Source organism: Mustela lutreola, chromosome 2 (genome assembly GCF_030435805.1).
Source record: "Mustela lutreola isolate mMusLut2 chromosome 2, mMusLut2.pri, whole genome shotgun sequence".
NCBI classification, from domain to species: Eukaryota; Metazoa; Chordata; class Mammalia; order Carnivora; family Mustelidae; genus Mustela; species Mustela lutreola.
In genome coordinates, this window is record NC_081291.1 from 222141044 (window position 1) to 222279765 (window position 138722).

At 58.3% G+C, this 138722-nt stretch overlaps 5 protein-coding genes across 10 annotated transcripts in view; 4 read left to right on the forward strand and 1 right to left on the reverse strand.

Annotated features, from left to right (window-relative positions):
- The first annotated feature begins 11690 nt into the window (after window positions 1–11690).
- PDE9A (phosphodiesterase 9A) lies at window positions 11691–90761 on the forward strand. 3 transcript variants are annotated; one of them, XM_059164813.1, is made up of 19 exons: window positions 11691–11897; window positions 33627–33697; window positions 34934–35011; window positions 38177–38220; window positions 61663–61717; window positions 62031–62101; window positions 68478–68562; window positions 73776–73851; window positions 75644–75718; window positions 78970–79056; window positions 79876–79980; window positions 80149–80231; window positions 81191–81347; window positions 83745–83858; window positions 85976–86080; window positions 86775–86903; window positions 88062–88157; window positions 89534–89642; window positions 90317–90761. In XM_059164813.1, the coding sequence occupies exons 1-18, from the start codon at window positions 11829–11831 to the stop codon at window positions 89624–89626; spliced, it is 1593 nt and encodes a 530-aa protein (XP_059020796.1). In that variant the 5' UTR covers window positions 11691–11828; the 3' UTR covers window positions 89627–89642; window positions 90317–90761. The 3 variants fall into 3 exon arrangements, with proteins under 3 accessions (XP_059020796.1, XP_059020797.1, XP_059020798.1); XM_059164814.1 differs by having other exon boundaries at window positions 90320–90761; XM_059164815.1 differs by lacking the exon at window positions 90317–90761 and adding an exon at window positions 89768–90310.
- Window positions 11979–19777, forward strand: LOC131825416 (uncharacterized). The gene is made up of 2 exons (XM_059164818.1): window positions 11979–18155; window positions 18236–19777. The coding sequence occupies exon 1, from the start codon at window positions 12704–12706 to the stop codon at window positions 13628–13630; it is 927 nt and encodes a 308-aa protein (XP_059020801.1). The 5' UTR covers window positions 11979–12703; the 3' UTR covers window positions 13631–18155; window positions 18236–19777.
- LOC131825415 (uncharacterized) lies at window positions 38221–51339 on the forward strand. Its single transcript, XM_059164816.1, has 2 exons — window positions 38221–38299; window positions 38794–51339. Exon 2 carries the CDS (start codon window positions 45993–45995, stop codon window positions 47004–47006), a length of 1014 nt encoding a protein of 337 aa, XP_059020799.1. The 5' UTR covers window positions 38221–38299; window positions 38794–45992; the 3' UTR covers window positions 47007–51339.
- A 13249-nt stretch (window positions 90762–104010) lies between the features above and the next one.
- On the forward strand, window positions 104011–110499 carry LOC131825417 (collagen alpha-1(III) chain-like). The gene is made up of 3 exons (XM_059164819.1): window positions 104011–104119; window positions 107062–109998; window positions 110230–110499. The coding sequence occupies exon 2, from the start codon at window positions 107078–107080 to the stop codon at window positions 108080–108082; it is 1005 nt and encodes a 334-aa protein (XP_059020802.1). The 5' UTR covers window positions 104011–104119; window positions 107062–107077; the 3' UTR covers window positions 108083–109998; window positions 110230–110499.
- A 24710-nt stretch (window positions 110500–135209) lies between these two features.
- Window positions 135210–138722, reverse strand: part of WDR4 (WD repeat domain 4) — a 19998-nt gene continuing 16485 nt past the window's right edge. For all 4 annotated transcript variants that reach the window (XM_059164821.1, XM_059164820.1, XM_059164823.1 and 1 more), the window contains 2 exons: window positions 138552–138621; window positions 135210–136210 (listed from right to left, as the gene is read on the reverse strand). In XM_059164821.1, the coding sequence (XP_059020804.1) occupies window positions 136029–136210; window positions 138552–138621 (252 nt within the window). In that variant the 3' untranslated portion in view covers window positions 135210–136028. The remainder of the gene's footprint in view (window positions 136211–138551; window positions 138622–138722) is intronic.

Consider the following 138722-nt stretch of genomic DNA (forward strand, 5'->3'; position numbering starts at 1 on the left):
TCAGAGTGACTTATGTCGATGCACGGGGAGCGCGGCCCCCCTCCTTCCTTGGGGACAGGGCACGGGACCTCCTCCCAAGGAGGATGCTGAGGGAGGGAAAGTGGGGTGTCTGACAGACACACCGCAGCCAGGGGACCGACCCCGCCGACGGTGACAGGGCGTGCGGACCTCACGCGATCCAAATCGCCGGTCGCCTCCGGCTGCCCTTCCCCAACCCCCACCCAGTCCACCCACGAAGAAAACATCAGACGGATCTCAGTTATGGGGCAAAACAGCTGGCCAGCCCTCCTCTGACCAGTCAAGGTCACTGGAATCCAGGAAAATCTGAGACACCGTCCTGGCCCAGAGGTGCCTCCGGAGAAAGGGGATGAGCTCTCTGGTGCTTTCCGGGGATCCTGGAGCAGATCAAGGATGTCAGGAAAACACAATAAAACAAAGTGAAACCCAAACAAGGCCGTCCAGCCAGGCTCGGAGCTGCGTCAAGAACGCGGATCAATACTGGTTCTCTGACCGTGGCCAGGGCATCGCGCTGCGGGGGGGACACGGGTCACGGGGAGGCTGGCGCGGGCTGTGCGAGAACTCTGCGGACGGCCTTTGCTGATTCTCTGGAAGCCTCAAAGAGTTCTGCCGGAAAGACTAATTTCTAAACTGTAAGGAACATATTGAGCTTGTGAGTCATGGACTGTCCTACGCGGCCTCGGCCCATGACCCAGATCCCTCAGTCGGGGCACCCAGGTCCTGCTGCGGTGACTCATGCTGGGTCGCAAGTGGCCCCTAGAGCCTGTGTCTCGCCCAGTTCTGGGGGCTACCCTCCACGCAGGTCACAGGGCCGGCAGGACGTGAGCGGTGGGCCACCAGCCAGCCGTGGCTCTGGCCGCGGGGCGGGTGGGGGCGTGGGGAGAGTGGAACAGGGACCACAGACAGACAGACGCACACAGACTGCGACCCTGGATCTATCTGCATCCCCCTCCCCCCACCCGGATGCTTCGTTATGAGTCAGCACAGTCCTTGTCTGGCACACGTTCCTCTGACTGAGATCCTGTCCCTCGAAAATGCCAGGGTCCCGGTCTGCCGCGGACGTAAACCCGGCGCTGGGCCCCCGACGCGACGTCTCAGCCTCTGCGAAGTCCTGAGCTTCAGAATGGGAAGAAATTCAGGGAGCCACGTCTTGCATCATCAAACAATTGAATTTTTATTCCTAAAGATTTTATTTATTTATGTGACACAGAGAGAGGGCACACAAGCAGGGGGAGCAGCAGAGGGAGAGGGAGAAGCAGGCTCCCCACAGAGCAGGGAGCCCGACGAGGGGTCGATCCCAGGACCCCAGGATCTTGACCTGAGTTGAAGGCAGATGCTTTACCTACGGAGGCACCCCAGGCCCCAGACAATTGAAATTTTGGTGGAGCCCCTCCTAGACAAGAAGCTCAAACATATTTTCTTCCGAAGTACCAAGCTTCCCTGCACACAGCGGCGGAACACCCTTGCTCACACCCCGCTTGTCGCGCAGCCAGGGGCCCCCGGGAGACAGTGTGAGGTTCTGTGGGCTGCGGGATCTATTCAAACGAGGGAGGGGGCGGTGAGTTTCTGCGTGAACGCCAGCGACACCCTAGGTGTGCTCTAGCCCCCCAGCGACAGAACTACTCCCACACGAATGTCCTGGTCGCCAGGGAGACAGCCTCTGGAAAGGGCAGCCTTGCACGCACCCAGGCATCCCTGCGGGGCTGTGTCCCTGCGACAGAGGACCGGCTTCTGTCCCGAAAGGCAGAAGGCATGGTGGAGATGGGAAGCCCACGCCAGGCCCCGGGGGGTTCCCACTGGCCAGGGGGCGCCCCCTCCCCTCCCAGCAGCCGGGCATGACCCGGAGCCGGGTCGTCTCCGGGACAACACCGACTGCCCTAAAGGGGGAGCAGAAATTTTCCGTCGTGTTCAACGTGCTGTAAGGAGGCATCTTGAGCTGTTCTTGGACCTTAGCTCTGGGGAGGGTGGGGGGAACCACAGCTGCCGTGACAACAGCGACCTGTGCTTGTCAGACAGAAGGCGAGCCTCCCAGAGCTTGTGGCCCGCAGGCTCGATCCTCCTTGTGCCTTAGAAAGCATGAGGCAGCAGGACAAGGGAGGAGAAAGGCGCGGACCAGGTCGTGCTGCGTGTGTGACGGAGCGCTTTCTACACCTGTGCCCTCGGATCCTGGCAAAGGCCCTGGGAGCCCATTTTATAGACCAGTAAACTGAGGCTTAGGAAGCATAAGCAACTTGTCCAGTGTTCCCCGGTGAGGAAGAGCTGGGTTCTGGCCCCAGCTGGCCAGTCCCCGGGACCCACTGGCCCGGCCGCTACACCGGTCAGCCCGGCCCCTGTGCACACAGGTCAGCTTGCGTCCCCGTCACTCTGAGCACTCCTCAGCCTTTGCTCCTTTGGAGGCTTTCCTCGCACCAAGAATAAAATCCCCAGTTCCGTGCCCTCAGCCTGCTCTGATCCTTCCCTGCCTGTGCCTCTGCCCCCCACCACCTCCCCGCCCCAGCACGGGCTGCCTCTGCCTTTCCCAGCCGCGGCTCCCCTCCGTTCTGACAAGTCTCCTCCTTCACTTGATTCATGTCTCTGCTCAAATGTCACCTCCTCCGTGATGACTTCCCAACCACAGCATCTTCAATAGCAGCCAAGGAATTCTCTACCTTCTTTCTCCTGACTTTACAGGTCTTATCTCTGCCCTGGCATTGTACGTTGATTTATACAGCAGGTATAATGGTACTTTTTCCTCTTGTCTATCTCCCCACCAGAATATAAGTCCCACTTGGGTGTTTGGGGTATGTCTCCCCACCAGAATAGAAGTCTCAGGCTGGTAGAAATCTGCAAGTCTCAGAGCTTTTTGCAAGCCTCTTTGCAAACCTCCCTGGAGAGAGTTTATAGCGTGCATATGTGCAGGATGAGGGCCGGGGAGAAGGAGTATCTGCTCTGGCTCACATACCTGCCTCTTCTGTCTTCCCATGAGCTCACCAGAGCACAGGGCTGGCCCCACAGATCTCTGCCCCAACCCCACTCCAGAACCCCAGCTCCCGGCTCCTGCCCCCAGCATCACTCTGACGCATGCTCAGTGATCTTCGTTTGATATCAGACCCAGAGGCTGGAAGGCCTAGTAGGTCCTGCCTGTCCACCTGCTTCATGGTTGGCCTTCATGAAGCTCTGGTCAGAGACAGGCCATCTAAAGCTCATTTTTCCAAACACTTGGTAAACCCTTCTAATTCCCTCCGTCTCCCACCTCACCTAATTTCTTAGAAGAAGCATCTTTGAAAATCTCCAGGCTCTTCTGGTCGACACTGACCAAGAAAAGTGCTCTCCTTCGTTTACGAGTGTGACGGTGGAGGTGAGAATGGGCCAGACCCAGCAATAGACTCAAGGTCCTAGACCAAATGCCAGAGCCTCTCCCCAGCAGGCAGTGACCTTGGGCTCCTGGAGAGAATGTCAAAGCCTCTCCCCAGTGGCCAGCGAAAGGAAAGCAGCCGTCTAACGGGGAACTCCCCGTGTCCGACGGAGTTTGTGGGAGCCAATCGAAAGGAAGTGGGAGACCACAGAGGGAGGCGGAGTTCTGGGGTGCTGTCCTCTGCAGGGGTGACGCCAGCCCAGTCGCAGTTTGGGGAGTCACAGACCAGAGGACCTTCCTGAGGGAAGCGGCCGATGGCGCCGGGGTCCATAGTTGTCCTTGGGGTCTCCAAGCAGAGGCCCTAGAGCTTCGCCCAAATCATTTAAATAAGCAAATACCAGTAAAGGCCTCTGCTAAGGAAGAAGAAAGGGGCAGAATTTTCCCGAGACTCTCCGTGAGCCTCGGTTGGAAGGCGGGCTCCTGGGGTTGACCCGCTTGCCTTCTGGGGAAGGTGTAGCAGAACTGGGCCGGAAGGAACCCCGTCCTCTCCCTGCTGGAGGGTCCAGGGGCCCCTCCCTTTAAGCCTTGTAAACCCCTGCTTTGGGCCGCATGGGAGGGAGAGGGCGGCTCTCAGGGGAACCTCCCGCTCGGGGCCGGCGGGCGCTTAGTTAGGAGACTAATTGCAGATGTGCAGGAGGCACGGTCATGGTCGAACTCGGAGTTCATGGAAGGCTTTCCTCCACCAAAATACGTACCAGCCCCGACCCCTCAAACTACTAGCACTGGGTATATTTTTAACATATTCCAAGGTGTAATGGAAGCCACCCAAAATGAAGAGGACACGACTGTCCTCCCTAAGAACCATTAGGAGGAGTGCTGTTCCGCGGGACTGCCAGGATGGCAGATCCAGGCCAGCGGGGAACAAGCAAGGTCAGGTTTGCATCCACAATGAGGCCTTCGTGTCCTGTTTCTGGAAATGACATCGTTAGTCTGCCGCGGGCTCCACTTACCACGACACACTCAATGCTGAGCCGGCATGGGCCCGGACGTCACTTGGCTACTCGATCAGCCTCGACCCTGATGTCAAATCCCGCAGCCGCCCCGCACGGTCCCCGTGGGAGCTGCTGGAGGCAGGGGCTGCTGAGGACAGACTCAGATGCCCCCCACACTCTCCCAGAACCCGTCCGGGGCCCAGACACAAAGAGGCCCGCCTGCTGGGTTGGCGTCCGTGGGCGACCACCGCCCCGCCCTGCCCAAGGACCTCAGGGGCTGGGGGAACGAGATGATGACAGCAGGAGGGCTGGCTGCTCGGCGGAGACCTCGGCAGGGACTGCGCCCCAAACACCAAGCCCTCACGCACCCCACGTCCACCCACCGAGAACCTCCTCCTGTTCTCAACTTTTTTGACGATGCTGGTCTCTGCCGTTCTCACGCAGTTAACGTCAGTCTGTGAACCGGAATGAGCTCACCACTCTGCCAGAGACCCAATCGTGGAAACACAGTCCCGAGAGGGTCGGGGTCATTCCCCTCCTCATGGGCCTGGAGGCCCCAACCATGGGCGCAGGGCAGTCACGCTCATACCGGAGCTCAGAGCCCCTTGCGGTGGACCTGCCCGAGGGACCGGCCGAGATCACTCAAAAGCATCACCAGGTGAAGGCCAACAGGGGTTCGAAGGGTGGAGAGCGGCCACCGTCGGCACTGGCCCACGCGGCAGACCTGGAAGGTGAGGGGACGAATCAAGCCGCCACAGACAGCTGGAAAGTCTGCCCAGCAACCCTGCGCGGGGACAGGTGAGGGCGCCCCGGAGAGCCCCTGTGTTCACCCTCCAGCTGAGCTGGCCCCCATGCTGCCGGGCTGTGCACCTCTTGACCGTGGTGTATCCCGGGCTCCGGCCCGGCTGGACGGATGGGAACCCAGTTCACCCCGTGACTGGAGGTGGAAGGCCTTCCGGGGTCAGCACGAGGCAGCCCTTTGCTCCCAAGAAATGCCGCTGTCGCCCAAGGCGGCGAGGAGGGCACTGATGGCTCTCACTACTGTTTTAATGCCAACTAAGGTGTGTTCAAAATTCAGCACAGGCCACACGCAGCAGGAAGGTTGGCTGCTACGTCCGGAGGCTTTCCTTCATGGAACATTGTTTGACAGTCCCCCTGGCTCCAGGGGGAGGGCTGGCCCCTGTCGGAAATACCCTCGAGACTCAGTCTTTCCTTCCCAGGGTCATGAATCAGCGAAGAAGACAGTGGTAGCTCCAGGCACAACATGAGCAGCAGCAACACGGCTCTCCCTAACAGGACAGCAGTGTGGCCCGCGCCCCTACTGCGCGCCAGGCCCCGGGCCGACGGATTCTCTCAGCTCAGCCTGTGCTCCCAGGGCATCTCCAGGCCGCGCTGAGCCGGTGTTGTCACCCCCATTCGGTCAGGGAGGACGCGGAGGCTCAGGGCAGCACACAATTGTTCAGGGCCCCACAGGGGATCGCAGACGTGTGCTGGGACCTAGGGCCTCCAGGGAGGCGCTCCCCACCCTGCTACAGAGGTCAGGGGGTTCAGGGAAGCCGGCCCTGTGTAGGTGATCTTAATGAATCTTAAAAAAGAGGTGATCCGGGGAGGAGAGAGGAAGGGACACCCTTCTCATTGAAAGGAGGTGCAAAGTCACGGACGTGACAGCGAGATCTGGTGTCTCCTTGGGGTGTGAATGGGGAGAGGCAGGGCGATGGAAGATGCCAGGTGTGGCATCTGGGAGGTGAGGGGAGGTCCCCACGGAGGCCAGCAGGGGAAGTGACAGCAGCGGAGTGGCCCGCAGGGAAGCTGCAGGGGACATGAGCAGGGGAAAGACGAGAAGGAACCAGGCCCCCTGGTACGAGGCTGCTACATGGGCCGCGAGAGAGGAAGCCCGAGGGCCAGGCTCCAGCCAGCTTCCCCCGCAGGCCGTCGCTGTCCAGGAGGCGGGGAAGAGAGTGAGGCCCGCTGACGGCCCGGGGAAGCAGCACAACTCCACTCCACGCCGTAAAACCACGGCTCCCAGCACCGTGTTTGTAGAGCACTGATTGCCCGCGCTCTGCGTGCGTCGCCTGCACGCTGGCTTCTCGTTTCCCAATTTCTTTTTTTTTTTTTTTTTTTTTTTTTTTTGTAAAGACTTTTTATTTATTTATTTGACAGACAGAGATCACAAGTAGGCAGAGAGGCAGGCAGAGAGAGAGGAGTAAGCAGGCTCCCTGCTGAGCAGAGAGCCCGATGTGGGACTCGATCCCAGGACCCTGAGATCATGACCTGAGCCGAAGGCAGCGGCTTAACCCACTGAGCCACCCAGGCGCCCTTTTTTTTTTTTTTTTTTTTTTTTTTTTTTTTTTTTTTTTATCGTTTCCCAATTTCATGGCAAAAGTAATAGTGTAGAATCAAAAAAAAAAAAAAATACTGTTCTGAGAAAGAAAATGCCTAGAATTCTCCCCACCGACCCCTGTTTTGAATCCCTTCTCCAAACCGGCGCAGCCCTGTGGCGGTTTTCACAGCGCAAGCCTGGTGGGCCGGCTCTGAGCGGGAGAGGCTGGTTCCGACCACGCTGGCGTCCAGCTCCGGCCACGCAGACGGGCCACGGGCAGGCACGAGCGCTCCGCGTGTGGATGTGGCCGTGTACTCCGTCGTGATCATCACTGCCGTGTTAGAATCTCCCCACCACGAAGGCACCGCATTAATTAGCTGGCACTGATCCTTGCAAATGTAGGTCGTTTCTTTCCTTATTTTAAAAAAATTGCTTTACTATAAACGATACTTCTCTAAGCTGAGAGGCGATCCAGAGTGCCCACAGGAAGACTGGGAGAGGCCCGACCGCATCAACGCGTCCACGGAAGCCACGTTATAAAGACACGGCGAGTCAAGTTGAAAGATGAACCACGGACCTGGCGGAAATGCTTGTAAGGTACGTAGGGGACCGGGAGCCGCCCTCCTTTCCACGGAAGCAGCTGGAGAACGTCAGCAATAAAAAACATTTGCGGACGCCTGGGTGGCTCGGTCAGTGAAGCGTCCGCCTTCGGGTCAAGTTGGGATGGAGCCCCGCGCTGGGCTCCCCGCTCAGTGGGGCGTGGGCTGGAGATGCTCTCTCCTGCCTCTGCCCTTCTCGCTTGAGCCTTCCCTCTCTCTCTCTCTCTCTCTCTCTCTCAAATAAATAAATAACCTTTAAAAAAAAACCACAAGATGCTGCTTCTCTTTTTCGGTTGGAAAATATAAACAGAGTTAGGGCTATCTGGTTTTGTTTGCTCGCTGGCGGTGGGGGGACAAACCTTGGTATAACCCTCCAGAGGGCAGCTCAGCAAACTAAGAAATGTGAGTGTGCGTGGCTTCCGCCCAGAAATCGTACTTCTGAGAACCAGGGCTACAGGATAACAGCACGAGTACCCACGAGGGCTGCCGGCACACGGCTCACACCCGCACGATGCTGGGAGACCGCGACGCGCCCCCCAGCCCGCGCAGGGAGCCGGTAACAGGGAAGACCGCGGGCGCACGGGGGCCACAGGGCGAGGATTCAGAACGGGGTGCATCGCCGTGTTCCGATCTGGGTGGGACTCTGCCTTTCCCACCGCAGCGCTGGAAATATTTACAACTGGTCTTAATCTCGTAGTTACCAAAGCCGTAAAGAGAAACAAGTCCGCGTGGGTGTAAAGCAGATCGCGATGGCGCTGGCCGCGCACGGCCCTTCTCCCTCCGTGCCCCAGCTGGGGGCAGACCTTTCCTCGAACTCTTGGTGCCCGTGGCAAACAGCTTCCCCAGGGGGTCAGAGCACCTTGTGGGGTGTCCCTTCATTATGCGGGTATGAAACGGGCTGACCCCTGCGAGAGGCGGCAGCGGAGCCGGCAGTGTGGGGCGTCGTGCCTGCAGCCCTAGTTTTACTCCTGCCCTTGGGGCTCCAACCTCCCTTCAGAAGACCCGCTCGGGGCCGTGTATACAGTTGGCTCTAACACCCTGTCCCTTTTGCACACGTTCATGCTGTGCCCTCCGCACCACCCCTGGTTGGGAAGAAGAATTGTCATAGGAAGCAACTGGGTCCTTCTCAGAGCTGTCACTGAGCACCGGGTAGACGGAGGAGTGAGCAGGAGGAAGGATGCTCTGGGGACGGGACGGGTCGGCGGCAGGTGCAGGGAGCCCGCGCCGAGGGCCCGGCCCAGCCACTCCGGACGCGCGTCTGCTTCTGCCGCTGGGTACGTCCTGGGCTTCTCCGCAGTGCCCTGGCCTTCCTTCCTTCCGAAGCCCGCCCCCGGCTGGAGGCTGCCCACCCCGCAGAGCCCTGAGGGCCCTGTCCTCTCCTCCAGTGGCTTTGCCCCTGCAGGAGCTCCTTCCCCTCTTCCCCCTTCCCGGTGAGGTTCAGGCGGGATCTCACACGCGCGGGGGTCCCAGGCTCCCCGTGACCTCCCTGGGGGCTGCGTGAGCTCCGAATTCCCACAACCCTCTGAGGCCTCCTGCTCTGCCCAGGCTCCTCATCCTGCCCCCAGCCCAGAGGCAGAGGCAGGCGTGTCTTTCGTTTTCGTCCCGAGTCTGGGAACGTACGTGGGCCGCATTCCCGGGGGCCACGCCGGCGGCAGGAGCACGGGTCAAGGACACCACGGGGCGCCTGGGCTGATGTGGTGCAGAGAGGGGGAGGCCTGGCCCCTCAGACGGCAGCCCGGGGGCTGTGCAGGATGAAGGAGCCCGAGTTCAGACCGGACCACATGACCCGGGCGGGACGAAGAGCGGAACGGCGGAAACATCGTGAGCCTAAGCCTCGGCAGAGGAAAAATCTGAGAATCGGCCCCGCTGAGCGCAGAATCCAGCCCCTTCACGCTGCTGTGGTCCAGCCCCCCCCCCCCCGCTCTCTTGGCAAACGCTCCTGCGGCAGGGTCCTCGTGGCTCTCCCTCCTACAGCCCTGCCACCAGCAGCCCGACGATGACGATGCTGCCAAAACACCCGCACGGGAGGAGGCCACGTCCCTCCTCCGCGCCGCCGCCGGTGGGGCTCGCATGCAGGACAGTGACACTGGGTCCACGCGGGGCCCTACCCCCCACCTCACTCCCATGGCAGGCCCCGCCCTCCCCTCCCCCTCCTCCTTCCCCTCCCCCTCCTCCCTCCAGGGGCACCAGCCCCGTGTGAGGGGCCTTGGCCTGCAGGTGCTTCACTGTTTGCTAGAAGGTTCTTTCCTTCTGGGCTCCTGTGTGCTCTGCCTGGTGGGCTCTTTCATACGTCAGCTCCCCGCACGCCACATTTGGGATCTCCTTCCCCGTGACTTTTCTCCTTGGCACCCGTTATGAGCCAACACCCTACACGCTACATTCACGTGTCCCGTCTTGTCTGTCTCCCCATGAAACGCCAGCTCCCCCAGCCACAGACTTGGGTGTGTTCTCTCCTGAGGCCCGGACACACAGCAAGGACCGTGCTGCCGGGGGCCAGAACCCCCAACCCGCGCGGGAATGAGGCAAAGGCGGGTGCCCGGCTCTGGGGCGGCCACGGAAGTCTCGCCAGCGGGATCTGCAGCTGCCCCCGGCCATCACGCACTCACAGAGTGATGACTCTTCCGAGTAAGGAGGCCGACCCCAGGGATCCCAGCCCCATGAGCTCCCGACAGGGGTGCGCCACTCTGCAGAGCAGCACTCGGCCTGCGGAGGCCCGTCCTGCCAGGGCGCCAGAAGGAGACCACTGGAGCGGGCCCGGTCAGATGCCCATGAGACACGGGGAGTAAGTAAGTCCCGGGCTAACGAGCCGTCTGCTGGGTGGTGAGACTTCCACAGCAGCCCTACCGATTGTCACTGGCTTAGGCCCAAATGTCAGAGCATTCGACATTAAACCCTAATCACTGCGCTTGCTCCAGTTTTCTGGGGACACGTTATCACAGCTGTGAGCCAAGTGGCCAGCTATAACCACCCCAACGGAGGCTACCCCCATCTCAAAGGTCCCCATGTCACCTCTAAAGCAAGTCTCTTGGTGCCAGGCTCTGACATGGTCCCTTCCTGGGCTGGAGGGGAGGGCAAAGCCATCGTCATTCTTTGAGAGCTGACTCCCGCTCCCAGAGCAGGCCGTGGACGCGAGATGACACGCACTGGACTGTCCAGAGGCCGGGGAAGAACTCGCCCCATAAAGATGAGGAGGCCCGTCTTCCCCAGGGCTCCAGGCTGGCCTGTGCTCCGGGTGGCCTGGAGGACTCTGGAGAGCCTGGGCGCCGGGGCAAGGCCGGACGGCCAGGGACGGAACAGCAGTGATGGTTGGCGGTGGTCAGCCTGGCCCGGGAGAGCCCGGAGGGAGGGAGGAGCCTGTGCGCACCAGGCACTCTCTCAATACGCAAAACCCAGACATTCAACAGATGGCAGGCAGTGGCTTGGAATTCACAGAGAATGGAACAATCAGCGCATTCTCTGGCTGCGTGGACACTCGCTTCCAAAAGCAACAGGCACTTGGAGCCACTCAGCACTCACCAGCCCTCCCCCCATCTGGGTCCCCCTGGGAGAGCCCAGAATCGGGAGCAGCCTGCACAGTGATCTACAGGTCACCGCGGGCCTGAAATCCCTTCTTTCCCTCCTGCTTAAACCATACTCCCTGCAGCAATTAAGGAGGTTGGGGGAGGGTGGGCAGAGCCGGCTGAACCCAGCCCGAGCTGATGGCTGGGTAATCCTCTCTCCCGCTCCATTAAGGACAGAAATAAAATTGCCATTTCAGCTCTGGGTGCAGCTGGAAAGAGGCTGTCGTTCCCAGAACGTACAGAAAACTTAAGGGAAGGATGCACATGAAGGAGAAGCAACTTTTCCCATTTCCTAGTCAGATTAAAGGATGGCAGTCAGGGCCGGAGAGGCTGAGCCTGGGGAGCTGCCTCAGGCCCAGCGGTCCTGAGTTCGGTTAATGACCCCCCGTAGCTCAGGGCCCCCCACGCGCCCCGCCCCCATGCTTGATTAGCCCCCCTGGGGCAAAGGAGTCCCGCTGAGCTACTGTCCTTGTGGGAAGGTGACCAGCCCTGCAGCCAGACGGGGTCGCTCTGGGGATTTTCTGGAGGGTTGGTGGGGAGGGGCGCTGACCGCCTCGGTAGCCGGAGGGGTCCGTGGCTGTGGGCACCTGCCCGGAGGTCACTTGCGGATGGGCTGGACGCTTGGCCCGGACCCCAGCGCCGGAGCGCGACGGAAGAAGAGGGGGCGTGCCCTAGTGTGGGAAGGGAGGAAGGGCCAGAGGGCGGAGAGGAGAAGGGAGGGAAGAGGAGGGGCGGGGAGGAAGAGCGAGGCGGGGGAGGGAGGGGGCGGGGGTCCGGGGAGGAGGCGGAGGCGGGCGGAGGCGGGCGGGGGCCGCGCCGGGGGCGGAGCCGGCGGCCGCGCGCGCCGAGGCGGCGGCCGGGCGCACCGGGGCGGCTGCGGGGCGCTGGTTGGCTGGTCCGCGCCGTCCCCGCGCCGCCGCCCCCTCCCGCCTCCCACGGCCCGCCCTCCCCGCGGCGGCTGGCGTCGGGAAAGTACAGCGAAAGTCCGAGCGCGCGGCCGGGGAGATGGGGTCCGGCTCCTCCAGCTACCGGCCCAAGGCCATCTACTTGGACATCGATGGGCGCATCCAGAAGGTAGCTCCTCCCCAGCCTCCGCACCGCGGCCGCCGGCGCCCGCGGCCCCCCCCCCCCGCCCGGCGCCCACGCCCTCCCCCCGGGCCCCCCGCCGCGCCGCGCTGGACCCCCGCCGTGCGATCCCGCTGGGCGGCCCCTCCCGGTGACGGCGCCGTTGGGGAGGGGGTCGCCGGGGCAGCGGTGGGGGGGGAACCTGGCGGCGGCGGGCGACCGGGGTGGGGGCCGTCGTCTCCGCGTCCGCGTCCTGGGTCGGGGCTGCAGCCTCTGACAAGTTCGGCTGGGGGCGGGGGGCTCCGCGGCGCTGCGGTCCCCACGCGCCCCTCCCCCTCGTGGAAAGGGGCGACCCACAAGGGGGTAGAGCTCAGGGGCAGAGCTCTGCAACAAATCTCATCAGGCCGAGTTTGTGTGTTCAGAGGCTGGTGCAGGAAGCCTTTCATTTCCCTCTGACCGACCCCGCAGCGGGGCCCCGGGCTGCCCTGCGGGTCGGCCGCCCCCCCCCCGCGGACACGGTGACCGAGGCACGGAGGGGGCCGAGTCGGCGGTGCCGCCCCCACCCCTAGGCAGTGACAGTACTTCCTGGCCAGCGGGGAGCAGGTGTGGGGGGGCGGGGCTTGGGGAGCAGGGGCTGTGCCCCGCACCCCCACCCCCACCGCCCGTGTACCCCCCTGGGCAGATAGATGGTCAGCTCTGACGGCGGAGGGGGGCCCTCAAGTCTGCTCTGCCTCCTGGGCCCACAGACAGACTGAGGGACAGGCTGGCCCAGCCCCGGGCCCCTCTGCCCCCTCTGGAAGCATGAAGCCCTCCAGATGTCCACTGCCCCTAACCAACTTGACTCTCATAGCAGGGGCCTCCCTCGCAGACCCCCTTTGTCCCCGGCCCCTCCCTTTCTGAGCCCCTGGCCTGAGTCCAGAGCGTCCTGGACCCAGGCTTCTGATTGGCAGAGAGGAACAATAAGAGAGCGCTTGGAGGGGGCATTTAGCTCCTTCTGTGCCGCCCCCCCCAAGAAAAGCCATAGTGAGGCATCTCTCCCCGTTCCCAAACTTCAGCTGGACATTTCAGGGACGCTCCCACCTCTCCCCTTGCTCTTCTCAAGGATCCCGCACCCCTTGCCGGGATGCCAGGGAGGGATCCCCCAGCTGGTCACGGAGGAGGCTTGGGGTCGGGGTGGGGGGAGGCTCCGGAGATCTCTGGGATGCCTCTGCCAGCTGAGAGCCTTGCCAGAAGCCAGCCTCACTCTCCCCATCGGCTGCATCCCAGGAAGTGAGAAGCCCCTTCCCCCACCATCACCCGGGGTAATAGAATCTGAGAGTGGGGAGCTGGAAACCTCTGGGAGCCAGGCTGTCAAGCCTCTCCCTCCATCAGGGCTAGGCACTTGGTCAGCGGCAGATGGAGGACTGGACCCCGGTCCCCAGACTTCTGTGACCGAACCGGAATTTAACATCCCCTCAAAGGCTGGAATGACCCTCGGTGCCATCCATCCCGCGCAGTGTACACACGCGCATACAAACGTGCCCACACATGCGCACATGCATGTCCACACACAACGTGTGCCTGAAATCGTGTGTGCACACGTACACGCACAGATACACACACGTGCACGAGCCACACACACAGGCACAGACCCGCCCCGTGCCAGCACACACACGCGTGCAAACGCGCACACACCCTCCTACCACACCAGAAGAGAATCTCCAAGACTGGCCTTTGTCCACCTTCTGGAAGAGGTGGGATGAGATGCCACCACCGGGTCAGAAGTGACAGCTGCTTCCCGGGGACTCCCCCAGGTCCCCCCGACCCCCCGAAGCTGGATTGAAGTGGGTAAGGAGCGGCAGAGAGGCACCACGGGTACGGGAGGAGCGCGCCGAGGCTGGCGAGCGCTGCCATGACAGGCAGGCTGGCTTGTAGAAGGCGACACCCCTGAGGTAGGGGTGACCTCCGGAAGAACAGTCCCGGAGGCTGCATTGGGGGGGGGGGCAGCCTTGGGAGGGGCCACATCTGCTGCCGAGTGCTGGCGTCCCCACTCTCTGTGGTCTCGAGCAAGTCCCCCGACGGCTCTGGGCTGGCCCCGTCATCTGTAAAGGGGGACAGCGGTCGCTGCTTTATAGGCTGTCCTGAGAAGGACACGAGACTGTATGACCAGAGTGTGGGGGGCACTGCGGGGACAGGGTGGGCATCGTGCACGAGTCCCTCTCTCTGTCCGCGAGTGGCCTTTTGCTGATAGAGACGGCAGCGTGGGGTGCAGGCAGGCCGTGGTCCTGAAGCCTCGCCCACGGCCACAACACCTGGTGGTGGTTCTTGACCGTTGCTGCTGACACTGATGGAGCCTCAGAGCTGGACTTTTCGCCCTGGCTGGGAGCGCAGGCATCTGGGGTTTCCAGGCACGGGCTGGGAAAGGACCACGGTACGTGGACCTCATACCCAGCAGCATGGTGGGGACCACAGATGTCTCCGCTGAGAACATTCGTCGCCTGTCGCCGCGCTTTCTTTCCTTCAGGTCCCAGGCACTGGATTCGGTCCTGCTCTGTCTCCCTTTTGTCCTTCCGAGTGCTTCTCCCAGGAAGGTCACAGACACAGAGCCCTGGGGCTTCCGAGGGGCGGGCAGGCGCGCTGGGGGCGGGGGAGGGGCTGAGCCCCTGCTTTGTCTCCCCTGCGCTCTGCCCCTCCAGTGACCCTGCTCTCGGGCACCCCACGCTCCCCCCACGAGGGCACAGGTGTGGGAGACAGTGATGGCTGTGGGTGTCACGTGCTCTAGCCAAGCTTGGGGGAACGGTCCCGCATCGTCTGAAGGGAGGCCGCCAGCCCGGTCTGAGGACGTGCTTGGGGTGATGACACGGGAGGCGTCCGGGGCCTTGGAGAAGCCACTGCCGCCGCCGGATAGGGAGTTCAGTGCTTTTGGACGAGAAGAAGACTCGAGACAGTGCAGGACACAGTGCAGGACCGGCAGTGGGGTTTGGGGATCGACCTCCCGCCTGCGGGCTTCCCGTCAGCGGCTTGCAGAGGGGCCGGAGGGCAGAGGAGGCTTACCGTCCGAGTCTGCGCCCCTGGGGTCCCCACAAAGCAGCAGAGAGCTGTGCGGCTGCCCCCGTGGCCTGGGCGAGGTCCCCGGTCTCCGTGTAAGGTGGGGATGCCCGCAGTGCTTCCTGTCATAGGATCGGCTGGACGAGACCTCACTGAGCCCGCTCTCCAGACGAGCTGTCGAACAGCCACCGTGTGCGGGGGGCTGGGTCCCGTGTGAACGCGACACCCACGACTCTGTTCCCCAGAGCGACGTGCTCACAGAGAGTAAACCACAGCTGTGGCAGGGCATCCAGTGACGGACAGAAGGACACAGCAGGCCCCGCTGGTGGGGCAGGGCTGTGATGCCAGAAGTGGGGGGCGTGAGGAATAGGCTCCCTTCCTTGGTGAAGACTGGCTTTGGGGGACACCTGGGGTGGGGGGAGGGTGGCCTTGGGGTGACCCGGGTGGGGAACGGCTGCGTGGCCAAGGGGACAGCCTCACTCACGCCCACACACCTGTCCCCTTCATGCCTCATCCCCTGCTCCTGTTGGAGGAGGAGGGAATGGGAGCCGGGGGCCCCACAGCTAGATAGCTGGGGACCCCGCTCCAGAAGGCTCTGCTCTAGAAGCTGCTGCTTCTCCTCTTTGCCCAGAAGGTTTGCTTTTTTCTGTCCTCCGCTGGCCCTGGCCTCAGTACATGTCCTTTCTCCCGCTCGCCCATGGTACCTCCGGAAAGAGGATGCCCTCAGCTGGGTTGTCCCGGCGATGCCCTCGGCCTGGGAGAGGTGGAGGGGCCCTGCCCGCTAGCACGTCCAGCTGTGGGTCTGATGCCTTACCAGTGAAGAAGAGGGAGGGTTTCATGTGACCTTGGGCCCCGCTTTTGGGCTGGGGCCGCGGAGAAGCCGCATCTGGGTGAGGACAGTCTCCCAGGGAGCCGGCGTCCATGCCGCCTGGGCACGCTGGGCCGGGATTCGGGGCCCCGGTTCCTCCCCAGGCTCCTACAGGGCTCCGACCACAGCTTTCCTCTGTGGCCAGGCCCTCCCCTCCCCCGCCCTTGGAGTCCAGGCCTCTGCAGCCCAGCCAGCCGCCTCCCTCCCTCTCACTGCCTCCCTGTCCCCGCTGGCTGCAGCCCTGAGCCCTCCCAGGGACTTCAGGCTCCTCTGCCTCTGCTGCTTGCCTTGGCGCAGACACGAGCTGCCCACTCTTCTCTGGGTCAGTCCTGTTTCCTGTTTTTGAAAGAAGGGGTGCAGCTGCCCCTGTCTGGTTCCCTGGTGGTCGGCACGGCGGGTCCTTGAGTTCCCCCCCGAACCATGGGCACCTTTCCCCTTCCTGGAAAATACGTCTGTCCTGCCACCTGGCCAAGCCCAGTGACAATTTCCTTTCACTTTCAGATGTGTGCACCTGCTCCGTCCACGCTCTGGGCCAGCAGAGCCGCCAGCCGGGGGCGGGGGGCCGGTCTCCCTGGGCTGGCACAGGGCTGATCCGCTGGCCAGGCAGACTCAGGGCGAGTGCCCTGGGCTCGGGCGCTTCTGTTAACCCCGAGTCCCTGCCGGGTAACGGGGACTCCCCTCGGCCGTCCCCAGCTGTTCCAGCACCTTCTGTGTATCTTCCTTTAAATGCTGATAGCCTGAGATATTCACGCGGGGACTGAAATGGTGACAGAGGCCAATGGCAAGGCAGGGAAGTTTGGAGTGGGGGTCATCCGACACCGTCTTGGTTTCCAGCGTAAAACCAGAGGTGGGCTGTCAGAGATGGGGAAGGCATTCTGCCTCCAGGCCTGCCCCCCTGCCCCCGAGCTCACGACAGCTCACCATGGCTCACGATGACCCATCCGTCTGTCTCCTGCTGGGTCAGAGCTGGGAGGCGAGGCTCAACAGGAACTCCGTGTGCTCAGCCAATTACTCAACAAGCAGATCACCCCCACGGCCTGCGCTGCCCACAGGTGCTGTACAAACAGAAACCCTTGGAAACACAGCCTCTCCGAACTCTACCCAGCCCCGGGCACTGAGAAGTCAGGGCGTGCTGGCCTCCCTCCGCCTTCCCATGTGCCGTGGCCCAGAAGCTCGTCCCCAACATCTGGAGGCCCCAGCAGGGGTGTGGCTGAACCCCACTGATGTCATCAGGATTGACAGATGACGCGGAGGTCTCGCAGACTGCGTGCAGCTCCTCTGCCTTGGAGGGGTGGCCGCCCGGAGTGGGGAGGGACAGACAGCCCCGCAGGTCCAGCTCTGTCCCTTGACAGCTTGGAGGCCCAAGGGAAGTCACCTTGTCCTCGGTAAAGTGGGGACGACAGTGACGCCCCCATCGGGTGACCACAGATGGCGCTGAGTAATGTGCAAAGTGCCCGGGGCGAGCCGGCCACGTGGGGGGCTGGGTCAGCACGTCGTGCATGTAGGCCTTGCTCCCTGCCTCCCCTGGGGCCCTGTGGAGGGAGCTGAGGCAGCCCGTCCTGTCCCTGGCTCCCATCCTGCGAGCCTGCTGCCAGCCGGAACTGAGGCCCCAGGCCCCCAGGTCCCACGGTCCGGGACCCTTCGTCTCCAACTTGGCAGACACTGCTAGAAACAGAACCCCGGGAGTCCTGAGTGGGAGGGCCAGCTGTCCTCCAGGGCTGCTGGGGGGTATGGGCTGCCGGCCTCAGACACGGGCGGAGTGCAGCTCTGGTCGTCAGGGAAGAGAAGCAAGAGAAGGTGACCGGCGCAGTGTCCCCACACCGCTGACGGGAGCCGACAGCAGATGGAAGAGGAAACGCCCTCGGCAGAGCGTGACGGCAGAGCCAGCCCCGGGGAGCCCAGGACACGGCCCCGCGGTCAGACAGCAGGACTGGGCGCAGGGGGTGCCTTGGCCCCGGAGGCTGGCCCCCTACCCCTGCCCCAGCTCTGCTGCCCCCGAGGCCCCTCCCACCGCAGAAGGCACAAGGATGAGCCCTCCACACCTAGTCCCTGCTTCCAGGTCCCCGATGGCCCAGCAGGCGGTGCTCCTGGGAACTGGAGGGGGTCTTGCACCGAAGGGATAAGAGGGTACCCGGAGGACACAAAGGCACCCCCAGGCAGGCACCTGGGCAAGACAGCAGTAGCTCACCAGCGGGTCCTGCCCCAGGGAAGGACGGCCCCCTGCATCTTGGCTTCCTGCTCAGCCGCGTGGGTGACAAGATAGGAGCTGGCCACCGAGCTGTCACGACCCGGCCCAGCGTCGCCCCCGTCCCTGGAAGCACGTGCCCCAGCCTGGGGAGACGGCCCGGCATGCACCGCCCGGCTTCGGACGGGTGAGATGGATCTACTGGCCCTCGCTCAGCGCGCTAGGCTGTCTCCTCCCCGTTTGGATGCTGAGTGTCTGCATTTCCAGGTTCCGACTCAGGAAAACATCCCCAGGACACGGTGCACAAAGCCCCAGCCGCAGGAGCATGCAGAGCACATGCGTGTCTCCCTGGTGTGTGGTGCACAGGCCGGTCGTGGGCCGGGTATGATCCGTACTCCGCTCTCGGCTCGTTCACTACAACAGTCTCCACCGTCACCTCCACCACCTCCAGCCCAGTCCACGCGTCCCTCACCTCCGCCACGGCTTGCGTCTGCTCCCCGGATCCCTGAGCCGGGCCCCGCTGGGATCCCCAGCCCGACAGGCACTCACAGCCCTGCTGAAGAGCGGCCCGAGATTACGATAGAGCCCGAACGTCTGTGCCCGTTGGATTTAGACGATGCCCGTGTGACTGGTTTTTTTAATCATAACAAAATACACATAAACGTTGTCGCCTTAACCGTTTCCGGGTTCTGTGGCCCTGAGAGCCCTCCTCGTGCAGCCCTCACCATGCGTCCTAAGTCCATCTTCTCAGACTGAATCTCTGTCCCCAGTCACGGCGACCTCCCCGGCCCCTCCGCAGCAGCGGGCGCCTGCCAGCTCCTCTCTGTCCCTGTGGGTCCCTCCCGTGAGCGGGTCCCACGGCATCTGTCCTGTGACTAGCTTGTTTCACTGGGCGGGGCGTCTTCAAGCTTCGTCCACGGTGTGGCATGGGGTGGCCGCCTTTTTGAGCCTGGACCCTGCTCCGTCGTGTGTCTTCTCCACGGCCTGTTTATCCGTCCACCCTCTGCGAACCCCTCCTCATCCGGGAATCTCAGTCTCCCCCAGTCTCATGTCCTCACCGGCAAAGCCGGGTCTAGGCGTCGGGTCCGCTCCTGTGTGTTCTGAACCGCCCTCTCCCTCAAGCCCTCCGTGGTGTCCTGGTCGCGGCTGCGTGAATCCGCGGACTCGGGTGTGGTGTGGCCTGGGAAGTGGGACACGTCCGGGCGGGACAGCGAACTGCTCAGGGAAGGCGGCTGCCCCCCCCCCCCCCCCAGGCAGGGACCCTCCAGGGCTGCAGGGACCTCGGGGGCGTGGCCCTGGCAGCGGACGTCACGGTCAAGAGCGCGGATTCGGGGGCAAGCGCGTCCGGTTTTGAAGCTGGTCTCGTGCAGGCAAGTTCCTTACGCGCCTCAGTGACTTCGTCTGGGACGTGCAGTGACGGGAGCGCCTCCCCGATGCGGTCGTTCTCACGACGCGTGTAAATGCGCCTCCAGTGCGGAAACAGGGCCGGGACGTGGCGAGAGCTGCGTCAAGGCCTTGGTATTTCTATCTTTTTGTTCATAATTATTTATTCGCGTCGTGGCTACGAGGCAGTCAGAGCTCCGTGTCTTGTTGGGAGAGCCTGACGGAGACCCCCAGCTTGGCGCTCCGGGTGGGCAAGTGGCCCTGGGGCAGCCGGCCGTCGGTCCAGCACCGGCCCCGTGTGGAGGCACCGGCTCTGTGACACCAGGGCCCGCCCTGCCCCCGGTGCTCCCCGCTCTGTGACATCACACACCCCCCCCGGGGTAGCCCCAGGTCCACCCTCCTTCCCACGATGCCTTTCGTTTCTCCTCCGTGCCAGAGCTGGAGCCCGGGGGACCGCAGGGCGGTGGGGCGTGGGTGGACCTGGACCGCCAGCCCCGCCTGTGCGCCCGCGCTCGGTGCACGAGGGCCCCGCTGCAGGCTCATTTGTTTTGCTAGAGAGGGCGGTCGCGATGCCCCTAGCTCCGAGCCGTGACTTTGCTGTGGGAGGGACGTGTACTGTGGAGTGTGTGGCGAGCCATGGTCCGTGGCGGCCCTGGGGGGCTCGTTGCTTCACTTGCCACTGGACTTCTGACCGCACCCCCCGCCAAGGCCCTTGGGCCCCCGGGGTGCAGCCTGGGGAAGCTGCTCAGCCTTGGGGGAGACAGAGGGCTGGGTGCTCTGGGAAACAAAGTCAGAGGCCTCCCGTGGAATGGCGGGAGGAGGCGGGGGTTGGCACAGACTCTCTCCGTGGAGCCCGATCGAGGCCACCCTGCACCAGCAAAGGAAGGGGCCGGGCGGCTGAGACGGCGTCCTGAGGGCTGGTCGCGCACGGGCTGATGTGTTTTGCAAGCAGCCTCTCTATCCTTATAGCTTCTGCCTTAGGGAACGCTTTTAAAAACTTGTATAGGCTTGCAAATAACGGAGGAAGAGGCCCCACGGCTGACGTTATCATCCAGAGATCTTCAGTGATGCTGGATTTGCACTTGCAAGAGCAGGAGCCGGGGGCTTGCGTGGGGAAGGGCTGACCGCGGACCGGGGCTGACCGTGGACCCGCCGCAGGGCGTGGCCACCGCCGGGCTGGAGCAGCCATTTCCGGGGCGAATGGGGAGCAGCCAGCGGACTGATTTCGCTCAGACCTGTGCTCTATAAACATCATGCGTGGAAAAGTGGAGACGTGAGCTGTGGTGGAAGGGGCGCACATCCTCTGAGACTGCTCACTGGGGCCTCCGTCTGGCCAGCACGATCACAGAGCATCTGGAGCTCAGGGCAGACACTAGAGGGGCTGGGAAGCTCGACCCCAGCCCTGGCCAATGAGGCCTGGCCTGTTGGGACCCCTTAAGACTCCAGACTCCCTTGGGACCGCCCAGATGCACGGCTGTGTATCCGATCCCATTTTGTGGGTGTCGTTTGGAAGGCTGTGTCCCAGATAGCAGAGGTGGGGGACGGCATCGGTGCCCCAGCGGCAAAGCCGGCCTGCAGGGGCCCAAGGAGCCGGGGTCCAAGGGGCTCCCAGAGCACAGCAGTGCGTGGGGAAGCGTAGGAGCCGCGAATTTCCCCCACAGGTATTTCTGGAAGCCAGGCTGGGTGGCGCTGGGCAGAACAGGTGAGGAAATGGGTGCCAGCCTCGGGGAGCCGTGTAGAAACGGGCGGGTGGCGTCTGGACGTCGTCGGGGTGCACACCCTTGCAGGAGGAGGCGCTGAGAATGACAGTTCCCTCCAGGGGTGGGGGACCCTGGACCTCCTGGGTGCTGTGCAGAAGCCGCCCAGGCTGCAGGCTACATGCCTCCCAGAGCACTCCACTTCCCCTGCCCCCCACCCGCCCGGGGCTGGATCTCTGATTTGGCCTCAGCCCCTGCCGTGAGCCCTCAGCTCGTCCTCCCAAGGGACAGAGCAGGCGGCCGGAGAGGCCACTCTACAGCGGAGGAGGGTCCAGGCCCCAGAGGGGCCCCTCAAGGCGCCTCCTGCCTCCACCTGCCCCTCCTAAGGGGTCCAGGCTCAGCTTCTGGAGGAAAGAGCCAGGGCCTGGCGGCTTTCCACCCCGGCTGTGAGCCCCAGGCATCGAACTAAAGAGCGAGCCGCATGCAGGTCTGGGCTCGGCATGGCTGGGGAGACATGGCCCCAGGCTGAGGTTACATCCCGGTGACATGCCACGCCTGAAGTCCAGCGGCCTCGAGCAGAGCCCTGACCTTCGGAGAGACTGCAGCAGCCCCGCAGGAGGCCCGCAAGGCTGCAGCCTGGTGGGTGGAGGCCAGCCCCTGAGGGACACGGTGCAGCGTGGCAGGGCCCGGCTTGGACTCCAGGCTCCCTCGCCCACACTCAGACACTTCTCTTCTGGCAGGAAACTCTGTTCCGTTTTTCTAACGAAACTTCAGGTCGGTGGAAAGGAAAGGAGTAAGAGGAGGCCCTGGAGGCAGGAAGGACGAACTTCGCTCCCCGCGGCCCCGCCCCGCCCACTTCCTCCCACGTCTCTCGGATTTACGTGTCCTCGGCCGCGGCCGCGGCTCGCCAGGTGGCTCTGTGGGGACCGCAGCCCGCTGCCCACGCTGCCCCACGCCCTGCCACCGCCGTGTCCGGCCCCGGCCCGTGACTGCTGCAGGATGAGGTATCCCCGTCCATCCCAACCCCAAAACTTCTGGGGCTGTCGCAGTCCTTTCAAAGGGCATCTCAGGTTACCGCACTGGGATGTGTCAGGAGAGAGAACTTTGGGTAAAACCCCGCCCCTCCCTCCGCTTGCCTTGCTCACGCACTTGGCACAAAGTGGCCGTGGAAAGTGAGCAGTGTGGGGGGAGTGTGAATGGCCGCGGTTAACAGGAGGGAGTGGGGTTCGCTTCCCAGGCCTGCCGCGGGGAGGCGGGCGGAAGGCCGTGGGAGCGGCTCAGCTCGTCCCGGGCGCGCTCGGCTCGCGGCGTGGATCCGGGTTTCGCGCCCGTGCAGACCCAGCGTGGGCCTCGAGACGGTTGGGTGGTGAACCGTTTCCAAGATTACTTGAAGATGCTCGCATGAGGGGATAGTGCCGACGCGTGGTTGCCTCGGGAGAGAGGTCGCAGTCCCCCGTGTAATCCCTGGAAAGGAGGCTCGAGCTGATGCTCCAGCCTCCCCCCAAAGCCTGGACGGCTTCTCCTGGACAGGCCCCAAGGCCTCAGGTGCCTGGAATCCTCGGAGTCCGGCCCTCAACCCAGCCTCAGCCAGCACCGGCCCTTCAGCCAAGGCCTCTGCGGCCACGCGTTGGCCTGCTCCAAGGACCCCCGGGAAGGACCAGCTCCCACCCAGCCCCGCCTCGGCTGCACACCGCGGCTCCCCTGTGTCCTTCCTGCCGAGAATGAGGATGGGAGCCGTGGTGCTCAGTTTCCAAGGTGCCGGAGCTCGGGGTCTCCGCTGCGGAGGGCTTTCCTGCCTCCAAGGCTAGGTCTCCCCCAGGTCTCGTCACCCGCTGTCACCCTCTCGGCCTTGCCCATCACCGCTGAGGGTTGCATGCTGGGGTCTCCTGTGGGCGGTCCTCCCCAGCTCCCCCTCCTCGCCACCGCCCTCCCCCCGGGCATGAAGAAGTCTGGACCCCGGACGGGCCTCACTGGCCCACGCTCAGCCCCTGATAAAGGAGAGACCTTGGGGGGCGGGGCGCAGGCTCGAGGGGAGAGCCACGTGGGGGCCCAGCGCAGGGGGAAATGCAAGGGTCGTACTTGGAGAGCCGCCTCTGATTTGAGCGGGAACTCAAGCTAGACCCGGCCGAAACCAGAGAGACCTCTCCGGAAATGTCCTCGCTGGAAGCAGTCCTCGGAAGGGAGCGCCGCGTCCGCACACGTCTTACCCTTCCTTGCATTTTCAGTCCCCTGCGATCCGTCCTCTGTGACCAGGGAGAGTGACCTCAGACGGCAGAAGCAGAAAAACAACAGAGCGATCCAGAAGAGCGACAGGACTGGCCATGACAAGCGGGTTCCGTGCGGGGGAGGCCTCCGACCCTCACAGACAGACGCAGGCGCGGGCACACGGGCCCCAAGACGCCGCTGAGCGGGGGCAGCCTGGGGCCTGAGCTGGAGGGCGGTTTGCACAGTCTGCGTAGCTGTGTCCCGTGCCGTGCTAATGAGCGTGGCCGGCCGGACGGGAACTCCCCTGCGAGGCCACACTGTTCTTCCCCAGCCTCCCCGCCCCCCGCTCCCGCCCAAGGCCACATCCGCTCTCACGGGGGAACAAGGGGATGGGTTCCCATCCAGGATCCACCCCCAGCCCCTCCCGTTGGGTGCTCCTGGTCGCAGATGCCTCACGCACATGCCTCACGCATGTTCAAGGATTCCCGTCCCTGCGAAGAGCCCAGCCTGAGCGCGGAGGCCAGGGCGGCGTCCGGTCCCGGGGCTGCCGCGGTGCATTCCCGCTCTCCGCACGACAGCAAACAGCACCGACTTACGCTGTTGAAGCTCTGGAGGCCGGAGTCCAGGATCCACTTGGCTGCACTGAAATCAAGTGATGGGCAGAGCCTCACTGCCCTGGGGGCTCCTGGGGGGAGCCGCTCCTCGCTCTCCTGCTCCTGGGGCCCGTCTGCGCACATTGGCTTGTGGCCACACCACTCAGGTGCCTTTGGAACGCTCTCTTCCGTCTTCACGTCTCTCTCTGCTGCCATACGATTCTGTGACTTCACTAAGGCGCATCCCGCCGTGGGCTCATCTCATCCCAGGATCCATCATCTCATCATGTCTGCAGAGACGTGGCCCCGTACGGTGGAGAACGGCGTCATCCTGCGGGCTTCTGGCCTCAGACCACGCTGCACATCCTGTCCCCAAGCCTCCTCCCGTACTGGCCAGCAGGATCGTGGGTCTGGAGCGGGGGCGAGGCACAGTGAGGGGGCGGCTGCTTCCCTTCACCGGCAGCCCAGTGCACCTTGCTCTGCGGCCTTCCGTTCCTGCAGGACGGGTCACTTCTGCCTTCGTTCGTGTGCACGCTGCCACCACCGCGGCCCCTGCCCGCCGGCCGGCCACACGCCACTAGCAGGGTCTCCCCCGTCCCTCTACTCCCACGCCAGACCTCGCTGTCCGTCCGGGTTAAGTGAGCTCCCGCTGTGCTGAGCGGCTATGCCTCCCAGACGCTTTGGCCTCGTAGACGTTTGCCGAGGCCCTCCCGTGTGCCGGAGCGGAGGGACGAAGCCGTAGCTCACTCGCCCCCCACACCCTGCCCCGCCATCACCTCGTTGGCCTGGGATGGGCAGCCGGGTTTGCGTCTGGCCCCGCTCTATGCCAGTCGTGGGACCCGACGCTCAGACTCCAGATCTGTGACACGGGGTTAGCGCCAGCCCAGCAGACCTCTGGACGGTGCCCACGACGCCCCAGATGCCGCTCTGACGATTTTACGGGGGCGCCCAGTGCCTGCCGCATGTTGCAGGCGCGGAGAGTGTGCAGTAAAGATTTTGCCCAAAGCCCCGGGGTGCGTGCGAGGCTGAGCTGCCGGTGGACCCAGGAAGCCGGCTCGGGCTCCGTCCCCATGGGGCAGACTTCAGGGAAAGGTGTACCCACGTGATGGATGGTCTCTGCCGCCTCCCGGGCTCGGTGCACAGACGGCCCCACGAGGGTTCACGGCGCCTCGAAGCAGGTGGGGCTGGCATTACCCCCACTCTGAGGAGGGAAGGGCTCTGCCAGGGGGAGAGAACGATATTTGCCCTCCTCCTTGTGTTTGCCCCAAACTGAGTCTCCCACAGTTTCCGGAGGCTTTGTACGCCCCTTCGGGGTCCTGGGTATCATCCCGCCCAGTGGACTCCACCATCCCACGCGGTTGGTCACCCTGAGCCGTCAGTTCCTCTGTGCTCCCTTGCCAACTGTCCCCCCGATGCCAGACACACAAACCCTTCCGCTCCGTCACCATCACCGCCGCTCACTCGTTGCGTGGCCGGAAACGTTCCTGAAACTCTCTGAGCCTTAGTATCTACTGAATGGGAAGAATGACACCCTCGTCCGAGGCAGGCTTTAAGGATCGAAGGTTTTATGCCCAATAATAGCAAAGAAAGGAAAGGGGACCGTCCCCCTCCGACACACACTCTCTCTCTCTCTCTCTCACACACACACACACACACACTTGTCTTCAAGTCAGGATCCACGCCGGGCCGGGCGCTGCCTCTGTCCACTGTCTCTGTAAGTCTCTTTCCATCCACGTGTTTGGTCCATCCCTGCCCTTGATCTGGTGAAGAATCCATCCTTCCGGCGCGCCCTGAGACGCAGATACAGACGTGCACCGGACAGACGCAGAGCTGTGGGAGGACATGGAGGTGGGACCCCCGAGGAGGGGTAAGGGAGATGGTTGTTGACTCCCTCTCCGTGTGATTCTCAACCACGATGTCAGGGATCCCCTCGGAGACGCGCACAGATGACGCAGAATGTCGTCTCCACTGAGCTCACGGCCGTGCCAGCAGGGAGGGAAGCCGGGGTGCGGACCCGCGGGCTGGGGCGGTGCGGACGGCCGGGCTGGCAGGTGGGGGGCAGGGCTGCTGCGGGCACTGGAGCGTCTCCAGCGCACAACAGGACTTCTCTTCTTCAAGATTTTATGTATTGATTGGACACAGAGAGAGAGCGTGCGCGCAGGCATGCGGGGGGAGGGGCAGAGGGAGAGAAAGAATCCTCAAGCAGCGTCCATGCCCAGCACGGATCCCAACATGGGGCTCGATCTCATGACCTTGAGATTCTGACCTGAACCGGAATCATGAGTCTGGGGCTTCACCAATGGAGCCCGCCGGGCGCCCCCGGGGCTTCTCTTTAGAAGAATGTGTGCAGTGAGTCTGCCCGTAGTAAGAAAAGGCGGCTTCTGCTCTTATTTCATGTTCTTTTCAAACACACTGGCCAGAAAGATCCCTCCTGACTTGGAAAGGGAAGTGATGCCTACTGCAGTTCATTTGAGGCATCGCCTGCCTGGCGGTTAACTGTAGTCGTTCTGGCTGTGGGGTTATCCTTACCTGCTCTAGACAAGGAGGAGCACAGCGTGAAGGATACGCTCAGGCGTACGGGTCTGTGCAATTCAGAATTAGCGGAGCACTGCGGACACACTGCCGACGCGCACAGGAGGAGAGGGACGTGGCCAGCCTCCGGTCTTGGCCTTAGTTAAGTCACGCGTTTATTTCCAGAGTGTTTAAAAACATAAAAGTTGGGATTTGGGTCTTGGTCTCTGCTTAGCCTGTCTTCTGTATTAAACTTGTGATTCTTGGGCACTGATAAGCCTGTAACTCCCCCAAAGACAGAAAAGTGGCGAATCTGCAGATGGGTTTACGTTGGCTGTTCTCTGGGCCGGGTTCAGTTCTAACTCCTGGAGCTGGAACGTGGGATCCAGGAGCCAGAGTGAAAATTCTCTAGTTTGCTTCTAGGGCAAAGTCTTACGCGAGCTTATAGAAGTGTAGGTAAGACCTTAGTAGATTACAGAAGCTACAGAAGACAATCACGGCTTGGTCAACAAAAGATAAGGAATTTGAACTGCTTTATTTTTCCTCTGGGAGAGGAGCCCAAGTCAATATCCGCTCCAAGTACGCCATCAGAAATATCGGCAATCGGAAACAAGGCAAACAGAGAATGCATACGTCATTATGGGCAAGGGACCTACCTCCCACGCAGACCTCCTACAGCTCTCCTGGCGGCACAGCCTCTGCCTCTGGGCTTAGAGCCCGTGGGGGGGGGGGGGTCTGAGTTTGCATGTGGGTCCACACCGGCCAGGCCAGGCCAGCTTCTTCACTCTCTGCGACAGAGGTGATGGTGACACCAAGCTTATGAGGCTCTTATGAGGACCCAGGGTCACGGGGCTCGTAGGGCATTTGGCTCAGGCTCTGGCCCAAGCATAGGCTCGGTCCTGTTGGGCAGCAGTGTTGGGGGACGTAGTGGTGGTGTGGTGATGCTGGTGATGGCGGAGATGGTTCTGGTGGTGGAGGAGGTCCTGGTGGAGGTTGTGGTGGAGGTGATGGCAGAGATGGTGCTGGTGGTGGAGGAGGTCCTGGTGGAGGTTGTGGTGGAGGTGATGGCGGAGATGGTGCTGGTGGTGGAGGAGGTCCTGGTGGAGGTTGTGGTGGAGGTGATGGCGGAGATGGTGCTGGTGGTGGAGGAGGTCCTGGTGGAGGTTGTGGTGGAGGTGATGGCAGAGATGGTGCTGGTGGTGGAGGAGGTCCTGGTGGAGGTTGTGGTGGAGGTGATGGCAGAGATGGTGCTGGTGGCGGAGGAGGTCCAGGTGGACGTGGTGATGGCGGCGCTGGCATCATTAGCCTGACCTAAACCAGCAGATGCAGACTTCAGCCTCAGCTCATTGGCGCGGGAGGATGTTTGGGCACCATTGCTCCCCCCATGGACGGATCCCGGGCTCCGTGGGATGCAAAGGAACTGCCCACAGTTCTGCCCACGGGGCCTCATCCTCCAAAGACTTCCTTCCACCTTTAACAGAAGAGAAAACTGACGCAGGGAAATCCCAGGGATCACGGAGTCTATCAGAGTATTTTTTTTAAACTCCTACCTGCTGATTCTGGTAACTGATTAATACGTATTTGAATTGCTCTGACCCCACTTTTGTTGCAGTTTGGATAGAGTTGAATGTGGTTGATAATCAGCACGGGGGTATCGGTTAGAGCAATGGCGCCTACGTTGTGGCAGCATTCCCAAGATGGCACACCCTTCGGCCGTCCTCTACTGAAAGAGGAATGCCGCCGTGTTGGAGTCAGGGCTGGGTGCCCTTGGTGCCTCTTGCTGGGGTAAACGGTCTTAAAGGGTCAAGGAGGAGCCTCCCCATCCCCTTTCCCAGGGAAGGGTTTCCAGGGACGCGTCCAGTAATCACAGGGGCCGCACAACTTCGCACTTAGTGCATACCAGGCCCTCTGTGTCATAACGAACCCTCTGAACGTTCCACGGGCAAGGGACCATTCCTCCTTTTGTAGGAGAATCAGAGCCTTGGAGCGGTTCAGAAAACTCACATCTCTGACTCTTCCCTGCGCACCCCTCTGCCCTGCCCGTGCCTGGAGCAGTGCACGACACCAGAGACCAGCCAGGGGTGACCCAGGGGTTGTGAGACAGCTGGAATGGCACAGCCTCCAGACGAAGCAGGACCTGCTGATTCAGAAGGAGCCCGCGGAGAGCAGCCACTAACCCGCTGTCTGCCCTGATGGCCTGAAGAATTGGTGCTCTGATTTGCACCACATGGGCAGCTGAACTCATTCCCCCCACAAAATCTCACGAGCAATCCTAATATGAGAAGGTTATATAAGGAGTTAGTGACGTGTTTGTTCTGGAAGTTCAGATCGATAGCGCCCACCGAAGAACTAACGGAAACGGGGAGGGTCCTTGTGTGGGCACCGCAGCTGGAAGCGGGCACCGCAGCTGGAGGCAGGGGCTCAGAGTGGCGGCTGCCGGCTCATGAGCTCAGCCACAGCTGCCTTCACTTCGGGTTTTAGCCCCCAGAACGTTGCCTGGTGGCCACCAGGACTTAGGATGGCCGTCATGGGCAACCTCGCAGGTAACAGCCAAGCAGGCCTGACCCCGAAGATAATGTGTCCCCCGTCTCCAATCACTGATATTCAGGTCATTAGACCTAAGGGTTTGCTTTGTAATGATGTCCAAAGGCATTTCGGACAGGCTACTTAAAGGAGGTCCAAGTCCCAGGGGACCAGGATCCTGTCCCGACGCCCCACGCCCCACGCCCCAGCACAGGCCCCTTCACAAGTCCGTCCTGGCTTCCCCACCTGAGCCGCTCTCAGCCCACCTGCTGGCCCGGAGCCCTTGAGGCCCCTGCCCAGGCTCATTGCAGCCTCCTGAGAGAGGTGCCCAGGCCCCCACACCCGGCCTGGTCATCAGAACCCTCAGTTCAGCAGGGTCTTGAAGATGGGTGGACCTGAGGGACGTTCTCATCAGGTCTGGAGCTCGGAAATTCTTTGCCTGGAAATCCTGGGCCCATGGGGAGTGAGGCCTGGCGGCATGCGTCAGGCCCTCAGAGCACCTGTTGGGGAGGGACCCCCCCCCTTCCCGCCCTCTCCCTGCTGTTTGCCACCACCAGTTCCCCCCGAGGGTCACGGGGCCACATAGGGCCCCCTCAGTCCCCCAGGTTAGGACTGGTGCACCCGTGGCCAGCCCAGAGGCCTGGACCCCCTCCCCGCCCCGCTCCATCCCAGGAGGCACCGGGCCTCGCCTCTGCTCTGGATTCCTCCTCCGCCACCCCCACACTGTCTCTGCGACCCCCCACTTCCCTGATGCTCTCCTGGTGCCTCCCCTTCCTCCCCAGCCCCCCCCCGCCGCCCCTTGCTGAGTGCTATTTAAATTCTGGGTTTTGTCCTCTGATTAATTTCCTCATCTGCTTGGCTTAATGCCAAAGAATATTCTTTCCAAATAAAAAATGGTAAATGTTTTCTCTCTCCTAAGAATTTTATGTAAATGCCTCACGTGCTATCAGGAGGGAACGAACGTTCATCAGCAAGTTCTGTTATCAGTGACCAGCCTCGCCTCCAGATCCAGATCACTTTTCTCGTGCTTATGAAGGTCCTGCATATTCATTGTTGAATATTTTGAAAAACGCAGAGCACATAAAAAGAAAAAAAAAAAAGAATCCAGGCATCTCGGGACCTCTCCTGCGTTCTGGTGTGTGTGTGCACACGCGCGTGCAAGCGGCTCTCTTCTACGTGATGTTTTATCCCGATCATTTCACTCGGTGTCGCGTCGGCAAGTACTTTCCAACATAGCATTCGGGAGTCTTAAGAAAACACGATTTTCATGCCAAAATAATGTTCCGTCATGGAGACGTCCTAAAATGGAATCATTCCGTCATTGGTAGGATGTTTAGCCTAATTCCATTTCTGCGCGATCCGTCCTATGAGAGGACCCTCCGGGCCACGTGTCTTTGCTTACGGGGCGGCGGCCGAGGTCAGGAAGGTGCCCGAGTGGAGCCTGCGACATCGTAAATGCTCTTATTCTCATGTTCGGCATTATTATTTCCTCACCTTGCCCAACTGCCTTTCCCGGGGCCATGTGGACACACAGTCCGGGCAGGTCACCCCCTCGCCACCCCCAGCCGGAGCTGTTCCACATAAACGCTGGGGGATCATTGTAGAGTCACGTGCCGTTCTAAGAAATAACGCAGAGACATCCAGGTACCCTTTACTCCGTGGCCCCCGCGGTAGCTTCTTGTGATATTACGGTTCGGTATCACAACTGGGCTGCTGACCGCGAGACAAGCCACCACCATGCACGGATTTCCCCTATTTTACTGTGGTGTCTGACTGTGGGTACCAAGTCTCTACAGTCCCATGCCACGGGCAGGTTCCTGCAGCCACAACCGCGGGGACAGGCTGGACAGCTCCGCATTCAGACCCGCCCACCTGCTTCCTCCACCCACCTCGTCCCTAACTCCCGGCTCACGCCAATCTCTCCATCTCTACAGTTATGTCATTTCGGGAGCGTCACCTAAATGGAACCCTACGGTGTGGGAACTTTGGGGATGGGCTTTTATTCACTCGGCACAAACCCCTGGAGACCCATCCAGTTGTGTGGATCGGTGATTTACTCCTTGTTGTGGCCGAGCCGTGTTCTGCGTCGTAGACGCACCCGCGGTGCGATGTCCTCCCCCGCAGAAGGGCATCCGGGGACGCCAGACTTGGGCTGTCTACCCCTTTTCCACGATTCGTCACTTTGCTTATTTCCCGCCGTTTCCTGAGAGGCCAGGATGACCGTTTTCAGAAGTCAGCACCCTTGTTTGGGTTGGATAGAGATTTCTGAAGTCCCTGCGACGTTTATAACTAAGAGGCGTCGTCAGGAAGGACAAGAGCATATACACGGAGGACGACACGTTCCCGCCAAGTTTAAGAACGTCCAGGGGGCTGGGACGAGTCGCTGGTGCAAGGGGCAGGGAACGTCCCAGAAGCATCAGCTCCGATCAAGCAGAGGAAGGACACGGAGCGGGGTCCCCGCACCGAGGACCTGAGCTCACTTGTTGCTCCGCCGGAAGGCGACTCAACAGAAGACAGCACCGTCGCCCCTTCCGCCCCCTCCCCGCGGTCCACAGCCGTGTGTTGTCTACACGTCTGGCTCTCCATCTTCAGCCGGAGCCCCGTAAAATCACTCGGGGAGCAGCACTGGAGAGGAATCGTAGTGAGGGACATGTTGCTGGAGATCTGTTACTGCCGGTTCCAAACAGCTCTGTGAAAATTGTTGCTAAGGCAATTGAGTAAAAAATTCACAGGCAGCGTACACAGTAACAGCAACAATGAACGTAAGCGCCTGTTTTCAAACAGCCAGCCCCCAAAGCACGACATGTCCGATGCAGATCGTTTTCTTAATGATTTGGAGAGGTCCCACAGACATTTTCTGTGATTTCGACAGCTGCCGAGGGCCCTCATGGCTTGCCAGCATCTGAGATTGTCCCCCTGGTGATAAAGATGGCAGTCAGCCTCGCAGGGGAGCTCCCCAGGGATGCTCAGCCCCCTCGAGGGGGCACCTGCCCCGACCCCCACCCTGCCCAGTCCCTAGTCCCCTCCTGGGCGTATCCACATACTGATGTCTTCTTCTGCGATTGTGCTGGCTTTTGTCGTTCCCGGCTTGTAAAACCCAGCCCAAACCTCACTGCCAGGTGGTTCTCTCCTTGGTCAGGATGGGGACCGGCTGGTGACGCAGCACCCAGCATCTGAGCAGGAAGCCCAGTGGCTAGCGGCGGTTGACTTCATGCCCACGCCCACGAGAATGTGATAAACCCATCAGTGCCGTTCAGGCAGCAGCCAGGAGGCACCTCCCACCCACCGCCTGGGCCGGGTCTGCTCTCCCATGTAGGTGCCCAGAGCAAGGGCCCGGCGGGCACTCGAAGGCCTGGCACACTCGGCCCACTCTGCTCTGTGAGGCTCTCCTACTCCTGCCGGAGCCCGAGGCCCCGAAGACGGAGTCACTTTCTTGGCAGACGGGTCCCACCACAGCTGGGTTATAAGCAGGGAGGGAGCCACGAGTCATCTGTTTGCGACACCCAGATAACAGACGGCTGTCACCGCGCTTCTGTGCGCCCTGCCCGACTGTCAACCGATCAGCCCCGCGGCTGCCCGTCGTCCTCCCTTAAGGAGGGGAAGGGGAGAAACCACAGGAGGACGGAGAGTGCGTATTAAGACCGGCTTTCCTTAAATGTTGCTTTGTCTGAGAATTCGCACATGGACTCCAGGCCAGAAATGCACATCGGTAAATGCGCGCTCCAGAAATCGGGGCTAGTGTCGGGCAGACACAGAGTACGGCAACCCCCCCCCCAACCTCCCGCCACCACCCAGGGCAGCCAGGGTCCCCTGAGCAGCCGCCACTGGCAGGGCCCACCCGGGCTCCAGGCTCCATGGAGCAAGACGCAACCTCCACGTGGGAAACACGCTCTGGCAGCCATGGCCACGCATGGTCAGAGCCGGAGTGGACGTGGAAGCCGTGGCTGGTCCTGCCCTGATCCCGTCTGGTGCTGAGCAGGGACAGGAGTGCAGGGGTGGGCGGCGCACACCAGCTCCTCTCTCCCCCGGCTGGAGCGGGAGCTGCATGAAGCCTGTGTGCGTCGCAGCCCAGGCTTGGTCACCGGCGGTATGTGGCCGGGCCAGTCCCTCCTTACTGTCCGGCTTAATACCACACCTTTCAGATTTGCAGAGGTGGGGTGTGGTGAGCCAGGAGTGGTCCCGGGTAGGAGGTCACAGCCTGAAGCTGGCAGGGGACACCAGGGAGCCCTGGCCCTCACTCGGGTCCCCTCTCGGCTGGTGACGACGCCCTTCTACACCCTCCCTGAGCACGGCCAGCTGGCCACGCAGCTCCGTTTCTCCGCGGAAAGTCCCGCTGGAAAGCTCTTCCACGGAACTCAGGAGGCCTCTGCCCTGGGCCTGGCTTAGCAGGGAGCTCTGGTCGAGCACGGGTCCAGCCGATGAGCCCCCAGGACTCCCGGGGACTCCTGGCGGTGGGCTGTCGGGAGGCGAGGGAGTCAGTCTGTGCGTCAGGCGGTGGTGGCCGTGGTCGGCCCCGACCCAGGCGGCTGTCTCGTGGGCGGGAGCTCTGCCTTCACGACCGTTTCGGGCACAACGGACGGCCGGTGTCACGGTCTGTATGGATGGACTGGGTGAGGAGACCTCGGGTGGCATTCCAGGCCGCGGCTGCGGACCTGCGGGAGGGGCCGGAGAGAACGTGCGGTGACGTCGCCATGGAAACCGGTTCCCCCCCCACCGCCCCTCATGCCCTGCGGCTGTGTCTTGCAGGTGGTCTTCAGCAAGTACTGTAACTCCAGTGACATCATGGACCTGTTCTGCATCGCCACCGGCCTGCCCCGGTGAGTGGCCCAGCTCGCCCCGCCCCCAGAACGCCCCGCTCCCCAGGCCACCCCTCCCCTGGCCCGCCCCCAGAATGCCCTGCCCCCACCAGCAGGGCACTGCTTCCAGAGAGGACCCTGTCTGGGAGGGAGGGCCAGCCGCCAGGTCCGAGGGGTGACGGGTGGGCCAGGGCGCCGTGGCTCACCTCGCACTTGGGGACCCTTCCCAGTCAGTGAGTGAGACCTGCAGGAGGGCGCAGCGGCCTCCACCCCCCAACCCCCCCACCCCTCCCCGGCGATGCCTGCAGGAAACCGCTGGGCGGAACTAGACAGAAATCACCGTCTTAAGAGGGTCATTTCCCCTTTTTATTTATTTGAAGAAGGACCCAGGAGGGGGTTGTGTCTTGGCTTGGGTCCCCCAGCCCCAAACGATCCTGTGGGCGCGATTTTCTATCTGGGGGAGGCGGCTGGGCGGGGTGCCGCAGAGCCCTGTTTGGGAAAGACAGATTTTCAGAAAACAGTTGAAAAGGCGGAAATCCCCCTAGAATCGTCAGAATTCCCAGGTTATTCCCGAGGCGAACGGTCTGTCCGAGTGCAGTTTCTGTGACGTTCTGACTATGAAGGGTGGTCGGGGTCACCTTCTGTGTGGCCCCTGAGCCCGGCGCGGCGACCTGGGTCGAGGAAGGGGTCACAGGCAGGGGAGGACAGGCCGAGGCGTCGCCCGGACCTTACCGCAAACTGCAGATTACAGCGGCAGAAACAGGCGGCGGCCTGGGCGTCTTGGAGCATCGCGCTGGGAAACAGACTCGTTCGGTTCTCGCAAATGACCGGAGATTCGAGTGCCCCCCCCCCCCGACACCCTTGCAGGCCACCGGAGACCAGAGAGGGTTAAATCACGTGTCCAAGGCCACACACACACACACACACACACACACCAGCTCAGCAGAGGCCCGGGGACGAGGGGTTGGGGGGGGTGGTGTGGAGACTCGGTTTCCCCACTAGAAACTGCTTCCTAGGAGAGGTCCCCGCCCCCGTGGCTCCCAGGGGCAGTGAAGCTGAGGGCAGAGGTCTCCCTGCTGACCCGCAGCCACGCTCGGGTCTCATCCCTGCTCCGTAACTTAGACTGCCTCCCCTTCCCACTTTAAAGCCCTCAAAAACGGACGGAGCCCTTGGAATTACACACAGGCTCTGCCCTGCCCTGGGGCCGGGCCACTTGTCCCTTAGGACTCAGGGACACTGACACGGTGTGTCTTCCAGGAACACGACCATCTCTCTGCTGACTGCGGACGACGCCATGGTGTCCATCGACCCCACCATGCCGGCCAATTCCGAACGGTAAGCAGTGGCCTCCGCCGCTCAGCACCCTCGTGGCCCCTCCGAGACGTCCCTGCACACGGGGGGCCGGCCCCACAGTGTCCTCTTAATTCACGGCTGTAGGAAAAGCCAAACTGAAACCAAAGACGGGGCAGGGGTGCGAGGGTCCTTTGCAGACCGGTCCCTTTCCAAGATAATCACGGGCGCGGGTGGGCTCAGGGCCCTTGGGACGGCTTGCCCTCAACAAGGGTCCTCAGAGGAGGCACGGACAGGAAACTGAGACCCCGAAGTCTGGTGAGGAGCAGAGGAGCCAGGCCCCGGGCTGAATGCCGACGGCCCCGTCCTGCTCTGGAAGGTTCCCAGACCGTGGCCCTGGGGGTGTTGTGTTTGCCACTGGGCCGGGTCCTGGTGCGGACCTGGGGCTGCCCGCTAGACGCCTCCACCCGGGACAGTGGGGACCCCGGGGTCCCAAGGAGCTAAACCCGGAAAGGCCTGGCAGGGGAAAGGGGTTAGTGAAGGTTCGAGGAGTCAGCAGCGCCCATCGTGGGGCCGGAGGAAGGACAAGGCGTCCGAGCAGAGCCCCTCCCCTCGCTGGGCGGCCCCTTGGACAGCGGCCTGCCGAGTCCCAGGGGCCCCCACTTCTTGTCTGCAGCTGTGCAAGGCCAGGGAGCAGGGCCCATGGGGGGGCACCCCCTTCAAGCTCCCCTGTCGGTGGCTCAGTATCTGCTCTGAGGGACGTTTGTTAATCCGGCCGTCGGGCCGTCCCAGGGGCCCAGCCCTTTGGGCCATTCAGAGCTGGAAGGAAAAAACATGTCCCGGGCAGACCCCTCTCGTGCCCCAGCGGCTGGAGGGCCCGTGTAGGATGTGGCATCCCTGCGATGGGGTGGTCCGAGACCCTCACTGTAGGTCCCCGAAGGTCCCCCCCACCCAAGGTCTGTGCACCTGCTCCCCCCAGCCGGGCTGGGTGCAGGAGCCTCCCAGGCCCTGACAGGGACTCAGGACAGCCCCAGTGCAGACACTCACTGCCTAAAACGCCAGGGGGGCCGAGGCCGAGATGCTCTGGCGTTTTCTCTTCACAGAGTTACTGGTTATCCGCTCAGAGGTCACCAGCCCCGACCCAGCTCTGCGGGAGGCCGCCCTCCTCCCTCCCTCTCTGTGCCCCCAGGTTCTCCCTGGGCCTGGGCCCCAGGACTGGCTTTTCTCTGGGCGCCGAGGTGGTCGTGGGGATGCTGGGCGGGACCCCTCTGCCCCTCAGCTGATGGGACCTCCTCTCCCTCCGCTGGCTTCCCCGCCACCTCTGTCTGCTTCCGACCCTCCGCCCCGGGGAGGCAGGTGCACTCCGGGGCCTCCTGCTCCGCCCCCCGCAAGGCCCCGTCTGCTCTGGTTCTCTCTGGTCCCTCTGCCTGGGGGTCCCACCATTCTAGTGTGACCAGTCCCACCAACCCAGTGACTTTCAGCCCTGCTGAGGACTGAAACACCAGAGATCTCCACAAAGCCCCAGTGCCCAGACCCCTGCTAGGACCCGTCCAATGCGGAGTTTTGAGGGACTGCTTAGAGCTCACCGGGCGACTCCAGGTGCAGCCCCTGGCGAGCGCCGCTGGTGGAGAGTGTGGAAAACATGAGAAGTGCTCGAACCCACACGCATTGGAAACCAGGCGTGACCTAAGCTGCCAGAACCCAGACACATTAGGACACTGTGCCTAGGGTGATGAATCCCTAGTTCCATGTAAGCGACTTCCAGAAGATCTCCTGAAGCAGGGCCCTGTCCTGAGCGAGAGTGGAGCAGGCCCGGGGCGGGCATGAACTCGCTTCTCGACACTGCATCGGGAGGACCCCCCACGGCGCTGTCCGCCCTTTCCCCAGGGTAGCTGGGCCCTCCAGCTTTTATATTCATGTTTTCAGCTGTCAGAGTTTTCCATGTGGCCTGGGACTGCTGAGCCACAGGAGGCCCCGTCCGGCATGCTGTGCCGTTGGGTACGCCAGAGTCCCCACAGGAAACTGGGTTTCCCGTGCATGTTCTCTGCGGGCCCACAGCAAGCCCAGCCCCTTCCCAGACCCTCCCAGACCCTCGGGTCATGCGTCTCCCTCTTCAACGACAGACGGACACTCCGTGGCACAGCGAACAGATCCTCCGTGCCCTGCTGACCGGGCCCGAGGATTTCGAGAGCTTAGCCGTTCGGACAGGGCAGTGACACCCATCCCCTCAGTGTGAACTTGCACGTGGACTGTCAGGTGCCCGAGGACAGGCGCGTTTCATCCGTCCACTGTTCTGTCACCCGTCCCTGACCCAGATGTCACCACTTGTGACAAACTGAATGACCAACCAGGCAAACAGCTGACACAGACAAGTGACCTGTGACGGTGTCCCACAGGCCCGTTTCATCCGATACCCTTGTTCCTACATCCGTGGGCTGAGTCAGAGGACTGCGTATTCTCCTGTTAACAGTCCCGCCAGGACACCTACCCCAGGACCATGGCCGTGCGTGCTCCCGCCGGCGACGCCAGGGCACCTGTCTCCTTGGTCCCCTCTGGCCTGCCTGTTCGCAGGCTTGAAATTTCGCTTAACCACTGGGTAAAAAACAGCATCTCTCTTGAGGACGCTTTCTTAAAAACTGTTTTCAGCGATTGCGTTTCCCTGAACCTCTTTCCTGTGGTTTCCCGCCCCCTCGGCCACAGGTCCTTGTGTGTCAAGGGCAAACACTCTCCCATCCCTTCTGGCCTCGGGACGACCAGGGTGGCATCCGATGGGACAGACCCGTCTTCCCTCGTGCAGCTGAGAGATGGGGTTGCCACGGGCTCGAGCTGGGCGAGGACGGAGAGCCTCCCCGCGTCCGTCGGGCGTCGGGGGCACTCGGGCAGCCCTGGGGTCTCTGCCAGTCGCAGGGGCCTTCTGCACCCAAGTAGCAACGGGACCGATCACAGACTGTGTTCAGCTCGCCAAACACGAACATCATAGAGGGAGTTCATCATTTAAATGCTGTACTTAAAGTATTTGGAATTCTTCCGAACGAGGAAGCTCAGAACAGCCAAAGAAACTAATTTCAGAAAAAAAGAAAAAAAAAAAAAAAAAAAAAAAACCCTAATCCGCTGAATTCTAATTTATCCCGAGCAGCTTATCTCCCAGGGCAGGCGCGCCGAGAGCACCTTGAACGGCATCTCACGTCCGAACTGTCCCCTCTCTTGCAGCACCCCCTACAAAGTGAGACCCGTGGCCGTCAAGCAGCTGTCTGGTAAGGCCCTGCTATCATTTTTAAAATTAAAAGAAAAAAAGAAGGCTCCAGACTGCCCCTGTGCTTGAATGTGTATTAGGTAAGCATCTGAATCCAAAACCCCGTGCGACTGCAGAACCCAAATCCCTATCTTAGACCCCCCGCCCCGGAAGTCCCTCAGGAGCCTCCCTCCCCTGCTGTCCCTACAGACTCAGCAGACGCTCGGTGACGCGCCCTCCCGCGTCCTCCTGGACGCAGGGCCTGTCCCGCTCACTCAGACTGTGACCTACAAAGGTGGGCCCTTTGCAGCCCCCGAGCCCCCGGGATGCTTCGTGTAGACAGCGGTGCTGTTTTGCCAAAACCCAATTCCTTTCGGATCTTTTATGTCCCTTATTTATGGATGATTCATGCGCCATGAACTGTTCCCACTTACGTGTAGGCTCTGATGAGCTTTGAAAAATGCATCCCGCTCGTCGCCGTGAACCAGAATCAAGACACAGAGCTTTTCCGTTACCTGACAGGGCTCTCCTGTGCCCCTTCCCCCAGAACCCCCACCCCGCTCCCTGTCAGCTGAGCCGCTCTCTGACCCCGTAGAGCCGTCTCTCCCAGAGCGTTGTATAAAGCCCGTCACGCAGAGCGCGCACTCCTTTCTGACTCAGCCTGTCGTCTTTGACGCCGGACGGTGTGGGGCGGCGTCCCAGCGGCTCATTCCTTCTTACTGCTGGGAAGGCTTCGTGGTGTGGCCGGACCCAGCGTGATGACCCGGCCTCCTGTTAGAGGACACCCGGGTCCCCTCCAGACTGGGGACTTTATGAGAAAGGCAGCTATAAGCACTCAAGGGCGTGCCTCTCTGGGGACATGTACTCCGATGTCTCTCGGAATGAACGGGACTGTGCTTGTTTCACTTAAAAATAAAATCCAGTCCATTTTTTCCAAAGTGGCGGCAACGTTTTGCCTTCCCACTCACGGCGTGTGCGCCCTCCTCACCTGCACTTGGAACTGTCTGCCCTTTTATGTGACCCCTTCCGATGGGTGGGTGGTGGCCCTGCACTGGGTTTGCATCTGTGTTTCCCGGGTGACTCACCAGGAGAAAGCATTTACTAACCGGTCATGAATCTTCCTACGTGATCCGTCACAGTCGTCCAGACTGAGTTCCCGTAGGTCGACCCGTGAGCGCTCCCGGTCGTTCTGACACACCCCGTTACTCAGACGTCCTGGGAATGGTTTCTCCCGCCTGACTCACTTGCATTTTCCTGGTAGAGCCTTTCAGGGAGGAGAAATACCAGATTCTGCTCAGGCCTGGTTGATCCGTTTTGCTCTTTTATGGTTTTGCTTTGGGTGCCCGATCTCCGAAATCGCAGTTCATCCCCTGCCCGTGGGGTCGTTGGCCATGCATGCTCCATGCTCCTAAAGGTTTTATTTTATCTTATTTTTTTAGCTTTTACATTTCGGTCTGTGATCCGTTTCAAGTTGACCTTGCTGTATGGCCTAAGCCAAACGCTGAGGCTTTTCTTTCTAAACTGTGAGGTTAATTTAATTTTGATTTTTATAAGATTGAGTTTTTGTAAGATTCTTTTTTTGAAGATGTTATTTATTTATTTGACGGAGAGAGCAAGGGAGCACAAGCAGGGGGAGCAGCCGAGGGAGAGGGGGGCGTGGGTTCCCCGCTGAGCAGGGAGCCTAATGCGGGGCTCGATCACATGACCTGAGCCGAAGGCAAATGCTTAACCAACTGAGCCACCCAAGCGCCCCAGATTTTTCAGAAGATTCTGGAGAACAGAATACTGAAGCCACCGGTCGGGTGCTGGGCGGGGTGACGAGACACTGAGTCGTCTGGGCCTTTTCTCGTCTTGAAAGTGACAGTGTTGACACAGGGGCCCTGGTCCCTTTGAATGTTCTTCAATGCCCGAGCAGCTGTTTCGATAGCAGGTGTTAGAATAAAGTAGGAGTTCTCACTTTTTCTAGGATGAAAATTCCTCTGTAACATAAAAGGCACTCGAGCCCCTGATGTGGTTAAAAAAAAACACATGATCTTTATTTTTACGTCGTTATGAAGTAGACCCCATTCTTTATCCGGATCTCCCCAGCTTCTCTCCTGAGGTCCCTTTCCCGCTCCGGCATCCCAGCGGCGGCGCAGCCCACCGCGCGCTCATCGCTGGGTCTTCCGGGTCGGCCCTGGTCTCGCAGGGGCTCCCACTCCCCTTGTTTGGTCCCAGAGCGTCTGTAGAATGTCCCCCAGGCCAGGTTGGTTAGATGTGTTCCTCGGGCTTGGCCCGGGGGTGTGGATTTGGGGAAAGAACTAAGGGGTCCAGGACATCCCCTTGGCTCCCTGGCCTCTCCGCGGGGAGGTGACTGCTTTTCCCTTCCTCCGCCTGCTCTTCGGAGGGCGGTGCTCCGTCGGGCCCACCGTCCGGTCCTTCTCTCTGTGAGGACAGCCACGTGCTCCAGGACGTTTGTCAGAAAGACAGTCCTTTCCTCCCGCGAATTCTCGTGACATCCTCGTCCAAGCTCAGTTGTCCCCGTACGGGTGAGTCTTCTCCGGACTTGCCGTCCTGTCCCGTCCGCCGAGTTCATGTCCGGGCTTCGGCCCCCGACGCCGTCTTACCACTGTGCATTCACAGGAAGTGCTGAAACCAGCAAACGCAAGTCGGCCGCTTGCTTTCTTCTTTGTCGAAAATGTTTTACTTATTCCAAGTTCCTGTTATTTCTTTTTCAAGTTCCTTTTATTTTCAAATAAATTTTAGACTCCGTCTGTCAGTTACCACCAAAAAAGAAGTCTGCTGGGACTTTGAAGTTGTACTGAATACATAGAACGCTTCGAAAAGAATTATGAAAGGGGCGTCTAGGTGGCTCAGTGGGTTAAGCCTCTGCCTTCGGCTCAGGTCATGATCTCAGGGTCTTGGGATCGAGCCCCGCATCGGGCTCTCTGTTCGGCAGGGAGCCTGCTTCCCCCCGCCCCCCTGCCTGCCTCTCTGCCTGCTTGTGATTTCTCTCTGTCAAATAAATAAATAAAATCTTGAAAAGAAAAGAATTACAGTGATGATCTATAATGTTGAGTCTTCAGAATGTGGCTTCTCTCGATTTATCTAGGTTTCTCTTAATATCTTGCAATATATTATAGTCGTCAGGGCAAAGTTCTTGAAGAGATGTTGATAAATTTATCACTAAGGATTTAATCTTTGTAATGCTGTTATCAATGGATTTTTAGGTCAAGTCCCAGCAGCTTTTAGCTTCTAAAAATATAATGTGCTATGGTGAGTGCTGTGGAGTGTGTAAGCCTGGTGATTCACAGACCTGTACCCCTGGGGCAAGTAATACATGATGTGTTAATAATAATAATTTTAAAAAATCAAAAACATATATATAACAGGCTTTGTGTATTGACTTCGCTAAATTCTCTTAGCAGATCAAGTGCCTTTTTGCAGATTTCCTGTGACTTTCTACGTCTGCAAACAGAGAATTGCTTCTTCCTTTTAAATCTGGGTGTCATTTGGTTCTTTTCTTTTTCTTGACATGTTGCCCTGGCTAGGGTGTCTAGCTACAAGAGCAGTCAGTGTAAGGTGTGAGAATGCAGGTTCTTAACTCCGTCCTCATCTTCGAGAGAATGTGAGTCTTTTCAATATCAGTTACAATGTTGGCTGTCGGGTTTTTTATAGATTCCCTTTACCAGGTTGAGGGCTTTGTTTTCTGAATTCCTCATTGGTTGAGAGTTCTGACCATAAATTCGTGTTGGATTTTGTCAGATACTTTTTCCGCCTCTCTGGAGATGATCATGCTTTTTACTCCTCTGTTCGTGGTGGGTCTGTTGATTGATTTTCAAACATTAACCCTGAATTCCTAGTATAAACTCCATCTGGCCATGGCATAGTATCTTTTTTGTTTTGAATTCAGTTCGCAAATGTTTTGCGGAAGATTTTTGTATCTGTATCCACAAGAGATCCAGTCTTATATTCTCACAGTATGTTTTTCTGGTTTGGGCTTTACGGTGATGTCGGCCTCAGGGGGTGAGTGGGGACGTGCTCTGCCCTCCTGCCTTCCGGAAGACTTCATGTAGTGGTGGAACGTGTTTCACAGAATTCACTAGTGAGTCCACCATGCTTGGACTTTCTTTGTGGGAAGGTTTTAAACTATGAGCTCAGTGTCCTTAAGAGGGAAGTACGCCCGGGTTTTCTGCGTACGTGGGACTGACTTTGGGAAGTGGTGCCCCTTCTGCTGGAGCTCGGGAAGTCCTTGCCATCTCGTCTGTGTCTGTGGGATTGGAGTGCGACCCGCTCTTTCTTTCGGGATCCTGAACATTTATATCTTCTCTCTTCTCAACCAGTGAATTGGTCTGACGTATACATTTATTGACTTCTTTTTCTACGAGTCCGCTCCGAGCTTCATTGGTTTTCTCTATTGTGGGTCTGATTCCTGTTTCAGTGATTTCTCCTCCGACCCTTTTACCTCCTTCCTTCTACCCACCCCACACCTAGTTTGCTCCTCTTTTTGTGGCTTTCAGGGGTGGAAGCTTCAGTCATTAATTTTAGATCTTTCTCTTTTTTGCATAGTAATTTGAAGCGAAAGTCACCTCTCAGTACAACTTAGCTGCATTTCGTGGGCTTTGATGTGCTGTGTTTTCATACTTACGCAGCTCAAAGTGTTTTCTGATTCACCTTGTGCTCCCGGCTCGGACCCCCTTGTCATTTAGAAGAGTGTCGTGTAGTTTTCAAACGGTTGTGCATTTTCCAGTTACCTTTCTGTTACTGATTTCTAAGTTAACTCCATTGTGTCAAAAGTGGAGCCTGTATGACTCTGATCTTTCCTAATTTATTGAGAGGCATGAGGTATCCTGGTGACGGCTCCAGAGACACCTGGAAAGGGTGCGTATCCTGCTGTTATTAGGTGGACTATTCCATCAGGATCCCTCAGGTCAAGGTGGCTGATAAGTAGCACAAGTTTCCCGTATCTCTGTTTTTCTGTCTACTCGTTCTGTCGATTACTAAAAGACGGGCACCGAAACATCCAAGCCCTTGCAATGTGCTCGTTGCTTTTCTCAGTCTGTCAGGCTGTGCTGTATGCATTTCCAATGCCTGTTATGGGGTGCGTACTTATTTAAAACTGTTGTGTCGTCCGGATGGGCCAATCCCTTTATCCTTAGGAAAATGGGACCTTTATCCTTGGTTCTATCCTTGGTTTGAGCATCTTCCTCATCTCCTGCGAATGCAGCTACGGGGCTCCCGTAGGCTTCGTCCCCACGGTGCCCTCTTTCCGTCCTTTTACTTGGACTATCTGTGTCTCCGTCCTTGAAGCTGTTTCTGATTGACACCACGTACCAATTTTGGCAATTTCAGCCTTTCGGATGGAATTGTTAAGTCATTTATAATCATCATAATCATAGATACAGTTGGGTTAAATCTACTACTCATTTTGTTCATCTCATTTTTTTTTTCACTTTTTTCTCTCTTTTCCTATATCTTTTAGATCCCGAGCATTTTTTTCTCCACTCTGTCTCTGAGCTGTCCTTCCTCTATTTCTCCTTGGCTGCTCTGGGTTTCACAGACTGTAGCAATAACATATCACAAATTCTACTATGCTGCCTTGATGACACAGGGTCCTGGACTAGAGTCCTGGCATTTCTCCCCACCAGTGCTCCATGTCATACATTTTACTTCTATGCGGCCTATGTTTTAAGCCCCATAACCCGCTGTTAATCATTTTTTGCTTTCCACAGTCAATTATATTTCTTCTGCATTTCTTTGTACAGACCCATATGTGCATTTTTTGCATGTTGTTGATCATCTGGGTTTCGTTTTCTCTCATTAAAGAATGTAGCTCTGGGGGGCGCCTGGGTGGCTCAGTCGGTTAAGAATGTAGCTCTGTCCTGGCAGGCAGTTGAGTTATTTACAAATCAGTGTGATGGCTTTGAGACCCGTTTTTAGGCTTTGCTAGGACAATTGTAGAGGACCCTTACTCCAGGGATGGTTCAGTCCTATTGCTAACATGCAATGCCTCTGGGAGCTCCCTTGAATTCCTGGAGATGACTTTGGGGGACATCGGGAGCCCATCATGTGAGACCTTGAAGGCCCATCGAGAGGCTACTGCTCTAATTCTATAGGCAGAGGGGAGTGAGGGGGCCGCAGGGGTGGTAAGGACTGCTCAGATTTTGGCGTGTTCTGGGGAAGACCCCAGCTTTTTTCCCAGCTGGGAAGACCCCAGCTTTTTTCCTGACCGAGCTGACATGGGATGTGAAAGAAAGAGCCGTCAGAGAAGCTTCCAGGGTCACCAAAAAGGAACAGCACCTCCCACAGGGAACCAGCTGAGGGTGTCATGGCTGCCGGAGAAGGGAGCCCACTTTGGAACATACTGGAGCAGCGTGCCGTGGGACCAGTGTCGAGCTGATGTGTCTGGAGGAGGCTAATCTCCCTCTCCGGAGAGGTGTGTGTGGGACTGGTGACGGTGATGATGATGGCAGTGTTTGCTGCCAGGGCTTGGTAAGCCCCTCCCCGCCCCCCGAGAGGAAGGGAGCTGGCAGGAGGGACCCAGGACGGAGCCCTGAGACCCAGCACTCGGGTGCAGCACTCCATGGGAAGCCGGACACTGGCTTCTTGTCACCATCCAGAACAGAGGGGCCAGAAGAATGAAGCCTTTGAGGAACAAAGAAGCCGAAACTGAGCGTGGGGCCGACCAGACGGGAATGAGCTTCGGGGAGGACGACTGGGGGGCGGGGCAGCCGTGCACGGATATTTACATGACGGTCACTGGAGGAAGAATAAAGAGGGATTTCTGCGTAACTTTGGGGTCCAACGTGGACCAGCGGAGGTGGGTTTGTGCCCCTTAAGGGAAAGAACTGAGCAAAAGCTGGAGCCGGTGTGAGTGCCCCTGGCTGTCTGGGGAACCTGGGAGCCAGGTTCTCTGCAGCTGTAAGAAGTGGATTTCCTCGAAAGGTGTGCCTTCGCCAGCACCGCGAACACCGCCGCCTGGGGCAGGTCCACCCCCACTCTGGGCGCACTGACAGTCAGGCTAACCCCACCTTGCCCCGGCTCTGGTGCATGAGGACCCCTTCTCTTCCCAGGCACTGGAATTCTAGGTTTTCCCTTTGGGGACAGACCCCTCCCCCCCGGCCTGAGTCTTCCTGAGACAAGCAAGGACACGGAGCTCTGTCTTTCCTTCTGGAACTTTTTCTACGAATGTTAACTCCCACTCTCTGCGGGGAAACACCCCTCATCGCCCGTGCATCAGCGCCCAGCCCAGCTGCTTCCAGAGCCCTGAGTGTGGCGCAAAGTAGCCGCCGTGTCTGTGATTCCACAGGCCACACTCACAATGGCAAGAAAAAGCAGCTCGGGAGAGGAGGTGGGAGCCTGGGGTCCAGACTTCCAGGCAGCTGCTGAGGCCTCCAGCCCTGGGGCCCCAGTCCTTCCTGCTGACCCCACGTTTCAATCAATGCCCCGAACTCGTCCTCACAGAGACATTCAGTGTGGAAATGCCCAGTCTTGCAGGTCTGTGACTTCGGTGTTTGGAAACAGGGAAGCGAGGAGTATTGGGGAAAACATGACTTTCCGTAGAAAAGAAGGGTCGGGCCCCACCCCCGTGGCAAGTGCAGGGATGTGCTGGAGATGGAGGACGCCCGCGGCATAGGATCGCGGAACAGGAAGCGTGACGTCCCCCGTACACGAGGAGCTTCTGTGTCTACCAAACACCTTGTCAGAAAGACACGCTCTTCGCCCGGGTATGGGAGACAACCACGGGACAGACTGTTTTTCCCTCTTTTACGGGTAAAATAAATAGGAACCGCTAAGACCGCGGGAGGGAACTTAATGCATCTTCTCGCCAGAAGGGAGCGGAGTCTTTTGAACAGCCTTGAGCTGCCCGTCGCTTTTGCTGGATCTGAGCGGCTCAAGCCCAAACAGGGCATTTTCCAGATGATCAGATGCGTTATTTCAGTGTCCAGCCAGTTCCCGTGTGTGTGCCTGCGGGGCGTCCTCTGCCTGCAGGAGCCCATGGAGGGATCATGGGAGGAACGGCGTCACCCCCGATCCAGCACTGTGATCAGAGCGGGAAGGGAAGCAGAGGCCTCGGAGCCCAGGCTGGGCCTCACCTGGGCTGAGCCTCCCGTGCGGGAGGCAGGGGCGGGTGGTGCAAGGATCCGTCTGGGGCAGGTCTGTGTCAGGGATCATTTCTCTATTGACACAAGTGACCCAAGGCCGCCTCACTTGGTGCTTTCACAGGGAGGCCCTGTGGAGGCTGCGCCTGAGCCTGACTCTTGTTTCTGTCACCCTGGGCAGAGGTCATGGGTGGCTCAAGGCCTTTTCCTGCTTCACAACTTCATCATCCTTGTTCCCAAGAACAGAAAAGGAAAGCGCCAGAAGCACAGAGCAGGAGCCATCATGGAGAGAGATGACAGGTGGCTGATCGGGAGTGACAGGGTGCCTGGCTGTACCTTGGACATTGCCCAGAATTCCAGCAGGCCACAGACACCCCCATCCGTTGGGCACTGCCTGCCCTGTTCCCACAGGAAGGCTCAGAGCTCCAGGGCTGGGCCCCCCATCTTGAGGCTCAGGGAGGCCAGGCCAGAAGGGCCCGTCTGGATCCGGCCACGGGTGCCTGTCTGCTCGGGACTCGGAGAAAGCGAGCCCCCGGACCAGCTCCCCACCGCTTACGGAACAGGAGTCACGGTGAGTGCCCGGGACCCGCCTTGGCTGACCAGCGGCTCAGTACAATGCCAACACCACGGGACACCGAAGGCGAAGGGGCTTCCGGGCAGTGAGCTGTTCCGGCAGGAGGGGGCCGCACTGGAGAAGGCCCCCACCATCCAAACCCTGGTGCTCTAACTGTAAAACGCACACGGGACAGTGAAGACCCTGCCCCTGGGAAAGGATGTAAAACACCCGCTGATCAGTTTCGGGTTGGTTTCGTGTCTTCCCAGCGAGCTACGGTTCACAAACACAAAATGCTCCGTTTTAAGGGGACGGTTCCAGGTTTTTAGTAACAGTCACTTCCTTGTCCAACCACCACCACCGTCTAACTCCAGAGCATTCTGCCACCCGCACCTATCGGCATTCAGTCCTCTTGCCTGCACGCCCCGGTCCCTGGCAACCACTGTCGCCATGGAGATGCCCGTCTGGAGGTCCTCTTGTGCGTCTGGCCTCCTGCCCCGGGAGCACAGCATGTACGGGGCTGCTCGGTATTGTGGCCTGTGTCAGCAGTCATTCCTGCTCATGGGCGAACGCGTCCCGGCACAGAGACGAGCCACCTTCTGCATGAGCACACACCCGCTGACGGCTGTCGGGTGGCTTCCCCTCTGGGCTGCCGTGAGTGACGCCGCAGGGACGTGGGTGTGCACAGTTTCGTGTGATGTATATTGAAGTATATTTTGAGAATTACTGGGTCACATAAAACATTAAAACATTCTCAGAGTCCAGCGTGTGCTCAGTGGCACAGATCAGAGACTGCCGGTGCCACTGGCGGGCCGGCCTCCTCCAACCTGAGACCCCCCTCCTCGCACTGCCTGCAGACCTCCCCGCCCAGGCGCAAGGCTGTGGGACGTGTTGAGGGCTCACCGCCCGGGACAGTCCCTCCGAGAGAGAGAGGGAGAGAGAGAACCCAGGGACAAACGCACCGTGTCCTTGCAGGTGTCAGACAGGTCTCTGAGGTCACCGACACATCGTTGCTCTGGGCCCCCCCAACCCAACGAGCTGCAGATGGCCTCTGCCCCCCACGATAGCCCTACACTGACCCACCCTCGGCCGGCTCTCTTCCCTTGCTCGCCTCTGTCCTGCACACTCCGGGGTTCCCCGGGGTCCGTGCTGCACGCAGCTCCCCGTCTTTGGGAGAGCTGCCCCCAGTCACTTGTCAGTTAGATGACACAGCCTCGAGACACCTTCTCGCCACACCGCCCGTCCATTCCCTGCAGAGTCGGAAGTGGAAAGCACACCCCACGGGGTTCTTGCAAAGACAAATGAGGCCGTTGGTGCCAAATGCTTGGCCCGGCGCCTGCCCCTTGGTACGTGCTCAGTAAACTGTAGCTGTCGCTGGGAATGACCCAGAGCGCGGCTTTGAGCAGCTGAGGTCTCGCCGCCCTGGCCCTGCTGACCGCCAGCAGGACAGGAACGCCCCAAAGGTCGACGGCCAAACGGGGTGCTGGCTCTCGTCCCTCGCCAGCCAAGTGCGTGCTTGGAATGTGAGCACCAGTGCGTTTGCCCCCGCAGGATAATAAAGCTCCTTAATAATGTTTTCTATTCTTAGTGCCGCCTCATTGCCAGGAATGGTATAATCAGCCTCCATCATCCTGACTTGCACGATTTTTGAAACAGGGATGCAGTGGGCCGTGAAAATGAGCCCTTCTCCTGGGTTGCCTCCGAGGGGCTCAGCGCATTCCTGCCATCTTGTCTTGGGATGGCGCGTCCTGCCCCCTTTGGGCTGGTCCCTCCAGCAAAGGCCACAGCACCTAGCTGCCCCCGGCAGACGCGTGGGTGGCACACGGTCTTCTGAGGCCTGGGGAGTCTGTGTCCTGACCACAGAATTTGGTGACACGGGAATGGTGGCGCTGGAACATTTCTTCTAGGATGTCAGCGGAGGGCAGCTGCTCAAGCCGCTGTCTGCCTCTGGGCCCCCAGGAGGGCCCTGCAGAGCCACACGCGCCCACGACCCACGACCCATGCAGCTGCGAGGCCCACACAGACCCGAAGCCCCCGGTTTGAACACTCACACGCATGTCCTCACCTTCCCATCACGATGAAGAGCAGCTTTGTCACCGGGAAGAGTCTCCCGGCCCTCCTTCCAAGCCTGTCCCCACACGCCCCAAGAAGCCACAGCTCTGCTTGCGTGAGCGGGCCCGCTTTGTCCTGTCCTGGATCTCCCCCCCAGGGCAGGCTTCCCGTAGGGACGGTCTCACTCTGGATCCCTTGAGCAGCGTGTCTTCAGGACGTGTGCCCGTCGCTTATTCACGTCCGTGCTGCTGAGCAGAATTCCAGCGCACGGGCAGGCAGTGCTGGCTCACCGTGCATCCTGCAGGGGCAACCTTGGGGAGTCTCCTGTGTCAGCCCCAGTAAACATCATACGGATCTTCCCGTGGCCATACCTGTGGTTATCTCGGGTCATAACCCAGGAGTGATGTCGCTGCTTCATAGGGTAGATGGATGCTTCCCTCTATAAGAGGTCGCCCGCTGTGCGGTTTACCCTCTACCCGGCCATGCAGGGGGGACCTGGGGCTCAACACGCAGCCCAAGCTGACTGTCGCAGGCTTTCCAATTTTAGACACCAAGTACGTAGGTCTTTCCTTATGGTCTTAATTTATATTTCTCAGATGATGTAATGATGGTTGAGCATGTTTTTAGACGCTTACTGGCTCTCTGAGTATCTCATTTTGTGAAGTGTCTGTTCTCTGTGTTTTGCTCATTTTGTAAATGGGCTTGTTGTTCTGTTTTTGTTTTTGTTTTTAATCACTGGTTTGTAGGAAATTCCATATACTCTGGGTATAATTCGCCTGCTAGATATATGTATGGCAAACATCTTCCCCCGTTTTGTGGCCCACCTTTTTCATTTCCTTAATGAGGGCATTTGATGAAAAGTTTTTCGGGTGATCGAGTCTAAATTAACAAGTTTATTCTTTTACGTATTGTATTTTCTGTGTCTTCTCCAAGAACCATGTGTCTGCCCCCAGGTGGAAAGATAAGATACATTTTTAGAAGACCAGGACTCACAGCTGTTCTATTCTTGCCCACAATCCAATTTAAATGAACTTTGTTTGTGGTGTGAGGTAGGGATTGACCAGCGTTTCTTCTACACAAGCATTTGATTGTTATAACCCCCTTTGTTTAAAAGACTTCCCTTGCCTTGTCCCCCCGAATCATGTGGACCCCTTTCTGGAGAATTATTTGTCTATGTGTGGGCCTCCTTGTAGGCTTCTGTTCTGTCTCATTGATCTGTGCGCCCGTCGGGACGCCTGTCACGCGCTGGCTCAGTCGCTAGGGCTTAAAATCAGGAAGTTTTCCATATTTGTGCTTCTTTTGCCGTTATTTTGGTGTTTCTTTTTCTTTTCCCTGTGGATTTCAGAATTAAGAGTCGACCCATCAGTTTCTCTTTAAAAAGCCTTCTGCGACTTCGATTGATTGCATCCAGTGAAGAGATTAATTCGGGAACATGAACATCTTACCTCCATGGAGTTTCCCAGCCCACAAATGTGATACAGCCCTTCCCGTACTTGGTCTTCCTCAGAGTCCCTCAGTAAAGTTTCATAGCATCCAAGATGAAGGCCCTGCGTTTCTTGTTATATTTGTTCCTCGGCATCTTCTGTTTTCTGGTGTTACTGTCAAGAGGGTCTGAATTGCCCAATTGTCTGCTGCTAGTTTGTAAAAATACAGCAGATTTGTGCTTATTGACATAGTCTCTTCTGACATTGCTCAATTCATTGGTTAGTTTGGGTATTTTCTGGATTCCTGCAATTTCCCATTGGGACAATCATTGTCTTCTGATCATAAAGATGCTTCTACTTCTAGCATTCCAGTCTGTTTGGTTTTTATCTTTCCCTTCTTGTGTGGTCCTGGTTGAAACCCCAGTGCTGCTAAGTAAAAGTGAGAGCAGGCACCCGACCTTACCCCAGGAGACGCGTTCTCTCTCATGCCGAGTATGACGTGAGCCACAGCTGTGTTATACGTGCCCCTTCTCGGGCTGAGGGCATCTTCTTCCCCTGGCTTGCCCAGTGTTCTTTTTTGTCAATTGTTTTTTGACAAAATTCTTTGTTGAATTGCGTCAGGTGTTTTTCATATCTGTTGAGATGGGTCGAGGTGATCTGCTTTTATTCCTGGGTTTCTAGTGGTTTTTATCACAAACAGCTGTTGGGTTTGGTCACATGCTGTTCCGGCATCTACAGGGATGATCAGATGATTTTTCTCCTTTATTCTGTTCAGATGGGGAGTTGCAATGACTGGTTTTCAAATGTTAAAACAGCTTTGCTTTTCTGGGATAACCCCACTTGGATTCCTAGAAAAATACTTAGGAATGAGTTTTTTAAAGGGTACACCGGACCTCTACCCTGATGTAAGATGTATTCTCTTTTATATATTGCTCAGTTTGGTCTCCTAATAATCACTAGGAATTTTTAAGAATCTTTGTGTCAGTGTTCAAGTGGGATACTGGTTTGTAACCTTTTTCTTGTAATGTCTTTGTTAGGCTTGTATGCTGAGGTTATGGAATTTGTTTCCTTACCAAAGGGACCCCAAACAGCACCCTCCCCCTCTACCATCTGAGGACACAGCGAGGAAACCACTGTCCCATAAACTGGAAAGCCGCCCCCCCCAAACACCACGTCTGCTAGCGTCCTGGTCTTGGACTTCCAGCTGCCACAGCTATGAGAGATAAATCCACACCAGTTTGTGGAGTCCTGTTAGAGCTGACCGAACAGACCAAGCCCATCTACATACATGATAAACCCCATGATACAATATTATCGTGTTTGCTTTAAACAGCCAGTTGTCTTTTCAAGAAATTAAAATTTTAAAGATGATTTTTTAAAGTTTTTCTTTATTTAAGCGATCCCTACACTCAAGGAGGGCTCACACTCACGACCCTGAGATCAAGAGTCATATGTTTCTCTAACTGAGCCAAGTAGAAATGTTTATAGTTCCCGACCTGTATGTCATTTCTGGTGCTTTTATGTCCTCCTGTGGATTCCCACTTCTCACTGCTGCTATGTCCCTTCAGCCTGAAGAATTTCTTTTTCCTTTTTAACATGTCTTACAGGGCCAGACTGCTTGTGAGGGATTCTCTCAGCGTTTGCTTATCCAAACATGTTTTTATTTTGCCTTCATGTTGAAAGATGGTTTCTCAGGGTATAGAATTCTGCACTTGTGGTTTGGTTTTGTTTTTGTACTTTGAAAGACATTTAAAGATGTTGAATCATGTTTTTTCCTGCCCTCATCATTTCTGATGAGAAATCAGCTTTTACTTGATCCTTATTCCCCTGCAGAGATTTCTGCCTTTTTTCCCCCTTCTGGCCGCTTTCAAGGTCCTTTCCCTTTGTCTGTGGGTTGCAGCAATGTGCTTGTGCTGTACCTGGCTCTGGTATTCTTTTGTTTGTCCTACTTGGTATTTATGGAGTTTCCGTGGGCTATAAACTCCTGTTTTCGCCAAGTTTGTGAAACTTGCAGCTTTATTTCCTTAAATGTATTTTATGCAACGTTCTGTCTCACCTTCCTTTCTGAAATTCTTTTCTTTTACAATCTTAGTCGAAGCTTTTATTTTTTTCATTTAAATTCAGTTAATTAACAGAAAGTGTTTTATTAGTTTCAGAGGTAGAGTTCAGTGATTCATCGGGGTTTTTTTATTTTATTTATTTGCCAGAGAGCGTGCACAGAAGCAGGGGGAGCAGCAGGCAGAGGGAGGGAGGGAGAAGCAGGCTCCCCACTGAGCAAGGAGCCCTATGCAGGACTCGATCCCAGGACCCTGGGCTTATGACCTGAGTGGAAGGGAGATGCCTATTAGACCACCCCAGTGTCCCTCCTCAGTCTTACAGAACACCCAGGGCTCGTTACGCGACATGCCCTCCTTATGTCCACCGCCCAGTTGCCCCAGCCCCCACCTTCCTTCTGAAATTCTAATGTCTCTGTTAGAAGGTTGTCACTGTCCTTCAAGTGGTTGCTCTGTTATTTTTTAGTCTCTTTTCTTTTTGTTCTACAGATTGTATCATTTCTGTCCATCTGTCCTTGATTTTCCTGACTCTTCTGCTTATTCAAAACTGCTATTAGCTGTCTGTGAATGTTTTGAGATACGCTTTTAAATTCTGCAATTTTGATTCTTATTCATAGATTTCTGCCTCATAACCTTCGATCTGTTTGTTATTTACTAACATCCTTTTCCTTAGGTCCTTGAACACAACTGTGATTGTTTCATGAAAGGTGTGGTCTGCTAATTTCAGCATCTGAGTCATCTAGGGTTTCTGTTGGGTGATTTTTTGTTCTTGACTGCATGTCACATTCCCGTTACTTCGCCTGTCTCTTTCTTGGTGTGGACTGACGTTATGAATATTACATTGCAGAGATTCTGGATTTTGTTACCATCCTCTGAAGAGTGTTGATCTTTTTTGTTCTACCTGGTCGTTAAATTATTGAGTGATCGCTTTGAACTTGTGGAGGCCTGGTTTTATGCTTTGTTAGGGTACATCTCTAAGTGTGGCCCTTCCGGGGCTTCAACAGGAAGCCTGAGGGTTTGTCAAAGCCCTCGTTGTTGCCTGACTCAGACTTTGTCCCCAGTGGTGGGTGGCACTGAAATCTCTGCTAAGCTCCATCGTCTTCATAGGCCCACATGCAGGTGCAGTTCAGAGACGGATCAGGGGAGGGATAGGAGAGTTTTCCTAGCACTTCTTCCTTTGGGCATTCTGCTTATCATTTCCATCCTCCCCGACAACCCCAGACCCTGCCCTCTGAACCTGCAACCCAGTGAGCCTGCAGTGGTCTGCTCCAGTTCCAGCCACCTCACGCGCTGTAAGCCGCTCCACAACAGAGCATGGAAATCTCCTTCCTGCCTTCTCCAGCAGCACAGCTTCATGGATGAAGCACCATTTATCCAACTAGTGCCCCAGGGGGGTATCTTTACGCTGTTGCCCATCTTTGGTCGTTACAGTCAGCCATTTTGTTATTCCTCTTGCTACTTGCAAAATTCCACAGATGGAGAGAAGCCTTTAGTTTGCATCTTGACATACGCATATGGCGGACAGAGTCCCCCCCCCAACACGTATGACCCACTGCTGGTTGCCAGATACAACTACGCCCGGGGCATCCTTGCCAGAATATCGTACCCACATCCTTCTCCCTCCAAAGTACACCACACCTCATCAGCCGTGGGGGAGGGTGTTTCTGAGGGATGAGGAGTGTGTGCGGAGTGTCCTGGCCTCATGGGAAAGTGCCACACTCTCTGGCCTTTGCAGCCCTGAGTGGGAATATGACTGGGGGAGAGGGCAGAAGCCTCTGGCCCTGTCGTGACTCAACTTTCTGTCTACATCACATAGCCACGTCAAGTCACTAGGAGGGCTCAATGACCCATCAGTACAAGCCGCTTAAAGTGGTGCCTGGACTGTAGTTAAGAGCTCAATAAAGATTGTTATGGTTGTTTGTTACGGTTGTTGTAATCTATAAAACAATAAAGGAAAATTGCACTCCGAGCTATCCCCGAGGCAACTCCCCTTACCAGCATTTATCTTGAAAAACTTGAAAAACAAGCCTCGGAGAAGGGCAGAGGGAGAAATTGTATGCAGACATCTGGGATCAAATCAAACTATAATAGGAAATCCCCCTCTCCAAATCCAAAAGGGGAAAAGCTGCGCCCTACTCCTGCCTCCGGTGCCGTGAGTCTGTGCTGACCCGGCCCATCCCCCAGCGAGGCGGCTACAAGACCCGCTCCAGAATTTCAGGTGTGGTCATCAGGGCGCTTCGGTCCACCTTGCTTTCTCTGCTACCTCTGAAGGCTAACAGGAGGCGAAAGCATGAGTCAAGGTCACCACCAGCCACAGGGAAGCATCCTGTCGGCTGCTGATAAACATGAGTGATTTCTAGGTAAGACGCGTCCTGGAAAGGGCACCTGTGCCTTTAAGAAGCAAGGTGAGGTCACGGGTAACCATGTAACTTTACTGTGCTCCCGGGTTATAAGAGAAACATCCTCGCTCTGCTCATCCGTTTTATGTTTATGACGTCCATAAACCCCGAATTGCCCGTGACTGTGCCCTGGGCCAGAATGTCCTCTCTCAGCTAGAGGGGCCAGGAGAGCAAAAGTGGGGCAGAGGTGAGTTCACCCCTCCTCCAAGAAGGAGGGAGGGGCCGGGGTGCAGACAGGGGTCCCCCTCCACATCCCCCTCGGCAGAGCCCCAGACAAGAGTGGCCATAAATGAACCTTTGGGGCCTCGGGGTATCCATCTGGCAGCCGGTAGTGGGGACTAGTCTCCCCACTGCGAAGTAAGACGCCCCTCTCTGAAGCCATAGCGGACTCTTCGGTAAATGTTTCTGGAAGGACGCTCAGTATCTCACCACATTGCTTCCGGGTGAGTCAGGGGAAGTCCCGCTCGCCCAGGGTCACGTCCAAGCCAGGGCTCAGCCGTGATGTTGCACAACATGTGCCCACGCGTCAGAAAGGCAGACCAGCAGGGAGCTTCCAGGCAAGTGTGTCCCAGGGGATCAGGTGTCTGGGCTGAGGTCCCCCTGCCACCTGCCCTCCCCGTGCAGGTTTGGGGCCCCCATATGACTAGGGCCTGTTTGCATTTGTTTACGGAGAGAAGGAAAGGCCCACGCCCCGGCCAGCGCAGGTGTGCAGGGGACAAGAGTGCGGCCGTCACCACTGTCACTCCGCTCAGCACTGGGTAAAGAGAAGTGCTCGGCAGCAGGCTGGCCAATCGAGTTAGTGCCTCGTGTAGACTACTCTTCAGGGCAGAATTTATAGATTAGGCTGTCTTATTGATCGGGTGAACCAGATTTCTGTGCCCTGGCTGTGGGGGGGACTGGGGATCTGTCTGGAAGAAGTGAACAACTCCTAGAAGCGCTGGGAGAGGCGGAGGCGGGTTCCTTGAACCGTCCGGGCCTCGGAGCAGCGGCACGTGCGGGACTCCCGGGTCCCTTTTGACAGCAGCTGGGTGAACGCTCTGGGGAAGGTTCCCGTCCTGCCCCTGCGCCCCAGGAGTCCCCTTGGCTCTGGCCCCCGGGCTGGGTCCTGGGGCCCCTGAGGGTGCATCCATGGCCTGAATCTGGACTGATGTGGTGGTGTCCCAGCAGCCGGACCCACCCCCCGCCAGACGCGGAGATGACCTGAGCTACAGGAACCTCTGCTGTGAGAGCGACTCCGCTGGCGGGAGCATGTACCCTCCGGTGCCCGCCGCCTGAGCAGCCAGGGACAAGTGCCCCCAATGCCCTGACGGTGGCCAGTCCGGGGGTAAGAGACAGATGGCGAGCCTGCCGCAGCCTCCGTCCTTAGGACTGGTCGCTTGGGCGGCCGACCCGCTGCCCGTCTTGGAGCCCTGGGAGCTGAGGACTGAGTCCCAGTGAGCTCGGAGCGGCATGCTCCCTCGGAGCGGCGGGGACCCTTCCAGACAGTCTGGAGGCCGCTCGGCTGGCACAGGTTTCTCCGGAGAGCGTGCAGGTTGCCCTTGGCCGTCAGCTGGCTCTCCCCACCCCCATCGGCGCGTCATCCTGACTTCCTGTGCCCTTGGACCCTGCGTCTCACCCTCCCCGTTTCCCAGCCCGGAGAGCCTCCCTCGGCCCAGTGGGTTGTTCTTAAAGCAATGAAGAAATTCTCAAAGCAAGATGCCTGAATATGCACTAGTTTTTATGAAACGTGGTACATGCCATCGAGCATTTAGGGGAAAGGCACGGGTTTCCTGCATTATGTCAGATTTTTCTGGTAAGGTGTGCCGGGAAGACTAACATTTGTGATGGGAAACTGCTTGCTGCCCCCATAGCCAGGGCTTTAGGGCTGTCCGAGGGTCCCAGATTTCAGCTCGGTGCGGGCAGGACGTGGACCCCGGAGCCTGGCCTGTTCCCCGGGGGCTGGGACTCCCCGGGACAGGCACGGAAGGAGGATAGGGTGTCCCAGAGGACCTGTGGCCATCCAGGCCGGCAGCAGCAATGGCGAACACGGGCCGCGTCCACACGCATGAAATCGCAGTTCATTTTCAGTTCTGAAATCCACTGGGAGGAAACGGTACCCGCGGCAGGAATTCCAGAGAGCCGGGCTGGGGAGGGGGAGGCCCCCGTTTCCTGATCAGGGCTCTGTTTATGGATGTGCGGGTGTGGTCGACCTTTGTGCACACAGGCATTTTTGCCCCGTCTCCTGGCAAAAAAATGCAGATTGTGCCATTCCTAAAGCACTCCAGAGCCCCGGGTGCTGTCCTGGGTGCTGTTCCGGTCAGGGTGTCCAGTATGTGCACTGCAACCCTGGTGACAGCACCCAGCGGCTGCTCTCACGGGGAGTTCAGCCTCCTGCCGAGCCCCTTCTGGGAACCGCAGACATGTCGCCGGAGTCAGGCTGCGGCATAGCTGTCACATGGACCAGAGCACGAATGGCCACCCCTTGGACTGAGCCAGAGGCAGAGAAGGCACAGGAGGAAGGGTTGGAAAGCATTACTACTACATGGGCCGGAAATAAAACGTTGGTGTGAAAATCCTGTGATGTGCAAAGGATCTCGCCTCTAGAGTCCAAAGGAAAAAGGAGAATCCATCCTATCTATACAATTTTTATTAAGCTTTTTATTTTAAAATAATTATAGAATAATACACAGTTGTGAGGAAACACATAGTGAGAGCCCACGGCCCCTTTGCCCCCTCTCCCCGTGGTGACATCTTTCCGAAGGCGGTAAGAAGCCATGCCGGGCCGTGCACACACCGATGCGGTCCGGACGCAGTCACAGCATTCTGTCCCCACGACGTTCTTCCCACCAGAACCCCTGGCGATCGCTGCGTCCTCCACGTCTGTCATTGTGCCATTCCAGAAGCATTCTACAAATGTGGCCGGACAGTGGGCACCTTTGGGGACAGGCTTCTTTTACTCTGCGTGAGTCCCTGGAAATCCCTCCACGGTGTCGTGTTGCTCCCGCACTAGCTCGGCTCTTTCTGCAACTCAGTAGTGTTTCCCGCTATGGACAGACCACTGTTTGTCACCCATCCAAGAGCTCCCGAGTTGTTTCCAGTTCGAGGCGGTCACCCAGAAAGTGGCCCTGAGCATCCTTGGGCTGGTTTTCCTCTCCCTGCCCTGGGATGCAGTTGCTAAGCCGGCGTTCCCACCAGCGCGGGGTAGGTCGTCCAGTTTCTCCACATGGTTGCCAGCTTTGGGGGTTGTCATTGTTTTTGGTTTTTTCTGTTTTAGCCTTTCTGAGAAGTGTGCCCTGATAGTTCGGTGTGGTTTTAGCTGGCGTTTCCTAATGGCCCGCGATGCACAGCGTCTTCTCATGCACTTGTCTGCTAGTGTCCCTTGCTCCTTTTCAAATGGGCTGTTTTGTTTTTTACCGCTGAGAGGTTCTGGAGAAGCTTCTTTCACAGAGCTTGACTGCTGAGTGTGGATGGCTCTTTCTATGCCATGTATTCGAGCCTCTGTCGGATGCGGTTTGCAAGCATCTCCTCCCAGACTGTGGCTTGACCTTTCGTCCTCTGGCCTGTCCTCTGCAGAGCGACAGCTTTACTTCTGAGGAAATTCAGTCCATTGTTTTTCCTGTCACGAGTTGTATTTGTGATGTCAAGTCTAAGAGCCCTGCCTAGCCCCAAACCTGGAGATTTTCTCCTTTTTTTTTTCCCCCTAAAAGCCTTCTGTCTTTGGATTTTATATCCGTGGTCCATTTTGGGTTAATTTTCATATCAACCGTGAGGTCTAGGTCAAGTTTTATTTTTCTGCCTGTGACCGTTCACTTGCTCAGCTCCATTTACTGAAAAGACGGCCTTTCCTGCGCTGAATCACCTTCAGACACTGGTCGAAGATCAGCTGGGCATATCTGTATGGGTGTGATTGTGGTTCTCTGTTCCGTTGACATCTGTGTCTACCCCTCCACTAACATCCCACAGTCCTGATTATTACAGCTGTGTACGGGTTCACCTTGTTTTATGGTGCTTTGACGATAATTGCATTTTTTACAAATTGAAGGTTTCTGATAAACCTGCACCAAGCAGGTCTGTCGGCAAGGTGCTTCCAGAAGCCTTGCCTAGCTGTCTCTGTGTCACATTTCAGTTCTTCTTGGACTAGCTCAAACTTTTTCATTATTATTATATTTGAATTGCTACAATTTCATGATAAAATTTTAACAGATGAGCAGTTGCTTTTCGTGGATGAGCAAAGACAGTGGTTCCTGGGACGCCTGGGTGGCTCAGTTGGTGAAGCCACTGCCTTCGGCTCAGGTCATGATCCCAGGGTCCTGGGATCAAGCCCCACATCGGGCTCCCTGCTCAGCAGGGAGCCTGCTTCCTCCTCTCTCTCTGCCTGCTTCTCTGCCTACTTGTGATCTCTGTCTGTCAAATAAATAAATAAAATCTTTAAAAAAAAAAAAAAAAAGAAATTCTATTTTCCTAATAGTTTAAGGCTGTTCAAATTACCTATTTTGTCTTGGTTGAGTTTGGTAGTTCATGCTTTTCTAGGACTTGCTCTTTTTCCTCTAGGGTTTCAGATTTCTGCGTGTGGAGTTCTGTGTCGTGTTCCTTTCTTATCTTCCAGGGTTTGTAGTCATATCCCCCCTTCATTCCTCATACTCCAACTTTGTGTCTTCTCTCTATGGTATTTTTGCCAGTCTTTCTAGAGATTTGTCAATTTACTAATATTTTTAAATAACTAGATCTTGGCTTCATTGATTTGCTGCGTTGTTTTACTATTTTCTTTTCCCTTGATTTCTGTTATTACTTCCTTGCTTCTGCTCTTTTGGGTTGATTTTGCTCTTCATTTTCTAGGCTCTTGGATTATGGAGATGAGTTTCTCCCCTCTTCTACTGTAAGCCTTTAGTGCTATAACTCTTCCTCTCAGTACTGCATTAGCCATGTCTACGGCTAAGTTTGGGTGTATTCTGTTTTCATTTTCACTCAATTCAGGGTCCATTTTTATTTCTTTTGAAATTTTCACTTTCACCCATGAATTACTTAAGGGGGTGTTATTTAACTTCCAAGATTCTCCTATGATCTTTTTGTTACTGATTTCCTGTTGGATCCTTTTATGGTCAGAGACCATACTCTACATGGTTTCATTTCTTTTAAATTTGTTGAGGTCTTCTTTGTGGTCCAGAATATGGTGTCTCGGTCTGTGCTTCCTACGCATCTGAAAGGGATATGTGTTCTGCTGTTCCTAAGTGGAGTGGTCTCTTGCTGGTTTGATGGGCTTCTCAACTTATGTCAAGGCTTCAAGTTCATTAACTCTCAAAGGTCATGTGATACATTACTTCCCCCAAGAATTTCAGAATAAGTGATCTAAAAATCCGACTGAGTTCCCCCAAGGAAGCCTGTGAAACTTTCTCACTGTTGGCTCTTATTAGAGTCACCATTTCTCTCTCCTGGTGGAGGCCCTATCCCTGCTGAGGGATAGGGCCTTGGGTCAGCCAGCAGCTCCACACAGGGCTCTATGAAAATTTTACTCTTATGGTTTCGGGACCTACAACAAGACATCGTTTTTCTTCTTCTCATCCAGTCTTAGAATTCTAAAGCTAGACGGAACCTTGGGTCATCACCCATTCGTGTGGCAAGTGAAGGGATGAGAGGTTCCAGGGGATGATCATTTTTTAAACACTTCTCATGAAATTAACATATGTTCATTATAGAAGTATATTAGATATAAAAAAGCAGAAATAAGGGAGAAGTGTATATACAATCTTACAACCAAAAAATAACTACTATCATGATTTCAGAGTGTATCTTCCCAATATCTTAAAAAATGAGATCACACTGTATTACTGTCTTACGATCTCTTTTTTCCTTTAACTCTAACAATAGACATGAACATTTTCCAAAATATTATTTCTGATAGCAGAATATATCTCTACAGGCCAGATGCACCCTCATTTATTCAATGTCCATCTCATAGACACTGGGGCTGTTATGGTTTTCACTGGGTTAAAATACCCCAAGATGAACATCTTCTATGTGCATACCTGGGTTCCTTCCTAGGAATGGAGGCATTAGAGCAGAACGCAGGAAGGTATTTTTTGCTCTTAAGCCCCATCACCCTACTGGAAAATTGAGATTTTTTATTTGTTCGGGCAGATTTCGTTTGGTTTTCATTTGTTTTGGTTTTAGCAGAGGGCTAGGCATACAGCCAGCAGAGACTACATGACTCAGGAGCAGGTCTCGTGCAGGTTCTCAGTGTTTTAGGGCGTGAACAAATGGCCACCTGGAGCCAGGGCTTGCTCTGTCCCTTCCCAGGAGCAGGGAGTGCTGGAAAGAACAGCGCTGTGAGCGTCTGTGCCTTCCTATGAAGCCTCTGGCAAGGGGCCCAGTCAGGAAACAGGAAAACTGGCAGGTTATATTCAGCCTGGGACCTGAACCTTGTAAAGCCACCACCCAGCCCAGGGTTACGTGCCAGGCAACAAAGGGACAAACTCGCTCAGCCCGGCCTGCTTCCTCTCTCCAGGACCTGCCATGAGAACACTGTGTTTTACGTTTGAAATATGCCTTGAACTCACCTTGTCCTGGTAATTGCCCGCCATAAAGTGGAGCAGGGCACTAAGTGAAAACTTCCCTATTTAGAGACCCAGTCCTGCCTGCATTTTATGGCTGGTGCAGACTAGGGAAGGATCAGAGTCCGGCCACTCTGCCGAGAGACCACCGAGAAGGGCTGGTGGGGGCAGGCCAGGTGGGAAAGAGCCTCTGAAGGTGGGCGGGGAAACTCCATGCCCCGGAGCGGCTCTGGCTGCTGGCGGTGGGCGCAAGGGTCTCCCCGAGGTCTCCCCGCCATGGCATCGGCGTCGCCTGCCTACAACATTCCACTTTGGGCCATGGTGATCCGCAGACTTTTCCCCTTCTCCATCTGTCTTTCTTTTTTGGTCCGTAGAGAAAGAAGAATTAATCCAGAGCGTGCTGACACAGGTGGCAGAGCAGTTCTCCAGGTACAGAACCTTCTAGATGCATAGTCCCTAGACAGCAGGTGCTCAGCGCCCCGACGTGGGAAGGGAAGCACACCCCCCAGCCTTCCGTCATGGAACGCAGGCGCTGGAGATGGTTTGAGGGTGTGTCTCTTTCCTCCCCGCCCCTCGGAGGCCCAGAGCACCTTAAAAGCAATCCCCAGCGTCCTGTGCCCCCTACGGGGGTGGCGCCCACCGGAGGCCTCGCCCAGGGCAGGGGGCAGCAGACGTTTGCCACGCCCCTTTCCACTTTGATGATTTTAAGAGGGATGTTTTTTTTTTTTTTTCCCATTCCCAGAGCATTTAAAATCAACGAACTGAAAGCTGAAGTCGCGAACCACTTGGCCGAGCTAGAGAAGCGAGTGGACTGTGAGTGACGCTTCTGCCTCCTTTCCTTTCTCTCTGTCTTTTAACCTCTGTTTACATCAGCTGCGTCGCCCTCCCACCTCCCCCCAACCCTTGGTGCTGAGTGAAGCCTGGAGGTAAGCGGAATGTCTTCTCTTTGTGAAATGTTCAAAAATTACTTTTTTTTTTTAAAGATGTATTTATTTATTTGACAGACAGAGATCACAAGCAAGCAGAGAGGCAGGCAGAGAGAGAGGGGGAAGCAGGCTCCCCGCTGAGCAAAGAGCCCGATGTGGGGCTCGATCCCAAGACCCCGGGATCATGACCCGAGCCCAAGGCAGAGGCTCAACCCACTGAGCCACCCAGGTGCCCCCCCCCCCCCAAATTACCTTTGAGGCTAACGGAAGCAAGAACTGTGAGGGTCTGTTCATAAGTGAAAGTCGCTTGGTGACCCATGACGTCACCGCACAGGGCAGTGGAGGGAGTTGGGGGTGGAGGGGGCGGGGGGTACCCTTGGTGGCAAGTGGAGGAGGTCAGCTCCTTCGGTGCAGAAGATGATGGAATGAAAACGTGAAAACCCCCGGAGCAGCTCCCCTTGGGAGAGGACCTTCTGCTGAGCATCTTCGTGTCTCTTTTCACATGGAGGCAAGCCGATACGCTCCTCGCCTGCACGACTGTTTCTGGGATACGCCTGCCAAATCTCTAGCTCTTGGCTCCCCGTCAGCACCGAGGCCCGCAGAGGAACTTCCAGCCCGCACAGGGGAGTCAGTGCGGTCCGGACTCGGGGACTGAACAGCTGAACCCGGGAGGGAACAGCTTCCGCGTCTCTCCCCCGGTGTCCCCATCCATAAAGTAAGGAGCCCTGCTTGAATTCTCAGGCTTCACGATTCCCCATCGAAGTCCCGCGTCTTCATCTATGTCAAGGCAAAGGACAGCCCATTTATTAAGCTCGGGGATGACAAGGAGAAATCCCAGCCCGAGGCCGGCATCTGTGGCTTCCCCAGATGGTGTCTGGCTGATTCGCATTCGCAGGACTCCGTGAAGGTCACTTTTCATATTTCGTATGAATTGCTTGGACTTTTTTCGAGAAGAATATTCAGGATCATGCAAAAACCTATTCCCCGTAATAACTCGAAGCGTGACGTACCTGGTCCCGCTTCCCAGAGTATGTCGACATTTAGGAAATCCGTTTGGTGTTCTGTCTTCAGAACCGATTTATGTTCCCCGTGGACGATGGAGAAGCCACAGAGAGATTAAGTGACCCGCTGAAGCTCGGCCAGCAGATTGGACAAGTAAATAAGCCCGGGACGGTTCCTGCCGCGCAGGACCCTGGGGCACCTGGGCGGGCAGGTCGGGAAGCCGCCGTGCAGGCCGGTTGGGGCTCCTTCAGTGGAAAAGGGGCTTCATCCTCAAGGATGCTGGGGAGCTCCCAGGTGGCTGGGAGGTCTCGGCAGCGGGCCCGCTCGGTGGTTCTGCAGGTCCCAAATACCCACGCAGAGCTGACGCCATGAAGATTCGGCGTCTGAGCCCCAGACGCACAATGTCTGTCTCCCCGGCACCCAGAGCTCCAAGCCTGGGCGCCCCGCGGCCCTGCGGGCCCTGCTATAGATTCAGGCTGCTCGCCCGTACCCTGGCCGCAGATCTGACGTCTGGACGGAGCTGGACCAGGTGCCCACGCTGTGTCTGCGGTGGAGCACAGTGGCTTCCACACGGGGAGGCTTCAAGCAACAGAAACAGGTCGTCTCACAGCTGTGGAGGCAGAAGCCCCAGACCATGAGGTCCAGGGCGAGCAGAGGGGCCAGGTCCTTCTGGAGGCTCTAAGGGAGTGTCCGCTCCGGCCCCTTCCAGCTGCAGGCGGCTCCGGCAAGCCTTGGCTTGTGGTCCCACCACCCAGACACCCCCCCCCCCCGTCTTCACGCGGCCCCTCCAGCCGTGTCTGCGTCTCAGGCCCCAGAAGGACACCCGTCTTAGGATGTAGGGCCCACCTCAGCCAGGACGATCCCATCTGGATAGACTTCCTTGATCATATCTGCAGGAACCTTTCTCTAAGGTCGTACTCGTGAGGTCTGGGGTCGGGATCTGAGCACATCCCCTTTCAGGGGACACAGTTCAACCCACTAGAGGGAGCGTTTGCAGCGGGAGGCAAGCTCCGCTTCCCACTGAGCCCCATAAGGTAGGGAATTCTCCAGATGCTGCGGGAAGGGGTTCAGCCAAGGGACACAGAAGCATTTGCTGCTGATTCGATGTTTACAGAAGCGCAGAGTTGCCCAGATGCACCCGGGGGGCCGGGGGGCGGGGGCCGGGGGGCAGGTGCCTCCCTCTTGGTCTCCCCTGGTCCCGCGCCGGCTTCTCCCCGCCCCCCTCCTCTCCCTGAAGCCAGCCCTAGCTCCCGCCAGTACTTGCAAACAGGAAAGCCGAGGAGGCCATTAATGAATTTTCAAAACTCCTACAGAACATTGTGTTGACTTCAGCTGGTGAGGCTTCCGGTCTCTGGCCGTGGAGACTGTGATCGGGCCGAGAGGTGTTTGGATTTTGCCTCTAAGCGGTGTGTGAACCGAGGACAACAGGCCGTGGCACCTCTGACCTTCTGCCCTGCCTGGCCTGGCCCCGAATCCCCCAGGATCTGCTCTCCCTGGAGGCCCTCGTGTAAATCGTGCAAATGCACACAAGTTGCCTGGAGGGTGCGATACCCCTGCACAGGCTCGGCTCAAGCAGGCAGCCTGCGTGGCCGTCGCGTGCGGTCACTAGCCCTCTGATTCCCAGCGCCAGAGACCCGGCCCAGCAGCAGCGGGCGCAGGGAGCCAGGAGAGAGACGTCCAAGGGCGGTGGGCCGAGCTAGCGACTTGGCAGTGGTCGGGCGCAGGTGGGAGCGGGGGGTCCTCCCACAGCCCCAGCATCCCCACCTCCCGGCTCCCCCTCCCAGCAGGAACACCCCCCGGGACACGCCCTCGGCTCCCGACAAGCCCTCGTCCTCCTTCCCAGCCTCCAAGCGCCCCCCCAGCCCCCCGTCCCCTAGCACAGAGGAGCGGCGTGCCTCACCTGGGCTGAGTCCCAGGGGCCGTGAGCTCCAAAAAGCCACCGAACACAGCAGTGCATGAACACACAGAGACAGGCACGGCTGCTTACACGCATGCACGCGGGCTTGCGCTGTGCGAACACACGCACGGACGTGCAGAGACACACGCGCATGTGCTCCCGCCCCTGCGGCAGGGCCCGTCCTGTGTAGCCGTATGACGCCGGTTTGACTTGCTTAAGTGCAATCCCCTGCCCCCTTTTTTTACCTTCTCGAACAGAATTCCTCCGAATCAAATACGAATATCTGAATTTCTCTTAGTTCACTTTAGAAGCTTCTCTTCCTTTTCATGTAAGTCGTTTTCCTTCTTCGAGTCCCGGACACGGGACACCCGGATCCTCAGAAACCCCACGGGGGCTCCTCTTCCTTCCTTGTTTGCGGATGTGGCCGTGGCCCTGGACCCAGGCCTGGACCAGACCCCAAACACCGGCAGAGCTGGCCCACGGGGCAGCGGGGAACGCCAGGACACACAAACCCACGCTCCGCTCTGAGCCCCTCGGGACATGAGGCTTGGGCACAGTCTCTGCCGGAGCCTCTGGAGGAGGTGTTGCAAACACTGCCGTGGCCGTCCGTGTCTTTAACCAGCTTCCGTGGCTCTGCGGCTGCAGGAGGGGTTGCGGCTGCGGTGGCCTCCCGGGGCAGCCCAGCGAGGCGGTGGATAAGAGGAGGGCGCAGAGCCCCTCTGGGGCGGATGCTATTGCCTCTGCCCCCTGAGCCCCTTCCCCGAAGCCGCACCCGTCTTCCAGAATCATTTCCAGAGGTTCTCCTTCAGGGCGACCTGGGACTTTCAGAACACCCCCTAGAGGGGACCACCGGCTCGCGGGGGCAGAGAGCTCCTCGTCGGGGGGCTCCAGCAGCCCCCGGGGCTCTGGTTCCCGGTTCTGCTCTGGCCCCCGTTTCGCAGGGAGATGGGTGGGCCTGCCCTGTAGGGACCTGACACCCAGCCTCACTCGAGAGCTGTCGCCAGGGTCTGTGCAGGACTTCTCAGGGGTGGGCTCCCCTCCTAGGCTGGGCCCTCTCCCCGCTGTGGGACACAGGGGCTTGGACCGGCCGAATGTGGAATCTTCCAGAGGCGGCCTGGAAGGGACAGGAGCCACAGTGGCGGGCGTGGGGTGCTCCAGCTGCCCCCCCGACCAGGCTCCCCAGCCCCTCCCTGCCGTGTTCCGCCTTTAATCCTGTGACATGTTTTTTCTCTCCATTGATTAATGCCCCGCTTTGCCGTCTTGTTACTCACGATCCATTTCCTTGGCAACCAGGCCCTTCATAATCGCCATAAATTCTGAATCTCTGGGATTCGGATTAGTGACACTGTGCCGTGCCGCCCAAAAGGCTTAATTTGAGCATCAGCCCCAGGAGATGGCCCAGAAATCTGATCTACAGGAACCGATACCAAATAATCAAACATGACACGCCCACCCAAGGCCATGGGAGGCGGCTGCGAACACGGGCGGGTCCTTCATTTACTGATGATGGTAAGAAACAGCGAGAAAACACGCGGCACGATCCCAATTTTGTCTTTTCAAAACTCCGGCTGGACAGAGAGTTATTTCGAGCTCACGGGGGCGGGAGAGAAACGCCTGGAAAGATCCACACCACTACCCATAATAAACGCGTTGTTCTCTGGGCTAATAGGACCGTAGATAAACCGTAGAACATTCTTCTTGGAGATGCTCTGAATTTCCTGCGTATGTTTAAAACATAGTGATTGCAACCGTGGACTTCAGCAGGGCACAGCCACCCGGTGTGGACTCTACACGCATGTCTATTTGCTCTGAGGATCAAAGTCTATACCACAGACCACAACTCTTCTCCCGATCGGCTTGCTTCTGGAAACATCTGCCCTTCATCGTCAGCAAGACCGAGCTCCTTCCCGTGGACGTCGCTTCCGCCCTGTGCTGAGGTCAGCGTCCGAGTGAGGTCAGCCCTGAGCTGAGGTCCAGCTGGAGCTGGACCAGCCTCCCGCAGTGTGGCCCGGGGTCTGGACACGGCCCTCTGGGGGGGCCGAAGCAGCAGGAGGGCGAGCTGGTGGGCTTTCCTCCAAGGAGGACCTGTGGTCTCCAGCACCTTGTCATGGGCCCGTGATGCAAGGAAGGGCTAAGAACACCCTGTTCCAGAAGCACCACCTGCTGGTTCCAACCCCTTGCACTGACGGCCCCGGGCTTTGGTCCCGTGTCCTGGTGGGGGACCTTCAGCACAACATCCCCGCGTGGCACGGAAGCAAGTCACCAGGACCATGTCCCACTATCAAATCCTCTAGATTCCCACAACTCTGGGCAGAAAGAAGCAATATTTTCAGTAGCCCTGCCCGCCCCCTCCGGCCCTGACCCTGGAAAGGCTTAGAAAGCTGCCCTGGGGGGCTTGGGGTTCAGGCAGGCTGCCGGGGGCTTCCGCTCTGCCGTCCGGTGGCAGGGCATTTTTCCGGGAGAAATCATTCACATCGTATTGTTAGGGATCAGAACACGCTTGAGGGAAAGGGGCTAGAGATGTATCGTGGGAAAGTCTCTTTTTGCCTGAAAATTGAGGTGTGATTGCAGAGTAGCACAGCAAACCTCTCCTGTTTCCTAAAAACTGACTTGAACCTGAAGGCCTCTCAGAAACCGGTGTTTTGCTCAGTAGCAGTATTTTGGGGTGGTGAGTGCACCCCCAGAGGGAGGGTCTGGAAGCGGAGTGCTCGCTGGGAGGCATGGGCTCCCTGCCTTCCTGGGGGAACAGTGTGTCCGGACTCCGCGGCCCTCCTCTGGAGTGGGGCTTCAAGAATGCGAGTGAGCTGGGCTCCCCTTGACCCAGCCTGTTCAGAGTCCCCCCACAGGAGGCCCCCCCACACCTTCTCCCTGTTAACTGCTCCAGCGGGCTCTTAACCTGCGAAGGTTTTATCGCAATATGAGCTCATCCTTTCCGGGAAGGCTGGGGCTCCCCCCCCACCCCGGGCTTCTCCCCCGCTGGGCTTCTCGTCTTGTTTTCATGCGAGGTGGCCTTGTTCCCACCTTTTCTTCCTGGGAGGAGAGATTTCTTTGTCCCGTGTCTTCAGCTGCTGCTTAGAGGCCTGGAGAGAGAAAGTGGGGTGTGGGTGCCCGACTCTGGATGCGGGAGAGAGGAGCAGGGGCTCTGCCCTGCAGAAACCTCCGGGAGAGGTGCGGCGTTTGTCCTGTCCCGGGGCCAAGACAGGCCCGCCAGGCCAGAGTCCCTGTCCCTGGGCTGCCGGCGCCCTCGGCAGCGGGACCCGGGAGGGAGCCCAGCTCCAGCTTTCCTCCCGGGGCCAGACCCAGTCAGCAGCCTCGAAAGGGCCTCCACGTGTCTCCATGGTACCTCCTTGCTTCTTTGTCCCAGTGGAAGGCCTGAAAGTGCTGGAGGTCGAGAAATGCAAGAGTGACATCAAAAAGATGCGGGAGGAGCTGGCGGCCAGAAGCAGCAGGTAAGTCAGGCCTGGGAGGAAGGGCCCGTGCGTGCGCCGGGAGGAGGCTCTGAGCTGTTCTTCCCAGCCAGAGGCAGAGCCAGAGCCAGCCCCGGGGAGCGCAGGTCACAGGTGGCCGGGCTCTGGCTGGGATCTGCTTGTCAGCCACGCAGCCTTCTTACGGCTAAAGAGAGTCGAGGGCCTGCGGAGGCAAGGAGCCGGGCTTCACGTGAAGGGGGAGTGACCGTCCCACGGATCAAAGCGTTAGGACTCACTTATCCAGCTCGAGAGACGTTGGCATCGATTTCTAAAAAAGGGGCCCAATAAGAGGAAAAGGCGTTTGGCGTATGAGGGAGGGTGTCCCGGTGCCCGGAGGCTCCTGTGTGGACGTGCCCAGAGCTCAGAGCAGCCGGTCCCAGGAGAGATCCCACGGGGCCTCCGACCGCTGTCCGCACAGGTCAGGTGTCGGGCAGAACCTGGGGCTCTTTTCCCAAAATTCATGGGAAAAACACCCCAGGCTTCCCGATTCCCCGCTTGAAAGTGGGTGTTGGCACAGCAGGAACCTCTGCTGAAACTGGGGTCCCAGCAAGCACTCGGGGTGACCGTGGAGATGACGAGGGAGGGGCGCGCTCGGAGCCCGTGCACCGTGGGGAGCGCGCACCTGCTGCTCGGCACCGTGGGGAGCGTCCACCTGCCGCTCGGCGGGATCCCCCAACCCCCGCCCACGGCTGTGCACCCAGGAGGACACGTGGGTCCAATGGGGCCCCACCAGGCAGCGCTGAGGGCAGAGCACGGGCTCGGGGCCGGGGCGGGTGGTTTTAGTGGGGACGAGGAACCCAAGAACAGCCCTGCGCTCGCCCACCAGGCCACCTTCGAAAGCTCAGCTGCTGGTTTGAAGATCATTCCCAGATCTTAAAGGTCTGAGGGTGACCGGCTTAGGGAGGGAGGCGGCAGGAAAGGCTCTTGGGAGGCGGGAGGTGAAGGGGAAGCTGACGGCCCGTGTGGGCGCCGAGGGCCTGGCTGGCCTCCGGTGGGCTCGAAGCCACAGGAGTGTGGTTTCACGGGCACCAAGCACGTTCACGTCACGCCCTCACGGCCCCTGATGCGGGTTTGGGGAGGTCCCCTCCCCTGGGACTCGGGGACGGCGGACAAAAGCATTTGTGAAAATTCGCAGAAAACTGCAAGTGAGTGACTCGTCCCGGACGTCCCCCTAGTACGAGGCTCTTTGGGGGCCGGAGACGGAGCCCCCTGTGGGACAGGATCCAGGTGCTGGAGTCGGCCGGGGCGGGCGGCTGGGCCCAGCTCGGGCCCTCCGCGGCGGTGGTCATGGGATCGCCCTCTGGCTGACACGTATGCTGCCCAAAAGGGGGTCTCCCAGGCGGGGGTGGGGTCCCCGAGGTCCCTCCCTGCCTTTGTGGGCATCTCCTCACTCACAGACGTGCCGACCCGCGGAGCCCACAGAGGCCCGTGGGAGAGTCTTTAGAAGGCAGCCTCACGTCCCTTCTCGAATGACTAAGGCCTGCCACCTGCCCAAAGCCACCGGCCTGAGTCACGAGCCCCGCGCCCTCGCTGGCCTTGTCCCCTGCTGCGTCCCGGGCCGGGCACCCTCTCCATCCCGGGAAAGGAGGCGTGTGCTGTCCCGGGGCGGCTGCCGGCCCTGCTCCGGCCGCTGGGGCTGCAGAGGGAGAGCTCCCCCAGCCTGGGTAGTCCCAGAGGCCCAAGGCAGCCAAAGTGGCACCAAGGCCCTGGGCCGGAAGCCGGAGATCCAGGTGTCCGTACGGCCACGCCCCGTCCTCCAGGGAGGATCTACCCCAGCCCCCCCAGCACCCCCCACAAGCTTCGATGGTTGTCAGCAGCCCCGGGGGCTCCTGGCGGGTCCGTGCTTCCTCCATCTCCGTCTTCACGTGGCCTTTCCCCCTGCGCCTCTGTGTCCAGACGTCGCTTTCTGCAAGGACACCAGTTCCCTCAGTGCCCCACTGTGGCCACACGTGACGTCATCACACCTGCGATGACATTCCTTCCGAAGGACGTCACGTGCCGGGTCCTGGGGGTTTTCTCACTTTCGGGGACACAATTCACCCCACAGCACAGCACCTGGGAAGGATACCCCCCATTTTAGAGCGCAGGAAAGCAGCCCCGCGGGAGCCAAGAGGCAAACCGTGACCCACGGGCGCCTGTCTGGCCCAGTGGGCAGAGCCGAGGCGTGGCGGGTGCTGGGCCCAGCCACGGGCTGAAGCGCTGCTCCTCACCACCCAGAAAGTCCATTTTTAGAGCTCTCGGTGCTGTGATCCAAAGAGAAGCCTTCCCTGGGCCCTGACTGCTTCTCGAGGCGATATTCTTGGCAGACGGTTTTCACAGCCTCCCACGGAGGTGAGAGACGGGTAGATGGGACTCTTCAGGCACACACAGAACGGGGTAAAACTCTCCAGCATGGCTGACACGTTTGGGAAAAAGAATCCCGGTGGCCTGGGCCCGGGTCTAACCCACAGCCCAGCCCCCCACCCCAGGCCGTGCTCCGGGAGCCCGGCAGCCCCTTCTGGGCCCCCCACAAAGGAGAAGTGAACCCCGATGGCAAATGGGGCTGCAGGTGCCCCCTTCTGTGTGTTGTCTGTCAGGTTCCGTTTCTGTCACACAGAGACGCCGTGTAACATGTTCGCGCCCCTGGGACCAGGCCCCTCCATGCAGGGCTATGCCCGGACATGGCGTGAGAAATGACCACCCCGCACAGCCCTTCCTGGTGGGAGCAACCCGGCTGGGCGGCCGTTGGCCTGTCTGGAAGGACAGATGGAGGCCTGTGTCCACACAGATGGGGACAGGCCCAAGGGCAGCCCCACATTCACCCGCACAGGAGCCCCAGCCAGTGGGGTCTCCGCACCAGGCGCCTTCCCACTCTGGGGACAGCGGCGGATGGGGGTCGTGCTGTTCCTCCTGGTCCGGTGTCCAGCTCACATCCAGGGCAGGGCCAGGCCTCGCTGCGCACGGGGCAGAGCTGGCCGCTTGACCTGGGCGTGGAGGGTTCCCGAGGGCTCCGCTTTCATCCCAAACAAGTGGCCTTGTCCACTGGACGTGCCACGGGGGTGGGGGGGCTGGGAGCCCAGGAAATGAAAGTCAGAATCAGCCCCAAATAGAATGAAAAGAAAAGGCACCGTGCCAGCTGCTCCCTCGCTGGAGGATGCCGGTTCCCGTGGCAACGGGGCACAGAGGGAGCAGGCGGGGGTGGGGGGGCCTGGCCGAGTGGGGGCAGGGGGGCCTGTTGGGAGTCCCCGGGCACCCAGCAGACGCTGCCGACACCGGGATTTTCAAGGAAGCAGCTGGCTTCCAGCAGGCAAACCATCTTGCTTTGTGCAAGCTTCCCACCCTGCCGGGAATGTCACACGTGCACGGAGGAGGCTAAGCGTGGGGAGGACCGGGCGATGGTGCGCACGGACCAGGCTCGTCACTGCTCAGGAAGCTGCGGGCTGTGACTTCTCGTTCATAGGGCCGCGATGGAAGGCACCGGGTTTGTGCCCTTGAGCGGTTCCTTGATTCCTCTTTTGCTGAAGCTGTGCTGAAACCCCTCCACGCACGAAGCGTGATGTTTTGCAAGCATCGCACTGAGGGGAAGAACAGTGGGAGCCCCAGAAAACTGGACTGGAGACCCCTCTGTCAGAAAGGAAACAGAGCTGTTATTCTGAGTTTGCAGGCAGTGTGGCCCCCGGAGTTAAACCTCCAGACGATACAGCTGGGGGGGGGGGGGTGAGCCCCACAGAGAGCCAGCTGCCGAGCTGAAACAACCGTGCTTCTTGTAGGGAGACTTTGAAAAGAAAAACCGCTTCGTGATCTTCTTTTCGCGTACGATACCGTGAGCTATACACGGATCGACGTGGAACCAACATCCGGCCCCAACGTCTTCCCGGGGGGCACAAGCGTGTGCATCTCCACCCAGCAAACCTGCCCTTTCTTCCTCGAACCTTGCTAGATTTTTTTTTTTTTTTTTGCATTACCATTCAGTCTATCCTGGGTGCGACATTTCTTCTTCCCCGTTCCCCCAAATCCTTCGTACGTCACATAATTCTCATCATTATCTTAACACACAGCCGTCCTTGTTGGATGGGCCCTAAGGGTGTAAATGCCTTCTCTCTCGGCAACAGCGAGGTGGTTTCCGGTTTGTTGTTGTGTTTTTACAACAGGGGACGTTGCCGGGGATGCCTTCGTGCACGGAAGGGTTTGCTTGCATCTGGTTCTTTTCTTAAAATGCATTCCCGGTGTAGACGCAGACGCACAGGCTTACAGGACAGGGATGGGTCGTGGCTCTGACTCTGAGGTCTTACAGTCTCGCAGGGGATAGGACGTGATCTACAAAGTGCGTAACGTCCAAGGATGGGGAGGACGTTCCCTTCCAGGAAAGTAGGGTCCCCGGGTAGGGAGGGGGCCACATCCAGCCCCCGGGTACCACCAAGGTCAGCACACTCTCCCCCTGATGCCGGACGGTGGCTTCCCTCCGCAGCATGCCTGGCTCGATGTGGTCTGACCTTATTGGGGGGCAGGTGCCTTGATACTAAGAAGTGAAGGAAAACAGTCAGGAGCCCGAGAGCAAATTCATCTCTCAAAGGTAGTTTCCAGGGGAAACTCGAAACATCCTAAAAGTCCGTGGTGGGGACCGGAATGGCAGCACGGCACCCCCCCACCCGGGGAAGCACCCCAGAAGGACCTGCCTTCGTGTGCAGCTGAGCTCTGGGGGCAAAAGCAGAGAGTTTGCCGCGAGCGAGGTGAAAGAAACAAGTAGCAAACGAGTGAGTTTGGGACACTTCCATTTTTGTTAAAAATCCAAGGCATTGAACCTGTGTGTCTGTGCCCAAGGAAAATTCTGGAAGGATACCCCGAACTTAACAGAAGGTATCTCCAGGGTGTGAGATTGAGAGGAAAGAAGTAGGTAATTTTTTTTGAATTTGCTGACTTCCCTCTTGTTTGAGTTTTTTAGAATAAAAGTATTTTACTTCCCTCATTAAAAGATTTTTTAGGTATTTGCCTGAAGCGGAGCTGACGTGTTTTCTGAGAGAGCGGTGTCCCCGGGTCCAGGCAGGGTCCCTGCGGGTTCGCCACAACAGATCACGGGCTTGCCGACTTACGCTCCCGTAACAATCGAGGACACGGGGCCGTGGCGTCCGGGCTTGGCTGGGGCTTCTTTGGTGTCGTTCTGCGGAGGGGCCCCCACCGGACACCCCGTCCGCAGCTAATTCTGACTGTTCCCGCAGGACCAGCTGTCCCTGTAGGTACAGTTTTGTGGACAAGAAGCTGAGCCCTCCGCGTGATGTCCCCACGTACCCCAAGGTGAGAGGAAGTTCTGGCTCTGGAGAAGCGGTCTGTGCCCCCGGCCGGGCCCCCGACCCTCGGCCACCCCGACTACCTGGCCAGGCCCCATCTGGTCTGTCCGCACGTTTGCAAACGCAGCTCCCGCCGTGGCCCCAGGCTGTGGGACCCCCACCCCTCGCCATTCTCAGGCCCAGTGCTATCTCTCTCTGCCGTGCGCTAGCCGCAGGGGACCCCAGGCCAGCAGGTCACGGCCCCTCCCCGCTGTCCGCCCCTCGCCCACTGGGTGACGGTGTTTACACTCAGATTGTACTGTAAGGAGCTTCCTTTTTTTTTTTTATGGTTTTTATTTATTTGACAGAGAGAGAGCACAAGCGGGTAGAGAGGTAGGCAGAGGGAGAAGCAGGCTCCCCGCTGAGCAGGGAGTCCGACGCGGGACTCACTCCTAGGACCCTGAGATCATGACCTGAGCCGAAGGCAGAGGCTTAACCAACTGAGCCACCCAGGAGCTTCTGTTTCTAAAATCACCTAACCTCCGCCTCCTTGGGTCTCCTGCCCTGAGCTGTATGTAGTTACCATGAGAAGTTTCGCTTTTCTGCCTCTAAAATTTTCTCCATTGCGAGAGCCCAGGCCCTGGCGGAGGGCCCAGTGACCAGGGAGTTGGGGGGCTGGGGGCTTCAAACCACCACAGAGCAGGGTCTTGTGATGTTGGTGACCCTCTCGGCCGTGCCTTCAGCCGAGTGCCCGAGACCCTAGCCTGGCAGACTGTCCCCTCGGGCTTGCGCTTAGAGTCAGGGTTGGCGTGCTGGCACGGGGACAGGCGTCCCAGGCCTGGCGTGGGGCAGACCCCCCCACCACCGCCCACAGTCCTTGCGGGGACAGAGAGCCTCCCAGAGCTGCCCTGTGAGGGGTTCTCCCAACCCAGTTCCAAACGCGTGTGGCGTATCGCCCGAGGAATTCAGATGGGCACTGGGGCCTCTATCTCATGGGAACACATGACCAGCCTCTCCCGATCCTGCCCCGGGGCCCACGAGGCCGCCAACGGCCAGAATGAAACGTGTCGGTCCTCTGTCCTCTGTAGCAGCTCCTTATAAGAAACCAAACGGGCGCCCGGGTGGCTTGGTCAGTTGGGCAGCCAGCTCTTGGCTTTAGCTCAGGGTCCCGGGATTGAGCCCTGCCTCGGGCTCCGAGGTCAGCAAGGAGCCTGCTTGGGATTCTCGCTCCTCTGCCCCCCCCCCGCTCTCTCTCTGAGTAATAATAATGATAATGAATGAAGGAAAAACCAAGCAAACCAAAGACCCATCTCATCCCCGAGCGCCGTGACGGTCTTACATCTAAGGTCACAGCCTGTTCCCTGTGACGGTTTGACCCGAACTCTGGCGCTCCCCGATCCGCAGCCCCTCACCCCAGCTGGCTGTGCCGTGTTAGCCGGCAGCCAAAGGCAGAAACTCCGAATCGCTTCCTGGCCAGTATTTGAATCTAGGCCAAGTTCATTCTTCTTCCTTGACTTCACTCTGGTGCTTTTCCCGTGGGTTTACGGAGAGGCGGTTCACCCAGAGTCACCCAGAGTTTGTCCCTGTGACTTCGGAGAGACTTAGGCAGCCGTTGAGTGGGGGACATCTGTCACCCCACGGCCCCGCGTCTGGCCGCGGACAGAAGGTCTGAGCCCGGCCCTCGCAGAATCCTTGTAGAGCGTGGCCTTGGAGTCCGTGCGCAGGTGACCGGGGGCAGGAGGACACAGAGCAAACGGCCCGCGCGAGGTCACCGGCCTTCGTCCCAGCCCAGAGCCTAACCAGCCCCCTGTCCTCCCCAGTACCTGCTCTCTCCGGAGACCATCGAAGCTCTCAGGAAACCCACCTTCGACGTCTGGCTCTGGGAGCCCAACGAGGTGAGTGAGTACCCCAGTGCCAGCGTCACAGGGACCCGCCTGGGCCCCTGCAGCTCCACCTGCTGAAGGCCTCAAGTCCCCAGGCCCTCCCTTAGTCTGACTCTGGGTGGGCTCAGGAGGGCGTGGACGCGGGACTGAGGCAGGGGGTGTCAGAGCAGAGGCTCAGGCAGGCCGGTGCACCCCCAGCCCACACACCCTCCGGGCTGCCGGGTCCCCCACGGGGAGACCCGGGACTCCCGCAGCAAGCCCGTTCTCCCAGTGTCCCCTTTTGCTGAGAAAACAGTTAACATGAAGATTTCCGTCTGTTCGGTGTAATGTAGTAACATCAGTCATACTCCTCCATCCCTGATCCCCGAGAACACAAGGACACAACGCCCACCAAATCTGCGACTCCTCCGGCTTTCTGGTAACACAGACACGCAGAAAGCCCCCCCCCCCCCAGCCAGCTCACTGCAGGGGACAGGCAGACAGGGCTCTGCGCCCTGCGTGGGCACGTCTCGCCGGCCAGGACTTGGGGTCCCTGAAGTCCCGGCTCTCGAGCTTTCGTTCCTGCACCGAGAGGGGCCTCCACCCCAGTGCGGGCCGGCCCGCGGCCCAGGGACCGTCCCACCGCACACGCCCGGCCAAACCCGTGTGCCCCAAATCCTCCAGGCACCCGGGAGCCTGCAGGACTGGAGAGGGTGGAAGGAGGCGTGACCGGGAGAAACGGGAGGTGGATCCTTGAAGACCAGTCCGAGGACCAAGGTCCAAGCAGGGGACCCGGGCGGGGAAGGCCTCGCGTGGTCGAGAGGACACCCAGGATGGCTCGGCGCCCAGATTCCTGCTTCCGGCGGGTGCACAGACACCGCTGCTGGAAATCGCTCTGGCTTCTGCGTGCGGGAGTGAGGGCAGAGCCCAGTCCCCAAGGGTAGAGCCTGCCTGGAACCAGGCCCTCGCTGCCCGCTCCGTCTGCGTCTCCCACGGAGTCCCGCGTGGCCGGAGAGGCTGAAGGAGTCACGCAGCCACGAGGGGAAGGCCGCCTGCCCACGGCGTCAGGGCCGGGGTGAAGCCCGCAGGTGGGGCCGGCCTCTGGGTGGGCCCGGCCTCTGGGTGGGCCCCTCAGTGCCCGGGGCGGGCTGTTCAGCGGTCTCGGGGTTTCTGGCAGGCGGCCGGCACGCGGCCAGAAGCCAGAGGTGCCCAAAGACAGGAGCCCCGGCCTCCGGCCAACCTGGGGATGCCGGGGATTTGGGACTGTGGACGGTGAAGGCCCCCAGAGCTGCTTCTGGCCTCCCACAAAGCAGCTCATGTCCGGAAACGTGTCTTTCTTCGTGGGGGCCTATCGCTGTGCCCAGCAGCCCCCGCCCCGGCCAGGGTCCTCGGGATCACGAAACAGAGGAAATGGCTTCCTGTGCTTTTGTCCCCCACTAGCTGACGTGCCAGAGCTATTCCTAGAACGGCCACCAGCCCAGAGCATGGGGCTCGCAGGCCGCGGGGCCACAGTCTCTGACAAGTGCCTGTAGCCACCTCCATGCGGCCACCCGGCCGGGACTGCCCAGTGTCCACGGGAACAGGTGCCCAGGAAATGTTGTGCACGTCCCAGGGTGGGACCAGATGGTCCCGTCTGCCGGTCACCTCCAGCTGTGGATTCCCAACCTCAGCACCACCGCCATGGCTCACGGGGCCTGCAGGAGTAGTGTGTGCACGCGGGGTGGAGAGCAGAGGGTGCTGCGGGGCCACGGCCCGAGCGCCAGCGTCCAGGACAATGGGCACCATCACGCCAACCGCACGCCAGGGCCGCGGACTCCTCCGCAGAGCCTGGCAGCCTGCCCACTACGCAGTCTGCGTCCATCCTGTCCCCTCAAGGACAACCCGTCTGTGACACCGTGGGCTCCTGCATGTGCCCGCGTGGGGTACTTCCCATCCCCCCACTGAACTCGGCGATGCCACAGGTCTCTGCTCCGCGGCGTTCCCTCCACCGCCATCTCGGGGATGCTCCAGGCACGGGGCTGGACCCGCAGAACCCGTGCTCTCCGTGCTCCCAGCTGTCCCAGTGCCGTGTGACGAGGACGGGTCTCTGGTGGCCCTGTAGTCCTGAGCTCAGGCAGCTGCGACACGCACAACGGGCCAAGAGCACTCCTGGAGGCCCGAGGTCAGGCGTCCCCCAGGCCTGTCCCCCGGCATGTAGACGCCGCCTTCCGTGTCCTCACATGGTTGTCCCTGTGTGCATGTCTGTCCCGGTCTCCTCTCCTCATGGGGACACCGATCCTAATGGGCCAGGGCCACCCGGATGACCTCACTGGACCTTAACCAGGTTTAAAGGCCCTCTGTCCACACAGTCGCGTCGGGGTTTAGAGCTTAAACACACTGATTTGGGCGCTGCGGTTCCGTCCATAACATACCTTTTTGGGAAGAGAAGGTCACACAGTGACCAGGGGCAACCCAGGAGTGTGGCCGCGCTGGCCCCAGGGAGCTGGCGGACGGGACGGGGGCAGGGCCACACACCTGAGCCGGGGAGCGTGGGCTGGTGTCATGCCCCATGCCACCAGGCGGTGTCTAGCAGTCCCCGCCTCGTGGGTCTCCGGTCTCCCGGGGCCTGCGTCCGAGACCGAGACCGGCTTCCCGGGAAGCGGAGCCCACGCTCTCAGACGCTCACGTTGGTCCTTCTGCCCCAGCTTAATTAGCGCCGCGGTCCCGAGCGGCATTTAAATAGACAGTAGCGCCGATGATCACTCCTCTTTGGGACTGAAGACAAATCCGTTTAACCTGAGCAAAAGTTCTGTAGAGGACGGCTCTGTGACAGGAACACGGCTTACCTCGCAGACTGCACAAGAGGCGCCTTCCAGCGTGTGTCTGGTCCCCACAGGCCCCTCGGGGCGCACGAAGCGTGCTGGGGACGGAGGCCGTTGAGTCTCAGCAAGCACAGGGCGTCCAGACACCTGCTCGCGGGCGCGCGTCCCATGGAGCCGTGTCCCAGCACCTCGGCCTGGCTTCCCGCGCGGCCCAGTTCAGAGTCACTTCCGACGCGGTCCCCCCCAACCGCTGCCCCCTCGCCCGCAGCCCCTTCACTTCTCGGCCCAGCTGCTCGTTCAGGCTCCCACGTCCCTGCTGGGGGTCCTGAGACCCCCTCCCCCAGCCAACATGGCTTCGCCCTCGGGGCCGCTGAGACGGGGGCTCACCCTCTAGGGACTGCCGGGCCCTGCAGGCATCAGCTGGGTTGGTGGCCATGCAGGCCCGCCCCTGCCTTTGACCCACTTCTGCCGCTGTGTCCGCAGATGCTGAGCTGCTTGGAGCACATGTACCATGACCTGGGCCTGGTCAGAGACTTCTCCATCAACCCCATCACGCTCCGGAGGTGGCTGGTAAGTGCGGGCCCCCTGTGCCCCTCGAGGACAGTGTCGTCCGGTTGCTCAGCAGCGGAGCCATCCGGGTGGCGCTGGGCCTCCCGCACGCAGAGGGACATGCCCACGAGCAGTCCATGAGGACGGGCAGCCTGTGTCCGTCCGGCTCCCACCAGAGCACACGGGGCCCCTCGGCTGCTGCTCTGGGGTGTGAGAAAATAGGGGGAACTGGGAGGGACCGGCGAAGCGTGCGTGTGCGTGAGGGGTCGTGGGATGCGCATGTGCGTGTGCGTGAGGGGTCGTGAGGCGCGCGTGTGTGCGTGAGGGGTCGTGGGACGCGCGTGCGTATGCGTGAGGGGTCGTGGGATGCGCGCGTGCGGATGACTGCATGTGTGCGGTGAGTGCGGGACCGTGTGCGTGCGGGTGGGGCACGTGCAGGAGTGTGTGTGTGTTTAGCCACAAATTACTTTAAATCAAGTGCTGCTTCGAACCAAGCGTGGACAGCTTAGATGCTAAACACTAAAATGGGAACAGGTGTGAGGAGGGCCGGGCCCCAGAGCCGCCCGACAGCCCCCAGCCGTGCCCGCGGTATCCCGTCCCCACGTGGCTCCTCGTGTCCGGGAGCCCGGGGGAAAGCCCGTCGCCCCGGCCCTTGGCTGCAGGGTAGCTCCCCCGGGCCTCCTCGCCCCTACCTCCAGCAAGCCCAGGAACGCTGCTGGGCTCTGGGAGAGCGCCCCCGAATCACCAGCCGCCAGCCGGCCCACGGACGGGGGGATCCACCCGGGGCAGCTGGGGGGTGAGGGCCGTGGCCATGGGCATCGGGGCCTCCGTCTCCCGCAGCTCTGCGTGCAGGACAACTACAGGAACAACCCCTTCCACAACTTCCGGCACTGCTTCTGCGTGGCCCAGATGATGTACAGCATGGTCTGGCTCTGCGGGCTCCAGGTGGGTCCCTTTCAGGGGGCGGGTACCGTGCTCGGGACGCGGCCCCCACCTGCGCCCGTCCCGGTCGGCGCCCTCGTGGGGCCGCTGCTCTGCGAGAGGGGCAGGTTCCCCCCCAACCCCCGGCCCCCGGGTCTTCCTCCTTCTCAACCGCGCCCACCCTCTCTGCAGGAGAAGTTTTCCCAAATGGACATCTTGATTCTAATGACCGCCGCCATCTGCCATGATTTGGACCACCCGGGGTACAACAACACGTACGTACACGATCTTTCATTTTTCCCCTTTAAAGGGCTCTCTGGTTATCAGAGTGGCCTTTCCAGCTTACCACGCAGGCCGGAGGCAGGTTGGAGCTGTGCGCCAAAGCCTCAGCGGCCCCGAGCTCCCCCTGCCCCCGCCTCCTAGGACACAGCTAACACTCTGGGGCTGGCTGGTTCCAGGGTCTCGGCCTCTTGGGACAGACACTCCAGCTTCCCAAGCCCCCAGGGGCTGCCGTGCTGCTCTGTGGGACCCGCAGTGGCGTGCGATCTGCTCAGGCAGACCAGAGCCCTGCAGTGCCAGACCTCCCCTCCACCCGAAGCAGGTATAATGCCTGCCCCAGATCCCCCTCCCCAGCCTGTCTGCAGTAGGACCAAGGCGGAGAAGGAGCGCAGAGGGGAAGCGGGTGGAAGGGGTCCCAGGCAGACAGGCCAGGCTCCACAGAGCAGCCATCCGGCCCCACTTCTGGGGGACACCCCGCATCACTGCCAGGCCGTGTGGCCGGGTGACGCAGCTGTTTGAGCAGGGGCATCTGTGTGGCCGAGAGCTCACTGTCTGTCTGAGCGCAGACTCCCACAGTGCGGGCGCCCGAGCCCCTCCGACGAGGGCCTCCGTGCACGTCCACTCCCTCCGTTCACACCGGAGACCATGTGCGAAGCCCAGTCCAGCCCAGGGTTGCCGCCACCGCTCAAAGGGGAAGACGCCCTGGTGCCCCTCCCCCCGCCAAACACCTGCCCTTTGCGCAGAGTGACGATGTGGCGAGAGCCCAGAAGGAAGCGCGGAGCGCATTCGGGGCACTGTCCCTGGAGCCAGGGAGCGCTGCTGGGGGGCGTCCAGCTGGCAGGGCTGTTAGACCTTGAGGGCATCTGGGGAAAGGGGTGGCAGGAGTCAGGAGAGCCCGGGGGAGCGTGATCCCACGGGTGCCCTAGGCTCGGTGTGTTCTCTCCTCCGGTGGCAGGTACCAGATCAACGCCCGCACGGAGCTGGCCGTCCGCTACAACGACATCTCACCCCTGGAGAACCATCACTGTGCCGTGGCCTTTCAGATCCTCGCCCGGCCCGAGTGCAACATCTTTGCCAACGTGCAGCCCGACGGGTTCAAGCAGATCCGACAGGTGTGCGGGGCCAAGGGCCCCCGATGGCACGGGGTGGGGGAGACAATGAGCACAGCCCCAGGGCAGCCCCTCACTCCAGGGGCAGAGGGCTGCCCTCCCGGCCCCACCCCTCCCCAACAAGGCCAGCGGCTCACCCGGGAGAGGCGAGCCCTCCGCACGTATACACGGGACCCTGCGGACTCTGAATCCCGAGAGATCCGGCCTTTCTCCAGCCCGCAGCCCAGGAGAGGGAGGGCTCCAGAGGCCGGTCAGTCACCGGCGGCCGCCCTGAGTTCATGCAGGCCCTGGACAGACCCGCCTGCTGCTCCCGACCTACCAGCAACTGGCCGCTTCCCGAACCCCCCCACGACCCAGGCAGCCCCACCGCAGGTTCAGACAGGGGATGCTGGGGGAGGGGACGCCACCCTCCGGTCCTGAGGCATCGTCCCACTCCCTGGGGAGTGACGCCCCCTTCCCCACCGAACACAGCTCTGGGTGCTGCTGCCTCTGATGTTTCCGGGGGAGGGAAGAGACCAGAAGGACCCCTTAGAGGAGTGTGTGGGTTGAACCGTGGCCCCCTTCTGCCAAAGACATTGCCCCGGACCCCGTGAATGTGACTGGGCTTGGGAAGAGTCCTTGCTGGTAGCTGAGTTAGGTCTCTGGAGGGCATTAGCTTGGATTGTCCAGGTGGTCCCTAAACCCGATGACAAGTGTCCTCAGAAGAGACAGAAGGGCAGACGTGCGTGGAGAGGAATGCCGCGTAACCCGGCGCGGAGAGGTGGACCCGAGTCAGGGAGCACCTAGGGCCGCCGGGAGCAGGAAAAGTCAGGAAGGACACTTCGCGGAGCTTTGGGACTTCTGGCCTCCGGACTGTGAGGGGGGCCTTCCTGTGGGTCCCCGTCACCCTGCGAGTGGCACGGGTGCGGCAGCCTCAGGATACGCATGCCGGGAGCCACCTCACGTGGAGGAGCCAGGCTCTGCGGTCCCACGGATGAGACCCTCCCCGGCTCGACGCCTCAGGGCCTGGCTTCAAGGTGCACCTGATGAAGACAGAGTCTGGGCTCTCCCTCCTGGAGATCTGATGACGCCCCTCCATCGAGAACCGCAGCCTCATAAACCAGGGTCACCCATCGGCCCTGCTTCCAGGAGCTCAGAGCGCAGGGCAGTGCCGAAGGTCGGTCACCCTTGAGTCACCAATTCCCAGCACAGCTGTGTCCCCTTCTTCTGGGGCCTACCCCGCCTCTCTCCCCCGCTCTGGGGCCTCCCGGCCGGGTGCCACAAGAGTCAGGATGAGCCGAGGTGTGTCCTTCTCCAAAGTGTGAGAAGGGGCAGGTCATGGAGAGCCCCCAACGTGGCAGCCCAGAGAGGAGCTCCTGCAGGGACCGGCCTAGAGACGCCCAGCAGCCGGGTCCCCCTCATGCGCGACCCGCCCCCGGGGGACCATCAGAGCAAGACCTGACTCCTCGCGCCGAACGTGGGACCCTGATATTGTGACCCTGAGATCATGACTTGACCCAAAGGCAGACACTTCGCCGGTGCAGCCCCCCAGGCGCCCGATTTCAGTTCCACACCAGATGCTGCAGCCGTTTCTGGGGAAAGTACAGCCCCTGTACAGCACAGAGGTGTGTCCTCACACATTTTCAGGGTGCACGGAAGGTCACGGCTTCACATCCTGTTACCTCTACTAACAAGGTAATAAAATATTTATATCCTAAAAAACCACCACATCCTTGAGATGTCTGAGTGGCTCAGTCGATCGAGGTCTGAGTCCTGATCTCAGCTCAGGTCTTGATCTCGGGGTCGTGAGTTCAAGCCCACGTTGGGCTCCACACTGAGCCTGGAGACTACTTGAAAAAAAAAAAATAATAAGGAATCATGGCGTCGTCATTCACAACTGTGCTAGTGGAACAGTGCTGACCAGTGTGACCGGACTCTGATGCTCCCAAGCAGCAAAGGCACGGACTGGATAGCGGGGAAAAGTCTCCCGGAAAATCGTTCTGGACCTCGACGAGGCGATGGGAAAGGAACAGCCGGATTCCTGGATTCCTGGATTGAAGGGAAGCCTTTGTCCTTGCCTGAAAGCCGCCGTCACAGGAAGCAATGCGCTGAGCCTCCCGCCTCCAAGCAAGCAGGCCCGGCCGGGCTGCCTCCTCCTGGACCCGGTATCCGGGGCTCGCTCGCCGCGCCCGGGTTTCAAGCCCCACCTCCATTCGCCAGCCGTGGCCTGGGAGGCTCCCAGCCTCCTCCAGGCTCCGCTTCCTCATCCTGAAAATGAGGACGCTGATTCTCGGAGACACACGTCGGGTGGGCACAGGGATCAACCGGGACCCCCCGGCACAGGGGCTCAGCCCGCAGTCGGCACTCGCAGACAGATCCTGGGCCGGTCCCCGGGATTAACGTTCTGCTTTCGCTTTTCAGGGGATGATCACGTTAATTTTAGCCACTGACATGGCAAGACACGCAGAAATTATGGATTCTTTCAAAGAAACGATGGAGAATTTTGACTACAGCAACGAGGAGCACATGACCCTCGTAAGTAGCTTGTCTGAGCTCATTCGGGGCTGGTGTGGGGGTCCCGCCCTCCGGCCCAGGCTGGGAACCGAGGAACCCCGACCCTCGCTTGGCCCTGGAGCAAGGCGTGACTGACGTGGGCGCCCGGCCCCAGGCTGGCCTGGAAAGCCCCCCGCGAGCCCGTGTCCCGGTGAGAGGCGGCATGTCTGATGCTGCTTCTCGTTCTGACTTGAGGCGGTGAGTGGTGACGGCGGCCCTTCTTGTTCTGGCTGCTGAGAGTAAAGCCCGTCCCCCCACGAAGGCACAGCCCCAGAAAGCCCTCTGCACACCAGCTTCCGGGCGGGCGGGTCAGGGATCCCAGGGCCCCTTCCCCGCTCACCCCTCCCCGGCGGGGGCCCGGTGTCCCGAGAAGGGGAGCTCCGCCGTGAGGACAGCCCACCCTCGTCTGCGCCGCGCCTGCCCTTTCAAGAGAAAAACACAGGGAACCGTCCTTCCCCGCCTTCAGGGAAGGGGTGGCGCTGAGCCTGGTCTGGGTGTGAGGCCTCCTTCCCGCATCACTGGCGGTCCCCTCCCGTCCCTAGAGGTGGACGAACAGGACAGCCCTCTGAGATCGGGCTGCCCTGACCACCCCGTCCCAAACCGGGATTCTAGCTAACACAGAGAATGTGTGGGGCAAGGACCTCACGCCTTCCATAAGTAACAGCAGGAGAAAGTGTCCCCGCGAGCCAGGGCCTCCCCAGGCTTCCCTTCATGGGGCCGGACACGGGGAGACGCGGTCATGTTGGAGGGACGGCCTGGCTCCTGAAAAGCCAGCGGCGTGTGGGAGGTGCTGTCCCCCACGGCAGGGCGAGGAGGAAAGGCTAGTAGGCCGTGCCCCTTCGGGGCCTCCGTGTTCCCTGTGACACGTGAGGAAAGGCCCTCGCGGGCGGGAGGCCAGAGGTCGAGGCTTCAGGACGATGAGCCTCACGGAGCGACCATCTCTGCTTTACTGCCTCCCGCCGGCTGTTCATGTAAGGGGAGCAGGGTGCCCTCTGCCCCCTCACAGAGCGAGGGCCTGTGGGCAGACCAGGGGCCCGTGCGTTGGCCAGGGAGCCCCCCAAGCACCCCCTTCTTGGTGGACTTGGGGGCTGGCAGCGGAAGAGGGGAAGGCCCCAGAGTGGAAAGGGTCAGAATGGATTTAGGGCCTCCGCCGACACCCCCGGCAGCAGGCCTGGGTGCTGCGCCCCGTGTGGCTGGGGCCCGAGGTCCCGGCACGGCTCCCTCCAGGACACAGTGCCTGGGCAGTGTCCCCGGCCCCAGGCGAGCTCCCCTGAGGCCTGCCGAGCAGGGCCCTGTCACGGCCTGAGCTCCGGAGCCACCTCGAAGAGCCGGGGATCAACTCCTGGGCTCGATAAGGAAAGGGGCTGATCAGGGACAGGGAAAAGGGCCACTGGTCACCCTGGGGTTCAGCTAGGGGCGGGGCCAGACGCTGAGCTGAGCGGAGAGGTGCACTGCCAGGTCAGGCTTCCCGGCGGCTTCCCAGAGACCGGGTGCAAAGAGCTCAGGCCCACGCAGGGCCCACAAGCCCTCGCTGGTGTGTCCAGGGGACTTCCTGCTGGGTCACCTTCAGACCCTGATTGGGGCCCACGCTCTGTCCTGGGACGTCGGTGACGCCTGGGGACCGTCACGTGCCAGGCCACACCGAGCCAGCCTTCCGGCCAGTCCTGAAGGCGCTCACCTTCGGGCTTAGTGAACACACTGTGGACGCGACCGGTCATTCTAAAGGGCCCACGTCAGGCCCGAACCTCAGCAGGCCCGGAGGGCCAGTCTCCGGGGATGAAAGTCACCCCCCGGGAGGAAGTGGCAGCAGGCGGCCGAGCTGGGGGACACCATCTGGCACTGGGGGGTGGCCAGGAAGGCTGGAAGGAGCAGGATATGGAAGGGGGCGGCTGGGGGAGGGAAGGCTTCTCCGGAGTGTGGCTCAGGCAGAAAGGGCAGGGGCGCCGGGCAGAGAGCGCGGGTTCCCAGGGGAGACACGGGCCCGGGAGCAGAGGGCGGAAGCCCACACCGCCTTCTCCTGGGGGCGGCGAGTCCAGACCCAGACAGCAGCAGCGAGACCCGCTCCGTGCTGCACGCCTGATCCTAGATCTCTCCTCCAGCTGAAGATGATCCTGATCAAATGCTGTGACATCTCCAACGAGGTCCGTCCGATGGAAGTCGCGGAGCCCTGGGTGGACTGCTTGTTGGAGGAGTACTTCATGCAGGTAGGAGCGACCCCCACCCTCAGGACCTCCGGCCGCCCAGCTTGGCCCTTTCTAGGCTCCGTGTTAGAAGAGCGACAGGGGGTGCCCAGGGGGACGAGCGGAGCGGGTCCCAGACGGCTTCCCCAGCTTCCAGGAAGCCCTCACAGCAGGGCCACACCGAGATGACCGGGTCCACCCTGACACGGGGAAGACGAGGGCAGCCTGGGAAGGCGAGCGCTGGAACCCGCCACCCCTGCCAGTAACTGAGCGGCTCGTGGGGCGGACAAGTCTGGCGAGTGGCCCTGAAAGAGAAGCGGCAGAGGCAGGAGGGGCCCCCAGGGGCAGGGGACACCAAGCAGGTCGGCGGTCTCTGCCAGCCCTGGGGAGGCCCTCGGAGAACCCAGCCAGCCCACATGGGCCGTGCCAGCCGGCCAGCAAGGTGGACCCCAGAAGGAGGCCGGGGGGCCTGCAGGCCGCCTCTGCCACGCAGCAGCTTGTGTCACGTCCCCGTCCCCGCCCTCATCTCCACGGCCGCCCCACATGCCCTCTGAACGGTCCGGTGGCCGCAGCAGATCCCGCCTCCCTCCCTGTCGCTAGTTTGGCCCCAGCAGAGCAGTCTGGTCGGGTGAGGCCCGGGAACGTGCCCCGAGCCCTGGGTCCCCAGAGTCCACGGTGTTTCTCTCTAACGCTGTGGCCGGCTCCCTGCACCCCACAGAGCGACCGCGAGAAGTCCGAGGGCCTTCCCGTGGCCCCTTTCATGGACCGGGACAAAGTGACCAAAGCCACGGCCCAAATCGGGTTCATCAAGTTTGTCCTGATCCCAATGTTCGAAATGGTGACCAAGGTGAGTGACTGTCCCCACATGCTGAGGACGCTGCATGGAGAGACACACGGCGTATGCACACATGTTCCCATGCACGCCCGTGTGCGATCTAAGGTGGGACCCGAGGCCCCTCCGCCAGCATCCCCGGAGCCCGCACCCTCTGGCCTCCCCAGCTCGTGCCCCCCGGAGCCACCGCCAGGCCCTCTGCCCCCAGGGCCCCTTTGCCTTCAGAAGACCCTCCTATCCGGCCCCACTCTGCCTGGCACACGGCTGTCCCCAGGTGGATTTCAGCAAGGAGACCGTCTCTGCCTTTCCCCTGCACCTTCCGTGGCTCCCCATGCCCCCGACCCAGGGAGAGCTGCCCCTCATCGCACAGTCTCCGCCCCCTCGTCGCACACAGTCCCCGCCCCCTCATCGCACAGTCCCCGCCCCCTCATCGCATACAGTCCCCGCCTCCTCATCGCACAGTCCCCGCCCTCCCCGCAAGCCTCTTGCAGGACAGTCCTCCCCTTTCTTCAAGCCTCCACCTCGGGGGGCGCCCGTTCGGTGGCCTCTGCCCCGTGGCCTCTGCCAGCCTTCCAGAACCACCTCAGTGCGTCCTCCCGAAAACCCCATTCACTGCACCTTCTCTGGGGACCTGCCTCCCCATACGTTCCTTCCCTGGACTTCCGGGCCTTTATCCCGGCCAGCGGGTGCAGGGGCGCGGGACTGCCACCCACATGGGCACTGCCCTCCCCCCGCAGCAGGACCGGGATGTGACCAGGGACGCACGGAAGCCATTCCAGGGCTGAGAGCTGCGTGCGCAGGGTTCCGCGGGGCAGGGATGGCAGGGCGGTCAAGGCTGCGCCACAGGAAGGGTCTGGCTCCTCCAGCCACGGGCTGTCAGGAGACTCGCGGCAAGGCTGGCATCTGGACAAGGGACGTTCGGGGCCAGGCGGGCCGTGGGCAGGTCCGTGGAAGTGAGAGGACAGAAGCAGAGCGGGACCTGGAGGTGGGTGCGCGAGGGGGAGGCCTGCGGGTCTCCAGGAGCCACAGACCAGCCAGACTCAGAACCACGGTCACCGGAGACCCCGCGGCAGGTGGCAGCCGGCAGCCGCTGTGTGGTCCCCACCCCCGGTGTCCCAGACGCTTTCTGCTGCCCTAAGAGCGATGGACTGTGACCCCGTGTCTCTCTCCCAGCTCTTCCCTGTGGCCGAGGAACTCATGCTCCAGCCCCTGTGGGAATCCAGAGATCGCTACGAGGAGCTGAAGCAGCTGGACGACGCGGCCAAGGAGGTAACACGTGCCGCGTGAGGAGGGTGGCGTTCCTCGTTCCTCGTGGCGGGGGAAGAGCTCCTCCCCTCGCCCGGGCGCCGCGGTGGGGGGCGCCCCCTGGACCGGAGCTCATCTCCATTCCCCCAAAATCCGGACCCTGGAAAACCAGGAAATCTATACCCTTCATGAGACCAAACTCCCCTGACGCCTCGCGGCCCTTGGAGGGGTCACGGCACCCCAGTCATCATGCTGTCACCGGAGGGGCCAGGATCTCTCTGCGTCCCGGGCCCCCTCAGAGCAGTGCCCTGGTCCCCTGTGTGTCCCCTGTCCTCCCCCTGCCCCAGGCTGACCTTGCTCAGGGACAGGACAGCGGGGCGAGTCTCTCCCCGCAGGACAGAAGCCACTACATGCATCCCGGAGCTCACACACCGCGGCTCAGGGTCAGGGCGCTGTGAGGTCCGGTGCTGGGTCCAGGAAGGTCAGCTCACATGCTCAGAGCCGGTGCAGAGGCGGCTGCACGGCCAGGGCCTCGGGGTGTGCCAGGGCTCAGGGACCCCTGCTTCCTGAGACCCACACGGACCCCCCCCCACCGGATGTCCAGCCACCCGCGGTGTGCCTGCATTGGTCCACCGCTGCCCCTCTCCCCGGGGGCCCTGATGCAACCTGAGCAGTGTCCCTGCTGCCCCACACTTGTCCTGGTCCGGCCTTGGCCGCGCCACACATCCCACCACATTCGGTCTCTGCCGCTCCCTTCCATCAGGGCTCCTAGTTATGGTGCCCCCGGCCTTGCTGCTGGGAGCCCCTATGCCCCGCTGAGCAGCGGGTAACCTCTCAGGCACCCTGTGTCGCTCTCGTCCCCTAAACTGCTGTGTACAGTGCGTCATCAGGAACTGCCTGCTGGCCAATGGGCAGTCCAGACCCGCAGCCGGTTTCTCTCGTCAGGTCCCACTACCAGAAGGTTGCGGAGAGGTCCTGAGACTCCAAAGCAAACAGTATAGACAGTGATGTCGGAGCAGGTGTTCTTGGCAAGGCCCCCGGCAGGATTGCTAAAGCACCTTGGCGTTCCTCTCCCTGCCCCAGAGCCCTCACTATAAAGGCCCCTCGGGCCTATGGGCCTATCCCCAGAAAGGACAGGCCCACAAAGGAGAAAGGGCTGCGGCCTCTGTCATCACCCTGCCTGCCAGTCTTCGGGGTTCCGCAGCCGGGCGAGCTAGCAGATCAAGCTCCGCACCGTGGCCGAGTGGGCGAGGCCTCCCGCGGCGGGGGCGTGGGTGGCTGCCGACATCCGTCTCGGTGACACTTGTCAGCATTTCAGTCAGCGGGAAGCTCTTCAGCAGATAAGGGGGCACTCGTGGGCTCCCGGAACCTGATTGCCACCTGCTCTGTCCTGCTTACAGAAGACGCAGGGCCTGACGTCCGGGGACACCGACGCACCCAGGGAGGAAAGCAGAGACAGGAGGAAGAGCGAAGAGAGGGCCATCCTGAACTGATATCTTGGTGCTTCCGGTAACTCAGACAGACACGGGCGGCAGCGGGGCGGTCTGTGGGGCGTGCCGGACAGGAGGGGAGGGCGGAAAACGCGAGTGGCCGAGGGCACTGAGATAAGCGAGACTTTCACTCCTCGCCTATAGTTCACAGACCGCGGCTCTGAAGGAAGGGGACACGCTTTGGCTCTCAGCACAGGATCGGTCAGAACACGCAGGCCACCTACAAGGGACAGCACGTGAAAGCTTCCCAGAAACGCAGTGTCGCTTACACGGCTACCAGCCCCTTCGGCCTGACGGTCACTGGAGAGTGTCTCGGCTACACAGAATGCCGGGCACAGGGCATGGGAGGCAGGGTCTGACTTTGTACCTAGGGGCAGGGACAGGCACGGGCCCCCGACAGGCCCCACTGAGCTTAGGACAAGCAGAGTGATCTGCACAAATGTCTCTACCTCTCTGAGCCCCCGAGCCTGACTCTCCCCTCCAGCGGGAATAATCTCATCACTATGGTTTTGTCCACTGAATGAGCAGAATGCAGGGACGCCTCCCGGGCTCGTAAACACGGGCATTTCATCGCCCGGGCACATCGTATTTTCCGGGGGTTCAGAAGAGGGATCAGAATTGTTTTATTTGGCCTAAATGTGCTCGACGGCGTTTTCAGTCTCAACAGAAGCTTTTCACTCTTCCTTTTCCAAGCAGGCGGAGCCTGAAGAAGGCGTTTCGGTCACGGGTGGCGGTTCCGGACCAGGCCGGCCGAGCCTCGTGGGAGCCGACAGAGCAGGGGCAGCGGACTCTGAGGGCCTGACCCCACAAGACCGTGTTTTCTAAGAACTGTTTTGTTCACTGATACAAAAAAAAAAAAAAAAAAAAGGAAATTCATGATGCTGTACAGAATTTTTATTTTTAAACTGTCTTTTAAATAATATATTCTTATACGGAAACGGGTATTGTACGTTTTTTTTGGTAGTGCTCTGTATCCTGGGGCTCCTCCCGGCAGTCCCCGGAGCCCCCCGAGCCCCCAGCCCCACGCGGAGACGAGGAACTGTGCTTCCCCCACACGTGTATCCCAGACCCGCGCTCCCGTGTCACGTGTTGCCCCATCCCGTGTAAATTCGCGATTAAACCTCAGGCAGTGCCCAGAGCGTGTCCTGTTTGTGAGCAGCGAGGGCGCCGGCGGCTGTGTGCGGGGAGGCGAGGGGCCGAGGTGGCTGTGGGACCGGCTTTGAACACCCCACCAGGCTGATGCCCGCGTACGGGGAGGTGGGCACTGACCACCTCAAACCGCAGACTGTGCTCAGCCCGTTCGAGGGTCTCAGGGGAGGAGAGCCGTCCCTTCGTCCTGCCTTTGTTTTGGGGACAAGCACTGGGGACATTCGGGGTGGCTTTGTGAGCATAAAGGGAGACTCGACCCCTGCAGAACAGCAGGCAGGCTCTGAGGGGCAGCACACCCCTGAGCCCTCCCCAGAGCCCCGCGTGCGCTCAGAGCCTCGGTGCGTCCTGGGCCTCGCACGTGCCCTCTGCCCCCTCCCCGGACGGAGGAGGCTCCGCTCGGAGAAGTCTGGAAAGGCCCCGCATATTCTGAGCTCTGCAGGCATTACCTCCGGTGTAACTAGCGTCCGCCACACATTCACTCCCTCTCGGCAAACTCCGCACACTGCTCCCTGTCCCCGAGTTTCATTTCTGCTGTGACATTTTGTGACCTTTGGCGTCCCTTCTTGAATCCAGGGCTGTAGGAGCGGGGCCTCGGGCTCTCCCCTCACGGTCTTGTGTCTCATTTCCATCCCGCTAAAGCCAGTGCGGGGGCAGCTCCAGTGACTGTACACGACCCCAGCAGGCCAGGCACTCCCGCTGCACGCCGCCCCCTCGAGAGGTTTGTGACTCGCTCCCCCAGCGAGAGCCTCTCCGACCAACGCCCCCCACCCGCTGGGCCGTGCCCGGGGCCCACCTCGCTGAAGTCCGTGCTTCTGCTGCACACACACACACACAACCACATGCACATGCGTGTGTGCACACGTGCACACGTCCGTGCACGACACACACACACTCCAACGCACTTTGTCTGCATGATGGGGCTGAGGTTCTACTAGTCCTGGAACGCGGAGCTCAGCATCTCGGAGGCGCAGGTAAGGACAGCACCTCTGTGACAGTCCCCACCCCCGCTGGCGGCCGGTTTCCATCCGCAGAGACCACCCATCTGCTCCCTGCAAAGTGCTTCCTCCAACCTTCCTGCCTCCAGAACGTCTCTGTACTCGGGTCGTGTGCACCCAGTTAGCTGAGCCCGTGGGGACGCCGCCCCAGCCTGAGTCACCGGCCGTATGGGCACGCCCCCCCCTTCACCGCCGGTCAGCCTCTGTCACACGGGCCAGCCCTGGAGGCCATGGACGGGGCCACCCGGCTCAGCCTGCTCACCCAGAGCCCGAGCAGCCCTGCCCCAGGAGACCCTACACATGGGGCCAAGTCAGGGACGGCTTCGGGACTGGAGGCTGAGGGGTCAGATGCGGACAAGCGTCAAGTCAGCGTGAAGGACAAAAGGTCCAGAGCTGCACTGCCCATCGAGAGACACACAATGCCCTGCGCTTTCCAGAACCTGACAGAGCCGGCCACGGCCACAGTCCTATGGACCACGTCTCAGGGAGACACCCGCACCTTCCTGCAAACCGGCCACGCCTCCGTCCCCGTGTTCACCCAAGGAGACAAGAACATGCTGTTCTCTGTTGTTTCTCTCCCCACCGATCTCTAGCAATTGAAGGAGTGATGCGTGTGTCCAGAACGGGACAGGACAGAGCGCACACGTCTCACACGTGCCGGCTGGGTGCTGGAGAGAGGCCGCCTTGGGAATGCAGCTCCAGCGCCCCACGCCCCGTGTCTCCCCCTGAGCAGAGGCCAGCACGCCTTCCACGGCTTCAGCACTGACCTCAAGGGTAAGGAGCGACGGATGGAGAAACCTCTGTCATTCCCACCTGGGATGGGGACCCCCAGGCCCGACGTCCCCACGATGCCCACCCCACACTGCCTGTCCTGTGTCCGACCACTGGCACCTTCTGCGTCTTCCCCCGCTCACACTATCCCAAACCAACGTGACCGTCTCGGCTTCTGGCATCTTTAACCCGGTCACGTCAGAAAACCAATTCTCAGGACGCCTGAATGAGCACTAAACACAGAAAACACTTAATCTCCGGCTAACAGCCATTGGCTCGCTGCCGCTGCGCGAGCCAAGGGCCACGGAGCAGCCCGGCCGGTGCCTCCGCAGAAGTGGCCCGACTCCGTCCTGTCTCCGGGCACCACCGCGGCCCCCAGCCTGGGAAGGGCTGACGAGGGACAACGCGCCCGGCAGACGCGCTGGACAAGAGGCTTCGCTCCGGGGCGGGCTCTTCCAGTGTGGATCGCCTGGGAGAGTTTTTAAAGCTAAAATCACAAGAATTTACTGTAGTCTAGGGGGCAGAGAAAACTGTCGCTCTGGATTTGGAGGGGGCTGTTCACGATCAGCAGCCAAGAGGAGCCGGGCGAGGATGTTAGGGACTCACACAGCGTCCCCTGGGTCCTCAGCTTTGCCGCCGGCCCTGTGTCCTGTGGGGTGAGGAATGCCAGGCCCCAGGCGAAGATCCGACGGGCCGGCATCCACGCCGGGGCCTCGCTGGGACAGGGGCCCCGCAGCCGGGACAAGCAGCGGGCTTGTGAAGCTGGGGTGCGCGGGGAGGGCCGCCAGAGAGAGCGGCGAGACGGGGGGCAGGGCGGGGCCTGGGCCGCCAGCCTTCTGGAACGCGTCTGCGCGCAACAGTTACACAGAGACGCCACAGGCCGGAGAGGGAGACTCCCCGTGTCATCAGGGAAAGAGGGAGGCGGGGTCCGAGGGGTCACTGAGGCGGTCACTTATGAGAACAAGGGGGGGTGCCCACCTGCGGTCACCACCGAGCGGGCTTGACCAGGGGTGACCGGGCCCTGCTGTGCACTGGCCTTCCGTGGCCCGGACACACAGGAGGAGCCTGGCTCCTGGTGACGTCCCAGAGATCCAGAAGCTGGGTCGGGGTGACTCGAGCTGTTGATAAAGACAGACACCCTACGCGAGTGATCTCTAGGACTCCATGCACCGCAGGGACAGCGCTGGTGACGTACGTTCCAGGACCTCGGGCGGCGGCCAGAGTGGGTGGGTCGGAGTGTGGGGTCGCGAACCTGAAGAATCGCGTAAGAAATCACGCTGCAAAGTGCGTGTGTCTGTGTGTGCACGTGGGCACTCACGGGGGGCGGGGGCATTTTTGCAGGGGTGTGTAGTTGTGTGAGGGCGTGCGCATGCACGTTTGTAGGCCTACGAGCGCTTCTCGTGCACCCGGCTTTGCTCCCAGCGGAGAGAGGACATCGAAACGATGGCGAGCGCCAGCTTTTGTGCGGGGCTCCGTTTGCAGACCCGATGCTCAGGGGTCATTCGGGCTGCGTCCCGGGACAAGGGACGGGTGTGGAGGAGAGGGACGCAGCGGCGAGACGGGGCTCGGACGGACCCTGCGGCACCCGGCGATCAGCCCCGCGGGTGAGAACTCCGGACTGACCGCTGCTGTTCTCCTTAGAAGTTACTTTGTAGAAAACTCAGAGCGCATGGGCGTGCCGACTGGACCTCACAGAAGGACACGCCAAGCACCCGGGCCGGCGGGCCGATGTGCGTGTTCTCAGTGCTGGGCTCGGTGAGGCCCAGAGACGCCGGTGAAAGACCGATGTGTGCCCACTTGCCGCCGGCGGGATGTGTGCCGCGCGCCGACCACGGCCGCCCGGCGCAGAAGGAACCACACGGAACTGTCCTGTGTCTGGCCCGCCCGCCCCCTCGGACAGGCCCATCCACCCTGAGTGGAAACCCGGGGAGGCCGCTCCTTCCCTCTGGTGCTGCCATCCAGGGCCGCCTGGTCCGCGAAGAGTCTGGCAAGCCTGGCCTCTGACGCTTCTGGGCTTCTCTAGCGGCCGCCTGCGAGCACACCCCGCCTTCGGCATGAGTGTCCCGTTGCGGCCACCCGCACAAGCGATGGGCAGTCCGTCACGGCTCGGGAGGGAGAAGGCCCCGAACGGCGGCATGGGCCGGGCTGCGCGCTGGGTTTTTCCTCCCCCTTCCTGACTCCGGAGGCCACCCGCGGCCCTTGGCCGTCCTGGGCTTGTGGCCGCATTGCCCCATCTCCGCCTCTGTGGTCACGTGGTCTCCCCACATAGGTCTCTGTGCCCAAATGTCCTCCTCCTGTGGGGACCCCAGTCCCAGGGTCCTGGCCCAGCCCACCTCCGGGCGACCTCGCCCTTGTGTTATCATACTGCAAAGACCCTGTTTCCAAACAAGTTCACATTCACAGCTGCAGTGGTCGTGATCCCTGTGGGGGACACAGTCCGCCCCGCACTGTCCCAGTCAGCCTGCCCGTCTCTCTCTGCCTCTCCCGTCATTCGGTTCCCACCATCGCCCCCAAGAGCTGCCCCTCCCCCCACGGCCACTGCTGTCACATGCCCCCCCAGCCAGGGCAGGGCCGCGGCTCAGCTCTCTGGGGAGGTTTTCTCTCGTCCGTCGTCCTCAAACAAGCCAGGATCCGAGGGAGGCACAGGGCAGAGGCCGTGAGGCGGGGGGGGGGGGGCGGCCGACTTGGGCCGGCAGGGTCTCTCTGGGAGGGCCGGAGGGACTCCGGGGACAGCCGGCAGAAAGGGAAGGTTGGCAGGAAGACAGAGCGTGGCCATCTGCTCGGGCAAACGCCGACCTGCAGTTGGCTGCCTTCCGGCACCCGGCTGGGAACGGGGAGCGTCTCAGCTCCTGCCACGTAACAAAACCACCCCGAAACTTAGCAACCTGAAGCAATGTCACCTATTACTTCTCACACGTTTGCAGGTGGACTGGGCAGGACTCTTGGTCTGGCCCTGCTCGGCTGGAGCTGGTTTGTCTACACAGCGTTGGCCACGTGTCTGGAGTTGCTTGATGTCCGCCGTGTGCGTGTCTGGCACCACGGCAGGCTAACGTGGCTCCTGCGCGTGGTGGCGACGTGGTCCCAGAGAGCAGGAGCCCTAGTGCTCGGACACATGTCACGCCTCGGCATCCACGCAGCTGCCACACTACGTGCCACGGGCCACAGCGAATCACTTGGTCAAGCCCAGGTCCAAGGGGGGCAGGGAAGGACCCCACTTCATGACAGAGGGACACGCACATGGCCATCTGTTGGGGTGAGGAGGCCCACAGTCTAAACACAGCACGAGCAGCCTTGTCCCAGGGGCCTCTGGCTGCCTGTTTTAACCCCTCCTCCTCTCCTGCGTGACCTCAGGACTAAAGGCACGTGCAACCCCCATGGGCAGCAGCCGAACCGTTTCTCTGACATCCCGTTGCTGTGATCCCTCCACTCCCACAGAAGGGGCTCAGCTCCAATGTTCTCAAAAGCTTCCGTGTGGTCCTCAAGGGCTGCCCAGACATACCTCGTGGGCTGTCACCAGCTTTCCCGCCGGCTCTGGGCAACGTCTGTCCCACCACGGGAGGTCGGGGACAGCAACCTGCCGAGACATGCCGAGCAGGCAGAAGGCACTTTCCTCATCTCCGGTGCTGTCGCCACGTCTACGCATGGTTACGCACAGTACCGAGCCCGCAGACGTACCTAACGTGGCCCAATCTTTAACCACTGCTTTAACCACTGCCCCTGCGGCGACGGTGTACCACCACGGGATTCTCCACGTGAGGCCACGGCTGCATTCTGAGCCTAAGAGCTCACGGAAAGTGTCATGTTTGGTCTTTCCAGCGGTGGGACAGCGGGGCCCCTCCGCCTTCCAAGACGTTCGGGGGAGGTTGGAGTTTTCGGGCAGCTCTGAGGAAGGTGGGGACCACCATGGCCAAAGCAGTTGATGTGTGTTTCAAGGGCATTTCGTGTCACTGAAAAGTGTTCATTACATAACGCCGGAGGGGGCGCCTGGGTGGCACCGCCACTTAAGTGTCCATCCTTGGTTTCGGCTTAGGTCAAGGTCTCAAGGTTGGGCTCTGTGCTCAGCGGGGAGCCTGCTTCTCCCTCTCCCTCTGTCCCTCCCACGTGGGTTCTCTCTCTCTCGAATAAACCGATCTTAAAAACAAAGAGAAAAAAGGTCATGCTACATTGGGTGAAGTGGATGCAGAACGGCTTGTAGAGTCTGTTTAGGCAGAAGATGTAACCGAGAGCAATATTCTGTTTTCCCGGGGAGCCTCGCCAAAGGCGCGGGGGTCAGAGGTCAGACTAGGTCCCAGACAAGAGGCTGCAAATCCCGAGCTCAGCCCCTGTGATGGGCGCCAGCACCGAGCGAGGACGGTAAGACTCACGTCTCCGGTTGGGCGGTAACGAGATTTTTTCTTTATGTTTATTGTCCGAGAGACCCCCGCCCCCACAAAGGTAAAGGCAGCCCTACTCTGAGGCCGATCGCCGCCCCGGCTGGGCCCTGGGCCCTCTGAAATCCTGATGCTTCTCTCTGGGACTGGAGATGCCTGCAAATCAGACGTGAGCGGAGGCTGCGGCTCCCGCACATCAGACCGGCCGGCTCTGGGAGAAGTCCGCAAGGTCCCCGCGGAAAAGCGTGCCGTATTACTGTTTTTAAGATATTTATTCAAGAGAGCACGCGTGCACAAGCGGGGGAGGGGCAGAGCTTGAGGGAGAAGCAGGATCCCTGCTCAGCAGGGACCGCCCCCCACCACCGCCCTGCAACATCATGACCTGAGCCAAAAGCAAACGCTTAACCCACTGAGCCACCCACGTGCCCCGCCACCCCCACCCCCCGCCGTATTATCTTGATCCGCTGTGACGGGCCACTGTCCGCCATGTCCCTAAGTAGATGCTCAACTTGTCTTCGGGAAAATACATGGGCTCTGGTCCGGAAGGAAGGACGAGAGGGGGGAGGATGTCAGTGCTACTGCAGAATGGGGGGGGGGGGCTTTTCTCCTGGTCGTAAAGGGTCATTTCCAGGGCAAAAGGAGGCAGTACCGTCAGCAGTGGAGAAGCCACAGTGGGGACAAGGGAACAGGACAGAGGCTCGCAGCCACAAAGCTGGTTCCGCTGGGCCCACGCCATGTGGGGCCTCCTGCCACCCCCCACAACAGTCCGACGCGCGGGGGGCTGGTGGGGTCACACAGCCCCTTGGGGGAGGTGGGCAGTGAGCCAACCCATGAGGTCTCTGCACCGTCGCAGATCAGCGGTGTCAGCCCAGTCAGTGAGTCACCACGCCCACCGGCTGTGTCCCCAAGGAGGGTAACAGAGGACCTCAGTGCCACTCGCCACTTCTACCCGGCACTGCGTCCTGGGGAGCCAGAGCCCCCCACTCCAGGCGACACGCTGGGTTTGTCCTTCCTGCGCTGTTTCTCGCGGTGACTCTGGGCACGAGCCTGGAGCCCCTTGGAGCATCCGTGGCAGCGGGCCAAGCCCCTAGGATCCCCTCCAGCGGGATCCTCTGTGGTTCTCGTAAATTCCCCAAAGGACAGTCCATGCTGACTTGGGCACAAGAGACCCTCCTTGGCAAGGCGGGGGGTTCAGGGACCAACACCTCCGCAGACTGCGTCCCACAGACCCAGGGCACCGTCGCAGCTCACAGACTGTCCCCACCGTCCCCGAATCCTGGGAAACACCATGGAAGTCAAGAAGTGAACTGTATTCTCTGCAGTGTCCCCGCTTCACTCCTGTCCCCACGGTCCGGCCCGACTCCTGCTTGAACCGCTGAGGGCAGGACCGGATGAGCAGGTGCCTGGCACGGGAGAGGGATTCAGCAGCGCTTACAGCGTCCGCACGGCACGGGGATGCTTGGGAAACACACCAAAGTCTAATCCGTTAACTTCTCTTCAACACGTCTCGTTATAGCCAAGAAAATGATCTTTTACATTCAACTTTCCATTTTGAGATAACCGTAGGTCCCCATGCAGCTAGAGTAATCCCACGTGCCCTCTGCCCAGCGGCGACACCTTGCAGAGCTCTAAGTCCGGGATGCTGACGCGACACGGCGCAGGTACAGAGCACCCCACTCCCGCGGGGTCCCTCCCGCCGCCCGCCTCCTTGAGGCCACACCCCTGTCATTCCACCCGTGCCAGCCACCACTATCTCTTCCTCGTCTCTGTAGTTTCGTGATTTCCTGAATGTTCTATAAATGGGGTGACGGTGTGTGTGACCTTTGGGGGGCGGCTCTGCCCACGGAGCCGTTGTCTGGACATCCATCCGGGCTGCTGCGTGTATCAGGAACGCGTTCCCTTTTGTCACTGAGGTCGTGGGGTGTTTAACCATTCACCGGCTGAAGGACATGGGGGCTGCCTCTGGCTTGGTTCTGCAGAGCTGCTGTGCACCCCCGTCAACAGCTTGGGTGTGCACGCCACTTCCCGCCTCTCCGGGAGGGACGCCCGGCGGGTGATCACCAGGTCACGGGGCAACTGCATGTTTACTCTTTCAAGACACTATCAGATCTGCGGACCCCGGGGGACTCAGTCAGTTGAGCGTCTGCCTTCGGCTCAGGTCGTGATCTTGGGGTCCTGGGATAGAGCCCCTCGTCGGGCTCCCGGCTCAGTGGAGAGCCTGCTTCTCCCTCTGCCTCTGCTGCTCCCCCCTGCTTGTGTGCTCCCTCCCTCTCTCTGATAAATAAATAAAATCTTTTAAAAAAGAAACTGCCAAATCATTTTCCAGAATGGCCCACTTTCCTGTCCCCAAAGCGAGGCCGTTTCTCCGTGTTTCCGTGAGTTCCTGGGGCTGTCACTTTGATTTTAGCCATTCCGACAGGCGTGAAACACAAGCCCAGGAGAGCTCTGATCTGCGTCTCCGTGAGGGCTGAGATGTTGAACCTGCAGAGAAGTAAATCCTCGTAGGGGAAACACGTGCTGTTCTCTTTCGCCCACTCTCAAACCTGGGGGCTGTTGGGTTTTTTCACTGTTTTCACTGTCGACTTTCGAGAGAGCTTTGTGTATCCCGAATACGACTCTTCTGCCCCCCGAGCCGCCTGCAAAGGTTCTCCCTGGTCTCTGACCTAACGTTGTAGCCCCCTCCCAGCGCTTTCCAAAGGGCAGATACTTCTTTGGTTCAGTTGGATTTGTTGCTGTCCCTCTTGCCAACCTGCTTTGGTATCAGGCCTAGAAACTGTGTGCCTGACTCTGGGTCCCACAGCTCTCCTGTGGGATTTTTCTAGAAGTCTTACAGTTTTGCTTTTTAAACCACAATCCAACTTCTGTGTAAGTGTGAGGCTGCGGTTGAGGTTGGTGTCTTTGCCTCTGGATACCCGGGCCTCTAGCGCTCCTCGGGGACAAGGCTGTCCCCTCCTCCTGGGAACTGGCTCTGCACCATTCCCGACAGTCAGCTGGCCACACTGGTGTGGGCCTCCGCCTGGGTCTTCTGGGGCCCCACTGACCGCTGTCTGTCCCTCTGGCAATGTCACGCAGCCTTCACTGTGGTCACTGTAACAATGACTCTTAAAACCAGACAGGCTGAATCTTCTCCTGTTATCTGCATTCTCTAAAGTGTTTAGCTCCTCCAGGTTCTTTCATTTCCATATAAATGCGACAGTAATCTTGTCGGGACCCAGGACATCTTGCTGGGACTCTGACAGGGGGAGCATTAAATGTGTATTTCGAGGAAGTTGGGGGAAAAGGGAGGGGGAGATGAACCATGAGAGACTGTGGATTCTGAGAAACAATCTGAGGGTTTTGGAGGGGCAGGGAGTGGGGGGTTGGGAGAGCCTGGTGGTGGGTATTACAGAGGGCACATACTGCATGGAGCACTGGGTGTAGTGCATGAACAATGAATTCTGGAACTGAAAAGAAATTTTAAAAAATTTTTTTAAATATGTATTTCGATTTAGGAAGAACTAGCGGTGTCTCCCCATCCATGAACATGGTGCATCCTTCCCTTGGGTCTCCGAATATCCTCCAGTGGAGCTCCGTCCTTCTGAGGACGCAAGTTCTATTTGGGAAGATGGCACCAAAGTACTTCTTTTTGGTTTTGCATGATTGTAAATGGTACTATATTTTTAATTCCAGCGTTCACGTGTTGCTGTTAGTCTACAAAAATATAGTCGCTTTTTATGTATTAATCTTGTACCCTATGACCTTGACTAACTCCCATACTAGTTCTAAGCCATTTTTATCGATATCTTAGGATTTTCCCTATAGACAATCAAGTCATCAGCAAACAGAGTTTAATTTTTTCTTCCTTTCTGAACTGTATGCCTTTTGTTTGTTTGCGGGGGGGTTGAAGATTTTTATTTATTTACAAAAGAGAGAGTGTGACTGAGAGAGAACACGAGAAGGGGGAGGGGGAGAGGGAGAAGCAGGCTCCCCACTGATCACGGAGCCCGATATGACCCCAGGGTCATGACCTGAGCCGAAGGCAGACGCTTCACTGACTGAGCCACCCAGGCGCCCTGTTTTTTGTGTTTAAAAACAACCTTTATTGAACATGGCGCTGAGTCTTTTTTTGCAGAAAAAGATATTAAATGCACATAAGCATCTATGAAGTAAAGCAACTCCTGTTTTCTTGGATCGGTAAAATCGCACGGTGCCTCCGAGTTGGGATTTTGATCTTTGTCAAAACCAGCAAGTTCAGTGGGAGGCTGAGTAGGAGGGCAGCCTGCCAAGTTTTGTGCTTCTGTCTCAGGCGGGACAAGTGTGCAGACACAGCTCCTCAAGGTGCCCCTGCCTCTCTCCGCGTCACTCCAGAAATACCCTGCGGGCTGGGGTTCAAGTTGTACTGTCAAGTTCTTCGTGTCCCAGCTTCACGGAGAAGAAAATAGCTACATTTGTACAAAAGAGTTCTATGTACAGGTATTTGTGATTTGAGGGCTTTTCTTTTCCTTGTTAGTTGGCTTTTGTCTGTCTGTTTTATATCAATAATTCAGGCAAACAGCCACGTTGGGAGGGGGTGCATTTTGGAGGCTCAGGGCTGGGGGCAGAAGAGGCAGCGCTAGGGGCAGCACGGAACTCATCAGGGGTGGGGCAAGGACTGGGGGCTTTGGCGTGGCCAGAGTCCTCTGAGGTAAGGTGGCAGTGGAGGTGACAGTAGGGCCCCTGGGTGTAGGAGGCCCAAGGGCTTGCTGGCAGGGCCCAGGGTCAGGTGCTGGATGGAGGCCCCTCAGGGTGAGATCATGGGACAGAGCTCACACCCACCTGCCGGGGCCTGCTGGGGCTTGGGTGGAGGCAGAGAGGTGGCAGGTGCGGGGCTCTGCCGGTATGCTCACGGGGGTCAAGCTCGAGCACTCTCATAGGTGCCCATGGTCATCGGGTCAGAGTTGAACACTCAGTGTAGACTTGGTACGCTGCACCTTGGGTCCCTCCCAGGCCGGGCCAGTTCTGCAGAAGGAACCCTGCTGTCTCTCCGTTGTTGTGCCCCAGGAGACACTGGCACAGTAGCTGCCACTGGAGTTCCCGGGACGCCACTTGGAAGCGAGGGTCCCTCTTTCATGTTCTTGCCTTATTGTACTATCACGAGTGTCCAAAACTACGTTGAATAACAGCGGTGAGAAAAGACATCCTTGCCTTTTTTCAGATCTTAGGGAAAAGCGTACAGTCTTTCAGCAGTAAGGGTAATTTCTGTAGACATTCTTAATTAGCTTGAGAAAGTTCCTCTCTATTCCTCTTCCTTGGAGAGCCGTGATCAAGAATGGCTGTTAGATTCTCTCAAATACTTCTGTCACATCAGCTGATATGATCATGATTCTTTTCTTCTGCATGATTTCTTTTCTTCTGTTAAAGTGGTGGATTATATTGATCAGTTTTGGAATATTAAACCGGCCTTGCATCCCTGGAATAAATTCCACTTGGTCGTGGTGATTAATTCTTTTTACATATTGCTGGATTGTATGTGCTAATACTTTGTTAGAAACTTTTGCATCTGTATTTCTAAGGGATGTTGGTCTGTCGCTTTCCTGTTTCGTGCTGTCTGTCTGGTTTTTGTTTAACTTCATAAAATGAGTTAGGAAGAGCCTCCTTCTTGTGATTTTCTCCTGGAGACTGCATAGAACTAGTGTTCACCCTTCTTTAAAAGCCTGGAAGAATTCTTCAATGTAAACATCTGGGTCTGGGAATTTGGGTGGGGAGATATTTTAATACTGGTTTAATTGAATCAGTATTAAAATTAAGAAATCAGTATTAACTATTAATAAATTAATAGTTACAGAGCTATTCAAAGTATATATTTCATAATGGAGTAGTTTGCTTGTTTGTATTTTTCAAAGAAGTGGTCCATTTCATACAAGTTGTGAAACTGCGTGGAATGGTTTGAAGTGTTCCTTATTATCCTTCTCATGTCCACAGGGTCTGTAGTGATGTCCCCACTTCTGTCCTGGACTCTGCTGTGTCTTCTCTCCTTGGGTCTTTATCAGTCTCGCTATAGGTTTTGAGATCTTTTTTAAAGGACCAGCTTGGTTCTGTTGACCTTCTCTATTGTTTAACTCCAGTTTCACTGATTTCATCTCTTTGTCGTCTCTTTCCTTCTGCTTGTTTCCGGGTTTATTTTGCTCTTCTTGCTGAGGGTGGAGCCCAGACTATTAAGATTTTCCCTCTCTTCTAATGTAAGGATTTAGTGCTGAAAAGTTCCCTTTGACCCTGCTTTGATGTGTTGTATTTCCACTTTCATTCAGTCCAGTGTCTCTCTTATTTCCCTTGAAACTTCTGTGACCCATGTGTTCTTCGGCGGTGTGTTGGTTTATTCCAATTGTCTGGAGAGTCTCCCATTGGCTTTCCGTCACTGATGCCGCATTTGATTGTGCCGTGGCACAAGAACACACTCTGTCCTAATTTTAGCTCTGATTTGTTCTAATTCGTTGAGGTGTGTTTAATGGCTCATGATGTCATCTCCTTTGGGGTATGTCCCATGAACATTTGAGAAGCATGTGTTCTGTGCTGTTGGTTGGGGGAAGCGGTCTGTGAATGCTGACTGGGTCCTCTTGGTTGGTAGTAGAGTTGAGTCCTATATCCTCCCTTGTTTTATGTCTTGCCTCAAACTGGCTGAGATCTTTCACGGAGGGCCACAGCTGCTGCCAGTCCTCTCTGTGTGGCTATACCCCTGGAGCCCAGAAAGTTCCCTCCCTCATCCTGGCAGAGCTTACCCTTCCAGATGCCACAGCACGTGTTCTTGGGAGCCCTAGGATACCGGGCTCTCTAACCCTGCCCCCTCATTGTCACTTTCCTCCGTGACCCAGTTTTCCATGCCATCTGTTTCCTGCTGTGGCCTCGTGATAAGATCCATATCTCAGAGGGATACTGCAATTACCCTGGACTCCTACAGCGGAAATTCCCACCAAAAATGAACTCAGAGAGTGAAATAGTTAGCTTTGGGCTCCAATAAAGCACATAAGAGACTTACATTTCTACTCAGAATGCCAAAAGCTGCACAGAACATTCCTCCCACGCTGGCAACGGTGAAAGTCAGATGATGAGTCACAAAGGAACAAAGTAACTGAATTCCGAAAAGGAATGAGACCCTTCAAGGAAAGAGAGAGAGAGAAAGGGCAGGAACCGTTTCATCTTTGATGGGACACCGAAAAAAGATGTGACCAACACACAGATGGACAAGAAAAATTCAGGTAAATTTTGAGACGTCCTAACAGGCTGATCCTATGACCGTTGGTAAGAGATGGCAGTCCTGAACAGAGAGACCTCTGGGTGACACAGGAGTGCATGGAGTGACCAGTAGCTCCTCAGGCCCCACAGGCTTCCCAGACTCTCACAGGCAAAAGCCTTTAGCAGAGGGAAAGGCGTCAAACAGTCACACCCCCAGGGCGTAGGCAGACCGCGGGGGGGTTCTCAGGGGACGTGAGAGGAACCTTCCCTCCATGGGTCCATCCTATAGGGACAGCTAAAAGCTGAAGGGTCCGGGAGCCCTGAGAAAGACTGTCCCCTCCAGTACCGCACCCCACTATAACTGGGAGGTCCCTGCAGCCGGGAGATGAGACCTCTTTATGGAGAAGAGTGATGCCCCCCACCAAAGAGGGGGCTTCTGTTAAAGGTAAAAGGGAGTATGGACAATGGCCAGGTGCCCCGCAACCTCTTTCTCAGATGGAAAAGGGGGAGGGATACATTTCTAAGAATATACTCTTCAATAAGGAAGTTTTTATGACGACTCTTCCAGTAAAGAACCGGCTGATGAGAACTCTTTATACCCAACGTTATATGCAGAAAACGTGCTTCCCGGTGCCTTCCTAACCCCGACCCCCGGCCCTGTCCCTCCGTCTCCAGCATACTGAGGCAGAGACTGAAGGGAGCAGTCCGAAGATGGGGTACGAGCACGCACTGAAACCTGCTCTGCCAAGGCGAGTCATTTCCAGGAGACAGTAGAGCAGGGAGTCGGTCGCCTGGCCCATGGGCTTCTCAGAGAACTGGCGTTTAGTGCCAAGTTCACCCAAGTGCAAAGCCGTTCAAGCAGAAGCACACCTCGACAGAGTGGGCGTGTCCATGAAGACCCTCGGGGCTTCCGAGCGGGGATGGTGGCTTCTCTTCTCCACCAGACTCAGGCCGTCCCGGGAGGGAGCCCTGCCTCTGCCGGTAATACTCGCGCCCATGGAAGTGCGGAGTTACGTCCCTGGGAAAGGAGGAAATGAAAGCCACAAGGGAAGATCACGGAGTTCGGGAGCGAGACGGTGTTCTCCGTTCTCCGGAAATGCATGGACGCGGGTCCTTTGCATACGGGAGACCAGATGTGCCGTCAGGACAGGGCCCCTCGGCAGCGGGGCCAAGCAGGAGTCTTACTGGGGAGACACTGGTGTGGCAGGAAGGAACAAGCACAGGGGGCTTCAAAGCCCCCCCAGAGTTCTGGGGCCCTTCTTCCAACGTATCCGAGTCCTCAGGAACTGAGAAGGCTGCCATGTGCGTTTCCTCCCCAGCAAAGGGTCCAGACATTGCAAACAGGCACACAGGTGTGCACACGTGCACACCCACACATGCGCAGGTGCACACCCATGCACACACATGTCCATGCGGTGCACGCCCAGGCCCACGTGTGTGCACGCCCATCGGCACACGCACTTGTACGCACACGCTCATGCCTCCTGCCCTTCCTTCCCGGGGCTCTGTCTTCTCCACGGCCGGCCTGGTGAGAAGGTGCCTCCCACCCCTACTCCGGAGGACCCGCTCCGCACGGCCCGCAGCCAGCCCCCCACAAATGAAGGGTCACCCCCACCAGACCCGGGGTTCTCCCAGCCAGTGGTGCCTCCCAGTGCACACGGGAAAAACTGAAAGCTTCTCTAATCCCTTCCAGGAGAAACTGAAAACCCCGGGGCGGGGCGGGGGGCAGAGGAGCAAGGGCAGGCCGGATCCTGCTTTCACTGCGCAGTGAGAAGCTAGAACACACGGAAGGAAGAACAGGAAATTCTCAGACTGGAAACTTTTTCGTGGTTAAAAAGAAATGGAAATTGATGCATCACTGACACTTTAATGGGGATTAGTCCTCTGATCACGTCTGCCTGCTGCTGACAAGAAAGGGCTTCTCAGGAGACAGATCCATCATCCTGCCGCCTCGGGAAGGGCCTGGAAATGCGCTTCTTCACATGCCCTTGAAATGACCTCCTCGGGACACTGCTGGCTCTCAGTGGGAAGGGACCTGGGGAGCGGGGATGGGGCGGGGAGAGGGGCTCCCTGGTGCAGCCACGGGACAGTGATAACTGGGTCCAAATTCAGGGTCGTCCTTTGCTGACCTCCTGGGCTTCAGCTCTAGGGCTTGAAAGAGGAGGAAGAATCACCTGCGGCCATCCTTGAGGGGTCAGGGGTGATCACCGATGGCCCATGATTTAATCAACAGGGACCTTGCACTGACGCTTCTGTAAAAAACCCTCGCTGAAGTTCAGAGACCTTCCAGGTTGCTGACTGCAGGCCCTCGCCAGGCGGGTGGCGCACCCCGACACTGGGGACGCCCTGCTGGCTGGAGGGCAGTCCGTGGGACCAAGCCCTGGCCAGTGCCGGCCTTGAACTCAACTGTGGGACGTGCCCCGGCATCCAGCCTGGAGAGTGATTTGCTGTGGCCTCAGAAGTGAAGATGAGCGTGTCCAGCAGACGCTGATTTCCAAGCAGAGGCAGAAAGCTGACCAGCGGGTGCTGGGGCGCGGGGAGGGGGACCAGCGCGACTGCTGAGCGGGTGCCGGTTCCCTTTCGGGGCGACGGAAACAGTCTGGAGTTAGTAGGAAGGGACGTACAACAAGACGAACCTACCAAAAATTACTGAACTTAGACACGTTACAACAGTGAATTTTATGTTATGTAAATTTTATCTCGGAAAACATAACATCAATATAGAAATTATTAATGATATTTTACATTCCCTTCTCCACACGAAGTTTTCAAAACCCAGTTGTGTATTTGACGTTCCCCACACACTCACGCGCCGGCCCAACGCTGTATGTTCGAACGGCGCTCCAGGGCAGTCTTTGAGAGATGATTTATATAAATACACATTTTTAATATGTCTCTGCTTTCAAGTCTCCGTCTAGTTGAGCAGCAAACACAGAGACTCATGACACAGCTTTTATCATTGCAGGAGGCAGAAGGGATCCATGCCACGTCCACCCCGTCTCCAGCTGTGGCCTCAGTGCCCATCACCCTGCCTAACACCAGCAGAGAAGAGAGCGTCCGCGTGGCCCAGAGACTGCAGACCGCCATCATGTCTAGTCCCAAAACAGGAGAACAGGGCATCCACTAGGCCCGGAGAACACAGACCCCCATTATGTCTAGTCCCAAAACAGGAGGAGAACAGGGCATCCTCTGGGCCCGGGGGAAATGGACCCCCGTCACTGGTCCTAAGTCCACAGGAGAACAGAACATGCTCTGAGCCCGGGGCAAACACACCCCTGTCACCAGTCCTAAGTCTGCAGGAGAGCAGGGCATCCTGTGAGCCCGGGGCAAACGGACTCCCATCACTGGTCCTAAGTCTGCAGGAGAACAGAGCATCCGCTGAGCCCGGGGCAAATGGACTCCCGTCACTGGTCCTAAGTCTTCAGGAGAACAGGGCATCCTGTGAGCCCGGGGCAAATGGAACCCCGTCACTGGTCCTAAGTCTGCAGGAGAACAGAGCATCTGCTGAGCCCGGGGCAAATGGACTCCCATCACTGGTCCTAAGTCTGCAGGAGAACAGAGCATCCGCTGAGCCCGGGGCAAACGGACTCCCGTCACTGGTCCTAAGTCTGCAGGAGAACAGGGCATCCTGTGAGCCCGGGGCAAATGGACTCCCGTCACTGGTCCTAAGTCTGCAGAACAGAGCATCTTGTGAGCCCGGGGCAAACGGACTCCCGTCACTGGTCCTGAGTCTGCAGGAGAACAGGGCATCCTGTGAGCCCGGGGCAAACGGACTCCCGTCACTGGTCCTAAGTCTTCAGGAGAACAGAGCATCCGCTGAGCCCGGGGCAAACGGACTCCCGTCACTGGTCCTAAGTCTGCAGGAGAACAGAGCATCCGCTGAGCCCGGGGCAAACAGACCCTCATCATTAGTCCTAAGTCTGCAGAACAGAGCACCCACTGAGCCCGGGGCAAACGGACCCCCATCACTGGTGCTAAGTCTGTAAGAAGACAGAGCATCGGCCGGTCCAGCACGCACAGGCGCTCACAGGCCTTCCCCCACCTCCTCACAGGGACTTTCTCCCCGTGTCCTCCTCTCACTGTCTGGATTAAAAGTTTTTCTCCCCATCTGTCTACTCTTTGAGAGTCATACCCTTGTCCTCTCCCTAGTTTCCCAGTGGGACCACGTATATTTTTAACTGTCTGCTTAGATTCAACACGTGTGACATCACGAGCTCACCGTCCTGCAGCCCGTGAACAGCTCGGGGCCTTTGCCCGGGCCCTACAGTCCACGCGCCCCTACACACCCACTCCTCTCTGCACCGCAGCTTGCCTGCTCTGGCTTCACCGTTTCTGTCTTGCCGAGCCCCCTCTGCTTTTGCTTGTTCGAAAATGTCTGTATTTCATTCATGATCACTGAGCCACGTCTACCAACCCTCGGTTTGCACCTCGATCACCGCACCACATCCCCACCGTCCTCACGGCCCCGGAGATGCCAGCTGCTAGCCCACAGCTGAGTCAACATTCAGCTTTGCTCTCTGTGTGCTTTTAGGATCTTATTTTTGTCTCCCAATTGGTAAGTGGAAGCAGGGGGCACGCGGAGCTTCAGGCAGAGATCAGGCAAGAGAAGAAATGGAAGACGAACGTAAGGATAAGACGGACTCACATTCCCCATCTGAAGAGGAGCCGGCGCAGAAAAGATGGAGACAGAAGTAGGTACGGGCAAAGACTGGGGGGGAGTAGTGTGCCCCTGCCTCCACCTGCCAGGCTCTTCTCTGTAGCTCATCGAGTTACTTCGGGCTGGGAGGAAGTGGTCCAGAGAACAGCAGACCCCACAATAAGATACACATATTTATGTTTTGTTTTTTTTTTTAAGCAGGCACAACGTGGGGCTTGAACTCACAACCCTGAGCTGAGGTCAGGAGTTGGACGCTTAACCGACTGAGCCACCTAGGGGGTCCAGATACGTATTTATTAAATAAGCGTATTCCTGCTCTGCCATCCTTGTACAGTGCCTCATGGCCAAGATAGCTGCTAGAGCGCCAGCCATAGCACCGCATGCCGTGAAGGAAGAGAGAACACATTTCCCCTCATATTTGGAAAACGTGCCTCGCTGAAAGCAAGATTCCATCACCAAGAATAAACGTGCAGGGGCGCCTCGGGGGCTCAGTCTGTGAAGCGTCTGCCTTTGACTCAGGTCATGATCCGGGGTCCTGGGATCAACCCCACATCCGCTCCCCTGCTGGGCAGGAAGCCTGCTTCTCCCTCTACCTGACGCTCCCCCGCTTGTGCACTCACAAGCGCTCGCCCTCTCTCTGACAAATGAAAACACATTTGTTTAAACAAGTGAATCACGGCTTTGTCAGGACCTGGCCCCTGAGCCGTTTGTTCCTCCTTCTCCAGGAAGATGATGCCGGAGCAACGATCCCGTGTGCCCGTCCACACCCACCCATTCCCACCCTCTCCGCAGACCAGCCCACGCCATCCCCAGCCTCATCCAGCTTCCAAGGCCGACTCCAGGGGGAGGCAGAAGATGGATTTCCACGTCCTTGTCATGTGGAGGGGCGCGCCCGGTGGGAGAGGTTTGCCGAGGCTGAGCCTGGCCCCACGCATCCATCCCGTCTTCCCAGGGCTTACGGGGGGCGGCGGTCACCCCAGGCTCAGGGTGACGGAGGGATCACTCGCATCCAGGAAGAGCTTGCTAACCTGCTACGGTCTCCGTCTCTAACAGGCGTCCTCTGTTTTACCAGACTGCGCCCTGAGAAGTCCAGTCGAATATGAGCGGCAGAAGGGGGCGGGGGCAGAGCGCAAGGGGCTGGGGGAGCGCCGTCCCCTGGAAGGAGGGGGGCGGGGGGAGGCGCCCACGGCCTGGGATACAGCCAACAGAAAACACAGACAAGAGGGGTCAACTTGGGGCACCTGGGTGGCTCAGTGGGTTAAGCCGCTGCCTTCGGCTCAGGTCATGATCTCAGGGTCCTGGGATCGAGTCCCGCATCGGGCTCTCTGCTCAGCAGGGAGCCTGCTTCCCTCTCTCTCTCTCTGCCTGCCTCTCCGACTACTTGTGATTTCTCTCTGTCAAATAAATAAATAAAATCTTTAAAAAAAAAAAAAAAAAAAAAAAAAAAAAAAAGAGGGGTCAACTTGGGGCTGGCAGACCAGTAATCACTGTTCAGAGAACCGTGCTCGGCTCATCAATGGCAAGACCGACTTCTTAAGAAAAAACTGCAGCCACCGGCCATTTACAGGAGATGCACCAAAACCATAAGGAAGCAAGAAGGAGTGAGGAAGGGGACGGGGGACACAGGAGAGGGTGATGCGGCAACTGTGAGACCAGGTCAAGCTGTCTTGGAGGCAAAGAGCCTTACCGGGGATCATGAATGCGTCAGTCGTAGCAAAGGAACAGTTCCTAGGAATGACACACACAGCTTGAGCCTGTGGACGGCTCGGTGACGTTTTCAAAAAAGCATGTGAAGCCAAAATATAAGAAGGACCCTCATCATGTCCTTCCCTCGCTCAGCAGTCCATCAGGAAGCGGCAGCAGGCAGGGCTGGGGTGGAGCCCGGGGCATGCGGCCGTGAAGGGCAGGGCTCAGACCCTGCTGAAACCCAGGTTTGGTTTCCAGATGCCCGTCCCCAACCTACGGAACCGGCCTCCCTGGAGAGACACGGACACTAGGGCGTGGGCAGGGGAGGCAGCAGATAAGCCTGAGATCTCCGTGTACGGACAGTACAAGAGGCTCAGAGTGACGGGACATGTCAGAAGCGAACGGATAAAGAACCAGGCTCCCTCCGGGGCCCACACTTACTTTTTCGAGTGGCCCTCCTAATGGGGGTGCGGTGGTATCTTAGTGGGTGTGGTCTGCCTTGCGCTACTGATGAGTGGTGGGGCGTCTTCTCATGTGCTGTGGGATGTCTGTGTGTCTGCCCTGGACACAGGTCTGTTCGAGTCCTTTGTTTTTTAACTGGGTCGTTTTACAGGACTCCCTTATCAGATATTGGATTTGCAAATATGTTCTCCCATTGTAGTAGTCGTCTTTTTACTCTGTTGATCGTGTCTTCTGATACAAAATTTTTTAAAAAATTTTTCATGAACTTCGATTTGCCCGTTTGTCCTTTTGTTGCCAACGCCTTTGACGCCACATCCAAGAAATCACTGCCAAGTCCAAGGTCATGAAATCTTACCCCTACTGTCTTCTTCTAAGAGCATTACTGTTTCAGGTCTTACTTCCTGGTCTTTGATCTGTATTGACTTAATTTCAGGATATGGTGTGAGATAGGGGTCCAGCTTCCTTCTCTTGCACGTGGATGTCCAATTTCCCAGCACCATTTGTGGAAAAGACTGTCCTTTCCCCGTTGAATGGACTTGGCACCCTTATCAGAAAACATCTGACCATAAGTGCAAGGGTCATTTCTGGCAAAAGTAATTTCTGGGCTCTTTATTCTATTCCATTGGTCTGTGTGTCCATCTTTATGCCAATACCATAGCGTTTTGATTACTGTGGCTTTATAAGAAGTTTTGGAATCGGTGAGTGTGAGTCCTCTGGCTCCGTTCCTTCTCAACATTGTTTTGGCTAGGAAGGGTCCCCCGAGATTCCATGTGAATTTTACAATCAGCTTTTCTATTTCTGCACTGAGTTCTGTAGACGATAGTACGGACGTATTAACACGTTCTGATCCATGATCATGGACAGTGTTCCCAATTATTTATGTCTTCTTTAATGTCTTTCAAAAATAAATGTTCAAGTGATGAAAACGTTCTTTTCAAAAATGCTTCATTGTTCAAGTCTCTTCCTCTCCGGGTTACGCTCCTAAGTATTTTACTCTCTTTGATGTTGCTGTAACTGTACTGCCTTTGTATCTTCCTTTTCAGGCTGCTCACTGTAAGAGCACAGAAACGCACCTGACTCGTGTGTGTTGACCTTCAATCTTGCTACTTCGCTGACTTCATTTTTTTTTAGTTCCCACAGTTGTTTTTTTGTTTTTGTTTCTTTATGGAAACTTGGGGGTTTTTTACATAGAACACCATACATCTGTGAACTGAGATAATTTTACTTCTTTTCCAATTTTTATTCCAATACTTCCAATACTTTTCTTTTTCTCGCCTAACTGCTCCAGTTAGAATTTCCAGTATTCGTTGAATAAAAGAGGCAAAAGCGGGTCTCCTCGCCTGATCCTGGTCTTCGAGGAAACGCTTTAATCTTTCCCCACTGAGTACGATGTTCAATGTGGGTTTCTCACAAATGGCCTTTATGGTGTTGAGGGTGTTCCCTTCTATCTCCAGTTTGTTGAGTGTTTTACTATAAAAGGGTGTCAAATTTTGTCACATGCTTTTTCCACACTGGGATAATCATGTGGGGTTTTTCCCTTCGTTCAATAGTTTATGACATTGATCAGTTTTCATGTTAAAGCTTCTTGCATCTCAGGATTAAAGCACACTTGGTCATGGTGTACAATCCTCTCACGATGAGTTTGGTTTGTTTGCGTTTTGTTGAGGATTTTTGCATCTACGTTCACAAGGGATATTGGTTTGTAGTTTTTTTCCCCCACAGTGTCTGGTTTTGGTATCTGAGGGATGCTGGCCTCACAGAACGCGTTAGGATGTGCTCTCACTTCTTCAGTTGTCTGAAAATGTCTCGGAAGGACTAACACTGGTTCTTCTTTACTTGTTTGGTAGAATTTACCAGGGAAATTTTTCAGGTAGAAGTTATCAGGGTCCATAGCTTTTCTGTCTTGGGAGATTTTTTATTATTATTACTGCTTCAACTTCCCTACGAGTTATAGGTCTGTTCAGATTTTCTATTTCTTTGTGATTTTGTCTTAGGAGGTTTTGTGTGTCTAGGAACTTGCCCACCTACATGGCCAGTTCATTGGTGCACAACTGTTCATGGCACTCTCTTATAATCCCTTCTATTCCCATCGAATCAGCAGCAAAGCCCCTACTTTCACTTCTGCTTTCACAGGTTGAGTCTTCTCTTTTTTTCTCAGTCTGTCCAGCTAAAATGGTGCCGTTCGTTTTCTCTACTGGTTTTCTATTCCCCATTTCAGTTATCACCGCTCTAACCCTTATTACTTTATTCCCTCTGCCAGCTTTGCGTTTACCTGTTTTTTTCCTAGAAACTTAGATTGTTGATTTGAAATGTTTGGGCTTTTTTTTTTTTTTTAGATTTTATTTATTTGAAAGAGAGAGGAGAAAGAGAGAGAGCGAGCACTCGTAGGGGAAGGGGCAAAGGGAGAAGCAGGCTCCCGCTGAGCAGAGAGCTCGATGCGGTGCTTGATCCCAGGACCCTGAGATCATGACCTGAGCTGAAGGCAGAGGCTTCACCGACTGAGCCCCCCAGGCACCCCGATCTTTGGTGTTCAATGCAGGCACTGAGAGCTACAAACTCCCCCTTAGCAGCACTGTCGCTGCATCCTATAAGCTTTCGTGTGTTCTCATTTTCTTTCGTCCCTGACTATTGTCTAATTCCCCTTGTCATTTCTTCTCTGATGCACTGATGGTTTGGGAACGTGTTGTGCAAGTTCCGCAGTTCTGTGAGCCTTCCGGTCCCTCTGTCAGGAACGTCTAACGTCATCCCAGTACAGAGAAGACACTTCACAGCCCGTGTATCTTGTTACATCTGTTGAGACCTGTATCCTACCATGTGATTCATCCTGGAGCACGTCCGTGTGCCCGAGAGAAGGACGTGTGAGCAGTTGCTGGGGAGCGTTCCGCATGTGCCGCTGGGATGGTCACTGCACCGCGCTGCGAGCGTCCTGCTCTCACCGTGAGTGCACACTGGAGTCTCCTACTGGCACTGGACAAGCGCTTCTTTAATCCTCTCTGTTTTTGCTTTACGTATTTTGATTCTCTGTCATTGGTGCCTAAGTGTTTACAATTGTTGTATCTTCTTGCTGTACTGAACTCTTCATTAACCTGGAACATCCTTCCCATGTCTTCTAACCTTTTCTGATTTAAAGTCTATTTTGTCTGATACTAGCAGCCCCTCCCGCTCTCTTTTGATTACCGTTCACATGGACTATCTCTGTGACTTTAGACGTGACTTGTGGACTGCGGGTAGTTGGCTGCGTTTTTTATCTATTCTGCCAATCTTTGTCTTTTGATTGGAGAGTTTAATCCATTTATATTTAAAGTAATTATTGATAAAAAAGGGACTTCTGCGTTCTGGTATTGTTTTCTACATGCCTTATAGCTTTTTGCTAATTTCCCGCAACACTCTCTTCTTTCGTGTTTGACTGACCTTTTTTGGTCACAGTGTACTTAAGTTCCTCTCTCGTTTTCTTTTGTGCATATTCTATAGCTAATTTCTTTGTGGTTACCATGGAGATGGCATTTCCCATCCTAAAGTTATAACCCCTAATTGGAATTTATAACAGGTTAACTTCCAGTCACACACAAAACCCCCTGCTCCTTTATGGCTCTGTCAGTGCCCAGATGCCACAAAATTGTATTTGATGCATTCTATGGTCCCTGTTCCATAGGCTCTGTCCACTGGTCTTCAATCTTTTTTCCTTCTGTTTGTCAGACTGGATCATTTCAATGGTCTTTTTTTTTTTTTTTTTAAGATTTTTTTATTCATTTATTTGACAGACAAAGACACAAAGAGGGAACACAAGCAGAGGCAGAGGGAAAGGGAGACGTAGGCTTCCCGCCAAGCAGGGAGCCTGATGTGGGGCTCTATCCCAGGACCCTGGGATCATGACCTGTACCAAAGGCAGATGCATAATGACTGAGCCACCCAGGGGTCCCATATCAGTGGTCTTATCTCTAAGTGCTGGTACTTCGTTCTGCCTGTTCAAGTCTGCCTCTAATTTTACCCCATGCATTTTTCACTTCAGTTGTTAATTTGAAGTCCCAGAGTTTCTTTTTGGTTTCTAGCTCTCTTTATTGGTATTTGTTTTGTTCACACTTCATTTTCTTGACTCTCTTTCCATATCCCTTCAGTTTTGTTTTTTTTAAGATTTTATTTATTTTATTTGACAGGCAGAGATTACAAGTAGGCAGAGAGAGAGAGAGGAGGAAGCAGTCTCCCTGCTGAGCAGGGAGCCTGATGCGGGACTCGATCCCAGGACCCTGAGATCCTGACCTGAGCCGAAGGCAGAGGCTTAACCCACTGAGCCTCCCAGGTGCCCTCCCTTCAGTTTTTAAGCATGTTTAAGGCCATTGTCTTAAAGTCTTTTTCTAATAGATCTGCCATCAAGTCTTTTCTTCAGGGATAGTTTCTGTTGATTTTTCCCCCCCTTTGGATGGGTCACACTTTATTGTTTCTTGTGTGTTTTGCTTTTTTTTTTTTTTTTGAAAACTGGACATCTGAATCTAATAATGGGGTAATTCTGAAAATCAGGGTCTCCCCACTTCCCCAAAGTTTGCTCTGTTAATTTTGCTAGGGTTTTGTAATTGATTCATCTATTGGTTTTGCTTTTGGGGTTGATGTAGACTGTCTCTGTGCTAAGGATCAACCTGATGTATAAACTCAAAATCTCAGTTCTTTTCTGAGACCTCCCTGGACATACACAGTCTCTTTCTAATTTCCCCCACATATATAGTTGTTTTTAAATGTCCTAGTTCTTAATTTCTGGCCCCTGAAAGGGGAAAACAAAGTGAAAAATGAAGGGGAGAAAAAAAGGGCACTAGCCCTTTAAATGCCCTGGAAGCTACTTCAGTTGGAGAGGGAGGGGAGCTTTCACTGGCTGCCCTCTTCAGCAATCAGAGCAGGGATCCCCAATATTTGCAGAATATTTGCAGAGTCCTTACCCACCCTGCCCCCCACACAACCGCAGGGCTGGGGGCAGGTGCCGCTGCGCTGGGAGCTGAAAGTGACCAAAGTGAACCGCGGTTTCCCATCCAAGCCCTTCCCTGGGAGCTGCCGGCCTCCGGTAGACTCCAGTGCTCCAAAGTGGGTACGTCAGACTGTGCCAGGGCAACAGCCGTCCAGCTGGGGAGGCAGATCTGCTGGTGCTTCCCTCTCCACCAGCTTCCCAGAATCTGTCCACGTGATTCTCAGTGTCTCTCCTGTATGGGGAGCTGCACGTGGCTTGAGCATGAAGACAAAGAAAACAATGTCTAATTTCAAGGAGACAATGACCCGGCACACCGGCAAGGTTGGACTTTGGAAGTGGTCAAATTGGTTCAGTCCCAGGCTCTGGCACCTGCCTATGTGCACACGCCTACCACTGTGTGAGCCTCCGTGGCTGTGGGCGCCGCGCATCTCGGCTGTGCGCGTGCCTGGGGCTGTGTGCGTGTCTGGGGCTGTGCACGCGTCTGCAGAAGTGCGCACCTGAGCAGCAGCAGCCTGGCCTCCCACCACCCCTCCACGGGGGGAAGGCACCGAGCCTCAGACTCCTGATCTGTAAAATGGGATGATGATAATGGTTGTGGCAATCCAGCAGGGTGGCCAATGAAGACATCAGCCGGTTGGCAGCACTTAGCAAACGCCTCCTTCCCGTCTCCATGGATGCGGCCCTCAACATCCTCCAATCCTCTCCCCAAACCCAGATCTCATTTTTTATATTATTCAAGTGAAATTATATTATTAAATTATATTATTCGAGTGAAGCCTCTCACAACTGATGGCCCCTCCTGCTGTGGCCTACCTGATGGAACCACTGTGCTGGTGGTCGGACAAGTGTGCCCTGGGCCCGTCACAGGGACAGACTGAATCTGCCAACGGTAAGCAAACGGACAAGCTGAACTCGGGCTTCAGCACATTCCCACTTGAAAACTCTTGGTTTCAGCTCAGGTCATGATCTCAGGGCCGTGGGATCGAGCCCCATGACAGGTTCCATGACCAGCGGGGAGTCTCCTTGGGATTCTCCCTCTGCCCCTCCCTGTGCTCCTACTTCCACTCATGCTGACTTTCTCTAAATAAGTAAAATCTCTGAAAACAGTAACAACAACACAGGCACAGCCGATACACAGTGTCAGCCATCAGGGTCTAGCTAGCAGGGGATGCGGGAGCACAAGAAAGCTCCGGGGGAAGGGGCTTCCACGACCCGCTGCCGTCCTGTCTGCTGACCCAGGAGAAGGGGATACAAGCAGTCCGGACAGTGAGAAAGCCAGCGTGGGGTTCCCACACAAAGGCACGCACTGTGCACGGAGGGTCTGTGCACACTGGCGGACAGCCTCCCCTGCCAGGCTGGTAAACTCACATGTTCAGGTTAGAAAATAAAAATAGAAAATGGTGAGCAGGGTTTAATGGGCATAAGCTGTTCTGAACTAAAAGCCAAGAGCATTCTGCCCGCACGCGGTGCCGGAGTCCTAGCACGGCCCGTCCTGAAGAACGCCCACCGGGGCTCGAGAGCCAGCCTCGCTGCCCACAGCCTCGGCGGGTCCCGGAGGGATGTCCTTGGATGCCACTGTCTCTGCAATTAGAGGTGGACAGGCAGAGGACACGTGCGATGCGGGACGTGCCAAGGGCTCTGGCGGCGGATGCGGACACGAACGGCTCAGGCATGACCAGCTTCAGAGCAGATGCAGAGTGCCGGCCTCCGCTGAGCATTCCTGCCCATTCCGCGGCACGGACCACCTAAAACCGGGTGGCATATTGTGAGCGCTGAACCGCCGGCCTCCCCCAGCCCGCTGCAGGCTACCTGTGGCTCCCTGGGCAGCCCTCCCCCCAGCTCTCCAGCCAGCAGCCCCCGTAGCAGGGCAGAGGAAACAGCAGGGCCAAGATGCCAAAGGGGGTCCTGCCGCTGCGTGTGCTTGTGTCCGCTGACGGCTCACTATTCCTGAAACTTCCGCCCCCCCCATACACGTACGTCAAGAGCCGGCTTAAAACACGGCAATAACAACCGTGTTTTAAAGCTCATTACTCCTGATCGGCTCTGCATCCTCAGAGCCTGGCACACAGTCGGGGCTCAGGAATTATTTCTTCGGTGATTCAACGGAGCCCTACGGTTTACAATTCTAGATATGGCAGCGTGGACAACACCCGCGTTTCTCACTCCGGACCGAACGGGCTCACGTTTACCGAGGATGTATCGTGTACCACACGCTGCTCTAAGCCAGACAGAGGTGAAGCCACGTGGACTCGTCCCCACGGCATTTTCACAGCCCCAGGGGGTGAGCGTTCCTACCAGCCCCGTCGTGCGGACCGGACTGTAGCCGAGCGAGCTCCGTCCCTTCCCACGATCGCAGGCGACTATCCCATCCGAGCCTGTTACTGAGTGTTTGTGTCCCCCCATGATTCCCATGTGGAAACCTAACCCCCAAGGGGACGGCATTAGGAGGCAGGGCCTCTGGAGGTGGCTAGAGGTCACGAGAGGGGAGCCCCCACGCTGGGACCAGCGCCCTTAGGGAAGAGGCCCCGAGAGCGCCCTTCCCCTTCCCCCACGTGAGGACCCAGTGAGAAGCCACCAGCTGTGAAGCAGGAGGGGGTCTCCCTGACCCCGAATCTGCCGGCAGCTCCATCCTGGTCTCCTGGCCTCGCAAAGCAGGAGACCTACAGGTGCGCTGTCGCCCGGCCTGCGGGACTCCGCCCACGGGGAGCCTGAACGGACTCGTACCTTCCAACACCTCCGCATTTCCTCATTTTCCCACTATGGACACGCACTTCTCCTCAAACCCTGCTTCCAACAATGGTTTAGAAAGCACAAACAGAACCATGCCACGCCGGCAAGGCCGTGGAGGGCTGGGACCATCATGCGTCGCATGCAGGCTCATAAAATGATACGAGCCTTTTGCAAAACTGGCAGCTGTGCCCAGTTCCACACGCACGGAAGAGCCGGCGGACCCGACCCGACTCTGCCCCAAAACACACTCGGGTCCACAGAAAGGCCCGTGCAGACGCACTCGCAGTTTCATTCCCTGTGGCCAGAAACTGAAAACCAACCCCGAGTCCCTGAAAACTCAAAGGGCCGCGTATTCACACAAAGGGAGACACGCAATTCACACGAACGGGGCTAATCGCACATAATGTGGACGAGTCCTAGGGCCTCAGGCAGAGCCAATGAAGGTGGACACACGCGACCATAGGGCGCCTCACTTCGCTGATATGACTTCCGAGCAGCAAACCAAGCCGTGGGAAAGGCAATCAGAGCTGCCAACAGGTGTTCGGGGCCCAGGCACACGCATGTGTTATCACGTAAATTATACGTACGTGGGAATTCTCAAATCTGTTTATTTCCGCTCCTTTTTGTAGGGGGTGCCCTGACGCATATAAGATTTGATTTAAGTGTGTCACAAACCTCTTGGGCCCAACAGAGGCATTGTGGCTCATAGCGGGACAGACCTAGAACACAGGGCAGAGAGGGTCACCGTCCCACGAGAGTGGCCTCTCTCCTTGCCCTTCCCAGGCGAACACGCCGGCCCGGCTAACTTCAAGGCCAGGGCTGTCACTCGCGGTGCATTGGCCCTCTGGAACCTGCCCGCATGCGAACAGCTCGGTGTTCCTGCCTCTGAGGGCCCTAAGGCCACCCGTCTCACGCTGGCCATGACGACGCCATGAATACAGGCTTCCAAGGGCTCTGGCACACGCGGCGGATAGGACCGCAGGTGCAGGCGGGAACAGGAATTCCTGTCTTCCGGCTGCGCTGGACTCACTGCTGCGGATTTTCTGTAGGACGGTGTCCTCCAGCTGTGCCGCTCCTGGACTCGCAGGGGTCCCGGCAAGCCCAGGGTTCTCAGTGTCGCCCACACCCCTGCCTTCCACGCCGCCAGTCACGGGGCAGGAAAGGGGACAGGAGAGGGCTGGGCACAGATCGAGAAGGGACAGCCCACTGGAAGAGGAAGGCCCGTCCCTTTCCTCACAGGGAGAGCGTGACGTCTCCTTGACGGGAGGCCAGGAAAGACCAAGGTCGCTGGCGTGGGAGCAAGGGTGCGGCTGCCCCCAGGAACGCCTGCCAGGCGGCAGGGCGTCTGCGAAGGAGATGGGTAACTGTCCTGGAGACGGCCACGGGGGGCAAAGGACAGCCGCCACCCCCCAACCGCCTTCGGGGGCTCTCCACAGGAGGTGGACGGTGTTAGAACACAGAAGGGCAGGCAGAGGCTAGGCACACGTGCACACACACACACGCGTGCGTGCAGTCGCACACACACCACACTCAAGCTGTGAGGAGGGACGGACTGGATGACCCCGGGAGGCGGGGGGACAGAGGCTCAGGGTACCCTGAAAGGGAAACATGGAGATCAGCTGTTCTCAAGACCAGAAGGACTTGGAAAGCGCCGAGGAAGACACCCCAGTGTGTGCGGTCCCCGAGGACGGCTGCCGATAAATTTTGTTCACTAACCCTGTGGGCCTCACCCTGAGCCCGGTGTGGTCCGGGGGAGGCACCATCAGGAGGCCAGGCAGTCTTTGGGGGGCCGGAAGCACTCCAGAGTCATCCAACAGCATCCCCGTCATCCTGCTGCGGATAAAGTAACCCCAATCCCAACACGCAGCCCCGCCCTCGGGGGCAGGAAGGGCGGCCCCTCCCGCTCCGTGGACGCAAGTCCTTCCACCCCCCCATCGAAGGCTCCGTCTGTCTGGTCATTCCCACAAACGGGCCATGCATGTGCCACGTTTAAAGAGGCGTCCCCACTGCGGCCCGTGGCTGGCTCAGTCGGTGGAGGGTGGTGTGACCCCTGCTCTCAGGGTCGTGAGTTCAAGCCCCATGCCGGGTGCAGAGATGACTTAAAAATAAAATCTTAGGGGCGCCTGGGTGGCTCAGTGGGTTAAGTCTCTGCCTCCAGCTCAGGTCATGATCTCAGGGTCCTGGGATCGAGCCCCGCATCGGGCTCTCTGCTCAGCGGGGAGCCTGCTTCTCCCTCTCCCACTCCCCCTGCTTGTGCTCCCTCTCTTGCCGCCTCTTTGTCAAATAAACAAAATCTTTAAAAATAATAATACAAAATAAAATCTTAAAATTTTTTTAAATTAAAAAGCTGTTCCCACTACGTCCTCTCCCTGTTCCGGCCCCAGGCCAGGCCGCAGCCCACACTGTCCTTCACAGTAGCCGGGACCGCGGAGGGGGAGCCACGCTCTCAGGGAGGTGCGGGGACAGGCGGGCTCCAGGGCACGGGCGCACGGAGTCAGCGGTACGCGGTGTCCGGGTGTCTGATGGGCGGTCGGATGCCGACCGGCCGCTAGGCGAGGGGAGGGTCTGCCGGGCTCCTCCATCCGTCTTCCCTGTGATGTACAGACACCCGGGAGGAGTGTTCCAACCCGTGCGGGAGTCCCGCGGCCACCCTGAGCGCCAGCCGGCCCCCCGCAGTCTTGCCGACAGCCATCCCTGCAGCCGTGTCTGGGGGCCTTCGGGGCTCTGCCGCCCGACGAGCCAGCTGGACCTCCTCGGCCGGAAAGAACTGTCCCTGCCCCACCAGGTGTTTACAAATCTGGTGATTTCTTTCCGTCAGCAGGGGCTTGTGGGTGTTTACATCACGCCCGGGTTACAGCCCAATTCTATCATTGATCGTCTCCAAAGCGTTCCAGCTTCGACCATGGGGACCGCCTTCGGGTGGGCTCCCGGGTGCTTCCAACAGTGTCCGTCTCTTTCGAGCACTTCTCGTCTTCTGGTTCCACGAGACGTCCCCGCGTCCGCCCAGCATCAACCAGTTCTCCTAAGGTCCTTGCTTTCTTATGCCAGAAAACGGTGCTTAAAAGCCAGGATCGGGGTCCCGGGATGGGGTGCTCGTGGAGCATGGACGTTAGTGTCGCTGAGCAAAGGGCTGAAGCACGCACGGGCGCTCACACACACACACACACACAAACACGCACGCGCACACACACCCCTAACCACAGCACACACGCACGTCCCTAATCCTGTATGTGTGCACATGGGCACTAAAAGCAGATTCACGCCGACTGCCGGCTGCAGTCCGCCGCCAACCGCCCTCGCAGCCCTGCCCTTCCCGACTCGTCACTTCCTGCTCCAACAGTGCGGAACCCGGCCCCCCGTGCACCGTGCACTCACACGTCCACCCCAGCCTGGTGTGCACACCACCCCAGGGCTGCTGACCACCCCCGGGTGCAGCAAACTTGCTCCAGCCTGGTGTGCGCACCACCCCAGGGTCGCTGACCACCCCCGGGTGCAGCAAATTTGCTCCAGCGCAGTGTTTCCGGCGGGTCCCTCGCATCTTCCACTTCAGCACCGGTCCAGACCCCGTGGATGTCTCCTTCCCTCCCCCTCAGAGGGCTCGGTGCCCCTGCAGGCCAGCTAGCCTCCTCTCTTTGCTTCCCCCACGTTCTACCTGCTTTTCACCATCTGCCTTCGTCCCCTGCTCCTCTTTCTAGTCCCACCGCTGACCCCTCCGTTCCCTTCAGTTGCCGGTTCCTCCCTCCTGCATTTCTCCTGCACAAATGCACTGATGCTGTGCATTTCTTTGACAAACACCATTCTCACACGGAGGGAGCCTGCCGCAGGAGGGCACGCCTGTGCCCGCCACCCTTACACGACATGTCCTGTTAGTGACCCCTCCGCTGGTTCACGGAGATCACCCCCCAGTGCCGCGGCCAGAGCCGCGCCTGAGCACGTGCGCACACCGGAGCTCCCGTCCCCACTGCCCTGCGGGCGGGCATTTGCACGGTTTCCAAGGCTGCGATGACAAGTCATGCTCACAACCTCAGGGTGTGTCTTTTCACGCTGTTGGACCAGTGCGCCCGGGGCAGATCGCAGGGAGCCGGATGCAGGTGTAGCTTCAGGTCTTGCCAGCTTCCCTCCAGCACTGCGCCCGCTGCGCTCCCACGAGCGGCACAGAGGGGGCCTGCTTCCCCAGAGGCTCACCAATGGCGCGTTCTCGCTTCATGTCTGCTTCGGGAATCCAGTGAGAAACAGGGCTTGACTGTCCCTTCCTCCAGCGTCCCTCTGGGTAGGAGCGAGTCTAGAGTCTTTCTCATGTTTGAAGTCGTTATTGTATCTTTCTGTGAACCATTTCTCCACGGTCTCTTCCCACTTCTCCTGGTTTGGGGCCCATCCCCGTTTAACAGTCTTCGAAGTCACGGGGAATCCCCGAGGGACAGAGTCAGCTCTTCGTGGCTGTTGCAAATGTTTTCCCACTTTCTCAGCAGTTGCTTTCTGTCCAGTCTTTTGTGCCATGGGAAAAAGCCTCTATTTGTACGGAGTCAAATTTATCAGTCCCTTTTCTTACCGCCTCTGGATCCTGAGTCATCGTCCGACTTTCCCTACCTTGGTTAACAAGAAATTCACTGTATGGTGTCATTTCTGAACTTTCTAACCATTTGGATTTCACTCTTGAGTATGGACTGAAGTTGAATCTAATTTTTCTTCCAAATGACAATCCAGCTGTTCCAGCGCCATTTTAAAATAAATCCTCATAACTCAGTGATCTGAGACACCACGTTGTCATGTGCTCAACGCCCACACACGCTGGGGCCACTCTGCAGGTTCTTTCCCTCAGCGGCTCTGTTCACGCAGGGGCCTGTGCCGCAGCGGTGCAGCTGTGGTTAGAGACCCACGCGGGCTCATGCAATGGGTCAGTTCCCTCGCTGTTTCTCCCGCTCTCCTCCGGCTTCCCTGGCTATTTCTGTATGTTTGAGTTTCCACAAGAACTTCACGACCCACCCGGCAACTCCAGAAAACAGTTAATATTTTTATGAGGAGTACGTTAAATTTATAAAGTTGGGGCAAACAGACATATTTATGAAGCTTAGCCACCGATCTCAGAGCAGAGCCGTCTGTCTGTTCGTTCAAGTCTATCTTAGAGGTCTTCATGGACTTTAAAAATGGTCACTATAGAGGTCTGCACATTTCTGGATTTCACATCCAAGCATGTCTCCTTTGTTGCTATTGTACATGGGATTTTTCTTTCGTCTTCAGCTTCTTGTGTATGAAGGCTGCTTTGTGTTAACTTTGTACCTAGCTACCTCACTGGATTCCGGGGAGTCAGATCACTGATTCGCTGGGGTTTTCCAGATACACCATTGTGTCCTCAGTTTTCCTCATTCTTCCCCGACTGTGAGGCCTGGGACCGCCCCCGCTGGGCAGCCGCATGGGCTACTCTCCCAGGGCCACGCAGACAGAAGAGGGCCGGGCGCCCTTCCGTGCTCCTGCTCTCCGCGGAAATGCCCCTGGTCTCTAACCAGAGTAAGAGCAGGCTTTCGGGCTGTCACCGGGCCAAGGCTATATCCCCGGAAGGCTGCACGAGGCCAGCGTGCTCGACGCCACTGAGCTGCACACTTGAACGTGGCTGAAGTGGCAGATTCCGTCTGGGCTTTGCCACCGGCTGTTACAAAGTATCCCTCAGTACCCTTTCCTTGCAGTCTTATCAAGAACACTGAGTTTTGTAAAAGACTGGTATCTATGGAGAGAAGTGTGGAATTTTTCCTCGGAGGCGTTCATACACTACATGAATAGATTTCCTAATTTTGAACCAACCTCGTATTCTGAGGCTAAATCCCACTCAATCACGGGCTATCACTCGTGTGTGGCGCGGGATGCCAGCGGCTAGCGGTGCCGATGTTTGCACCGACACTCATCACTGGTACCCGTACGTGATTTATTTTCCTCTATACCGTCTTCAGCTGCTTTAAGAAACCAAGTACACTTGCTCCCTAAAAGGAATGAGGAAGTTTTCCTTCCTTTTCAACCCCATGCTCGATGACACACTAGAACGACCTGGTATTTGCGGTTGAGTGGAATTCCTTGACGATGTCCTGGGCCTGTGGTGTTCCTGGGAGCGCTCCTTAACAACTCCACCGGTGGGCAGACTTAGTTTAGCATCGTGCTCCCCCCGGTGCGTGCGGGACCCGCTTTCCGGCCAGCGCCTGCTGAGACCTGCGGGGCTGGCATTATGGACCTCTGGGTATTGCGCTTTGTTAGGTTCAAAATAAGTTTCACACCGAGAACCAACTGGCGAAATACAGGGACCCCAGCCATGCAGCGCCTGAGGACTGGAGCCTGCGCTGCTCTAGGGGTGGTCAGCATGAGGAACACCATCACCCAGCGCCCTGGGGACCGCAAGCTGGCTGCTTCATGGGGCCTCGAGCACCCAGTGCCATGGGGATCGTGAGTCCGCTGCGCCCCAAGCCAGACTCGATCTGGCCAGTTTAACTGGGCACAGGGCCAGCATGTGGGGGACCAGCCGTTTCTGCTCTTGGGGTCAGATTAAGAAAGCCGGAGAACGGAGACAAACAATCACAGGACAGGAAGTGAAGGACGGTGTCTTGCTTGCTTAGTCAAGCCACTGGTGCCGAGAGTATGAACTAGCACTTGGCCCCGGTGCCTGCGATCCACTCTGTTCTCTTCCATCAGCGTATCTTGTACAAGGAGCAGAGGCTGTGCGTCAGACTGCCTGTGGGGTGGGCTTCCCTCTCTGCTGGGGTCCCCCAGGGACGGTCCGCATGCTGTCCTGAGAGGACCGGCCCTGAACTGCAGGCTCACGGGAGCGTCTTGTCGTCACCGTGTCCACACGCACGGACCCCCACCAGCCGCCCACCGGGACACGGGGCTGCAGATCCCTGCCCCCACAGGCCTCCCAGGACCCCTGGCAGGTGCGCGCCCCTGCAGACGGCTTCCCGCACCCGGCAAGCCAGCCAAAAAGCAAAAACCAGAAAAGCCATGAAAACAGCTTTATTATTCTAGTTTTTTCATTTCTTTGTCACAAAATTGGAACCGCCAGAGCCTAACGCCAAATGTAGGGCTTGTAATTTTCTGCTTCGAAAACTGGCAAACCTCATTGAAAATCCTCGAAAGTGCCACTCTGCTTCCATTTCACAGTGAAAAGCCAGGCTTGGGGGCGAGGGGACGGGACAGCTCCTGAAGTGGCAGCTTCTGACCCGGCTCCCGTAGGCCCCCAGGCCCACACCACGGCAGGGGTGCTGGTTCCACCCTCCGGCCCGCACCACCACCTCCCCTTCCTAAACAGACTCTCTCAAAGGTACACAGGGTGGAAAACCTTCCTGAATACGGTACGACACCCAGAAACCATAAATGAGAAAATGGATAAATCTGGCTACAAAAAAATATGTATAAATCTGTACTAAAAAGCAAACAACATTTAAAAAGCCAAAAGGAGGCCACCTGGCTGGTGCCGTCGGCGGAGTGTCTGCCTTCGGCTCAGGCCACGATCCCGGGGTCCTGGGATGGAGCCCCGCATCGGGCTCTCTGCTCGGCGGGGAGCCTGCGTCTCCCCACACCCCTGCCACCTGCTGCTCCCCTGCTCTCTTCTCTGTCAAATAAATGAATAAAATCTTTAAAAAAAAAAAAAAGGCAAAAGGAAAAGTGGAAAACATCTGCAATTCATACAACAGAGGAAAGGCTAGAAAGATCACTGTCAAACCATCCCCCACGCTCCCCCACAAACACCGAAGAACAACCGGGCAAAGATAATTTACATCAAATAAAGACGCTCTACCTCACTCACCCCAGATAAATGTAAGTTAGACCTGCAGTAAAGGCGTCTGCCTCTCCCCGCAGGGAGCGCCCGGCCTGAACCACCGCCTTCCCGTCACCACCAACTAGACGAGCGTGGACCCTCCAGCTCCCACAAAAGCCCAAAGGCCACATCCTCGAGCATCTGTGGCTAGAAGTAACTCGCTGACAGTGGCACAGGCAGAGCAGCGAGCTCCCGAGTGGAGGGGGAGACTAGAACCCAGGCAAGGCAGCTCAAGCTGGGCCAGGGCGCCCTCACACACGGCTGCACTCCCCCGAGGGTAGGGAAACCGAGTTTTGATAAAGGACAAGCCCCAAACCCAGGAAGTGCGCCCCCTCCGGCCAGTGGTTGGACTTCCCTGAACTCACGGTGGACGGCACCCAGAGGCGGGACGGCTCCAGAGCCGCCCTACGGGACTCCAACGAATGTGGGCTCCTGCCAGAGCCGGGGAATTGTTCCCTGAAGGAACAGACATATCTCGGCACTCTGCCCCTAAGACGGCGTCAGGCAGTCGGAAACTCCGCAAATATGCTCAGTCGACGGGTGCCTGAGGGGCTCAGTGGGTTAAGCCTCTGCCTTCAGCTCAGGTCATGGTCTCAGGGTCCCAGGATCGAGCCCCGAGTCGGGCTCTCTGCTCAGAAGGGAGCCTGCATTCCCCTCTCTCTGCCTGCCTCTCTGCCTACTTGTGATCTCTGTCAAATAAATAAAATCTTTAAAAAAACAAAAAATGCTCAGTCGCTAAAAAAGGCATCCTACAGGCAGAAGATAAACAGTCAACAGAAGCAGACCCCAAAGTGACAAACACAATAGAATTAGGAGAAGAGGAAAATAATTATTCCAAACGGGCCCCAGTGTTCAAGGAATTTTTCTTTTAATGAACATGAGAAGAGAAATGGAAAACACTTTTTTAAAAGATTTTATTTATTTATTTGACAGGCAGAGATCACAAGTAGGCAGAGAGGCAGGCAGAGAGAGAGGAAGGGAAGCAGGCTCCCCGCTGATCAGAGAGCCCGATGTGGGGCTAGATCCCAGGACCCTGAGATCATGACCTGAACCGAAAGCAGAGTCTCAATCCACTGAGCCACCCAAGTGCCCCGGAAAACATTTTTTAAAAAGCAAAATAAAAAAATTAAATAAATGAAAATAAAAAGCAAAAGAAAGCTTACAAAGATGAAAATTACAGTATCTTTTTCTTTTTTTGAAGATTTTAAGTAATCTCTGCCCCCAACGTGGGCTCAAACTCACAATCCCGAGACCAAGAGGCATACGCTCCACTGGCTGAACCCGCAGGGTGCGCAGGAAAGTCACAGTATCTGATACAGAAAACACCCGGCAGCAGAGATGCCACAGCAGAAAAGATCAGGGCACCCGAAGGTGCAGAAACAGAATGTAACCAAAAGGAGGCACAAACAGAAGACAGCCCGAAGTGGAGGACATGCGCGTGCTGATCAGGGTGTGTGTGCCCCGAGCCATCCGAAACACAGGAACCCAAACTGCAGACGGCACGAGGTGGGGAAAGGGAGCTATCTGAAGACCAAAAGCTGGAATTCCCAAATTTGATAAAAACTGCAAATCCACAGTCTAACAGTCACCAGGCAGTCGGGGGGGGTGGGGTGCATTTTCATTTATGTTGGAAAAAAAAGAAATGTATCGGTCAAGAGGTAGAAACACAAATAATCTGAAGAAGAAAAAAAACCTAATATAACAACTACTGAACAGGAACAGGTTACCCCCTGCAGTGCACGCTGACCACAGAGCAGGTAGAAATGTGAGGTCTGTGAGCAGCCGCCACCTCTAGGGCTGTGACAGAGGGTCCTCGAAGGAACAGACCGGGAGAAGCACCGGCCCCCGGTCAAAGTCCCAGCATCCCACCGAGGCCGATGGCCGAGCCTTGCCGGAGGTACAGTTGGGATGAACCAGCGGGGGCACGGGAGAATCTGCTGGGGACGGGAGACCAGGGCTGGCGAGCAGAAGGCTCCTGCTGGGGTACCCCAAGACTTGGGAAGCCGCCTGCCGGGGCACCCGCTTGGGAGCTGAGAGTGCCAGGACACAGGCCGGAAGCCTCCCACGGAGGAGCCACACAGACCCACCGGGAAGCTGCCCTCTGCCTGGGTGTCATGGAGCGTCCGCTGGCTCTGCCAGGCAGACACCCCAGGACCCTGGAAAGGAAGCACCTGACCGCAGCGCAGCAGCCTGTCCTCTGGCACTGAACCCCCAGCTCTCTCTGCTGACACCTGCCATCATGCCAAGTCACAAAAAATGACTGTACGGAGGCCAGATGGGGGTCACGGAACTGGGCAAAGCAGGACACTCAGGCCCTGGAGGCAACGCGTCAGTAACGGGAGAGGCAAACAGGGCACCAGAGCGCCTACGGTCCGGGAGACAAGCTGGCAACACTGGCATCAAGATGTTTCTTCAGGGGCACCTGGGTGGCTCAGTGGATTGAGACTCTGCTTTCGGTTCAGGTCATGATCTCAGGGTCCTGGGATCGAGTCCCACATCGGGCTCTCTGCGCTGCAGGGAGCCTGCTTCCTCCTCTCTCTCTGCCTGCCTCTCTGCCTACTTGTGATCTCTGTCAGATAAATAAAGAAAAAATCTTAAATTAAAAAAAAATAAAAAATAAATAAAAAGATGTTTCTTCAACTCTCCACCTCGAACCATCTCCAAGGAGAACCACCGACCCTGTCCCCAGTGAAGGCCACAGAAGCAGGCGACAGCCCTCCCGATACACGGCGCTGGGCAGGAGGACATTCATAAAAGCGGACTCGTGATGGGTCAGGGACTTACACGTAAAATGTAAAATCACAAGACTTCTAGAAGATTCCTCGGAGAAAGCTTGTAGGATCTAAGTCTCAGCAGAGTTGGACTTGCTGCCAGAAACACCGCCCACAAAGGCAAACCAGACCAACTGGGGCCCAGCAGATTTCCTCGTGTCCGCCCTGCGGAAGACAGAAAGGCCAATCGCACGGCGGGCAGGACGTCGGCAAAGACCTTTCCGCTACCGGACTCGCCCGACTCAGCAAGACAGTGACCGCGGAGGACGGGACGGACGGACCGCGCGAGCGCCGCGCGTTACGTGGGGCTGATGAGTCACGAAACCACCCCGAAGCGAGTAACTCAACGGAATTTAAATTAAACATTTAAAAAAAGAAAGAAACTGACACGCACCGCGAACAGACATCGCCCTGAGGGCGCCTAAAGGACACCCGAGCTCGTCCACAGATGGCTGGCACCGCCGCCGCCAGGGACATGAAAATTAGAACCACAGTGAGGTGACACGACACGCCGTCAGCTAAAATTAAAAACGGGGACACACCCAACGCTGGGGAAGCAGAGAAACTGGGTCAGCTGCACACAGGCGGGAGGGACACCAAGCGGGGCGGCCACTCGGGGACACAGTGTGCTGCTGACAAAGCCACGTGTGCCTTTCCAACAGCCGCAGTTGCACGCTGCGGTTCATCCCAGGGAAACGGACCCACATTCACACGCACACACGACCCCGCGGGGGAACAGCCGCTCTGAGGGAAACGGGCACGGGGAGCACCTGCAGCCCACAGGCCCCCGCCAGGCACAGGCACGCAGGAGGCCCCGGAGGGAGAACCGACAGCCCACGGACCCCGTGCCCCGCACGAGCCTCAGGGAACCGCACGGACAGACGCCGATCGCAGAAGCTCGCGGGCTCTATGGTCCCACCCAGATCCAGGCCCTAAAAAGAGTGGATGATGGACACGGAGAACTGCCCAGTGGGGCAGGGCAGGCGGGGGGCGCCACGGCGAAGGGAGCAGCGCGGGGGACCTGGGGGACGGGAACGTCGCTGCCGTACCCCGACCGTGGTGAGCACACGAACCCCCACGGGCGGGAACACCGTAGAGCGCGGACGCTGTGCACAGAGGGGCACGTGCAGGACCCAGGAAACCCAAGCAGGGATGTGAGGCCATGTCACAGCCGCCACCCGGCTGGGCCTCGACTGTGAGAAACGGGGACAGAAGATGGGCCCTCCTGGATTTTTTCATCTAACAGTGGCATGTTAAAGCACAATTCTCTCAAAATAAAAAGATTCTAGAGCTGAGGTGAGGTGAGGGGACACCTGGGTGGCTCTGTTGGCCGGGCAGCTGCCTCCGGCTCAGGTCATGAGCTCAGGGTCCTGGGATCGAGTGCTGCATCGCGCCTTCTGCTCCGCAGGGAGTCTGCTTCCCCCTCTGCGTCTCCCCCTGCTCGTGCTCTCGCGTGCTCTCTCAAGTAAAGAAAATAAAAATAAAGTGGAGGTGAGATAGAGGTGGGTTTTGGGTATTTTTAGGACTCCTTAGCCAGCGAGCTGCGTGACACGGACCTGCACAAAGCAACGAAGGGCACTGGAAACCGCAGTGGGGCCCGACGCGACACTGCCGTCCAGCGGCACGTCCTGCAGCGGGACCAACGCCCTGCCCGGGCCGCGCAGCGTGGTGGGCCCCGCCGCCCCGGGCTGCCGAGCACAGGAACAGCTGGTGCGGCTGACGAAGGGAATTTCAGCTCTCACTTAATTTCTATCACGTCAGTTAAACAGCTGCCCGGGAGACCGACCACCTGCTGTAGGAGACGGGGACGGGGACAGAGCAAAAACATGTAGAACGTACTGCAGACTTTACACTTGGAGCGAGTGTGCGACGACACTCCTGGGGCCCCTGAGACACCTCCCGGTCTGGGGATTCCCCGGGAGGACCCCAGGGTCCCGCCGGTCGTCACACTCGGGGCTGGGACTGAGCACCGAGAAAGGACACAGAGCGCCGTCAGCACAGGGTTTGGTGCACGAGATGAAGTCCGGGGACACGCAGCACCACTGACGAGGGTCCTTTTCCGGGGACACAGGATGTGCTTCGTGCCAAGAGAAAGGTGGGAAGCCTGAAGGGTCATGGCCAGAGACACGCGTGAGACCCGGTGCCCGGCGTCTTCACTGGGCCTCCGGCCACCACGTGCAAAAACTCCGGACCCCCGGCGGGAAGCACAAACCCACCTGAAATATAAACCCGCACATCTGAGGGGGGAAGAGGCACCGCCAAGACTCGCTGAAGAAACGGGCAGCGTCCGTGTGAGCATCGGTCTCTGCACCTGAGAACGAGACACCCCAGGGACAGAAAGCGACGTCTCATAAACGGGACGGGGTCACCCAGTAAGACGACACCACAGTCCTTGGTGACGAAGCACGAAGTCAGAATTTTTAAACATATGAGGCAAAGCCCAGTTGGACACAGAAAACCCGACAAACCTACACTGAATGACGGATTTCAGTACGCGACAGAACCCAGAAGTGAGGCCAGGGCTCTTCCAGCGGAGGACAGCCAAGGCCATCCGCAGCCGGGTACAGCCACGCCACCAGAGCGCCGGCGTCACGCAGCGAGAACCAGCGGCCCGTACGGCACCCGGGGCTCAATGGCTGTAAAGGGAACGAAATCCAAGTACACCGAGACCACAGCGGAATTACACCAAGAAATCCGCAACAACAAAAGATCCGGAAAAATCCAACGTCTGACAATTAAAGGACACTTTCAAATGACCCACAGACTCAAGAAATCACGAGGGAAGTTAGGGAAGTACGAGTCAGCACGTGGAGGGCTCGGGCGACGGCGTCACTGGAAATATGGCAGCATCAGGGTGCAGCGCCTCCGGGACGGCCACTCAGGCCACCGGGCAAGCCCATTGCTGGCGACAGGCCTCGGATCCTTGGCCCTGTCGGCCTCTTCACAGGCGGCTCCAGTGTCATTGCCTGTGGCGGGCAGCCCCGGAGCACGGGAGCCCAGTGTTTCTTGGAGAAACGCTGAGACCAAGATCAAGTTCAAGTCTGGACACGAGGCAGCGGCTTCACCAGCTCCCACACCCCGGGCCGGAATGCCCGAGCTGGTGCCTCTGCAAAACCGAACACCGTGACAACCCAAACGCTGAGGGCTGAGAATACACGGAATTTTACAGTCCGTGGGGGGGGGGGGAGGGGGGGGGCTCCCGCGGTAAGCAACCAGGCCAGGCAGGGACCATCGAGGCCAAACACCTGCCGAACTACAAGCCAGCGGGTCCTGCATACACACCCACCCCAAGCATTCACATAGGTTCCCAGCGACAAGGACCAGGACATTCATGGCAGCCAGAATCGGGACACTGGACACTATTCAAAACCCCACGGAGCAGGGAGCGAGCGAACCATCTATAACCCGACGCCACGGGGCAGGGCACGGTCACCAGAAGGGCCGGGCCAGGACGCCTGAAGCAAGACAAGGCAAGCTGTCTGCTGGCCCGGCCTGGGTCGGGGGGGTGGCCCTCAGCTGCATCTGGTGGGCCGGGCACACGCATGCATTCAGCTGGGCACCATCTGGGGCACGTTCTATGGGAACCTCCAGCTGGAGCCAAATCAGAAGGCACACGGACCAGAAAGTGCTGAGAATTAAGAAACAGGACAACTCAATTTTCTTTAAAAGATTTTATTCATTTATTTTAGAGGAAGAGAACAAGCGTGCATGCGCCTGCGGTTCCAGGGGCCAGGGACGGGGGGGAGAGAGAATCCTACACAAGACTCACCGCTGAGCACAGAGCCCGACACGGGGCTCGATCTCATGGCACCGAGATCACGACAGGAGCCAAAATCAAGAGTCGGAGGCTTACAACGGAGGGAGCCACCCAAAAGCCCCATGATGACCAGACTTTTTAAATCCGTAAACGAGGGACGCCTGGGTGGCTCAGTTGGTTAAGCAGCTGCCTTCGGCTCAGGTCATGATCCCAGCGTCCTGGGATCGAGTCCCACATCGGGCTCCTTGCTCAGCGGGGAGCCTGCTTCTCCCTCTGCCTCTGCCTGCCATTCTGTCTGCCTGTGTTCGCTCTCTCCCCCTCTCTCTCTCTGATAAATAAATAAAATCTTAAAAAAATAAAAAAAATAAAAAAAATAAATCCGTAAACGAGCCAGGGGCACCTGGCTGGCTCAGTCCGTGGAGCGTGTGACTCTCGATCTCAGAGTTTCAAGTTCAAGCCTCACGCTGAGCACAGAGATCGCTTAAAAATAAAATCTTTTAAACTAAATGAACTGGAACATACCCAAGGAATCTCCCCAAAATGTAAAACACACAAAAACGAAGAACGAACGGAAAATGGGAAGCAAGCACAGCTGAAGAGGTGTGTGGGGAAGCCTGGGCCTCGTTCCCCGCCCCCAGCAGGCCCGCAGGCGGAACCAGACACCCCCAACAGTGCATGTGGCCATCACGGTGGGAGCTCAGACTGACCGACCGAGAAACCTCTGCAGCAGCCGGGGGCCGCTGGGTACGGACTAGTTAGCTACCAGCAGGGTTCCCGGGAACACGGCTCCCTCACCTTTCGGAGAGCCTCATTCCAGAAGTGTCGGCAGGGTTTCGGGACCAGGAGACCACTCCTGCCCCAAACGGGTGCAGCCCCGGGGACGCTGCTGCAGCAGAAGCGGCCCGTGCTCCCTCCTTCTGCCCCCACCTGCCACCAGAGCCCAAGTCCACGTATGCTGGGACAGGGGACACACCCGTGTGCGCCAACAGAGCGCAACCTATCGGCTGGCGCGATCACTGCTGTCGGCAGCGCTGGACTCGCAGAGGACATGGGCTGCGGCAAGTTGAACATGAGAAATGAGCTGAAAGCAGCAGCTGGGAGGAGGAATGGGGTTGGGGGGAAGGGCGCAGAGTAGGTCTCCGCCCCAATCGCTGGCCAGGAGAGTTTGGTCTCGGTCACGTGCACATGTGACCGTGACAAGAATCAAAGCAACTGAAAGCAACCACGGGAAAGACCATGATGGTCGTGGTCCCCCAACTCCATCCTTATCCTGACCAGCTGCCCAGCAGGCCTCAGATAGGCAGGCATATCGGAGTCTCCCCATCAGGTGCCAGTGACCTGCGTCACACACCCTCCAGCTCTGGCCCCGCGACCCGGGGAGCCCTCCCAACCTGACCCCGTTTCCAAGGCACCTGCCCGTGGGGAGCAAAATGAATGTTTAGTGAGAAACAATGCCAACACGAACACAGAGGACTAGGATTTGTTCCATTTCTTAAAAAATGAACCAGTTCGCTTTAAAACTACACAGATTTAAAAGGGATTTTAAAGAAGCATCGACAAAGTCGTCCGTGAGAGCGAGATCATAAATACCTCGGACTCTGCCAGCCATTTGGCACCCGTGCAACTGGGCCGCTCTGCTGCTGGAGCCGACACAGACGGAGACCGCACCGAACGAGCAGGCCGGCTGTGTCCCAGTAAAATGTTATTTAAGGAAGCTGGAATCCGAATGGCATATGATTTTCACACACCGTGAAATACTATTTTTCTTGTTTTCAACCACATAAACATGTAAGCCATTCTGAGCTCACGGGTCCTACAAAAACAGGCAGCAGCAAATTTCTTCTAAAACCCAAAATCCCAAAGCAGATTGTCTGTGAGAACAGTGCCTGCACCCCAGTGCAGTGCTAACGAGGTTCCTCCAGGGACCTCCGGCCCCAGGCCCCCCAGTCCTGTCCCAGGCATGAGCCCTCTGCCCCTTGAACAAAATACTCCTGCCCCTGTGGGAAGGGACCCCGAGCAGTTCCCACGCAGCACTGTCCCGGCATCAGCGGACAGAGCAAAGCAAGGCACTTGGGGAAAAGCTGAAGCATTCCAGCTCCTGACACACAGAACCACCCGTTTCTAGTATCCCAAAAGCCCCCTCTTGGACACACACGAGTCTCCCGTAGCTGAGAGCAAGCCCTGGGAAGTGGCTAAAAGCTCAGTACACAAAGCAGCAGCCGCGTCCACAGAGCCCGACCACCCGAAAACGCTTCGTGTCAGGGGGGCCAGCATTTCAGTCACAAACTGTACACACATCAAAAGTGGTTTTGCTCAGTGTATTTGGAAATCAGTTCCACATGTGGCTGCTACACGTTTCCAGAAGCCGCAAAAAGCTCATTTTTATTGATCGGTGATTAGAATCAGCGGATACCCTCGGTCTGTGTGTCGCGTGCGCAGAGCTCACGGGGAAATCACACACATGTGTGACAGCCTCGACCGTTTCCCTGGAGAACGGTTCCTGCCAGGGCTCCTGGGTCCTCACACAGCAGCCGAGTCCGTGCCCTGTGTTCCCAGGGAGCCCGCAACACGGCAGCAGCTGTGCTCCCTGAGCGGGCACCACGCGGGCACACAACACAGGTGCCGACGGAGGGCCGGGGTCCTCCACCCCCGCGAGGCCAGCGGCCCCTGTGCCGGGCAGCGGGGGCACCGTTGAGAGGAAGACACGGGGGCAGAATGTCCATCGCGCTACTGCAAACACGTCTGATGCGTGGACCCCCTGGAGGCAAACGCATCTGTCGTCCCGGGAAGAAGGCCACATCGCCACGGCCGCGCTGCGGGTAAGCGGCCGACAGGAAGCAACAGCGCTGCAGGGCACCGGCGCTGCTCGTAGTCTCTCCAGAAGGGAGAGACACACCGCGGCACAGCTTCCCTTCAGCCAGGGGGGCCCGAGACTCCAGGCAGGGGAGCCTCGGCACAGCGGCAGAACATTCTAGAGCCCAGGACACCCTCCAGTTCGGGACGGCCCACGTGTGCCGAGCTGGTGCAGAGCGGACTGTCACCTAGTGTGGGTCGGGAACGACGCCGCCCCTTTGCTTCCTAGAGGAGCCGCCGGCAGGGCGGGGGCGCGCCGAGCCGGGGCAGCTAGGACGAGCACCTCAGGGACGCCTCCTCCGGCTTCATCTTCTTGGCCTGCCCGTTGGGCCCCGGGGGCGGGTTCTGCCGCCGCTTCTGCAGCCTCTCCTCCTTCTTCCTCAGGTAGGCGGTCACGTTGTCAAAGGTGGCCTTGTAGAGACCACTGAAGCCCGCGTCCATGCCAGACACGCCTGTGGGGGAGGTACGAGAACAGACGGCGGGTGGGACCGGGGAGACCTGTGCTGGCGAGGCCCCGCCTCAGTGGGACTGACCCGGTGCTCGGCCTGGGCTGGCAGCCCCTGCTCCAAGGCACCCCCATGGGGCCCGTCTCCTGGAGGCCGTACCAGCTGGACTCAAAAGCTGGGTCACTGCTGGGAGACGAGGCACGAGGGCTGCCACCATGCTGTCAGCCGCCCCACGGGGACCCCTGTGCCGGGGACTGAGGGCAGCCTCCTGCCAGCAGCCAGTGAGGGACCAGGATGCCGCCAACCTCCACTCAGGTGCCCGGCATCAGATCCACCCCCGGGGACGTGGTCCTCATGGGCGGGCACCGGGACCACCAAGCCTCAGGCCCCGCACACGCCGCGAGACAGGAAGGGGTGTTTCACCCGCCGAGTGTGGGTTACTCCCCGCACAGCAACATAGCAGGTGCAGACTGACCTAAGTATCGCGCTTTGGGGGCATAAAGACCACAGACCAGCCCCACGGGGTGGACCTCACCCTGGCCATAAACTCCACAGGGACCATCAGCAATGTCCACGCTTGTGCCCTGCACAGTGACCTCCCCGCTCACTGCGCCTCCCGACCCTTCCTGTGACTTTCAGGCCCAGCCGCCCTGCCGACCCCAGGCTCCCTCCCCTCGCACCGTCCCCCACCCCTGCACAGTGAGCAGAAGGGTGGCTCTACCTGCAGAAGCTCAGGGGAGGGAATCCCACCCCAGGCCGACCCGCCCGGTGAGCCACAGCAGGACGCACTGGCCCCAGACCCCAGCAGGGGGGCGGCACGTGCCCGCGGTAAGCAGGCTCGCTCGTGTCCCCCACGCAGTCCTAACACAGGTCCACTCGACAGTGTTGCCGAAGCAAACGCGCACCGGGCTGGGGAGGACGCAGCCCTGTCACTGCCCTGGGACTTTCACCCTAAAAGCAGGGATGGAAGCTACCCTGGGACCCAACACCAACAAATCCCACAGGAACACCTTCCACAAGACGTTTAGATCACTGCTACTGGTCAATAGAAACAGACTTTACGTCTGCATCGCTCGAGTTCGGGGAACTCTGCCTTCTCCCTGGGGACTAATGTGAAAGACGTCTTCTAGGCAGTAAGTCCTTTACTCAAATGAAAGCATCTGGCTCCCAACGCTGGGCGGCCAGTCATCCTTCTGACAGTCGCTCTAGGCTTCTGCCCAAGAAAAGCATCACGGGGACATCGGGGGCTCAGTAACTGAGCACCTGCCTTCAGATCAGGTCGTGATCCCAGGATTCTGGGACCGAGCCCGCGCTGGGCTCCCTGCTCAGAGGGGGGGGAGCCTGCTTCTCCCTCTCCCACTCCCTCTGCTAGTGGTCCCTCTCTTGCTGTGTCTCTGTCAAATAAATATATAAACTCTTAAAAATAAAAAAAACACATCGCTGGGTCTCTGGAGGCTTGTTACTACAGGTTCCCCTTCCTCTATGAAAACAAACGGAGGGAAATCAAGGCACCTGGTGGCTCAGCTGGCTGGGCCTCTGCCCTCAGCCCGGGCCATGGTCCTGGGGTCCTGGGCTTGAGCCCCGAGCCAGGCTCCCTGCTCAGAGGGGAGCCTGCTTCTCCCTCTCCCCCTGCCTCCCTGCTCATGCTCTATGCGCCTACTCACCCACACGCTCCAATAAATACAATCTCTTAAGAAAATAAAAGAAACGGAGAGAGGTCTCACCGTTCTGATACTCTCAGACAGGACTACGGGAGGGCAGCATGCGGGGCTCACCACGGGCTTCTGCTGACCAGGACACATGGCTCCGATCGCCCGGCCACTCTCCCCACAGACTATGGTCCCCCAAGGGAGATTTTCCCCACAATCTCTCCTCTTCCCTCGGCCTGGCGTTCCTACTAGGACCTGCCCTGGGCCCTAGACACCCATGGGCCAGTCCACTGATGGTCCCCACACCTGACTTTGTGGCTAGGAACCACATACTATGGCCGCTCAGAGCCAACAGTCAGGGCCCGTGAGCTGCCCTGCCACTCCGTCCAAAGGCCCACCAAGTACCGGCCCCTCCCAGGGCCCTCTCCCTGAAGGCAGAGAGGTGGGTGGCCCTCGAACCCTGACCCCAGCCCCCATGCAGCTCAATCATCCTGACGCGGACTGCCCGGGCACGGGCCAGCTCCTCGGGGCCCCTACCAGCCGCCGGCCTTCTGGACAAGGACACGGGCGCATGCCACACATCCTGGACCAGCAGCCACGGAGGTGGTTCCTGCTGTGTACGATATTCTGTAAGCTGGCCCCATCCACGGCCAATTCTGGACATCAGCCCAGAAAGGAGGCCATGCCCACGCGCTCACCTTCCAACATGGCCCAGTTCCCCTGAAGATGGGCAGAGACCTTCTTTAAGGCGGTGTTTTCGGGAACAGCCTGAGAAGACAAACGGAAGACATTTACTGGAAAGACGCAGGACTGCCACCCCAGTGCAGCGCGCAGAGGCACAAACCTGCTGGCCGTGGTGCACGCGGCTG

Excerpts from the sequence above, each read along its gene's own strand:
- PDE9A (XM_059164813.1), top strand. The coding sequence starts at position 11,829 with ATGGGGTCCGGCTCCTCCAGCTACCGGCCCAAGGCCATCTACTTGGAC. Across the intron at positions 73,852-75,643 it reads ATGTCCCCACGTACCCCAAG|TACCTGCTCTCTCCGGAGAC; the intron begins GTGAGAGGAAGT and ends TGTCCTCCCCAG. Across the intron at positions 81,348-83,744 it reads GGTTCAAGCAGATCCGACAG|GGGATGATCACGTTAATTTT; the intron begins GTGTGCGGGGCC and ends TTCGCTTTTCAG.
- LOC131825416 (XM_059164818.1), top strand. The coding sequence starts at position 12,704 with ATGTCCACTGCCCCTAACCAACTTGACTCTCATAGCAGGGGCCTCCCT.
- LOC131825415 (XM_059164816.1), top strand. The coding sequence starts at position 45,993 with ATGCATCTTCTCGCCAGAAGGGAGCGGAGTCTTTTGAACAGCCTTGAG.
- LOC131825417 (XM_059164819.1), top strand. The coding sequence starts at position 107,078 with ATGCCACGTCCACCCCGTCTCCAGCTGTGGCCTCAGTGCCCATCACCC.